Below are 121,896 nucleotides of genomic sequence, written 5' to 3' on the forward strand. Positions count from 1 at the left end.
CAGTCTTACATCTCTCTTCAATAGATGCTCATGTTCAAAACACTGCAGAAGTAGCCACAGCCCTAGTAGAATGAGCTGTAACACCAATGAGTTTATCCAGCTCTAAGGACTCATGTGCCTGTCTAATGCACATTCTGATCCAATTTGAAATTGTGCTCTTATTTTCCAGGTTTTTAGTGCCATGTGATACAAATAAAGCTGTGTCCTGGTGATGTAAATTCTTAACACCCTTCTAACATCTAGTTTGTGCCATTCCTTCTCCCTCTTAACTGAGGAGTTAGGATAAAAGGAGACTGGTATAATGGGTTGGTCAGCTTGATATCTCAAATTACGGGAGTGTCTTTCAATACCACAGATTCCTTATGAAAGACACAAAGCTCCTTTCTTATCGAAAGAGCCCCCAATTCTGACACTCTCCTAGCTGTAGTAATTCTTATGATAAATGTCACTTTCTGTGAAAGGAACTTCATACTCACTGAAGAAGCTCAAAGGGATGTTTCAATAAGGCCCAAAGTACCTTAAATTCCATGTGGGGAACCTATGTTGCACCGGAAGTGCTGACTGAGTGGCTCCCTTTAAATATTTGCAAATTAGCCTGTTGCCTACAGATGCCTTTTAAACCTTTTGCCTTTAATATTGCTGTCAAAGAAGAGACCTGACATTTTAGAGTGTTGGTCTAAGACCTTTACTTCTCCCATTATGTAAGAAACCCAGAATGTCCTTGTAAAATGGATTATTTGGATCAATTTTCCGGTTTCTGGCCCACTTTTTGAAAGCCAACCAAGTATAATTATATACATGCATAGTTGCTGGGTGTCTTGCCTGAAAATGTCTCCAGGTATACCAGAACAGATTAACGATTTCCACTCAGTCTCCAAACCATCATTTTCAGCCCCTGAGGGTTTGGGTGCCACAGTGATCCTTGGTTCAACAGGTCCGGATGAGCTAGTAATGACCAAGGTCTTACTACCACCATGTCTGAAAACCATGGCCCTCTTGGCCAACACGGCACTACCGATATCAGTTCTGCCTGCATCTTCCTGACTGTTTAGCACTTTGCCTAACTGCTGAGTCAGAGGGAAAGCGTACAGTCCCTGAGGCCAATTCTGAACCAGAGCATCCGTTGCCTTTGCCATGTTGTCCTCAAGCCTTGACATATCTGTCCACCTGCCATTTTTTTGCCATGGCAAATAAGTCCATCATAGGTACTCCAAAGCAGTTGCTGGAACCCCTGTGTGTTGATCCCCGGTTCCATGGGATCCACATCTGTCCGGCTTAGCCAGTCTGCTGTCCCATTTTGTACACCTTTTATGTGTTGAACCTTTAGTCCCAGAAGATGCATTCTTGCCCACTGCAAAATCTGGACTGCCTCCTTGTATAGTGTTAGAGCTCCCGTGCCCCCTTGGTGATTTATGTGTGCTTTTGTAGTTGTATTGTCCATCCTGATCAGGACATTTGTTCTGAATCAAGTCCATGAAGGCCAGTAGGGCTAACTTGATCACTCTCAACTTGAGAAGATTGATGCTGTCTGATCTTTCTGTCCTTGTCCATCTTCCCTGAGTAACTGTTCTGACACTGTGTCCCCCAACCTCTGAGGCTTGAGTCTGTTATGATTATGATTTGAGGTGATTGGATGAACAACAGTCCTCGACTGAGATTGGTCTTTGAGCACCATCATCTTAGACTTGTTCTTAGGCTTTTTGTAATGAAAATCAATTTGATTCCTTTAAATCAGTGGTCCCCAACCCCCGGTCCGTGGATCAGTCAGTACCGGGCCGTGGCTCCTCCTTGTCCTCCGCCCTGGCTGCTGCCTCGGGGGCTGCTCTGCCACTCTGCCGCTTGCTCACCTTGGGTGCTCTCCAGCGGCCACCATGGCTGGGGCTCCCCCTTGGCGTGGCACTGCGCCGCTGCTGCTGGCAGCGCCCCCCAGCAGGAGGCAGGAAGTCAGGGGGACCGCAGGGAGAGCAAGTGGAGCAGGGGCTCAGGCGGCGGTGGTGACATCCCTCGGCAAAAGAGTACCCCTCCCCCCGGGCCTCAGTAAAATTGTCAAATGTTGACCGGTCCCCGGTGATAAAAAGGTTGGGGACCACTGCTTTAGATGATGTCCCTTTGGAGAACTAAGTGTCCACTGCAACATTCTCAGGTGAAAACATTGCTGCCACCAGTAGACCTAAAAGCTGTGCTAACATCTGCATACATCCTTTGATAGTCTCCTGATATCCTGAAATCTTGGTTCTGGCAGTGCCTATCAGTGTCCCTAGATCTCCCTGGAAGGAGTCAAATGACTCTTGTTTGTTTATTAAGAACCCATGTTCCTGTAATGTTTGAACTGTTATGACTATATTTTTCTCTGCTGTCTTGAAATCCACCCATCACCAAAATGCCATCAAGGTAAGGGTAAGCATGCACACATTAATAGCACGCAGCTATTAATTTATTTAGATTTCTATACCACCCATTTCTTTTATTAATGTCACCATTACCTTTGTGAAAACCCTTGGAGAGGATGAGAGGCCAAATGTTGGGCCCGGTACTGATAGTGGCTGCCCATAAAACAAAACCTCAGATTCAATTGCTTCAAATTTAAGATCACTCTCCACTCCCTTGACTTCTTTGAAACTACAAAGACGGTGGAACAACTCCCTTTTAATCTCTCCCTGTTGGGAACTATCTCTGTCACACCAATCTCTATCAGGTGCTGAATAGCTTGTACTACTAAAGAAGCCTTGTTCTTTGGTACTAGACATGACACAAGCATTCATGGAGTAACTGAATGAACTGTTTTGTAACCCTATTCCAAAACAGATAGGACTCACTGATCTGTAGTGCAACGCTTCCAAATTTGACAACATTTTTAGAGCTGGCCTCCTATCCTGGTATCATGCCAAAGATTTTTTGGATCCCTCAGCCTTGTCTCTGGGATTGTTTGAGTGATACTGTCTTTTTCTGAAATCCAAAATTGTCCCTATTGTTTCTTTATGATTTGAAAGAAGGAAAGAACTAATACAATTTTGACTTAAAATCTTTGTTCTTTTGTGTAGAGGTAGAGGGCATGGCTTTTTTCTTTTCTTTAGTTTTCACTAAAACCTTCTCAAGAGCCCTTTCCCCAAAAAGTAGACTCTGTTGCTAAGTTAGCCTTTGAAAGTGAGTCTACCTTCCAGGGTTTTAACAAGAAGCCTTAGCTGAAAATTGCAAAGCTTCTTGGGATACTTCTGCTGACAATTGGCAAGCTCTCTTAATTTTTAGCAGATACCTCCTTAAAAACAAGGAATCAGCCTCTGGATCTTGCGAGAGATCATCAGCCCAAATAATTGGTGCTCTGGTAAAGTTTGACAGTACAGTGGCTGCTCTTATTGCCAATGAATTTTCCTCATCAGCTTTCTTTAAGACCATCTCATCTTTCCTGTCTACAGGATCCTTTAAGATGTTGTCACCATCCTTAAATAACACTGCTCCAGGTAGCACTGCATTGCCTCCACTGGAGCATCAACTATTGCTTTGAAATCTTCCGTAGTGTCCCCTGGCAGCATGTAAAATTGTCACCCACTACCAGGAACAGCCCACACTGCTTTCATGACATCTTCAAATGTCTGCAAAAGGGCAAATTGAAATCTTGTTGGATGGCTTCTTGAAACCTCTAACACATCTAAATTTGTTGACTTCTAAGGCTTACCACTAGAGCCTCTTGTGGCGCAGAGTGGTAAGGCAGCCATCTGAAAGCTTTGCCCATGAGACTGGGAGTTCAATCCCAGCAGCCGGCTCAAGGTCGACTCAGCCTTCCATCCTTCCGAGGTCGGTAAAATGAGTACCCAGCTTGCTGGGGGGTAAACGGTAATGACTGGGGAAGGCACTGGCAAACCACCCCGTATTGAGTCTGCCATGAAAACGCTGGAGGGCGTCACCCCAAGGGTCAGACATGACTCGGTGCTTGCACAGGGGATACCTTTACCTTTACCTTTAAGGCTTACCACTAGTAGAGCTGGTCAGGGGCTTAATGTGACTTTTGCAGAGGCCTCTGAAAGCGGCCTGCCTGGAAAGGTCTGATTGAAGCCGATTATCCGATTCTTCCCCAAATGATCTGAAGACGCTGGCCTGGAAGTAGCCACAGATTGAGAGAGTCCTCTCTCTCCACATCAGAACGCTGAGATAGACTGCTATCACCCCTTTGCCTTTTATGCCAAGGTTGTTGGCACAGCAACCCCTGCTGCCCTTTCCTCTAGAGCAGAATCTCCTCCTCTTTTTACAATGCCTGCTCTTTCTCACTGGAGATGAGTCTGATTCATTACCTGATGAGGAACTTGCTTCCTGCCTTCTGGCGTAGTGCATGTCTGTGGATGGGTGAGCGCCTGTGTATTATTCGCCACTGGGGCCCCAGACGGAGGGGGCCAAATTGGCTGCCATTGATTATTCCAATCTCCCATAGGGGGCACTATAATGGCAGGGGGGAATGGTGGGCTTTGTGCAGTTGCCAGCACCATGTTCTCGATCCAAAGCAAGGGTGCTTGAAGGAGGAAGGGCCCCACTCACCATACTTGCTGTCTGAAAGGTACTCATCTGTGCTCCTGGGATCGTTGTTGCAGTTACATCCCCTCCAGCACTCTCCAGTCACAGCATGCTCTGCCTGGGAGCTTCTTGCCTCTCGCTTGGAGCAGGCACAGTCGCTTCAGGCCAGGCTATTTCTTCCCCTCCCTGCTCCAGAAGGACAGAAGTAAGGGAATGGGGCGTTTGCGGTATTGTGGCAGGCCCTGGCAGGGAGAAAGTACTCTCTGGATGCCCTTATTTAGACATTCTTGGCTGATTGGCCAGGTTGAGACTCTTCTTCCCTGCATCCTTTGATTTCTCTTCCCCCCACCCCACTGAGGTCTGACTCTTCTTTAGGGGGGAAGCCCCCATAGCCCTCTTCCCTAAAATCCACCGTGCTGCAGAGCCACAGAGCCTGAGCACAAAGGCTCTCATGGAGCTGCAAGGCTATTCAGATTGGAAGGGTCACCCTCTCACAGCTCAGCAAAAGCCATACTAATTTGCATAGCCCTGCCTGGAACAAGTGGAGGCATAATCTAACCAGTCATGGAGGATTTTCCCCACTGAAGGAGAAGAATTGAGCAAGGCTAAGTTCTCCCTAGATACTAAAATGCCCAAAGCCTATTGCACCTCGATCATATTATTAGAAGAGTCACTGGAAAAGACAATCATGCCAAGAAAAGAGGAAAACCTGACATGAGATGGTTTAACTCAGTCAAGGAAGGTTACAGCTTTCCCGAGCAAGCTTGTTAATTCTAGGAAATTTTCAAAATAATTAATTTATAAGGTCACTATAAGTGACTTCATGGCTGTGATTTGATGGCGAATACACATATGCATACAGGCATGAATACATGAGAATGCAGGAAAAGAAGTTCATGGTTAGGTCAGATTCTAGAGGGTAAGGGGAACTCCCATCTCCATGGTTCGTTCAGCAAAATAGGTCCATTGCATTGTCCACATGCATTATTATTTACCCCTGGCAGCAGAGGGAAAGCTACCACATATACAAAAAAGAGGAACTACCAAAAGCGGCAACACTAAGGCACAGAAGCAGCAACAATTTGCTTCATCCTAAAGTTTGCACAACCTTGAGCGAGGCACAGGATGTGGGAATGGCAAAGAGGATGTGCTTGCCTGAACACACATGCTGCATACAAACTTTTGTGCAATATAGGCAGATCATAGATGAACAGGCATATCACCAGAAGTCTGCCCTGACAGTGCTCAGGAAAGACTGGAAGGGAAGATACTTCTGCCTGAGTGCAGGAGTGCTGAAACTGGGAATGGACAGACATTTCAATAGGCCAGGGGAGAAAGCAGGATTTATTAGCCTAGCTCCAATGATGACATCTGGCTGCCAAATCCCCTCAGACGAAGGTCCCTTTATCCCCAGACAATGAAATCTAAGGGTGTGGAATGCAGCCAGGGTTGGGGGGAGGGATGGGGAAGCTGGAATCAAGGGGCAGGCAGCACAGAGGATTAGCAGCAAGCAATGCACCCTCTGCTTATCTAAGCGCATTACTCAGCAGTTTACAGCATAGTTTACCGTATCAGCTTCCCCTATTGTTCTGTTCCAACCCATCCCTGCTAGGCCAGCCCCACTCTCTTTTGCACTGGCTAATCAGGCACAAGGAAAAAACCAAAACCAAAAAAGGAACACAACCCAACCTTAACACGTAGGAACTCAGAAGTTGAGCTGTACAATAAAATAATCTAAAAACATTGATTATTTATTATAGTGCACAATTAAAAACAGAATAAAAACTACATAAAAACTATACAGAACAGCACATAAGACCAAACGCATTTCGACCCTTACAGTAAGTCACCACTCATGTTTGAATGATTTACATATTAGACTCTCCTTTTTAATCATTCTCATTCTGATATTTTTCATTATTTTCCAGGACCCCATTCAACCACTCAGCTACACTTTATAATGAGTTTTGTATAAATATTTTATATAAAGTGTATTGTCACAGTTCTGACCACAGAGAAGGACCCAATAGGGTTAAAACACATTTGGTCTTATGTGCTGTTAGTTCTGTATAGTTTTATGTAATTTTTATTGTTTTTAATTGTGCACTATAATAATCAACGTTTTTACATTATTTTATTGTACAGCTCAACTTCTGAGTTCCTAATCAGGCACAAGGGCCTTGATGGAATATACAAAGATTATCTGGTCAAGAAGAATGCCCTGGCCTGTAATAACTAGGGTTGCCAATTTGAAACCTTGACCCTCTAATATTGTGCCATAATTGCCCATTGATGTTAGCCATGAAGTGTTTCAGCTGCCAATTTCTGCACCTCTATTAAAGGGATAAGATGTATTTCCCCAGAGTACAGGCAACTTTAGTTACATTAAGTTGTATGGGTCAACTTTTCATTAAGTTTTTCTGAATAGAACCAGAGTTATGTAAACAAGCCTTCAGGGTGTGCCTCGTTTAATGTTATGAGTAATCAGTTCCTGAAATCCAAATGTTAGATTTGGCACAGCTAGCACACCATCATTTCCTTCCCATTTCCCCTTGGAAGACAGCTTTTGAGATTTCCCCTTCAGCCTGACGTGCAAAGAAATAGTATGTTCATTAGACAAAGAATTTGGTAGTTGCATTGGACCACAGGGGGAAAAACCAACCACTTTAATATGCTTCCTTCCATTATGATCAACCAAAATGTCACAAAACAGTATTGCAAATACCTGAGTTTCCCAGAACTCATCATGAAGCTGGTTGTGGGCAAGTGGGTTTTCAGGCTATGATCTTCAGGTTTCTTCTTTACATTGTGGCTTGATCAGATTAAGGGCCAAACTACAGGTGACAGTAACCTTGTGGCCAATGTCAGGCTACTACTGCCATTTTGCAGTAATTTAGAAATGCCACAGGGGCTCAATTGGCATGAGGCTGACAGCACAGCAGGCTGAAATGTTCTTGCTACAATTTCAATTCAGAAAAAAAAGTGTATGGTATGTGTGCAAGCACTTTTGGCACTTGGTCAGGTTGGGAGGACGGGGAACAAGAACACAGCATTTTAAAATGATTTTACAATCAAGCAGCTTCCTCTTAACAGCCATGAGGATTCCATCACCTCTGCCTTGGCACTACATGTAAGTGGTGTCGAGTCACACCTTCAGCCTATTTGGGAGAAAGAAAAATGAGCTTTCATGTGAAAATTTAAAAAGCATTAGCTGAATGGGTATGTCACTAGCACCAAGTCATGCTATTTCTTGTCAAGAAAGTGTGACTGTGCAAATCCCACTCTCTTCAGCATGGATAACCAGGCATGTTGATAAAACAGCCACATCTCTGAAGTAGTCTCTTGTCTGATGAAATGAACTCTTATCTTGCAAACTTATGTTGGAATAAATGTCATCAGTATGTGAAGTGGTACTAGATCCATTTTATTTAACTGCTACAAACTATCATGGCTACCCCTGGGTAATCCTATTATGGTCCCAGTAACTACTATAGAACTTTGTTTCAACTGATAATTTGGGCTGTTGGTTATGAATAAGAAAATGCACATTGGAGTAGGATGGAAGGCTAAATAAATCCAAAATAATTCAGAATCTAAAATGGCTTGTATTTTACTTTTCACAAAGTAGGCAATAGTAATGCCCAACCCTGAGGTGAAAGTTATGTATAATGCAATTAAGAGCAACAAAAACGTAAACATGTAAAACAGCCAAATTTTCTCCATAGGTCCACCTAGCTTAGGAATGTCTACTGACCAGCACAGTTTCTCCAGTAAGCAATAGCATCAGGAATTGAGTAAAAACCCTACTCCAGCAAGCAAAAAAAAATGGTACTTGGTCTACCAGAGAAGTATGGGCTAAAGGGCACTGTCATCAAGCCAAAGCAGTCATCCACCAGGTACAAAAAAAATTCAGAACATTGTAATTTGGTTCAGATGAGACAGAATGAATTATACTCATTGCGGGTGCAGATGGCCCTACTTCTGCTCTTGTCACATCCCAAAACACATGAACCATTTTATATGCCACCCTTCCCCTAAAGCTGAGGGTGGCTTACAGAGTTAAAAAATGCAAAATACATAATAGAAAATTTATTAAAATAGAATTAACATTTAAATGTTAAATGCTTTTTGACAACCCTGATTATTTTTTTAATCTAACAGTATTCCATGATGAAAACAAGTTTCTAGTCCTCCCAACTGGAAAGGACTGGAAACAATGAAATGATACACAAGTGCTGTCGGTCAGAAAGACCCTTCAGCAACAATCCTTGTAAGCAAGTGATCCTACTTTTTACTCCCTATCAGCCCTTGCTCAGTTTCTCTGCATCATATACCTTGTCTAGGATCACAAGGAACACAGGTAGTTCCCTATAAGCCATGGAAGTGTTAAAGGGCAATACTAATTTCCTTCGGCCAAATCTAAGAAATGGCATCTGGTATCAGGTACTTAGATGTGGTGTACACACGCTTGTATGCTGTAGTAACCAGGTGCAAATCTTCACCAATGAAATCTGGTGTTTTTGCATAGCATGGAAGTCAGCCCTCAAATACTTTAATGCTTCTCAAAAATCCAAGAGTAATATGCATTAAAATCTATCACCAAGATCTGGTTTCCAGAGAACTTTATTCTAAAAATGTAATCTAATACCCACGTTTATGGTCAGCACCCAAGATCAGGCAGACTGGCATGGATTATTTCAAAAAGCAGTAGCTTTATAGAAATCTAAACCCTTGTCCCAACATTTATTCCACCCTTCAGATGGTCACATAGATTCCTTAAAACATGAACCTACAACTGCTTAAAGGTAAAGGTATCCCCTGTGCAAGCACCGAGTCATGTCTGACCCTTGGAGTGACGCCCTCTAGCGTTTTCATGGCAGACTCAATACGGGGTGGTTTGCCAGTGCCTTCCCCAGTCATTACCGTTTACCCCCCAGCAAGCTGGGTACTCATTTTACCGACCTCGGAAGGATGGAAGGCTGAGTCAACCTTGAGCTGGCTGCTGGGATTGAACTCCCAGCCTCATGGGCAAAGCTTTCAGACGGCTGCCTTACCACTCTGCGCCACAAGAGGCTCTTACTCCTGCGCCACAACTGCTTACTCCTGCCCATTTTCTAAATAAAGTTTTGAAAGGCCAATTTGGCATGTAATAAATCCCAAAAATGCCACCAACAATGTTCCAAAACTAACGGTGAGGACATGTAGCATCCTACATACTGAAGTGCACTTAAATGTATTAATCTGAACAATTAAAAAGATCTCTGCAAAGCAGGGAAGACATTAAAATTAGTCAGAACCTATACTAAAGAGTTGGTCAATTGCTTCATTACCCTAACATAGATCTTGTATCACTTTTAAGTCTTCATGCCAATATGCTTATTAAAGGAAATGTTGATCCCCCCAAAATCTTAACTGAACAGTGACAAAACATTGTTTGGTCTTGAAAACTAGTACAGGAGTGTTCAGTTCCACAAAGCAAAATAAATGAGGTTGTTTGGTTGCTCTAAAGCAGGGGTAGTCAAAGTGCAGCCCTCCAGATGTCCATGGACTACATCTTTTGTCCATGGACATCTGGAAGGCTGCACTTTGACTACCCCTGCTCTAAAGCAACAGAACAGTTTGAGTCCAATCAAGTTTTATTCTGGGTATAAGGTATAGCAACCCCTGAAAAGAATTAGCTGCTTAACTCACTAATGCCTCAAAACCCTGAAGTATAGAGAACTCAATTTCCAGTGGTGCAGTGGAAGAGACCATCAGCCTTCTGGCATACAATGATGTAGTAGTAAGGATTAGTTTGTAATTAAATGCAGATTGGATACTTGAGAACACAGGTTTCCAAAGCTACCTTTTCCTAGCATAACTTTTCCAAGTCATAGCCCACTTCTTATGTACAGAGAAGCATCCAAAGTAGTATGTGCAAAAGTAAATGTGAAACATTAATCTCCTACACTAATTTGCTGCCAGATTAAAGAGGGTAGCCATGTTGGTCTGAAGCATAACAAATTTAGAGTCCAGTGGCACCTTTAAGAAAAAAGCTCATACCTTGAATAAATCATGGTCTCATTTGCTACCAATTAGACAACTGGACTCTTTAGCAAGCAAAATCATTAAAAGATTTAAAGCAGTTTAAAAGCTACCCCCATAAGCTTCCATAAACCCTATGCACCAAATCCGAGTCACCCAGCAAGTAAGTGCCAATAAATAGTACACACCATATATTCTAACTCATGGCAGAACATAAAGGCACTGAAGAATGTGTCCAATAACAATTTTGGTTTTGTTGGGACTACAATTCTTGGTCCAAATTACAAATTCAACCCTTCTAAATGTGTTTTTTGTAATTCTAAGGTCACTGGATAGGAGCCTATGGCTAGAACAGCTAGTTTAAATACTAAAATCCATTGTTGTATTTATGTATTAAACTTCCCCTCCCCCTAAAGAGTTGATGACCTGAACTCCTTTAAGCATAGCGATTGCCCATTATTCAAGCAACATCAGGCCCACTTCATTTACTGCAGCGCTTTTATTTTCCTTTCACAATGAAGTGTTGGGCATTACAATTTTTAAGTTTAGGATGACTTACAAATTTTGGTTTTCTACTGTCATATGACAACATTAAGGCAACATACAAAAATCTTACATAAATTAAACCTGATGATTAAATTTACAGGTGTCAATGCAAACATTAGAGCAACTCAAGTTAGAGCAATTTTGCCCTGTGGTATCTTGCTGGGATACAAGCGGGCACGGAAAGAAAAACAGGTTCATAAGGCTTGGATGAAATGTTTCCAACCCTGCTAGGAACAGTGGCAAGACAAAAAACAGCCATCCTTTTCACAGAACTCTTGCCAGCCTCAACAATAGTGATCTGGAATTCTTAGCGCTTTGTGTAGTGGAAGTCTGACCTTTTTTGTTACCCTGTACAAATCTAGCCTCAAGGTCCATTGTTACATTGCTAGTTATGCCAAGACCACTGTCCCTAGTAGTGGGACACAAGTTAAACCTTTGTAATGTACAAGTGCCACCTGTACCAAGTCTTGGGCCAGAGGTATACAGGGTATGTTATAGTTCTATGTACAAAGGGAACATTTAACTTGAGTACAGGGTCATATCAGCAACATGTAGACATCCTCACAGGATTATTGGAGACAGACTTCCCAATGACAATGTTTGAAGAGAAGGCTTATTCCAGTTTCATGAGGCTAGCATGAGGTGTATACATTTGCCCAGGCAAATTTATACTGGTGAAAAAAAACTCATGCAGCAAATGCTGTGCATTTGCCAGTAGTCCATTTAGAAGCATTTACGGTGAACAATAGATGGGCCAGATTCATCATATTCCTGCTTGCTGATCCACATCTGCTGGAATGTAGACAGAGATGCAAGGATAGAGCCACCAATCCAGACAGAGTATTTGCGCTCAGGCGGGGCAATGATCTGCAAAAACAAAGTAAGGCACGCTTAGTAAATTCAGGTTACTTCCCCTGAGTTGTCAACAGTATCCAACAAAAACTATCCTCACCTTAATCTTCATTGTGCTAGGAGCCAGAGCTGTGATTTCCTTCTGCATTCGGTCTGCAATTCCAGGGTACATTGTAGTACCACCAGACAATACTGTGTTGGCATACAGATCCTTCCTGATATCTACATCACACTTCATGATAGAATTGAAAGTAGTCTCATGAATGCCACAGGATTCCATGCCTGAGGGGGGAAGGGGAGGAGAAACACAATTCTAATAAATACATTGCACTGTATCTCGCTTCCAGCAAACACATCTATTCACATTATACATGTTGAATTTTTAACAATGCTCATGCTACTGCTGCCATTAAAAACTCACCTAAGAAAGATGGCTGGAACAGGGCTTCTGGACACCTGAATCTTTCATTTCCAATTGTGATCACCTGACCATCAGGCAATTCATAGCTCTTCTCCAGGGAGGAGGAGGAAGCAGCTGTAGCCATTTCCTGCTCGAAGTCCAAGGCAACATAGCACAACTTCTCTTTTATATCTCGCACAATTTCCCTTTCAGCTGTGGTGGTGAAGCTGTAGCCTCTTTCTGTCAAAATCTTCATGAGGTAGTCTGTGAGATCACGGCCAGCCAAATCCAGTCGCAGAATGGCATGAGGAAGGGCATAACCCTCATAGATGGGCACAGTGTGTGTAACACCATCTCCAGAGTCCATTACAATACCAGTGGTACGACCAGAGGCATAGAGGGACAACACCGCTTGGATAGCCACATACATAGCTGGAGTGTTGAAGGTTTCAAACATAATCTAAAAAGAAAGAAATTCACCATTTAAAAACTGATCATTTCTGCTCTTAACACACACATGCAGACATGCAAGATATTTTGATGTGGGGAAGATAAAAGAAAAAACAGGCAGAAAAACAGAAACCTGAGACTTCAAGGAAGGAAATGCCAGTAGAGTACAGAACCCTGAAAACAATGAGAAAAGAAGAAACTGTAACTTAAAAGAAAAATGATTGTGAAATGGGTGAAAGCAGCAAGTACAATACCTGCAACACTATACTGTACCTGTGTCATCTTCTCTCTGTTGGCCTTAGGATTCAGGGGAGCTTCTGTGAGCAACACAGGGTGTTCCTCAGGAGCAACACGAAGCTCATTGTAGAAAGTATGATGCCAGATTTTTTCCATATCATCCCAGTTGGTAACAATGCCATGTTCAATAGGGTATTTCAGAGTTAAGATACCTCTCTTGCTTTGAGCCTCATCTCCCACATAGCTATCTTTCTGGCCCATGCCAACCATGACACCCTAGGAGGGATAACATACAAAAACCATTTAGCACATTACAATAACATAAAAGTATTTCACTCAAATTTATTGCTTTGCCACTAACCTGGTGGCGGGGGCGTCCAACAATTGAGGGGAACACAGCACGAGGAGCATCATCTCCAGCAAATCCTGCTTTGCACATGCCAGAACCATTGTCAATGACAAGCGCTGCAATTTCTTCTTCCATTGTGCAGATCTGCCAAAACAAAAAACTTCTATTAAAGAGTGCTTCACACACAGTGAAATGCAACCGTCTGGCCACTAGAGGCTGCTCTACCCTTCCACCAAGCCCACCCCACAGGAGCCCCACCCTCTTGGCTGCAGCTTTACAACTTTCTCCCCCCCCCCCCCCAAAAAAAACATTAATCCTGCTAGGTAACCCTGCAGACATCACTGGCACCCACCACTGCCGCAGTTTGCTGACGATAAAAATCACAAGTCCTCCTGTACTGCACCTCTTGCACCTAAAGATGCTACTCTGCTGCATGGAAAGTTGCGAGACTATTGTGCCAACCCCGAACTGCTCCCCACCATGACCTACAATCTTATGAGCTATTCAAATAAATCATACACTGTCCCATAATCGCCTAGAAGTCCAATGTCCACCAGGAACGCCCTCATGACATCTCTAGGCGCCTAGAGACCCGCTCTCACGATTTTGTCGCTACGGTGCGATGGTCACCGCCTCGCCCCGCAAGCCTCCCTTAGCCAGGGCCCCTCCTCCGAACCCCAACTGCGGGCATCGATGCCTTTCGCGGCCGTTGCCTCAGACGAGCCCCCCGCCCACCCGCCCGTTCCTTCGCAAGAATCCCGCCCCATTACGTCAGCGACAGAGACGGCCAATCCCTTGGCGGATGCCCTAATACGGCGGGCGGCCCCACCTCCTCCCGCTCACCCCATTCAAACAGCCGTTACGAGCGCGCGGGCAACTACGCGAGCCGAGCCTGCTCTGACGAACGTTCATGATAAAACTACCGACCCCCCCAAGGCCTGGGAAACTGCAAGGAAGAGGCACACCCAAGGGGGCTCGGCCTTCAAAGACCGCCGACTCGACAGAAAGAAAATATATTCTCCACACAGGCCCCCTCATTTTAAGAAGTTACAAAAACTCTACATCCCTGGTATGGGAAGGGCAGGCTGAAGGAGCCGCCCAAAGAAGCATGCGGATAATTGCCGGACTCACCTGTGAGGTGGGTTAAGCGTTTGGTGCTGAGAGCAAAGAGCGACCAGGTACGGCTAGATCCGCTCCCGCCGGCTGAGTGAGACCGGGCGAGTGCCAACCCCGCCCCTTTTATACTCAGGGGGGCGTGAGCCCCCGCCTCGCCGACCGAGAACATCGCCATATATGGAGATATTTCAGAAACAAGAACTCCGATTGGCTGGCGCCGGCCAGGCCACGTGCAACAGACGAAAGAAGTTTTGCACCGCCTCTCGCCTGAACCCCGGAATGTGTATAACGAAACAGAGGAGGGGGGATGGTTTGCCTAGGGAGCATTGGCGAAGGTCTAGGGATCCTACGGCCCTACTTCTGTAGCCACCAACTCCATCCATCTTTTAGCTGCAGTCAGTTCGTACTGATGGAGTCGGAGAAAATACAGGCTAGCTGCCACCATTCCAAAGTCATGAGATCCTATATTCAGTCACGGGGGGCGGGCGGGGGGGGGATTCTGTAGTGGTAAATGCTGAAGGAGTCTTGCAATAACATCATTCTGGCTACAGCTAACAAATGCCCACTTAAGATAAAAATGTGTTTGGGTAGGTAGTAAAAAAAGTTCCAAATCAAAAGCAAACACATTGCTCTGAATAGTAGTCCTGGAAGGAGTATTTTGCCCAAGTCATCAGGATACATGGCTTTAGTATGCAACTAAAGCAAGAGGCCAAAAGGGACCAAGAAATGGCTTATAGTAAATAGTAAATGTTCAGACACATCTGCAGAGCTCAGAAGGAATTGAGGATTTACAACCTGCTTGGATTTGCATCTCAGGTTCCTGGGAATCTGGGATCCAGGTGGCAGAGGTGGAAATGTGGGTCCCACAGTGCACCACATATGCTCTTTTTCTCTCTGAATGTGGTGTGCAATATGCTAATAAATAGGGAAAACAGATCCAGGGCACACCCATAAGATACAACTGAAATAAGTCATTTTTCATAAAAAGTGCATTGCAAGGGCCATAAAGTCCAAGGTTTCTTTTTGTCATGTTTAAAATAACAAATATAGACAGTGAGGAAGCCCACTTGGCAGTTTACCCACTGTGCCTATAACTGAAAAGTTACTTTTAAGTTCTGAAGGGTATCAACATCTCTCACAGTATTTGAATGAGTGCCCTGTCAGTTCCCGCTTACAATGGAAGAAGCTCTTTCCTTTTCAGAGCATGAGGCATATGTAAACCAGTATTGTACATGCCTGTGTGCCTGGGGAAAAACACAGCTATTATATACTTTTAAAGTAGACTATTGAGCTGCTGTGAGAAAGGAAAAGGAAGTCTATGAATGCCCTTCCTGGCCCACACAAAACTACAGTGTTGCTTACAAAGGTAACTTAACACTTCCATGGTACACAAATAAATCTGCTGGTCTCTGCCCATCCCTAGGTGCACACACCTAGAAAAATAACTAGACCTCACCTATATGCAGGTGACTAACCTGTTCCTACTCACAGAGACACAACCTAGTTGTCTTCCTAAATTGAGAAGCTGTCTGACAACTCTAATAGGTAAGATATCAGAAAGTCTCAGTGATTAACAAACACTGAATCTATGGAAATCAGAACCATAAAATCACGAGAGAATCATCATTCCCAATATTTTATTCTGGGTTATTTACATTTTAGGCCTAAAGAATTTAACACCTTTCTAAACCCATTGACTTGGATGGACCTATGTGTAACTCTACTTAAGATTGTATTGTTAATTTTGGAAAATAATCATTTAAGAATTCTGTGCTCATTCTAATACATGCTGATTAAATATCACAGTTCTTTCCACAAGCACACACTGAAAAGGTAGTCACCCTAGTGTATTGCTAACACTTGGTTCCATATCACATCAGCTTGGTTCCACATTAGTAAGCACAATCATTTGAGATCTGGAGTGTCTTTCTAGGAGTTCAAAATTCCTGGGAAGGGATTTGAATGGGGAGAGTCCTCTTTATTTCCTTGTGTGACAAGTCATTCATATAGGCATTAATAGCTGCTGCCCATCCTACTAATGCTTGAATTAAGGAAAGGGTGTTTTGTCCCATTCCAAAAACTTTGAAGCAAGGGAGTGTTAGAGGCCTTAAAGGAAAGGTCCCCATTCCTTATTGTGTCATCTCTTAATCCCAGATCACTAAATTTCGGTTTTATTTAAAGTTATACAGCAATTTGGGGTGGGTGGGTACACAACATAGTCAAATGTTTGCGGTCTTTCAGATAAAAGGGAGGAACTTCTTGTAGCTCAGAATATATAAAATTCTAGCCTAGACCACAATGTATAATTGAACAGCAAGCTCATGTACTCAGACAGTGGTTAATGTTTCTTTTTCTGTCCATCTAAACTGACATTTCAAGAAATCAATAAAGAATTAAATAAAGTACCAATCCTAAAAAGGTCTATTCAAAACTAAGTACATTACTCAATGGGCCTTGATCCCATAGCTGACCCCCATTTTCCAATTGGGGCAGGAATGTATTTTTTAAAACACATCTTCATCCCACCATTCTGGAAAGGTATTTTTGATACAAGGTACAAAATAATTATTTACTTGGGTTTCCTCTTCCTCTATATAACACGTAGGATAGGATGATTTGGTTATCAAAAAATCAAATGTACAGCTGAGTGCTTCTAATGTATAGGAAAGTGAACACAGGCCCATTTGACTGCTCCTAATCTCTAGCTCTTCCAAGGAATAAACGAAACATATTCCTGTAAGGGGGAGGGGTTGAAGGAGGGGCCTGAAGCCGGTGCTAGGAATGCCATCGCCTAGTCGGGCTCCGCAGGCCGGACAACAACCATGGCTTCCTGCAATCCTTCCAGGCTCCTTTGTGCCGAAGGGGAGGGCGTGTTTTCTTTGGAGAAGCCACTGGGGCTCTTATGAGAGTCGACTCCCTCGACACGCATCAGTAACCGCTGCAAGGAGCCATGGCCGGGCGCTCTTGCTAGTGCAGGGATGGCGCGCACCAAGTGCGCGGGGCGAGATTCACGTCGGCTGCAGCCTACTTGCCCCGGGCTCCGGCCCAACAATGGCCGGGAGCGCCGGATCTGGAGGGCCAGGCCCTCGGCCGACCCAGCATCTCTGGATGCTACAGAATTTCCACCCTCGTCGCCAACGACGCGAGCTTCAGCCTGCGTGCAGGAGCTGCTCGTGGCGCGTGGAGCCTGCCAAGGCCCCGGGCGTGAAGGATGGCTGGAATCCACGTAGTTCAGGGGCGAGCCGAGCGCGGAAAATGGACGCCGGGGCTCCGGCCACTCTAGGCGGCGGAGCACGACAGCGCCATCGGCATGCGCGTGTGCCACGTCAGGGCACTGCAGCAGCAGAAACGGGCCGTATTAGGGCGCTTAACGCAGGTCTTTGCGAGAGGACGGGATTTGGGGCAGGGAACAGCGCCGCCGCTCGCAGGTGATCAGACATGCTGACGGATGACGGGGCGACTTTCCGGTGCTTTACACATGACTCACGGGAGGGCGAGGCGCAGCTGATGGCCAGGATGTGCCTTCTGGATCTGAAGAGCTGCTTTTCAAAGGCAGCTTCTTCAGTCCATTGTTCCCTTGAACCCACCAGTGACGGAGCTCTCGGCGCTGACGTGCCCGCCTCCCCCCCCCCTCCGGTCTTCCGCCTCCCCATTTGGCATTTGAGGTCCGCCTCCCTCCGAATGTGAGATGTCAGGACAGGAGAAATGGCCCCTTGTCTAAAAGGAAAGCGGTGGGAGGGCTTCACTTTCCCTGGGAGTCGAGCGGCCTCCGCCCAGGAAGCCTCTGCAGGGGCTGGCGGTGGCGCGGCGAAAGCTCAAGGCAGCTCTCCCGCTCATTAAGGCAGCCTTGCAACAGAGGCGCGGCCCCGAGTCCGACCCAACTGAAGACCTGCCGCGCTCACATCATCCCTTGACCTTCTGCAAGTCAAGCCAATCAGTCGTGCCAAAGCATTGGCCGTCGCCCGCCTGCCTGCCTGTCCTCTGGGGCGAAAGCAGGTACTCGCTTGCCCCGGCTGGAGCCTGCCCGTGTCAGTCTGACTGCGTGACAGCAAGGGGCGGGGGCGCAGCCGCGAGCCGAAACCTCGTGGGTGGGTGCCGCCCGGAGCCAGGTGGTGCTAAGCAGTCCAGGTGACACACCACTGGGAGGGAAAACAAAAGGCTCCTCGCATGCCTATATTTGGAGATTTCTGGCCACGGCCGCGGAGATCCGCCCTGGGGTGCTGGGAAGGCTGCTGCTTCGATTATGCTTCCTGCCCGAGCCGCAGACAGGCAGAGATCGCGGGGAAGTCTGGGCCCTTCCTTCCCGGTTCGCTCATCAGAATGACGGGAAGGGACGGGCGGAGGGAAAGGCAGGATTGTGTTCTCATCGGAACCAGTCACTTGGACAGCGAAGCACCGTGGCGCAGCTCCCCCATCCCCGCTCTCCCTCCAGCCCCAGGTCATGTTTGTAGCTTTAGTCAGGGTAATGCAAAGGAGTGGTTGTGGTCGAATCCGGGGACGTGGTTTCAAGTCCTCCCATGGCCGTAAAACTTGCTCGGCAACCTGGAGCTAGCCACGGGCGCTTAGCCTTGCCTACTGCACAAGGGTGTTGTGAGGATAAAATGGGGAAGCGAGTGCCCTGGGTGCCAGCTCTACACCTTGGAGGAAGGGCAGGATAGAAATAGACTTGACAGAGAGCTAGCATAGCCACAGTTGTCCAATCTGGTGAGGAAAGTGATCACAGATGACACAAGGACTGCTAACTCTAGCATTCACAGGATTTGTACCCTGCCCTTCTACTTACAAAATGCACCCATACAAAAGGGAAAAGATCTGCTAAATGCCAGCATTGTTGTTGGGAAAGAAAAAGATAATGATGAACCTTCTCTTAATTGAAGGGTATTGGAATGGGGAAGAACAGAAACCCTGTTGCTTAAAAACAAAATTGTATACTGTAACTAAAAACCTACAACTCAGACACTTTCATAATTACAACCCCCATAACAGGCTCAATCAGAAGAAGGGAGGGTGGGGAAGAAAGAATAATTCATTTGCATAAAATGGATAAACAAGACAGGAATGTCATCTATGCAGATTTTGTGCATTATCTAATAACTGCAGATTTTGTGCATTAAAGTAAACAAACAAAGTCTACAGCAGGCTTTCATGAAACCCTGGGCTTTATTGATGGCCCTGGAAGGGTTTCCCAAGTGGGTAGGAGTTAATTAATTTTTTATATATTTTAAAAATTTGTTAAATATTTATTGGGTGATATGATCATATATGGTCTTGCTGACCTGCCATCCCCCTTTTCAGAATGTCCACTGATGGGCCTGGAGGGGGTGAGCCTGGGTAGGCGTGTCCACAATTATGCTTCCCAACCATATACTGCACTTTCACACTACTTCTGGGGTTTCTCAAATCCTGAACATTGTTTCTGGGGTTTCTCAACAGGTGAAAAGTTGAGAAAGGCTGGTCTAGAGACCTTGGAGCATGGAAAGATCCTAGAGATTGGTGCAAGAAGATTTTGCCCATGGCATAGGCTGAAAGTGATGAAGGAGACCTTTGGAATGCAACAGCATTTTTAAAGGAGACAAAAAGGGAAAAAAGAAAGTTTGTATCAAACACTTCCAATTGTTTGGATTCCTCCATGAATGGGTTCAGCAAAGGCTGTTAGCTTTCTGTAAGTGTACTCAGTGAATAACTGATTAAACCATAAGTAAACACTGTGTTACATCTTCCACCTCCAATCACCATCTTAGCCTTTGTGCGTGCTGATTTTACACTTCAGATAATTGGCCCTTAGGTATCTCCATATAGGGTCAATCTAGGACTGGTTTGATAATGCATAATAATGCCCCCGGGCAAAGGTGAAGGGGAAAAGGGGATGTTTCTCTGATTAGCTTCTTGATCCAAGGTTGAACACCCTGTTGTGTAACATTCTGTATGCTAAAGAAGGCAGGGACACATTGATGAGACAGTGAAGGCAGGTCAAGAATTTCCTCAGGCATGCTTTCCCCAACCCCTGCCTACATAGGATTGCCCCAGAATATGCTCCTGTTGGCTTGCTGACCATGTCTTCATTTTCTGTTGAAGACAGAGTGAGGTAATGCATGCTCATTACAATTATGTCCATTGCTGGGAAGTCTAAGCACATTTACTCTGAGGTATTACAGACTTGCTCCTGTGAATCATTAGGCCTACAGTCCGATTATAACTAGAGAATCACAGTCCCCTGTGAATACTTTTAGAAGTGATTCTAAGTAGCATGGGCAACTGATTAAATTATTGTAATGGATTAATCATATGTCTTTTAAGAGATTCATTGACCAATTATATTTAAATACATTTCCATGTTTAAAAAACTATCAGCACCCCTTTGAGACAGCGTGATAAATTTAATAGTCAAAAGCTGCATTGCTATAAGAAAAAGCGATCATAATCCCACCCCCATTTTCTCTCACAGCAACACACTAGAACCAAAATAGGCTCCAAAAATAAGCAAGTATTCCCTTCATTCTCAACCCCACTGGTTAAAATGTACCCTTGTCAATTAAAATTTCCCCCTACTGATCAATCAATAAAAGCTTCTGCTGATAATTGTATTGATTATAACAAAGTTTGCAATTCTTCCTAACTTTTCCCACATCTGTTTCTGGCTCTTGGCATTGGCATAAAGGAGATTTCCAGTTCTAAGGTTGTAGTCCCAGGGCTCTAGAATCCTACATACAGGGAAATCATACCAAGTTATAGATTAAACAGCAAGATGCTGAGCTATATTTAATTCTCCTTAGTGCTTAGCAACAGCTTTCCTCTCAGGTTGCTTTGCCACCAAGAAAGGGGCTAAAAGTTAGGAACAAGGCAGGCTTCCATACCACTCGCAGAATGGTGGCTCTCTAATATTCATCTTACCTGGAGCTGCTTTTGTTTCCTAGCTGGAATTCAGATAGGATCCAACCCTTTCCCCCCCCTCCCATTAGTCATCCAGAGGTCACTTGGTTGCATAACCATTCTTGTCCTTGGGAACAAAAACAGAGATGCCTGTTTCAGCTCCAGATCTGCCCGCAGTGCCAGTTCTTTTGAGGACACAACGATTACCTCAGGGTACCACCAAGGCCTCTCTCCTCTGATGCATATTCTACCAAACATGTACCTATCTCTGCCTTTATGTCTGATAACTAGGAAGTCAGGACAATTTATTAAAGGGTAACTTGCTGAGATGAAATCATGATGACCCTGAGGAAATATTTTATGATGTAGAAGCCAGATTGGTTCTGGGGAGAAAAAATATTATTATTATTAATTAAAACAGAATAAAGAAAAGTAAAAATAATCCATATAGAAATGCCAGTTATCTTGAAACTCTTCCAATGGTCTTTATTCACCAAGCTCATTAGCTTGGCCATTTTACAGAGTTCTCCAACTTTATCAAGCCAGTCTTTTGTGTCTGGTAAATCTGGTTGCTTCCATCACTGAGCAATCAAGATTTTTGCTGCTGCTAGAGCATGAAGAAAAAACTGTCTCTGGCATTGACAATTAATTTGTGAAGGAATACACTTAACAGAAAGTGTTCAGAATACATTGGAAATTTAAAACCTAACATATTCTGTAACAGTGCATGTACTCTGATCCATTTTTTTACCTTTTCACAGCACCACCACATATGATAGAAAGAACCAATTGTTTGACAACACCTCCAACATTCCCCATTGTAATTATTTGACATTCTGCTAATTCCTTTTGGCATTACATACCATTTATAAAACATACCAATTTTCCCTTAATGCCTGACATTTCATAAGCTTTAGATTTTCACCCCATAATTGCTCCCATTCCTCTAAAAGTACATTGTGATTTAAATTTTGCATCCATTTAATCATACCATTTTAAATTGCTCACTCTCAGTTTAATATTTCAACAACAGCTTGTAAATTTGACCCTGAATATGTGGCTTAGCCTGTAATAATAGACTTTCAAATTCTGCCAATGCCCCTACAGGGGTTGTTAAATCTTTCTGTTTGGATATATTTGTTATTGTATTTCTACCCCACCCTTCCCTGAAGGCTCAGGGCCACCATGAATACCCATTCTATGATATAGATAACTGAAACCTAGATCAAAAACCATTGATTCTTTTTCTACTTGTTTATGTGTTTACATCCCAGTTCACTGAAGTATAATTATTTGTTCAGTCTGAAGACACTAATCAAGGTATATTCATTGTGAATATTCACAGATATCAACTAAGCAGAAAGTATTACAATTTGCAAGACAGGCTAGAGTCCTCTTAAGCCTCACTGAAGCTCTGTTTATGGTGGTTAGTTATGTTTTGAATGGAGATCCGGAGATGGAAGACAGACAGGATTGTGTTTTTCAAACACTTAAATGGCTTTCCCAAGAAAAAGGACAAGGATAATTTGCAAATTAGTGTCAACAAAACACAGTCAAAAAATAACATCCTGGGGAGGTCAGGAAGACTCCCACTATTCTCCTGGCTTTCTACAAATGATGCAAAACTGAATGATTCAAGAGGGCTTTTCTACGCAGACAGAAGAGTTGCACTGTACTAAATTTTCCCAAAGTTACTTGGACATCTTATTATGGACTGTGGTTTATATAATACTGTGTATATGTATTGTTTGCTGTGTATAGATTGATCTCCTAGAGGAGATCAGCCCTGACTGCTCTTTAGGAGGCCAGATCCTGAAGACGAAACTCAAATATTTTGGCCACCTCATGAGAAGGAAGGACTCCCTGGAGAAGAGCCTAATGCTGGGAGTGATCGAGGGCAAAAGAAGAAGGGGACGACAGAGAATGAGGTGGCTGGATGGAGTCACTGAAGCAGTAGGTGCAAACTTACATGGACTCTGGGGAATGGTAGAGGACAGGAAGACCTGGAGGATCATTGCCCATGGGGTCCCAATGGGTCAGACATGACTTCGCACCTAACAACAACAACACAGTTTGCTGAAACTAGGATGCCACTGTGTAAGTTTTGCATCATTTCTGTTTGCTTCAGTTCTGTTTTTAGGCTTCTTGGCCTATTATGCACACATTGGATAATGCACTTTCAATGCACTTTATAGGTAGATTATCCTGTTCTGCACAGGAAAATTAAGCTGCAAAAGCACATTGAAAGTGTGCAGAATGGGCCCTAGTTAGTTCTACAACCCTAATTCCTACTGCATTATTCATTGCATGTCCCATCCTGTTGATTGTATCGACATGCTCTGTAATCCTCCTTGAGTCCAAGTAAGAAAGGCGGACTATATGTAACATAAATAAATTAATGCACAGACGTTGCTGAGACACCCTGAGTGGCCCATTTGGTGCACAGGCTAAAGTTCTGGAGAAGAGGGACATCCTGTTCATTTTTGCTGCTGAAATCACCGCTCCTATCTACAAGCAGCATATTTTGTTCATATTGATTTTTTAATATGTTAGCAAATCATTTTTCAGAGTAAGTAGTAGCTTTGACTGATGGGGGCTGGGAGAACAGATGCTTGAAAAGAAGCATCTCTTCTCCAGCTGTAGGCAAATGGAAACAGCACCACCCCGCCCAACCAGTCCCTGTAGGTATTAGTCACCCTTCTGTGGTAACACTGGAAGCAATTCCCTTCCAGTGTTTTGCTTCAAGGTTTAACTCCCTTTTACTAAGAGAAGGTTTGCTGTTCTTTTTGGCTATTCTCCTCTTCCACTCACCTCTGCCACACTCGCACGCTAAAATCTAAAGCTGTATCTTATGGCTTCTTGCCACAAATAGGAATCTCTTAAAATTCAGTTTCCCTATCCACGTCATCAGAAAAAGGGAGGAAGTGTTTTTTGGTTTGGTTTTGTGTTTTGCCTTGGGGATCCTATTAACCACCAAGAGAGCAAACTGGCAAGGGGGAACCTTTACAACAGGCATGGGTGTATTGCACAGATGTGGGAATATAACTCTGTTCCTCTTACAGCCATGCTTTTTAAACATATGTTCCTGGCAAGGCAAAACTATTATAAGATTCTGACTTTGTGGTGTTCTGGGTGCAAGAAATCATCTAGCAAGAAATCCAAGTGGCAGCTTCAATTTTGGAATTGGTATGGAAACCGAAAGTTAAAATTAGTGTGAATTCACGTCCAGTGCAAATTGTTCTGCAGGACCAATGCTGTGAAAGAACAGTAGCTGGGTACAGAAGATGGATGACAAAAGGCCACTGAGACATAGCCTGGCCAGCAATCTGCCAAACACTTACGCAGAGTGGGCCTTCTACAGTAAACCATTCCATGTGGCAAAGGAAGCAATAGGAAGAAGGGATTGCTGGGACATGGCAGTGGGAAGAATCCAAAGAAGGAACAAGGCATGCTCTTTTGATAAATGCGAATACATTTGTATTTGTGCCTTTGAAATTTGAATAGTCTCTTTTAAAAAACTGAAGTTCATTATGTGGGTGCTTTTTTTCACCCGGGCATGTACCAAAATGGACCTTCCTCCTTCTACACAGCTATATAGCATACGGGAGGTTTGTCCTTCATTATATCACAGGTGAAATTTAAGTGCTATTGTAAGACACCTTTACCACTCCTAACTATTTGATCTATTTGGCAACCTCTCAGCTGTGGCTCTAAGGACAGAACTTTGTCCACATAGCACTCCATTCATAGGGTTGTCTGTTTCAAAAAGGGTCCTTTTAATATAAGTTTGAGCTGCAAGTAATTATCAGATTATGCTATTTAATGCCACAAAAGGCTTCAGCTGCCAATTGCTGCCAACTAAATTTCTGTTAAAAGCATAGGACACTTTCTTCTCTGTCCTGTTGGTGTTGGCAACCTGACATTCCAGAAGAATTTCCACTTTTATTTTTTAATCTATAACTTTCCTCATAAAGCCTAAGTGAAGTCTGAAAGTGTGGAATTCTCCATAGACCAATAGGATCACTTTACATTCACACCTATGTTTTCAAACAGCAGCAATGGGCTGCATCCCCACGAACTGAATGGCAGGGGCGGAGTCTGTGAATGGAGGTTAGCAGTGCAGAGCCGGTTAAGATGTTTCTGGACTCATCACTTTGTAGAAAGCAGCCGGTAAGTTATATATGTACAAACTTAATTAGTATAAGGGAGGTTACATTTATTACTGGCGTCATTATTGTAATTTTATTATTGTTTCAAAGTTCTGTCTGCAAAGCTGCAGATTGTAGCCAGGTTTCTCTGTTGTCCAGTTTGGTAGAATGGAGTTGTGTTGAAATGAAGAATCCAGCACTTCAATTGATGGGAGAAATTGGATTTGGTTTTACTATAAAATGTAAACAAGAACCTGCTGTGTAACTGAACTCAGAGCACCTACTTCTGCTGCCAGCTGCTGTTCTCTGTATATGTTTAACTGTATAAATCTTGTATTGCTTGTAGGGTGGAGGAGGGTTTTGAGTTCAAGAAACTGATGCAGACTTAGGTGATACATGTACTTAGGTGTACTTAGGTGATACACGTACTACCTATGAGGCAGGGGAGTGGCCAATAATGCTAGTGAAGGAGTGATCTAATGTTCGATTGCTATTTCAGAGTGTAAGTGCAAATACAGCCTGTAAAAATAGTGGAATTTCAACATTAGTCCTGACAGAGCGATTCCTCAGTGGAACAGGCTTCCTTGAGAGGTGGTTGGTTCTCTTTCTTTGGAAGATTTTCAGCAGAGGCTACAGAGCCACCTCACAGAAATGCTGATTTTGTCAATTTAGGCAGATTGTGAGTGGGTCGGCAGAAGGGATTGTGCCCACACTTGGCTGTTGTGGCCTTTTGTTGCGTGCCCAGATAAATATCTATCGCCACTTATAGGTCAGGCGGTGAATTGCCTCCAGGCCAGACTAGCCATGGATTATGGGGATGGAATTGGGGTCACTGTGGGTGGGCAGATAGTTGTGAATTTCCTGCATACTGCAAGGGGTTGGACTAAATGACCCTGGAAGTCCCTTCCAACTCTATCTAATCTGCTTATAAATAAAATGGGAAGAGGGTGCTGGGAGGAGTTGAGACTCATCACCTAACAATCAGGTAGGCTGTCCCAGCTGTCCCATCACTGATTGGCTGTCCATTCAATGAACGGCCAGTCAGGAGGGATGACTTACCCCTGGCTGCATCCACCTCCAACTTCTTCCGTATGGAAGAACTGCCAGCCCGGTAAGCAGGAGCTAGGAGGGAGAGTGGAGGGCCTGGGATTGTGGTCCCAGTGGGAGTAGAGGTGGGAAAAGGAGGGAGGGAGCCCCTGCCAGGACTCGCCCCTACCCTGAGCAGCCCTGGACACAGCCTAACCAGGTGTTAGTACCAGGGGGAGAGGGTGAGCCAGTCTCCGCCAGCGCTCCTGCTGCCCCGAGCAGTTCTGGCCGCAGCCTTGCCAGGCCTCAGCAAGGCTACCAGGGTGGAGTGGGAGAGAAGCAGAATCCCCGCCAGTGCTTCCGCCCAAACCCCCAAAAGGCTTGCCGAGGCCTCTCCAGGCCTCAGATGGCCTGATGGGGGTGGGAGGTAGCAGCTGTTGTATTTTTGGATACAGCAGGCTTTTTTGCTAGTGATTATATATATTTGATTGTGATTACACAAGAGAGCCTCTTATGGCGCAGAGTGGTAAACAGCAGAAATGCTGTCTGAAACTGTCTGCCCATGAGGCTGGGAGTTCAATCCTAGCAGCCAGCTCAAGGTTGACTCAGCCTTCCATCCTTCTGAGGTTGGTAAAATGAGCACCCAGCTTGCTAGGGGGTACACGGTAATGACTGGGGAAGGCACTGGCAAACCACCCCGTATTGAGTCTGCCATGAAAACGCTGAAGGGCATCACCCCAAGGGTCAGACATGACTCGGTGTTTGCACAGGGGATACCTTTACCTTTATGTAATGCTATTCTGTGATTCTAGTAATTTCATCTTGAACTGCCTCCATTTTAATAGGGATCTATTAATGGCTACCATGTTTCCCTTTACATCCTCCAATTTATTTTTTTACCTAATTTTTGCACACTTTAAGAAGCATGAAACACAATTGTGACTTCAGACTATCCACAGCGGGTAGTCAAAGCATTATTAAAGGGCGACTGTCTCTTTACATTTTCCTCCTTTCCTTCTGATTCCAGCTTACCTAATTATTTCCGGTTCTCTCACAGAAGTAGGTCATGGCATCCATGATGAATCAGTGTTTAATTATTAGGGAGGGTTGAGGGTGGTGGGAATAATGACTGCTTTTCCTTTACAGCCAAAGTAACTCTCATTTTTTTTAACTTTAATTTTTATGATAATTATAGCACTATTAAGACAATTATGAAAAAATGAAATAATGATGTGCAGACAATTAAATCCTCCTTCCCTGAGAACTGATAATTGACTATTGATTAAGGAATGTAAGAAGGAGTGCCTTACTGGACTGAAATGAATACCCCACCTTTTTCTACCCAAAGGAGTCTCAAAGCAGTTTACACGTGCCTACACTTCTCCCCACAACAGGTGTAATCTGCACAGTGCTTTTTACCTACTCCCAGATGGACTAAATCCCTGCAGTCTACGCTGAATTCGATTTCCATTTTGATTTTGGGTGCTTTCAATTTTCCACCTACAACATTTTCCACCCTACCTTTTCCCCGCGATATCCTGGAATGGATATAAGCCTCGATATTTCAAAAACTGCAATGAGTAAATGTGCAGATTTTTGCTTTTTTAAAAATTAACTCACTGCTCAATTCCTCAGAGCAAAGCTGTCTTCCCTGATTGGCCAGGGCAGCAGTTCCTGGTTCCTGGTTGCTTGTCTTAAAGTGACTGTGCTCCAGAAGCCCTAGTTTCTCTCAGCAGAGATTTGCCTCTTATTTCCCTCTCCTCTGCTGTCTACATTCCTCCTCCCCCCCAATTCAGGAAAAGAAAGAGACTCCTGCTGAATTGGCATCCCTCCCTGTTCTGAGCTTCCCAAATCAAGTGCAGAACATTTTTTGTTTCAATTGGGGACGGGGGTCATAGTGGAAGAGCTGAGTTCAAATTGATCTGAATTCAGCAAGATCCACAATGGTAAAAAACAAAGTAAGTGCAGAATAAGCCCCAGTGAGGTAGGTGACACTGAAAGAGTTCTGAGAACTGTTACTTCATGTGGAAGAATAGGGAATCAAACCTGGTTCCCTGGATTTGAGTCTGCTGCTCTTCACCACCATACAAAATTGGCTCTTACACGGAGGAACTGAACTTTCCTTGAACAGAATTTATTTCTGAATATTTTGCTCTTGGGTTTGGCATTGTTGGATTTCCATGGGAAATACAGAATGACTGATCAGCACGTGTATAGTGGGGAAGCAGGTAATAGTATTGTTTTTGAAATAATGAGGGGGCATTATGTTCTATAGAGCTAGAGGGAATTGAAATGTTTTATTAAAATTAATAGTAGCTGGTAGTCCTGCTAGGACTTAAGTGCTTTAGAGTCTTGGCTTCTAGCAGGAGTTTGAGCTCTTCCCCTTGGAAACCTCATTGCGCTGAAAAGTTGATCCAGTTTTTCATTTGACATCCTTGGAAGAAATGTGAAGCCACTAATGCAAATCTTATGTTTTGACACCCGGAACACAGTGTTTTTCTACCTAAATTAAAACTGGAGGTACACACAGTCCAAAGCATTCTTGATAAGCTCCCAAAGCATCTTCCTAGTATTTTCAGGACTGCCCATTTTCTGTCCACCCCCTTCATAGCCTTCATTTCTGCAGCGCCAATGAGCATCTGGAATGGGACTGTACTTTGTGTACTATGATGATTCCTCATATTTGTCTGCTAAGAAAATTATCTGATTTTTATGAAAGAACTCATTTCAACTATTATTTTCCATATTGTAAAACAATATTGTCTATTGTTTTGTTGTTAAAACGCTTAAGTGTTTCTTATAAAACAAATGATAAGAAAGAAAGGTTCTGAAGATGAGTTATAGCTAAAAGATTTAGCAGTGACAGGTTGGAATGGTGAACTTCATTATACTACAAAGAAAATATGCTACTAAACTAGCTCAGGCTGTGAGGGAACAACATTTCATTTAGTTGGAAAATTTAACTCAGATTTATATACCGCCATTCTCAAAAATTCTGGTTCATGGCGGTGTAGTGGGGACCATCATAGAATTCATATGTAGAAGACTGAATTCTTTATAGGAAACTATCTCTCCATGTTGCCACTTCATCATACTCAAGCTTTCCCAAATTGTGACCCTTATCTCCCAAGTTTACCTTGTCCAGTGACTCATCCAGAGCTGGATGAAGGTTTATTGTTATTGTTGTTGTTGTTGTTATATTTATTTATTCCCCACCACTCCCGAAGCCAGCCTGTGGCAGGTTACAAGCGTGCAATTAAAAAATCCCATTAAAGCCCCCATTAAAAAGGCCACAGATCACAGTGGACACAAAAACACATTGAACAGACAACATGGTGTAAAACCACCCCCCACCCAATTCTACCACTAGAGGGGAGAGGAAGGAGGATCAAAATAACTCACATTGCTACTTAACACCAGGGAGGGGAGAGGGGATCAATCTTCCTCAGAGCCCTCAGCCTCAACCATAGACTCCCACCAATCCCCCACTATCCAGAGGAAGGAAGTCAGAAGTCAATGTACCGCACATACCCAGGGGGGGCATCGATCTACCTCACCAACCCCAGCCTCAACTGGTGAAAGAGTTCCATTTTGCAGGCCCCGCGGAACACCAAAAGCTCCTGCAGAGCCAGCAGCTCACCCGGGAGCTCATTCCACCAGTTTGGGGCTAGGACTGAAAAGGCCCTAGCCCTGGGTTGAGGCTAGGCACACTTCGCTGGGGTTGGGAACGATTAATAAGTTTTCACCTGCAGAGCGTAAGGCCCTGAAGGGGTCATAGGGCCATTGGCGGTCCCTCAGGTATGTGGGTCCCAACCGGCGTAAGTCTTTAAAGGTTAAAACCAAAATTTTGAACTGGATCCGGACAGCAACTGGCAGCCAATGCAGCTGCTTCAGCACAAGCTGGATGTGGGCCCCCCAAGGTGTACCAGTGAAAACCCTAGCAGCTGCATTATGTACCAGCTGGAATCTCCGGATCAAGAACAAGGGTAGGCCCGCGTAGAGAGAGTTACAGAAATCTATTTGGGAGGTGATTGTTGCATGGATCACAGTGGCCAGGTGTTCAGGGGACAGGTAGGGCGCTAGTAGCCGACCTTGGCGAAGATGGGAAAATGCCTGGCTAGCTACTTTTTATACTTGTGCCTCCATGGTTAGTGAGGCATCAATGGTCACACTCAAGTTCCTGGCCTGGGGCGTAGGCATAAGTTGCATCCCTGCCAGGGTGGGTAATCGCACTTCCTGGCTCAACCTCCTACCTCCCAGCCACAGGACCTCCATCTTGGAGGAGCTGAGTTTCAAATGACTTTGCTCAAGCCATTCAGTCACTGCTTCCAAACATCTGGCAAATGGTTCCAGGGGGGGGGGGGGAGTCCAGGTGGCTGTCCATGAGGAGATAGAGTTGGGTGTCATCTGCATACTGATGACAACCCAGCTCAAAGCTCCATACCAGCTGGACCAGGGGGTGCCTAATGATGTTAAACAGTATGGGGGAGAAAACTGTGCCTTGAGGGACCCAGTAAGAGAATCTATAGGTGTGCAAGAGCTCTCCCCCCCACTGCAACCTTCTGGGCCTGGTTATGGAGAAAGGAGCATATCCAGCTAAGAGCTGTGTCCCATATCCCCATCCCGCCAAGGCAGTGGACCAGAAGTTCATGGTTGACCACATCGAAGGCGGCCAACAGATCTAACAGCACCAACACAACCGACCTGCCCCAATCCAGCTGGCGTTGGAGATCATCCACCCCATGGCCAGGATGGAAGCCAGACTGATATGGATCAAGAGCCAAAGTATCCTCCAAGAATGCCAGGAGCTGGTTCACTACAGCTCTTTCAACTACCTTACCAAGGAACGCCAAATGCAAAACCGGGTGGTAGCTGGCCATATCCCACGGGTCCAGCAATGGTTTCTTTAGGAGAGGTCGAACCACTGCAGGTTGGGAAATACTGGTCTACAGCACTAGTAGCACTGGGAAATCTTGGAACCTCCTTACTCTCTCCCTCAAGATGTTGTTGTGGTTTACATACTGTATAAGCATAAAGAGAAGATGAAGGCAGCAGGAACCCTCACCACTCCAGTGGACAGAGTGATGGTGGAGGCATCCAATATGATGTTGTGGATCTTCAAGGCACTTGTTAGTCCCTCTCATAGCACATTATTGTGCTCCAGCCCACAATTTCACATTTTATGGGAACTTATTGATTTTCAGTGTACATCTTGATTACGTAGCTTCAGTTTAGGGGAAAAATATACACTAGTGTGGCCCTTTTAATATTAATGGCCTATATCCTGTCATGTTTTTTAAGAACTTAATGTCATATTCCATGTCAATCTCTGTAGCAATCTCCCGGGCTGGAGGTGGGGTCCTCCGTGGCACCCCTTTCCCCCTTTCCCTCTCTGTGTATCTATTTGTTTCCTCTGCTCCCCTTGTTCTCACTTTGAAATGTAAACATTTGGCATAGAGGCTAGCTGTGGCTGGGCCAATTTTCACACCCTCTCGAATCAAACAATTCCTTCATGGGAACAGGTTTTCCTGTACAGCTTTGGTGGCTGGGGCCTGAGCCTATAACCATTTACCCCACCCTAGTAGCATGTCTTCAACAATCCCTTGGTCTGTGAATGACTTCTACTGATGCTTACTCTTGAATGTGCCTTCCATAAAAACTTAACTTCAGCCATGTTCCTGATGCCTACAACTGTGCTCTGTTGGTTCTAGGGGTGGACTTGTGGACTGGATCCCATGGATCATGACACTAAGGGCATCACAGATAGGGTGTCATCCAGTTTTTTCATAGCAGTTCTCCAGCTGGTCTAGACACAATACCATCACAAACAGCAGGACATCTTTCATTGATTTAAATGAGCTTAGAAAAGTATACCTCTCCTTAGGATGATACAGTTATGAAGCCAGACATGGATCAGAGTTCCCCTAGCCCACAATCAATTCAATTTCCAGTAAAGGTAAAGGTAAAGGTATCCCCTGTGCAAGCACCGGGTCATGTCTGACCCTTGGGGTGACGCCCTCTAGCGTTTTCATGGCAGACTCAATACAGGGTGGTTTGCCAGTGCCTTCCCCAGTCATCACCGTTTACCCCCCAGCAGCAAGCTGGGTACTCATTTTACCGACCTCGGGAGGATGGAAGGCTGAGTCAACCTTGAGCCGGCTGCTGGGATTGAACTCCCAGCCTCATGGGCAAAGCTTTCAGACGGCTGCCTTACCACTCTGCGCCACAAGAGGCTCTGTTCAATTTCCAGTAGTGCCTAGCAAATTGAGAAGATACTGTCTACAAGAAGGTTTATGTAAGCCTCCACTTATATCTCTGGAAAGGTGGGGTCTAGAGACTTGGAAAAAATTAAAGCTGAGAATTCAGAGAATCTGCTAAGCCTATTGTTACAACACTCCAGTGATATATCGATATTTTAGAAGAAGACGAAGAAGAGTTGGTTCTTATATTTTAGTGCTGTTTTTAAAGGGGAAGGGTCCTGAGATGCCATCAAGGGCACCATCAATGATAATGGCACCTGCCCATTGAAGATCCTGATTATTGAAGGCATGCATGGAAAAAAATAAACTGATTCCGTAACTGTGAAAATCTTATTTTTATTTTATTACACCTATATACTGCCCTCGCGGCTCAGTCATGCCTAAACCAAGCCCAATGCTTGTGGACTGACTCCCAAGAAAATCAAGAGTGAGATGAATGTGTGGAAAAGCCCTTCATGACTTTCAATTCAAAATAATACCTTTGTCAATTTCTGAATGAGTGAATCCTCTTCATTATAACAAATCTTTTTGTCCAGATCCCATGTGACTGTTTTCCTGCTCTTGCCATGGAATGTTTTCTTGACTTGTTTATATATCATGTTTTCTTGAACTATGTTATGAATTTTAACTTGCTATATGCTTTTAAGTTTTGGCTAAGTAATGTTCCCTTTTACCTGTTTTCAACCTGTGCTTTAATGGTACAGTGATTTTTTTCGCAGCTCTTTTGCTTACAGGTGTTTTATCATTCTGACCTTGCTAGACTGACTCTTTGGAATGCCTGTAGTGTCTAGAAGCCGGTGCACATTTTTAGCCTGGGAAAATTGGCCTGGGAAGTTTGAGAGCCTGGCACAGTTGATGAGCATGCCAAGGTTTGAATTGGAGGGAGGGATTGCAAGGGTAGCATAAATGTGTGCTTGTAGTTTTGCTTGTCAGTTCTTGAGAGCCAGTTTGGTGTAGTGGTTAGGAGTGCGGACTTCTAATCTGGCGAGCCAGGTTCGATTCTGCGCTCCCCCACATGCATCCAGCTGGTTGACCTTGGGCTCGCCACAGCACTGATAAAATTGTTCTGACTGAGCAGTAATATCAGGGCACTCTCAGCCTCACCCACCCCACAGGGTGTCTGTTGTGGGGAGAGGAATGTGAAGGCGACTGTAAGCCGCTTTGAGCCTCCTTCGGGTAGGGAAAAGCGGCATATAAGAACCAACTCTTCTTCTTCTTCTAGCAAGAAAAATCTTTGCTTCTGTTTTCATTTCCTTCCATAAAAAGATTTCTTGTTTACAACGGATCTGGCTATTGGGAAAGCAACGGAGGCTTACCCTAACCATCACTTTATTCTATTTGTCAAATGACCACTGAACTTCATCATCGCCTTAATGTATAACTAAATTATCCTATTTTTCTTTTTCCATTCTAAAACCCTATTTTCATGCTAAAAAATGGATACCCATCTTTTTTACTTCATTCCAGATCCTATTAATTTTTTCACAAATCCAGGACAAGAACAACATAAAGTCTTACTTCGATATAGATAGAAAGTTATTCACTGAAATAGTTATACAGTAATTAGCTTCAACTGTCTGTTGTTTTTCCCCTTTGCCCCAGTTGCACTCTTATTTTGTTCTTTATCAACATCTTTTCCAGAAAGCACTCAACTTCCTTGGATGAAATCATGAATCCACACAATAGAAAGATAATTTTTTTAGTCAAACTCCCATTCGCTAAAATAAAAAAACCTTTTACCTTAGATTAGCAGGTTAAACATAACAATATTATTAATACTGCTTTGTTTGTGGGTTCAGCAGACATGACACAACATCTTCAGTAATTCAGCTCTTTATTTACACCAACACCAACCAACCAGTGAACAAGAAAACACACAAGCCCATGGTAGCTATATATACTTAAAACTTGCTGCCAAACAACCTGACCGGCTCCTAATAGAGCCTTGCAATTGGCCTATAAATGATGCATTTCATTGGCCACATCACACAAGTAGAAGTGGTTGTTGACTGGCTACATTACAATCCCTGTATTGGGATGACTACAATTATAGTTCAATGTCTGCACATACAACACCTCTCCCCTCTCAAATACGTTCAGGAAGTAGAAGGGAACTCAGAGGCAGCATGTCTGGTGCCAGAGGAGGTGAAGGAGATGCTGAGGACTCCATAGGCACTTGTGCTGTCTTGGGGGGGGGGCAATTCTATGTAGTCAGAATCCCACGGTGGAATGCTGTTGGTGGACTCTGGAGCATCGCCAGATGATGTTGCCTCAGTTGCATTGGTAGAAAAGTGCTGCCACATTTGATTCATGTGGCAGTGTAAGGGTCTCCCATCTGGGAGTTGGACCAAATACGATACAAGTCCTGTGTTCTTAAGAAGAATGGCTGGAATCCAAGGCGGCCACTGGATAACTGCATACATAGGCTGTGTCCCCAGTAGCAAAGGATCGTGGAGGTGTTGTTGTCTCCTGGGTAGGAGGACATGAAGAAGTTAATTTGGAATTGATGTGCTCCATCATGTTATTGAGACATCAATTCATGGGGAGTTCTGCAGGGCTGCGACCTGTGGCAGATATAGGGTTGCTGTGCTGGTACAGGCTTTGTGAAACCCTGGGGTTTCTTGATGGCCCTTGAAGGGTTTCCTGAATGGGTGGGAGTTATTTAATTTTTCTACATATTTTTAAAATTTGTTAAACATTTAAGCCCATAGATCCGGTTCTGGAAAAAGGCCACCAAAGTGATATTGGAAACCCAAAGTTTGAAAGATCTGTTAACTCACTTCCAACTTCATGCCATCCAGTTGACTACACAGCAGGAAAATTCTCAGAACCCTTCTAAGACCACTGAGCTCAGTGGGCTTTAAAAAGTGTAAGCCACTTACTGCTGCCCCACAGACCTCTAACTTTTCTGGGTTTTGGTTCTAGTAGCTGAGATCCCAGTATTCAAGAATTAAACCTGCTTCCCACTAGGAACGAAACACCTCAGCAGTTTGAAAAGTCACGGCTAGTGAAAGCGCCAAAGTGAGGCACTTGTCAAGACCCAGTCTGATTTTGCTGCGAATGCAAATGACAGCATGTTACAGAATGGCTCGCACCACCCTTTGAGCTGAGGTTGGGGTCTGGACGTGTCAGAAACAAGATTAAAAGAAACAACATGATGGCCACAGCCTGTAGTACTTGCTGGCATGTACCTCAATGCACACCCTAGCCTGTGCTCTCTGAGACACCTCACCAGCAAAGGTGAGAGCGGGACAAGTGACAAACTCTTGCTACGGAATTCCAAACCCTTGGAGACAGTTCTTCAGAAAGCATGCTTCAATTATATTACTCACCAGAACGTAATTGCTGCAACACAGGCCCAAACTCATGATTTCTTTATTGCACTCCATTTTATTTGACGCTTCCTGGGGAAGAAGGTTGGCCTTGTTTGGAATCTTTGACTTGGATCCAGACTAGCGTTTCTGCAGGAGCAAGGATTTATGCCTGCAAACTTCCTGCAACTTCCTCACCTCCTCCTTCCTGCAGCAGACCCAAATGTTCCCCCAAATCCTGTTCCTGGGTATCCAAGGTATTAGAGGCCCATTTCAGCCAGCCTCAAAGGGAGCAAATAAATCATGTTTGTGGGTTAACCCGCAGAAAAGCTAGCTTGCATTATTCACAGCCTTGCATTTCACCCTCATCAATGGATTTTTCCCGATACTTGCACACCAGGGATTGCTAATGAGCAGGATAAGAAAAGATGTCGTCAGACTGCAATCACACACACATGCCTGTAGTTAGGACATGGACTTCAGCTACGGAAGACGTGGGTCATATTCCTGCTCAGTCAGAGATGACTACTCAGTTTCACATTAATATTCTTTTACTACAGGATCTGGCTTCCAGCAGGTGCATTACTTCAGGCCGAGGCCACTCACAATGATCAGCCAGCAAACCCACCACAGCATGAGAGGAATAATAATTACCCACCTCTCAAGATTGTCACAAAGAGAAATTAGATAATTATTTCACATGAAATGTGCTGTATGAGTTATCATACACATCGTTATTGTCTTCTGTTACCTGGGATTACCTTCTCTCCGCAGCCATAGGTGAGCATCTGAGGTGCTTTGGCAGCAATCTTCTCCTGGCCTGGAGGTGCTGCAGTTTCCGTCCAATCCACCAGGTGGGTCCGTGGACTCATCCAGGGCTCAGTCCAGCCGTGATGGAATCCACTCCGGCTGAAGGGCCTGTCACAGCCTGATGCGACCTTACCACAAGCTGGAGAGAGGACGGAGAGGCAAGTGCTAATGCTATCTCAGCCGATGGAACTGAAAGGACTAGTTCTGTGAGGGTAGAATCAAGCAGGAGAGGACCAAAAGGCAGAGCAATGTGTACAGGCAATTGCATAACCCAGTGCCAATTCATCCATTTTCTTACAGAAGGCACCCATGCTGTGAGTTTATTGTAAATGAAGGAGAAATAATGGAAGGTCACAAGGGATTAAATAGATAGACAGGCTGTTAAATACATGAGGCTCTCTCTTTTAAGAATGGCTTCAGATACTACAAAATGTGGCCACATCTGGCCAGAATAACAGCACATGATGACTTAAGTTAACAACTAGTAGCACGGGGAGATTCAGGCCTCTTTGTTATAGCTAATATAAGGTGACCAGATTGTCCCATTTTTGGAGGGACATCTGGTGGCACCTGGCAAATTGTACTTACGTTGCAAGTAGAAATATATTACAACTAGTAAGCAAGCCCGCTGCAGGGAAATGCAGCGGGCGCTAGGACTCACCGTCGGCGGGCTGGTCGGCGTCGTTGTTGGTGGCGGCGGCGGCAGCAGGCTTCTTTGGGCAGCAGGCAGGCAGGCTCAGTCGGGCTTCGCGCGACTGCCGGGGGCTCCCTGGTGGGGCGGGCTAACGCGGCAAGAGGCGCTTCGTGCCTCTCGCCACATCAGGCTGGGAGCAACTGCGAGCCGCGCTGCGCACGGCTCGCAGTTGCTCATGCTGGGAATCCCTCCGATTGTCTGTCATGAGGAAGGGTCCAACCCGGACCCTTCCTCATCACGGACAAAGCCCACCTCAAGGGGGCTTAACGAATTATTTAGTCCGTGGCGCCCGTGGCGCCACGGGCTGTTTAAAGATACTATTTTTGCATTCTATGCGTTCTATGATAAATTTTGTTGCTCCCTATAGACCAAATTTTTAATCAAGAACCCCCCCCCCCCCCCGGTCAATGGTGTCTCGCTTTACCAATGTTAAAATCTGGTCACCTTAAGCTAATAGTAAATCAGTGTTCAAAACCTGAACTTACTCTGCTTGCGACGTTTGTTCTCTTTCATCCAGCCCCCCCACCCCGTGCTAGCACCTATAACTTCTTTACAATTTAAAATCTGTACACCGCCCGTGGCGCCACGGGCGCCACGGACTATATAAAAGAGTAAGGGGTTGTGGGGAGGAGTTAGGGCGGGACCAGTCCGGGATAAAAACTCGGAGGCGTCCAATCAGGAGCCGCAAAGCGGCTCCTGATTGGGCCCCTCCGAGTGCCACTTGAGGGCCTATTGGCCACTTGGCCCGCTCCGGACTCCTCACACACGCCACTGGCAGCACGCACCTCAGGTAAGTGCGAACCGCGAAGTAGCACCCGGGCCGGCAGAGGCCTTGCCCAACCACCGCAGCCGGCCTCCTGTCGCCCCGGGAGTGGCTTCGCCGCTCCCGAGGCGAGAGGAGGCCGTTTGGGTCTTTCGGGAGGGGGGGGGCAGCAGCAGCCGGCCTCCTGTCGCCCCGGGAGCGGCTAAGCCGTTTTGGCCTTTCGGGAGGGTGGGGGAGGGGCCCGCAGGGTTCTCTCTGACTTCTCTCAGCCCCAGGAAGAGCCTCTCGGCCCTGAGGCCGCTTCCGCTGCCGAGAAAAGACAGGCTCCTAGCGCCCATTTCATTCAGGCATAAAATGGGCTTAATTTCTAATATGTAATATTGCAAGTGTATTAATTCTGTGCCACTGGTGGCATTCCTTCACTCCTCTATGGCTATTTTTAAAATATAAGGTTTGGGGTTAGGGAGGAGATAAGCCCCCTTGGTAATATCTGTGCACATTTGGCAAATGTTCCAATGAGTGCTTCCCAATCCCTGTGAAATATTTTCCTGTGTTAGATAGGGATGTACATGAAAATACATGGCTTTAAGTAAGAGCATAAAGTTACTACCTTATATGAGAAAGCTTGCAGAGGCAGTTTAGTTCATCTATAACTTAGGAAAATAGCCCAGTAGGTAGAACAGAAATACCAAGCAAATATTTATGTAAGCATAATACTGACAACACATGTCAGTAAGCAAGGCTTCCTGCATGAGAGTTGCATTACTCATAACATTTGGGAATCTTGACAGTTGCACTGGCTTTGGGAACAAATCCTGCTTTTGTATCAACATGGATTTTTGCAGTAGATCAGAAATATAACGCTTTTAAAAAGTATAATGAAGATTTCTGTTCTGCTTCTTACCAGGATTTTTAATCCCTTTTGGTGTCCCATAAATTGTTTAATGTACAAGAGTTCAGAGAGGAAGTGACATGCCCAAGCCAACATAACAGCTCATTGGCAGAGAACTCTTCCAATATTCCAGCCTCTTTAGTTCCCTAGGAGAGTTAACCTCTTGATCACATTGCTGCTCTAAAATACGGATCCAAATGTTACAGCCAGCCAAGCCTCTCCTTGCTCCACCCCTGGAAAAATAATCCATGTGTCATGTATCTATTACAGTGCTCACTTAGCTACATTAAGTGTTACAGGAGGCTGTTACAGTAAACCATTGATGTGCTGTCCAGGTAACCTATACCTGCCTTCAGGGAGGAGATCCGCCAGTCTCGGGCGACTGTAAGCGGAGCTTGTGGAGAAAGAGAATGCTCTCAAACATGAAAAAATTATTAGGCAACCAATCCTCTGGACCTATTTTCAGCAACAATGCCTACGTCTTGGTACCAATGAAACTTGAACTGCCCCTTCAGGGAGAAATCAGAGCCTAGGCCTTTCTGTGTGCCCACCTTGGGAGATGGGCCTACACAGGAAGCATCAGATCACAAGCCCCACCTTGTAATTACTTGGTGGCCTCTGGGAAGCAAAATGGGAGTGGAAGTTTTCAATTCAGGGATTGCTTGTGTGCTTCTTTGTTCCAGTAAACTGGCCCTCAAGTTAGTGCAAAACCAGGAAGTATCCCCGAGCAATTGCACCTGCACCAACCTCAGTGTCTTGGTTTTTGACAGGTTTTGCATGATTCACAAGCTAACAGCTGGAATACATTTGGCTGGCTTAACACATTTCAGGGAACACCACATGGCTTTTTGTTAAGAGGTATTTCAGAACTTCCCAGCTGGCTAGAACAGCAGAGAATAAACATGCATTACAGCTTCTATCAGTATAGACATTTCCAAATGTACACCAATGGCACTAGACCACAAACTATTTTTGCTAAGCAAAAGGCAGAAAAAGAACCCTGCTGACTCAGACCAGTGGTCCATCTAATCCAGTATACTGTTTCACACAGTGGCCAAGTCAGTTGCTGTGGAAAGCCAACAAACAAGGCATAGAAACTCAAGCCTTCCAGTGAGGTTGCCTCCTACTTCTGGTATTCAGAAGTTTGCCTGTACAATAGAGGTTCTTTTTGCTCGCCATGATTAGTATCTGCTAATAGTTGTTCCTCCATTAATTTCTTTTAGCCGTCTATGTATATGACCATCACTATCTCCAATGATAGTGAATTCCACAATGGAATTAATTCTTGAACAAAGGATTACCTTTTGACTGTCCTTAACCTATTGCCCATCAACTTGATTAGGTGCCCCCGAGTTCTAACATTAAGAAAAAACAGAGTCATAAAGTTGATGGGGTCAAACATGCCAATGTAGGATCACCCTAAAGCATCCATGATAAGTAGCTGTGTAGTCACTGCTTGAAGGCCACCAGTGAGGGAGCTTGAAGACCACCTCCTTTGCTTTACTACTCTGACTGTGAAATTTTTTCCCTGATATCTAGCCAATACTGTTCTACTTGTAGTTTAAAACCATTACTGTGGGCCCTATTCTCTGTTGCCAACAGGAACCAATCTCTGCCCTCCTCTAAGTGACATCCCCTCAAATACTTCAAGAGGACAATCATTTCCCCTCTCAACCTTCTCTTCTCCAGGCTGAACATCCCCAAGTTTGTCAGCCTTTCCTCATAGGGCTTCGTCCCCAGGCCCTGGATCATCCTCGTCGCTCTTCTCTGCACCCCCTCTATTCTGTTCAGATTCTTTTTGAAGTGAGGCTTCCAGAAGTGCATTCAGTACTAAAGTTGCAGTCTGACCAATGTGGTATAGAGTGGGACTATGACATTTTTCAGTTTTGATTTGATGCCTCTGTTGATACAGTCCAAGACTGCAATCACATTTTTAAAGGACACATCACACTGTCTGCTCATATTTAGCTTACGATCCACAGACTGCTTACAGTCTGCTCAGGGGTTGGGGGGAATTTGGCTGCCAATCTTGTGGTTTTTCTTGTGGTTTTTATGGGATTTTTATATCTGTAAGATGCCACAAGTCTTTGGCTTGCATCTCTGGTAAGGAGAAGCCTTTAAGATTACAGGGTCATAGCACAGCACAAGGCGGGGCTTATAATCCCTCTGCTGCCCAACACCCCCAGCACATACTTTCTCAATCAGCCACCAACAAAATCACTTAACAGTACTTAACAGAAACCAGTAGTTTCTAGTAGGCTACAAAACACCTGCTTATCCACAAATACTGTCCTCATTCTCACACATACATAGTCTCAGTTAAAAGAGGCAAAAAAAAAGAAGGCAGAAGAAAAAGAGTTGGTTCTTATATGCCACTTTTCTCTACCCGAAGGAGGCTCAAAGCGGTTTACAGTCGCCTTCCCCTTCCTCTCCCCACAACAGACACCCTGTGGGGTGGGTGAGGCTGAGAGAGCCCTGATATCACTGCTCGGTCAGAACAGTTTTTATCAGAGCCATGGCGAGCCCAAGGTCACCCAGCTGGCTGCATGTGGGGGAGCGCAGAATCGAACCCGGCATGCCAGATTAGAAGTCCACACTCCTAAAATGGAATTTTTCTGCCAGATCTTTGGTTGAGGCCAGAGTGCAGGTGATCCGGGGCCGCTCCATACATACATATACCTACATCTATAACATCTGCATTCCATATGATAAGACAGACACCCCTAGTATTCCTCCCTGGAATTCTGGAGGGAGGGGGTTTGAGCAGAAGGGAGGGGGTGAGGGTCTATTCTGCCGCCGGATAAAGTTTAGTAACTGTGGGGTTTTAATTGTTTAATTTTATCTTGTGAGGTTTTTGCTATTTGATTTTAACCCACCACAAGATGGTGGTGGGTTATGTAAATATATAAATCAAATAAATCAAATAAATAAAAATCATAATCTCAGTATCAGCCAGCTCAGACCCCTTCAACAAAGTTAGGATTTCTTGTTCTATTGTGCATCATCTTAATTTATCTACACTGAATTTCATTTGCCAGGGCAGGTCTGGCCTCGATCAGAGCCAGGGCTTTCTTTGTCCTGGCCCCCACTTGGTGGAATGAGCTCCCAGAAGTGATTAGGGCAGTGCCAGAGCAAAGACAATTCCACAGGACTTGCAAAATAGAGCCCTTCCACTAAGCTTTGGGTCAAGGCAAATGAAACAGCACACCAACTAGAGCCCCCAGAAGCCCCACCACCAGCAACAGCTGTGCCCAACAGTTAGAACACAGGGCAACTCCTGATCCAACAATTCTCTAAGCAAAAGTTGCACTACAGCTGTACAGTTAATGGTCTAATGTCATGCAGTTATTGGTTATCATGTTGCAATGTTATGAATTCATAGTTTATATTTGACAATGTAATCTCATACTGTACTGTGCCACAGTGATTTGTGAGCTATGAATCTCCACTGAAAACTGCCCTGAGCCACAAGAGAGAGCAGTATAGAAATGTAATAAAGTAAATACAATATAAATAAATAAATTCATATTACCCTTTACTCCCAATGGAGATCCAAAGCAACTTACATGATTCTCCTTTCCTCCTCTGCCACTCACCCAATGTAGGGAGCTTCTCAGTTCTTCAAATTCTCTTTTTGTTCACCTTCTTGTCATCTTTCATTTGCTTTGTGAGAGCCTGTACTTCTTTCTGTTTGCCTCATTTAGGAAAATCTACTTTTTAAAGTGAGTATTTTTTTTCTCTTATGACTTCCTTGGTTTGAATTGTTAATTACGCAGGAATCCTTTTAGGCTTGGTAGTGTCTTTCCGAACTTGAAGTATCAGTCAGGTAGTGGGTGACTTGTCAGTTTGGGTTTTATAAGGTTTACTGATGTTAAAATACAAATAATTATTAATATATGAGCACATTTAAGATTTTTAACATCAGTACCAATTATACACTATTGTACAGAACCAATATATATTGACACATGGATAAAATTACCTAATACAAAGTACCAAATGCGTTTCAACCCCTCTTCGAGTCTTCTTCAGTGGTCTGATATTAAAATGCACTGACACAATGTTGCAAGAGTGGCTATAAGTTTTTAAAAGGAATTCAAAGAAGAAACTCCTACTAGTATAAAATGTCTCCAGATATATCTCTCTAGGAATAGAATCATAGAGCTGAAGCGGCCATACAGGGCATCTAGTTCAACCCCTTGCTTAATGCAGGATCAATCTAAAGCATCCAGCCACTGTCCAGCCACTGCTTGAAGACTGTCATTGAGGGAGAGCTCACCACCTCCTTAGGCAGGAGTGTTGTGTGAGCTGAGACGACTGGGAGTTAGTAGCTAAAAGGTCCATGCCTGAGACAAGAGGTACAAAAAAGAGGTCAAAGATGATGCAAGGTCAGCAGATATTAAATTTGTTTTTACAGAATCAATATTGAAGTCAGTAGCAAAGCAAAATCTGTTGGGCCCATTATGCACATGTAGGATAACATACTTTCAATGCACTTTACAAGTAGATTATCCTGTTCCACACAGGAAAATCCAGCTGCAAAAGCACAGTGAAAGAGGATTATCCAATGTGTGTGGAACAGACTTTGCTGAATAGGTAATTCAGATGTACAGAATACAGGTGCAGATGGAGGACAAGCCAGCATGGGTCCAGGAAAAAAAATACAATAACAGGTACATAGCTACAAGGGTAAAGGAAAGCAAGGCTCAAGAACTAGGCATGGTTACCTATTTCTTATGGAGGTGTCTGGACTTAGACAAACAAGACTCACAGAATCAAGAATCAAGCTGGTTTGCAAAAGAGTAAACTTCAGGGCGGGTGAAGCTTATGATGGAACTATTACACAGAGCAAAGGAGATTCACACAAACTTAAACCCATTCTGATGCATATTCCATTCCTATCAATTTCCTGCCTCTGCTAAAGTAAGGAATAAGGTGTAATGTATTTGCAGTGAGATAAATTCCCTTCTCATGTTCATTGTTTTTCTATTCACAAAGGCAGGCAAGGGGCATTTGGCATCCTTTAAGTATTGCTGGAAGGGAGGGAGATATCCTTTTAAAGGGACGGAAAAAGGCTGTGCTGGAGGAAATATCTGTGGTTTCCTTAAAGCAGCAACAAAAGACGGCAGGATGGTCGAAACAAAAGGTTTCCAAGCTACAGCTGGGAGATGTCTTCTGCTAACATTAGGTTCACACATGCCTTGGAAGCTTCCTGTTTGTTATGCCATCAATTGCTCTTGTCTTACAAGCTTGATGGGTCCTGTGCAGGACCAAGCTGCTTAAAAGGATAAAATAGTTGCATTATGAAGCTAAACAACTTCGTATAGAACAGTGATTCTCAACCTTCCTAATGCCGCAACCCTTTAATACAGTTCCTCATGTTGTGGTGACCCCCAACCATAAAATTATGCAAGTGTTCTTTCACAGAAGTTAACCCAAAACTGACTAATGGCATGAAGATCCATTGTTCATGATTGTATAAAAATTGATTTTTCCACCCTGGGTTTTCTCAGTTCAGTTCTGCCTCTTGTCCCACCATGCCAATCTCGCTCTTTTCCACTGCTCCAGACAGACGAACGCTCTATCTCGACCTACCCTGTAAGACTGTTGTGTGGATGCCTCCCCAGCCAAGATGCTTTCCCTGCCGTGACCCCTGTGAAAGGGTCGTTTGGCCCCCAAAGGGGTCCCTACCCCGAGGTTGAAAACCACTGGCATAGAAAGAGGAGTGAGACCTAAATGCCTAACTATCTTCTACATTCACTCTGTTCAGGAGACAAGCATGGAGGAAGTGTGCTCAAAGAGCAGGGCGTCTCCAATTGAGCCAATCAGAACACAGGAGGAGATTATTTGAAAAATAACAGGAAGTTCCTGATCTAACAACACTAACTACACATCTCCTCCGATGCCCCCTGTAGGATATTCTTCATATCCTTTTGAATCATGCTCACTACAGATCTTGCACATTCCAACAAAATGTGATAAAGTGCCCTGGTGTAGCTCAAGACAATTTATTCTTAATTGTGTGTCTAAAAGTATAAAATACAATTTGCTTTCCCATTTTTAGAAATATGGTTTTTGGAGATAATGCTTATCAGGAAGATATAATTATGTGCAATTCCTCTGGAGTATATTCTGTATGGTAGAAGTTGGGTTTCCTTTGGATAATGAACAAAAAGCTTTGAGACATTTGTGTAGTTTGTTTCTCTGTCTCTGTCTCTGTCTCTGTCTCTGTCTCTGTCTCTGTCTCTGTCTCTGTCTCTGTCTCTGTCTCTCTCTCTCTCTCTCTCTCTCTCTCTCTCTCATGTTCAATGTTAAACTGATATGAGTAAGAATCTTGTGTTTAAAGTTTAGGAGGAAAACGTTACTTTGCAATTGGTTCCTAAAAAGTACATTGAGTTTAGACATGGGCCAGACACATCAGGAGGTCTGAAAACCACCAGCCTGCATTGTAAATTGCTATAATAAACTCCATGACTGCCCTTCATTTCTGAGTTACGAAGGAATAAACTGATGGTGCTTAAATTAAGAGGAGCAGCAAACATCTTAGAAGATAGAGAATTCAATGAGATCTGAACATGCTGGAAAGTGGGCAAATGAGAACAAAAAGCAATTCAGTAAGGAGAAATGCAGAGTTCTACATCTGGATCACACAATGAGAAGCATGCATTCTGGATGGGAGATACACTTCTGGGTAGCAGTGTGTGTGAAAGGGATCTTGGAGTACTTGTGGACTGTAAACTAACTATGAGCTGACAGTGTGATGTGGTGCTAAAGAAGGCAAATGCAGTCTTGGACTGTATCAACAGGGGCATCACATCAAAATCACAAGATTTCATAGTCCCACAGTATACTACATTGGTCAGGCAACACCTGGAGTACTATGTGTAGATCTGGAGGTCTCACTTCAAAAAGGATGTGGACAAAATTGAGAGGGTGCAGAGAGACAGAGACTAAGCCCTATGAGGAAAGGCTGAGAGAGATTCAGCCTGGAGAAAAGGAGGTTGAGAGGGACATGATTGCTCTCTTGAAGAATTTGAAAGGTTGTCACTTAGAGGCGGGCAGGGATCAGTTCCTGTTAGCAGCAGAGGATAAGTTTAAACTATGTGGAGAACATTAGCTAGATATCAGAAAGACATTTTCACAGTCAAGAGTAGTTCAGCAGTGGAATCAGCTGCCTAAGGAGGTGGTGACCTCCCCCTCACAGTCTTCAAGCAGTGGCTGGACAGCTAATCATGGATGCTTTAGGCTGGTTCTGCATAGAGCAGAGGGTTGGACTAGATGGCCTGAAGGGTCCCTTCCAACTCTATGATTCTGTGATTTTATAGCATGTTCAATTGACTTTGAATCTTCTTCCCATTTGTTAGATAACCATTTGAACTTCTTCACTTACTAGCATACTTTCACCAGCCCAATTTATGTTGACTGTCAACTGTGACTTCATCCATGGAGGCCTTCTGTATGTTAGCCTCTATTTTTAAAAATCACAATGGTGACCAAAGACAGATCTTGCAAAGTCTTGGCAGGGGAGGGAAAGGAGACTGTGTTTCTACCACTGATGAGATGAGAGCTAAATTATTCAATTCGGTTCAACAGTTTTTGTTTTAGAAGATTCTAGGTTGCCATGTTTAAATGAATCTCCATTCTCTCAATATTCCTTCAATGGCGTTGACCTGGCTGCATTTTCCTGGCTGCCTGCCTTCCCTGGTTTGACTCTTGGCAGTGCTGTTCATTGGCTGCAAGGGTCTATGCAATTATCCTTTAATAGAACTGTGGATTTGGGGCTACGGGACAGATGGAGGCAAGGGGGCCAAAGAGGGATCAAAGGTTTACACTAATAGAAACGCCTGGCTAATTGTTAAGGAGATTAGAGGCTGGACTGGGAAAGCATGTGGCATGGAGGTGACCTCCCGCACGGAATCAGAGAGCTCTGTAAATTTACCCAAGTGCAAAAAGCAGAATAACTCTACCACTACGGGAATCAGCTGTGGGAGGTGGCAGATTGGGTTGCCAGGCAAATTTTCCACCTTGGCAGTAGGGATACGAAGGAGGTAAGGATCTATCAAGAATGAGAGGAAAGAGTTATTGAGATTGCAAAGGCACAAGAGACACAGATACAGTGTAGAGCACCACAACCATAGAGAGTTAGGCTAACGATGAAGAATAGGCCTCTTCAAAAGACCATTGTGTTGCCTGTCAACCCCCTTCTCTTTATAGCTTATGCAGAAGCCCCGCTATTGGTTACAGGAGGCTGGCGGCTCATTGAGAGCTCTGTAATCCTAGCCGTGCTAATTAAGCAAGGCTGCAGCACCTAAGTATGTGCATTTTCTGAGCTCTCCCCCCCCCCCCCATGTTAGAGAAGAAGAGGAGGAGGAGAATGAGGAAGAGATCAGGGTGAGCTGTGGAGCAGGCAACAGTGCTGCCAGCAGGGGGGAAGAGGCAGCCAAACAAGATTGGCTTTATGGGTTGCAGATTAAATGAAGGAAGAGCCGGCACTCAAGGACTGGGAACCGAGGCAGCTGCACGTCACGGTGGCTTTGACTGAGGTATAAGGTTCGTTTTGCATTAATCCATTTCTCTCTGTTGCGAGGGTGTACATATGTACACACACATTTTTGTACCTTAGGAAGGACTGGGAAAACTAGACTTTCACCCTGGTCCTTAGGGATATTTCCTCTCCAAGTAGAAGATGCCAACAAATGGAATCCACCAGGTCTTGAAGATCCAGTTTGGCTTAATCAACTGTGATAATAGATACCTAACAGCAGAGAGCTTTGGCTACAAGGTCAATGCCTCTGCACCCAGCCTGAAAAGGAAGCAAATATGGATTCTGGAACAGGATGGAGAGAGCTCTGTGGTCCTTTTGAAGAGCCACCTGGGTAGGTACTTATCTGCTGACAAAGATGGCAAGATCTCATGTGAAGCTGAGAAGCCAGGAAGTGATGAGCGCTTCATTATTATCACTCAGTCGGACGGGCGCTGGGCACTTCAGTCAGAACCACACAAGCGTTTCTTCGGTGGCTCTGAAGACAATTTGTCCTGCTTTGCCCAAACCATCACCGAAACAGAGCTCTGGACAGTCCACTTGGCCATCCACCCTCAAGCTAATCTCTTGAGTGTTAGCAGGAGAAGATATGCCCATCTCAGCGCCCAAGAGGACGAGATCTCCACCGACAGTAACATTCCCTGGGGGGTGGACTCCCTCATCACACTCACCTTCCAGAACAAGAAGTATTGCCTGCGAACCTGTGACAATCGCTACTTGCGTAATGATGGCACCCTGGTCAAGGAACCCGACATTCGTGCTGGCTACACACTGGAGTTCAAGGCAGGCAAGCTGGCCTTCAAGGATTGTGATGGGAAATACCTTGCCCCCATGGGTCCGACTGGCACCCTCAAATCCGGCAGGAGCTCCAAGCCTGGTAAAGATGAACTCTTTGATCTGGAAGAGAGTCACCCACAAGTAGTTTTCATGGCCTCAAATGGCAGATACGTCTCTATCCGACAAGGTAAATCCATTACCTTTTTGTTCTGTGGGACTGTGCATAGCTAGGGAGAACACTCTCTCTCCTCCTGTCTCAGTGATTAAAAAGTCAGTTTCTTGTTGTTTGCCTGTCTTGTAGAACAGAAATGCCTGCCTAACTGTGGGTAGCTGCATGCATATTAGTGGGGTGACAATGATGTGTGAGTGTGATTATCTTCAGCTTTGTGGTACTTTCTTCCATCAGGTTTGTCTGCCTTTTGACTTACATAATCTTTCCCAGCTGTTGTCATTCTGTTATTTAATTTGTGTTTATTGAAGGGGATAGAGCAGGCAGGTAGAGTTTAGCTTGTGGGGTGAATAGAAGAAGAGTTGGTTCTTATATGCCACTTTTCTCTACCAGAAGGAGCCTCAAAACAGCTTACAATCACCTTCCCTTCCTCTCCCCACAACAGGCACCCTGTGAGGTAGATGGGGCCAGGAAAGCCATAATGTTACTGCTCTGTGAAAGTAGCACTATCAGGGCCATGATGAGCCCAAGATCACCCAGCTGGCTGCATGTGGAGGAGCGGGGAAACAAACCCGACTTGCCAGATTAGAAGCCGCCACTTTTAACCACTACACCAGGCTGGCAAAGGAGCCTGTAATTAGTTTCCATAAACTCGGGATCTGATAAGATGGGGCTCTTGTCCCCATTTCTACAGATGTTGATCTGAAAGACTGGATGATAATCTCACAAGGAGACTGTGGTAGGTGCTCATTCTCCTGATTCCTGGACACTGGTCTTCTGGCCAGCACATCCCTCCTCTTTGCATTTTTGTAGCCTTTGACTTTTTCCAGCATTCTTTACCTGTCTGGAGGCAGGAGTGGAGAAGAGAGGAGCCTGTTGGCTCAGTGTGTGCAGAGGGGTGAGTTGTTCAGTCTTGTTGCTGTCTGTAGGCCTATGAGTCCTCCTCAGGGGAGAGTCCCGAGTCCACACCCGAGAGCCACTGCGGAGTCCCAGACCACTACAACAGCAGCAGGCAGATTCATGAGAAAGTAACCGGGACAGTTGCAGATTCCCTCAGACTGTGCCCTCAGTGGGGGCACAGAGAAGACTGTGAAACCCACGAGCCTGGTTTTCACTAAAGTTTGTTATGGTGGTTCCCAAGGATATGCCATGGATCTGATGCTTTTTTAAACAAGAAAGGTCTATCGTATTTTAATCAACTAAGCGTTGTTACTCCATACATGCCACTCCACACTAGAAAAGTGTGCCCCCAATCAAAGATGGGGAGGCAGTCCACAATGGCATGTTTCTGCTCAGGCCCCACTGAAAAAGCATGGCATCTTTATGAGTGCTCTCAAGAAACTCCCATTCATTTCAATGGCATCTGCCCAGAGGATGGGCTCACGTGTCTAAACATTCTTCTGGGTCATTATGCAATGGCACTTGAAAGATATCCTCCAAAACATTTCTGCCATCAATAGATAAAAAATGGCTTGTTTGATTTGATAGTCCTCTTCCAATCAGCGACGGTGAACCAACATCTCTTGTTTTTTCCAGGCTGCATACTGTGCCCTCCAAAGGTGGCCATCGGTATCACTCTTGGAAAAAGAGACCATTATTTCGTCTCCCTTTCTCCTCCCTACAAAGCAATGATGTGTGCCACCTCAGTGGAACAGACCTCCTCGGGAGGTAGTGGGTTCTCAGACTGATAATTTTTAGGCAGAGGCTGGATAGCCATCTGACGGAGAGGCTGATTCTGTGAAGGCAAAGGGGTGGCAGGTTACAGTGCATGAGCGATAGGGTTGTGAGTGTCCTGAATAGTGCGGTGGGCTGGACTAGATGACCCATTAGGTCCCTTCCAACTCTATTATTCTATGATTCTACCTTTATTTTCTACTGCTATGCTTGACAGGTTCCTTTCTTGTACCCAACAATTTTGGCATTTTTGGTTGCTATTTCCCACGCACACCCAAATTACTTAGGTGGAAGCAGCTCCATCAGGAATACTGGGTTGAACCTACAGACAACAGTGTCAGTCATTTTTCCTGACTGGGGATCTGCTTTGATTCTACCAGCAGGGGACAAGGTAAGTCCCTGTTTAAGTAGAATCTGCCCAACATTATTGCAAGTGCATTTTGCATTCTTTGCAGAGGCTGCCAAATCTGGCTGCCTGTTCCTGTTTCCATCCCTAGTCCTTTCTGGGTCATTCCGTGGCTAAGTAGCATGAGAGACTCTTCCCCCCCCCCCCCCAATCCAGTGGAATGGCCTTTTGGGTGAGAGAAGACGAGGGTCTCTTCAGTTTCAGACTTTCTCTGTATTTCCAAGGACAGCCCTTATGGAGCACATTTCAATCAATCCTATCCAAAAACAACAGAATCACACAGTGAGGAAAAGAGATTCTGTTCAAAGCTGCTGTTAGATGTATGGCTTTGGTTCTGATACTTTTTTGAGCTTTGCAGCTCTCTTTTTCAAGCATATTTCCCCCTTTTCAACTTTTCTATCAGGGAGAAAGTTCTATAAACTCTCCTGCTTTCTCGTTCTAGGACAGCAAGAGAGGCCCTTTTGGGTGATGGTAAAATTCAAGGAGTTTGGCCCTTAGTAAAGCAAAGCTCCTTGATATTACACTTAAGTTAGTAAAACAATCATTTATTTATTTAGATTTTTATACCGCCCTTCCATACAGCTCTGGGCGGTTTACATAAAATGTCATAGAATAGTTACATAGAACATTATAACAATATGGCACATAGCAATCATAATATAACATGGCAATCATAGTATAACATATCAACCAGAACAGTATTTTAACAAAACAATAACTTTGACAAATCCCTGGGTAGGTCAGATTGTTCACTCATGGAAGGGGCAACTGGGGGGGGGGGGAGTTGGCTGGCCTCAAACAAATGCCTGGTGGAGGAGCTCCCTTTTGCAGGGCCTGTGGAATTATAGACGTTCAGGCAGGGCCCGGAACTCTTCAGGGAGCTTGTTCCACCAGGTGGGGGCCAGGACTGAAAAGGTCCTGGCCCTTGTTGAGGACCTAAGTGCTTCTTTGGGGCCAGGGATCCGCAGCCAGTTGGAAGTGGCAGAGCGTAAGGCTCTTTTGAAGGTATAGGCAGGGAGGTGATCTCTCAGGTACACTGGGCCCAGACCATGTATGCTAATAGCAACCCTTTAGGGCAAGGGTAGTCAACCTGTGGTTCTCCAGATGCTCATGGACTACAACTCTCATGAGCTCCTGCCAGCAAATGCTGGCAGAGGCTCATGGGAATTGTAGTCCATGAACATCTGGAGGACCACAGGTTGACTACCCCTGCTTTTGGGTAAGAAGAATGTGGGCTGCCATTTAAAGATTCATACCCAAGAGTGTGTCTTATTATTCCAGGTAGCATCCCTCCCCCTTTTAAAAATAGGTCCTTCTCCAACACCTTTAATAGTACAATTACACTTAATTTTCTTATGCTGAATTTAAGAAACTTTCACCATCATTTTTTCACATCAAGGAAAGCTTTACCAGTTCCATAAACCAAGCTGCTGTCATTAGGACCATGGGAGCATTTTTGTACCTTAGGAACTGTTTTCTCCTTCTGCTCTAAAGTTGCATTGTGGGTTTACTGGCCATGATCCAGCTTTCAGAGTCACCTCACAAAGAAATTGTTTCCTGGCGCTGAGACAGAAGAAACTGATGGCAGGTTGTTGGTAAAGGCCCAAGATTAAGAGTAAAAAAACCCTGTGAGTAAAGTAGTAGTACAGTGGTGGTTGCCCATGTATCATAAGGAAATTTAAATGCCCATAAAAAGGATTGTTTAAATTGTATGATACAAAACCAACTATAAAAATATAACATATTCTAGTCTTTGCATTGTTGATGAAATGGAACAGTGGCTAGATAAACACAGATGGGTCTCCAGTAACTCCCCATTTCGGATTTGCCTTTATCAGTTATCTGCAGAAATTGTCCTACTAGCAGAATAACAGACTAGAAACAATGTTTTGATCATAAATAGTTTTTTTTTCAGACACATGCAATATACAGCTTGCTGTACTAATCTACTACTCACATAATTTCTCTGTAGGATAAAGCATCAATGTAGACCAACATTTCTCCAAAAGTGCCAATGATCTCAAACCTTGTGCAACAAACCAGAAAGTTATTAGGAAAATATATTTATCCTATATTCAATGTAGGCATTTTAGAATTATACTCACAGGTCTTCTTAGGGATTCTAGCCTTACAAACTAACACAAAGTCTAAATTTATGCATAATGAATCTCCAATAATGCCCCCACCTGGGTTTTCCATCCTTCATCAGCCATGGACCTCAGATTGCAGTGGGGTGGGGGCAATACTGATCCAGGACGCTTACTCCTTCAGAACACTCCCTGCTCTGGTGATTCCAGGCCTTGAATGGGTTGGTCTCAGGTAGGGTGCAGCCTAGAGCTTGGCCATCTGGGTGGTATGCCATCCACCCAATGCTACACTGGATGCCCTGTCGGATCTGCCAGAGGTGGTGGTGGCCTGGGTATTACAGTACCCTAGGCTGCTTGTTCTGGAGGACTTAAATGTCCATGCAGAGCTGCTGACCTCCGGAAGTGGACTGGACCTGGTGTCAACCATGGCAACACTAAGGCTCTTGCAATTTGTTGCTGATCCTAGCCAAGAGGCAGACCACACCCTAGGTTTAATCTTCGATGCAGGGTTGGAAGCAAAATTGATCACAGCTAATGCTATTTCATGGTCAAGTCAATATGCCCCAAAGGCCTGGCTCTGTATACCACCCCCTGTCCCATTCAGGTATCGAACAGATTTTAGTTTGCCCACTGAGACATATGGGTCCTGAGGGATCTCTGGTTGCTCTGCAGGACTCAGTGCCTCTCAGCAACTCATTAGATGGCTTAGTCAGTGACTGGGATAACTGGATGCTGACAGCCATTAACAAGATCCCCACCACCACCACCACCACAGCGTCCTCTTCACTCCCATCCCAAGTGGGCTTCCAGTACACAGAGGAGTTCTATGAAAGGAACTGGGAGCTCAGATGACTAGAGTGAATTTGGAGGAAGACTTGCAATGAAGTGTCAAGAACATCTTAAAGGACACTTACGAAAGCTTATGGGATGGCAGTGAAAACAGTAAAACATGAGTTTTACTTAGTTTCCATTGTATACATGAGCTTACCCCCAGCACAATTATTTCATAGAATCATAGAGCTGGAAGAGACCACCAGGTATTTAGAGTGGTTGTAGCATTTCTGACAACAGGGATCAGTTCACCTCGTTGGAAGTCAAGGAGTTCCTCATTCGGCACATCACTTTGGCTCCTTTCCATCCATCCACCAATGGTCAAGCAGAGCAAATGGTCCACAAAACCAGACGTTCCTGGGTGTTCCAGAGAAATTGGCACCAGGGGCTCACCAACTTGCTGGTGCCCCAACACGTCACCCCGACATCAGCCACCAGCAAGAGCCCAGTGGAGCTGCTAATGAACCGGTGGCTGACAACTCTCCATAGTTGCCTGCATCCAGACCACGACACCTCCAGGGCACCCAGCCAAGCAGCTGCCCCTTGTTCCTTTGCATCAGGTGGCTGGTCTATGTCAGGAACTATGGGGCTGGCCCCAACTGGGTCCCAGCAACAATCACTCAGGCTATGGGACTCATGTCCTACCAGGTCCAGTCACTGGATGGCTGCACCCTCCACTGCCACGTGGACCAGGTACGCTGCTGTGACCCTGATCCAGTCAACACTGAAGAGTCTGCCAGCCCAGTTCCTCCATACACAGCCACCACAGACTCAGCTGCAGGCTCAGATGTGGGAAGGTTGGTGTGGAGCTCCCCATGCCAGCCTTCCTCAATGCTGCAGGTGGCAGCTGCAGGCTCAGATCAGGGAGGGGAGGTGTGGATTTCTCCACGCCCACCTCTCCCTGTCCTTCAGAAAATGTCTGTGGGCTTGGATAGGGAAGGGTGGCCAGGAGAGTTCTATGCTTGCCTTCCCCAATCCTTGGAAGTAGTAAAAAAACGTGATCACCAAGTTTTTATATATAATACATACATACATACATACATACATACATACATACATACATACATACATACATACATACATACATACATACATACATACATACATACATACATGGGGGAAAGGGGGAGGAAATTGAGGACACGTGGAATGAAAGGGTGCTACTAGGTGGGGGAGTTAGACCCACAGCTTATGGAAAAGGGGAGCATTAGGGCCCTTTTCCCATGGGGGAGGGAAGATGGCAATGAGGAAAGAGGCATACCAAACACTCAAAATGACAGGCACAGCAAAAAAAAGAAAAATAAAAACAACCCTGAATGCACGTATTTCCTGACTGAGCAGGCCTGAGTTAGAACCCCTTAGACCCTGCTTGAAAATAAGAAATCCAGTTTCCTGAGGATTCCTTTGCTGTGGGGCAAGTGAGAGGTCAATTTGGGTCTGCGCCTGAAGGCACAGAAATGGACAAAAAACCCAACCCTTTATAAATGCAAATCCCAATGTTATCAGTAGTACAGAAACAGTCTCTGAGCTCCTCAGAGGAGCTGTGGGATAAGGATGTAAATAACACTCTGAGCGGGATGATGGATCCGATTCAGCAGAGCTCTTCTAATAAGAACGTGCTGCATGTAGGCAGTGAGATCAAGACTGATGAGTAACATAGCCCATGCCATATTGCGAGCTTCTGGAATGCTGGTGGTTGTCTAGTTCCCTGGTTTGGTTCTATAATCCAGCATTCATAACCATCAAGGCCTGCCATGCCAAGCTTCTTCCACTGAAAAGATGCTTTTAAAAGGATCTTCCTGCAAAACCAAAAAACAAAGTAGCAACAAAATAGTTCTCGTCTCTTGATAGCTGGTCCTCGTTAATTCCTTATGGAGAGAGTATTGTGTTATTAATGACAGTGATTCTGATGGTAATAATAATTCCTAGGACTACTAGGTATTGTACGAAGTGAGACAGATCCCACCTGCACATTCACAGCCTAGTTCAAGACAAGCCATGTTACAGAGGGAGACAATGGAAGGTAAAAGCAAAGATGAGACCAGCTAAAAGTAAAAGTATTGCTTTGGCTGCAGAAGGTCCCAGGTTTAGTCCCTGGCATCTCCAGCGAAATGAATCAGGCAGTAGGTAATGTGAAAGACTTCCTGAAACCTTGGAGAGCCACTGCAGGTGTGAGTAGACGATATGCAGCCTGAGGCAGTTTCATGTGTTCATGTCTTCAGTTGTCTCTTATGGTCAAATGAAATTAGATACCTGAAGATCAATGACTAGGGGTGAATCTGCACTGGGCTTTTTATTCCTGGTGGTCCTGAATTAAAGAAAATAATCTACACGTTATTTGATTTCCATTTTGATATTTAGCGCTTTAAATTTTCCCTCTGTAATATTTATGATTGATCTGCGGGGATACTACCTTTCCCCCGCGGTATCCAAGAGCAGATATAACTCACTACGTTTGAGGAAACCGTTCTGAGAGCCCCAGTATTAAGTGTAGATTTCTGCATTTTGCCAAATTAACTTCCTGCCCCATGCCTCTAATGCTAACATAACAAAGCAGTCTGTCGCTGATTGGTCAAAGAGTCAGTTCAAAGACTGGCTGGTTCCCAGTTCCCTCACAAGACTTACTTTTGCCCTCATTTTGGGATCTGTTTTAAAGTGACTGCACTCCAAGAGCCCACACATCTTGGATTTTGCCTCTTGGATTTACTTTCCCCTCCTTGTTCTCTCTGAGGATGCTGCCTCCCCTCTCTCCCCCCACCCCAATCCTGCAAGAAAAGAAAGCAGCTTTGTGCTCTACTAGCCCCTCCCCTGGCTTGCTGTGGCCGTGGACTTGGGAGTCAAAAGGCAGAAAATAAAGGACTCGCCAGCCTTGTGCTCCTTTAATGCTGGCTGGATCTTTACCTGAACCTACCCCCCTCCAATCAAATGGGAAGGAGACTGAAAATTGGAGCAATGCAAATGCAGAAGGGCAATGTGTTTAAGATCAGAAAAAAGAAAGGCTATAGATACCAGTTTAAATTGAACAGAATTTGGCAAGATTTACATTGGAAAAAATGTGAATGCAGAAAGGGCCTAGATATCCCAGAAACTAACTGTTAAATTTAGTAAGCCACTTTGGTGTAGTGGTTAACAGTGCTGGCTTTGATTCCGCGCTCCTCTACTCACAGCCAGCTAGGTGACCTTGGGCACCCCACAGCACTAATAAAGCTGTTCTGACGAAGCAGTAATATCAGGGCTCTCTCAGCCTCACCAACCTCACAGGGTGTCTGTGGTCCTGAGAGGAAAGGGAAGGTGATTGTAAACCGCTTTGAGACTCCTTAAGGGAGAGAAAAGTGGCATATAAAAACAACAATTCTTCTTCTAAATAGCAACCATGGAAGGGCACCATTTGGATTTTGTCTGCAGGATGGGTAGGAAGAACAAGCGGAGACTTCAGCTCTATCATTTTTTGAACCTGAAACAACTCCTCAGTGCTGCTGTTTGCCTGTTATAGGAAAGACCCTAAAAAGGCCAACACCAAGGAAAATGAGCCTACGTAGGGTGGGACACAATCTTTAAACAGCCCCGTGGCGCGGAGCGCCACGGACTGAATAAAGCAGTAAGGGCTGTGTGGGAGGAGTTAGGGCGGGCCCTGTCCGGGATAAAAACTCGGAGGGGCCAATCAGGAGCCGCGAAGCGGCTCCTGATTGGCCCCTCTGAGTGTCCATCCTGCCCCAAGCAGCCAATGGGGAGCCATCCGAAGCGCGGCTCCCCATTGGCTGCTTCACCCGCCCAGGGAATCTGTGTGGCTGCTCCAGACAGCCACGGATGAGGGGTGAGCTGCGCCGCCTTCTCCCGCCGGCCGGGAGAAGGCTCGAGAGAGCCTCCGGTGGGGGGTGGGCCGGGCAGCCTTCTCCCGGCCGGCGGAGTGGGCTCGCCGTGTCAGAGACGTGGCGAGGCCGCTTTGGCGGCTGGGAGAAGGCTCAAGAGAGCCTCGGGTGGGGGGTGGGGTGGGCCGGGCAGCCTACATCGCAGCCCACACTGATCCTCATCTCAACGCACGCCCGAGCCACGGTAAGTCTCCCCCAACCAAGCCGCACCCCTGAGGGGCAGCCACCAGCCCTGCCAGCCACGCCCGCCTGACCAGCCGCCCGCAGGCTCCGTCTCCCCGTGCTGCCACCCGCTGTTGTCCCCCCATCCCAGACCCCAGGGAAGCCTTCCTCCTGTGAGGCCTTCCCTCGAACATGACCCCTAGCGCCCATTTTATTAAAAAATAAAATGGGCTTTATTTCTAGTTATACTATAATAATTGTTATATCCAGTTGGCTCCTTTACATAAAAAATATATAGTCAGGATACTATGGACCTATAGTCAATTCTGTGGACCAGAAGGCCAGATAAAACTATTTGAGGCCTCTAATATTTCAAAACCATTGGCTATGACACTTATTAGCCTCTGAAGTAAGGAGCAGCCTCTCCAATGAGAAGGGGAAATTATATCTTGCAGTGTTTCTGGTCAAAGAAGTACCCTCTTGCTGTCTTCTGTGTCCTCCCCACCCCGCAGATGAGACTTTGCTCAAGCAAAGCAGACCACTTATAGTTAATTGGCTCCAGTTATGTCTATACCAGCTATTAAACCTGGGACAACATGAAAGTATCCAAAAGAACACCATTTGACATGACAGTAATCCTCTCTGTAGCCCTGTAATCCCGACTTGCAGCTCCCTCCTCTAATCTTTCTCTACCCAGATTTGCTGATAGGATCCAGTCCCATTCAGCCATTGGAAAGGACAGGCTATACTCAGTTAAGTGTGCCAGTCCCCCCCCCTCCCCATAATGCATCTCAGGTTCAAACACCAGCCTTTCCAGTTGAATGATCTCTTTAAAAAGGGATGGGCAAAAGCTCTTTTTCCTACCCAAGACCCTGAAGAGCTGAGCTGCTTCCAGTCAATTTTTCAACTAGATGCACCAGTGGCCTAAACTCAGCCCAAGGCAGCTTCATTTGTTTAAATTTCAGCATTAACTGATGTATGGTGAATGATGACAGCACAAACATGAGTCAGTGTCACACAGTGGTTCAATGCAGAGGCCTCTAATCTGGAGATCTAGGTTTGATTCCCCACAGCCAGCTGGGTGACCTTGGGCTAATCACAGTTCTCTAAGAGCTCTCTCAGCCCCTCAGGGTGTCTGTTGTTAGGAGAGGGAGAAAAGGCAATTGTAAATCAGTTGTATGTCACCACTTTTGGAAAGTGAAAAGCAGGGTATAAAATAACAACTCTTCTTTGTCTTTCTGAATGCTGTCCACAAGCTAAAAGCCAGCATCAGTCACTAAGGTTACTGTGTTTTCATATTGTATGTGTGACCACCATGAGCCTCTGGGGAGTGGCGGGATATAAATTGAATGAGTGAGTGAGTGAGTGAGTGAGTGAGTGAATGAATGAATGAATAATCCTGCAGCCATACTGGTGCCATCTCTGCCCACCTGGCCCAATGCATGTTAATGCCAGCCACTACCTTTCCCCCTAATTCATGCCACGTTTGGGTTCCACTTGTGGGGGGTGCAGGATGCCAGCGGCATCGATATATCTGGCAAGAGGACTGCCTTGCTGGCAAAGAGCAGAACTGGGATAGAGGCTCCCCATATTCCTGGCCACTTAGGAGCTCTTGACGTTGGCTGGCAAGTTATTAATAGGGGGCTTGTGTGTCAGCCAGATGGAAACAAGAGCCCATCAGATTAATGAGGCCAATTAACGCAATTGTTTGAGGGATTTGCTGTCAATTCAGCAGTGGGGGAAGGTGATGCCCATGATTAGGCCTGCAAGAGTGGGCCCTGGGTGCTGGGGGTTGAAGTGGGCAGTAGGGAAAGTCTCAGAGGGGGTCTCTTCGATCTGTAGGCTTAATCAATTCTTTTAGGCTGTCTCCTGTTCACAGTCTGCTGTGTGGATTCAGATGGACTCCTCCCCCACCCCAACTCATGTGGTCTTTCGATTAGCATGTTTGGGTTTTTTGTAGTCAAGTCACAGATGACTTGTGGCAACCCCTCAGGGTTTTCAAGGCAAGAGATATCGAGAGGGGGGTTGCTGGTATTCCTTGGTGGTCTCCCATCCAAATACTGACCAGGTTCAACCTTGCTTAGCTTTTGAGGTCTGACAAGATCAGGCTATCCTGGTCAGGACAGAATGTACTTGCCTAGGGCCTGAAATACAATTAATTTTCCTGAAGGGGTCCAACCACACAATGATCTTCCTTTCTTCCTTCCTTCCTTCCTTCCTTCCTTTTCTTCCTAATTTAGTTTGTATACTGCCCCTCTTGGACTAGCCGTCTCAGGGGTAGTGAGCAACAAAGAACACAATATTACACAGTAAAATATACATAAAACCAATTGATTATTAATTTAAAGTTAAAAACTATTGCCTGCAGCCAGACTATTTGTCAGAACTCACTTCAGTTGCAGGCAGCCAAGCTGGAGGAGTCGGGGGGGGGGGGGGGAGAGCCGAGTCAGCAGATTCCAGTTCTATGCCAGTTCTATCTCCAATGACCTATACAGCGTTAGGGAGGGGGAAAATACTCACCCCATTTCAGGGTATGCATGTATTTATTATTTTCATTTATAGTCTGCCTTTCTCACTGGAACTCCAGGAAGATTTCAAGTACAATAGTATAGTTTTATCAGTTAAACTGATTACAGCCTTTGACGCTGCCTGATCACTGTGCCCCCTTTCACCTGGCCCTCTGCCTCAATGGTGACCTCCACCATCCCACACTATCCTCAGAACATAGGTGGACAAGCCATCCTAGGAACCCCTGACTCCCACCCCCCATCTCTGCTTCCTCCACTGCCTGCCCTGATGACTAATGTGAGGCTCTTTCAGCTGGCTAGCCTGACATCTTCTGCCACTCAGGGCATGATGTGACATTGTAGGGCTCTAACTGGTATGAGGCCTGGGCATCCTTTGCCCTCCAGACCTGTGTGGCCCACAGGCCTCGTTTTTTCAGGTCCACCTTCGCACCTGCATAGTGGCCACTTGCAGGCCAGAAACAGGAGCACTTCCATGCCCATACAGTAAGGTGACCAGATTTTAAGATTGGCAAAGCGGGACACTTTGGTGTTGGGGGGGAGGGGCACTGCCACTTCCATTCCCCAGCCAACACGAGCACCACCAGACATTTCCTAGAATCACTGAGCAAGCCTCAGCAGTGGGGGAAACCTCTCGGCTTCTGGAAAGGGGGCTCTAGAAAGGAGGCTCCCCAGGAGCGGCAGGAGCCAAGCTCTCCTCCATCGCAGACGGCCCTCAGAGGAAGGAAATGGCGCCCACCCTGGCCCTTACCACGGCGTTGGAGCAGTTGAGCAGACAAATGGTGGTCAGCACCAACCAGTGCCGCTGGTTTACCTGGAAGTTGCCGTCGCCGGGCGGACTCCACGCCCTTCTCCTCGACTGCTGCCGCCACATCCATCATCTTCTGCTGCCGCTGGGGCTGCACTGCGCTGCCTTTTGTCGGAGCCTGAAACCGCCCTGCATGCACCCTCTGCCCCGCCGCCACTGCTGCTCTCTCGCAAACATCCGGGCCAGCGGGGTCCTGAAAGCCGGTTCACCTGCCCCACCCGCCCCGCCATCCGTGGGCATTTTAGCAATGTGGCGGGTTCATGGACCCGGCCAGTTCCTGCTTGGGTAGTTTCTGCTTGGGCAGCCTCCTTCTGCTGGGGCACCTCCCTCTGTGGCCACTGGTCCTAATGCCGGCCCAAGCAGCATTGCAGGGCCAGGCAGGACTTTTTTTTTAAACTTCGGGACGCGGGACATTTTCCGAGAAGGCATGATTGTCCGAATGGGCAGCTTACAATACAGGCTGGTGACTGAGTCATTTTGGGGCTGGCACAACCATCTTCAGGCTTATGCAGCCATCTTCCAGTCAGCCATGAGAGTGCAGAAACAAAGCCTGGACATTCCTCGGGCTGTGCAGCCATTTTCAGACCAGCAACAAAGGTGCAGAACTCAGCCCTTGGCACACAACAGAGTGATCACTGCTTACCCAGCCCACTGCTAAAGGGCACTGGACCCTTCCATCTTGGGGCAGTCCATGCAGTGAAATGCGGTGCAGTGAGAACCCAGCTGGTGCATTATGGCATGGCAGCCAGCCATTTTAGAGCTAAAGAATTAAAGAGAAGAAGCTGGGCCTTGGTCCCTGAAGCAACTTAAACCACCACCTCCAGACACAACAAGAGCTTCCATTGGCCCCTGGGAAGTGCACTTAACATTTTCATGTGTCCCCTCATCCAGCTAGTCCCGAGCTTCGGGCTTGGATGCCCTCAATATGCTGAAGACCTCCATCTCTACCTCCTGATGGATGACCAACCAGATGCCCCTCCAAGCTCATTGGCAAGGTGTTTGGAGTGGTGGGCGACATGCTCAGAGCAAGCTGCCTGAAGCTAAACCCTTCAGAGACAAAGGTCCTGTGGCTGGGTAGGGAAGGACCAGATCAGGAAGTGTGGTTTCCGAAACTGGACAAAGTTCAACTTTCAACTGCACAGTCAGGAATTTGGGTGTAATCGTTGTGTCAATGGAGGTTCAGGTTACAACAGTAACGCAACTGGCCTTTTCCCATCTTTGCCAAGCTAAGCTACTAGCAACCTATCTGGCCTTAGAGCACCTAGTGACAGTGATCCATATGACAGTTTTGATTATTGTAACCCAATGTATGCGCACCCTCCCTTATCCCTGCTCTGGAAATTGCCATTGGTCCAAAAGGCAGCAATTTGGGTTCTCACCTAAACACCCTGGAGGGCTCATATTTGACTGGTCCTCCAACAGCTTCACTGGCTCCAAATTGAATTCCAGATCTGGTTCAAGGTTCTGGTATTAACCTTTAAGGCCTTATGAGGGCAGGGCCTTGCATATCTAAGGGACGACCTTATCTGATTACATCCTTTGGATGTACATCCATTCGACTGGCAAATGTAAACCAGCCTGCCCCAAAGGAAATATGTTTGGCCTCAACCAGAGCCAGGGCCTTTTTGGTCCTGACTCCTGCTTGGTGGAATGGGTTCCCCAGTGAGATCAGGGCCCTACTGGAATGTGAGCAATTCCACAGGGCCTGCAAGGTGGAGATCTTCCACCAAGCTTAGGGTTGGGGCCAACAATAATGGGGCCTCCCCCCATTCTTCCTCCCCCTTCATTATGGGACTAGCGGTTCTTGATTTTTAGTTTTAACTGATTTCATGCTAATTTAATTGTACTTTAAATCCTACTGATTTCTATCACATTGCATGTTTTTTGGCTTTTATATTGCTTATTTAAATTATACCACGTTGTACATTGCCCCGAGGCAACTGTTTGTGAGGGATCAGCATAGAACTTTCAGAATGAATGAATGAATCAATCAATGTAGGTAGAGAGCTGATTTACGCTCACCCAAGGAGTTCATGGATCCAATTGGTTTCCAGAATACACTGCAAGATCCTATGTCTTCCAACGACTCAGTTGATGTGTTAGTGGAAGACTGACATGACTACATTTCTGAAGCCACCAACAAGATCACTCCCCGATGTCCTCTCCATACCCACCCTAAGCCAACTGGAGCTGTGCAAACAGAAACAGGAACTGGGATGACTAGAGCAAGTTTGGTGGAAAACTCATAATGAGGCCACAATAACATCTTTTAAGATGCTTATGAAAGCTTATGAGATGGCAATAAGGAATATTCTGCAGCCGCCTTCACTTGCCTCTACTTGTTCATACCCAGTGCAACTATTTAAAACAATTTGCTCATTGACATCCTTAACTAAAGAATTAACTAAAGAATATCAGCAATTGCCAAATTGGATGTTAGCTGTGAGGCTTTCTTGAGCTACTTTGTAGAGAAAATCTTGGTGTTCTGCCATGACCTATATACCAAGCTAGTGAACTGGAGGCCCCTTGGCCATCCCAAGGTCCCACTCTAGACCATTTCAGTCTGTTCTCTTCAGCTGATATGGACAGGGCTCTGACAGCAGTCCAGTCAACCACTTGTCCCCTTGACCCATGTCCATCATAGTTAGTGAAAACTGGCAGTGAGGAGATCCAGAACACTCTCTGGAAGATTATCAACTTGTTCCTGAGAACAGGGACCTTCTTGGAGAAACTGAAGGAGGCTGTGGTCAGACCACTTCTGAAAAAAATGAAGCTGCACCCATCTGACCTTGCTGATTACTTCAGTCTCACATCTGCTGTTTCTGAGCAAGGTGATTGGTGGGTGGTTGTGAGACAGCTATAGAGGTTCCTGGAAGATTCATTGGCACTGGACCATTTCCCGTCTGGTTTCCATCCTGGCCATGAGGTGGAAATGGCTCTGGTTACCCTCATAGACAATCTCCAGAGGCAGCTGGATATCGACAGGTTGGCGCTGCTGCTCTTGCTTGACTTGACAGTAGCATTTGACACGGTCTCCCATGGGCCGCTAGCCCAATGCCTAGTGGCATGGGGATTCAAGGTCGGGGACAGAGGGTGGCAGTAGGGGAGCAAATATCACAGTGGTGATCCCAGATATATGAAGTCCCAGCTGATACACATTGAATAACTTTAAAAATTCAGCTACACACAATGTAGTTGAACAGGAACTGGAGTGTAGCTTCTTCATTAACTAAACCCCTGGGACGAAGTAGAGGGTCGAGAAGTTTTCTGCAAAGATTCACATGAAGTTCACAATCTAAAATGCCAATAAAGGTTTATTATTATTAGAATAACTTTGTTAGTCTTAAAGTTGCTAATGGACTCAAACTTTATTCTGCTGCTTCAGACCCACAAAGCTACCCATCTGAATATGTTGAAAATTAATTACGAGTGGCATTTAAATGGTTAAAGGCCGGCAAAGATCTATAAAACTGGTACCAGCATATGCTGGTTCTGTAAAAAAAGCATAAGGCAGACCTGTTTCAGAGGTGGTGGTCATGCATATGTGCCTAGAGCTATTAGAAAAGTGAAAATTATATCAATTAGGCTGGAAAAACAAATCCCTCATAGACCAGAGGCACTGTTGCTGAATTGCCTACTTGATATCCCTGGAGATCAGCAGATAGTTGCCCTAAATATGATTAGTGCTGCCGGGCTGGATTTTGCCAAGCAATGGAGACGAAAAAAATATCCCTAAGCTACAAGACTGGTTGTTGAAAACAAAGGAGATCTACAGTTTAGTGGTATTAACTATCTGTCAGAGAAGTAGAAATACACGTAGAACAGACCTGCTGTGATCAAGAGTGATACAAAGGATAGAACTGAAAATTTTATAATTGGAAACAGTATTAAAATTGTCAGTTGCTTGTAAAGAGTTTTACTATGTGTGTCCATGGAGGCAGGACGTAAGACGGTCTAGATTGGCAATGTATCTTTTTAAATTTCATATTTATGTATACATCTGTTGTCGTTTTTTTTAACTAAAATGTAATTTTCTTACAAAAAAGAGAGAGGAGCCATTGAAAAAGAAAGGAGTGAGTCAAGATTTCAGCATCTGAGCCAAATGCAAAGAGGAAGAGATATAATAGCAGCATGCAAGTTAAACAGACAATAAAGACAGATCACAGGAATTTAAGACATGGAATATACATGAGAAAGTGGAAATTAACTTAAAGCTGCAGTCCCAGAAAAGCAGCACAGGCCCTGTTGGGTGTGGAATTTCATTTCCTGAGAATCACAACTTTCCTTTAATTCCCTATTCTATACTTTCAGTCCATGGGGTTGTGATATGCCTACAAATGTATGGGTAATGGCTGATGGAATGTCTCCAGAGTCGGGGGTTTCTGTCCCCTCTAGACCTCCTTGTCCCCACTCCAGGCACAGGAGAAACAGAACAGAGTGCATAATAGTAAAGTTTGCAGAACCAGTTATGCTGACTAAGAGGTGATATGCAAATTTGCTTTATGTCCCATAGTTCAATATAGTTCTTGGCATAATGGGTTGTAACCAGCAACCCATCCACAGAAGACACTGACATGTGCTGCCCTGCTCCCTGCAGCCCTCAAGATGCCAAAAAAGTTGATTAGAGGTATTAGGAACCTATGAATAGTTAGGGCCACACAGGTCACTTTACATGAATCCTGCAACTCCAGTAATTCACTTTCCCAGGATTGGACAGTACAGCTAATGGGGGGAAGGGGGAGGGGTGGGGAAGTGCAGAGAAGAACCACAATTGCTTGATCCAACTCAACATTTTGTTTTGATTTCTTCTATGGCTAAAGTCTAGGGAATCTAGCCTAAGACACTAGAACTGTCAAATAGCCACCAATAAACACATTTCATTTTTAAAGTAGTACTTGCTCCTAAAAACAAGGATAGCAGCATATTGTCTGGGCTGGCTTCTGCCCAGCTCAGCCATCTCCCGGACAGGCCAGGAGCTCCCCCACGCCCAGCCACCAGAGGCCCCTGTCATTCCACTCACCAGGCCAGCAGTTCAGTGTCCCAGCAGACCAAGGGGCAATGACAGAGGGCGTGTCCAGCCTTCCCAACCACTGGAGGAATCCCCCTGCTGAGGAAGGCATGGCAGGAGTCCCATATATGTGACATACATGTTAAATTCCTCCTCCGCTTTGTCTTAGGTAAGGCCAAGGAAGTTTGACTGGGCCAGAATCATAGCTGAGTGCAGATGAAGAAGAAGAAGAAGAAGAAGAAGAAGAAGAGTTGGTTCTTATATGCCGCTTTTCCCTACCCGAAGGAGGCTCAAAGCGGCTTACAGTCGCCTTCCTTTTCCTCTCAATCTTCAATCCTAGTTCAGTACTCAAATGTATTTATTTACTTCCTTTATATCTTGCCCTTCTCTCCAAAGGTGTTTACATCATTTTATCTTCACAACAACCCTGTGAGGAAGATTAGGTTGAACGTGTGTGACTGGTCCAATTTCAAAGTTTCCATGACAGAATAGAGCATAGGTGCATGCTGAGGCAAGCAAGACTCCTAGGGCCACGCACTATTGGAAAAGATTCCTTTTGGGGAACAACTCAGCTGTTTCTGGAAGGCAGGGACAGCTTGAGATAGGAGTCAGATATCCTAAGTGTAGGGCTGCAAAAATCGCACACATGCCCTTCATCTATGGAAATCCTGCAGTGGATCCAAACCAATTGCTTAAGACACGAGGTTTTGTGAGGGCAAATGTGTGGTAAAGATGTATCTGTTGTTAGTCAAGTGCTGTGAAGCCCAGATACAGTACATCTCAGATGAGAATGTCCTCTCTTCTAGGTGTCAATGTTTCAGCCAATCAGGATGAAGAGACACACCACGAGACCTTCCAGATGCAGATTGACAAAGAAACCAAGAAGTGCATCTTCCATTCTCACACGGGCAACTACTGGACTCTGGTGTCACATGGTGGGATTCAAGCTATGGCCACAGAAGTGTGAGTTGGTGTCCATGCTAGTTTCCCTTACAGGGCCTTAAAATAGTCAGGTTCTGGGAAGTCAGGCTACAACTTTCACTAACAATGAGAATGAAAGGTGAGCCCGAGCACAGAGAAAACAGCCACAAAATCTGCACAGGGCATCATGACAGGGTGCATTCAAGGAAGGGAGGCTGTAGATTTAGAATGACATTACATACAGGAATGTTCACATCAATGTCAATACAAGAATCAACATTCTCACTACTTAACATTATCTGAACAAGATAGCCAGAATAGAGGCAAGCTCAGTACAATGCTACTTTTGGTATGAATGTTTTTGGAAGAGCAGCACAGTTGAATTTCTGCCATATTCCTACAGTGGCTTGTGAGCTGAAACTGTGCTGGATGCAAGGGAAGGATTCACCCACTTCAATCTCTGCTGCAGCTGTTGACTCAGTTGGGAATGGTCTGCTATGCTGTAGCACCAATTCCTGTAGGAGCAACTAAAATGATTCCCTTTCTCTCATTTTATCTAAGTGCTTCATGCCATATAAGAGGTTTGGGCAAAACCCAAAAATTCTGAGACTCTGCTCAATGGATATTCTGGCAAGGGTCTTTTGAACACATTTAAACTTGGAGAAATCATATGGTGTCTGCATAACTGACGAAGGTTGAGGGATGGTTTGCGCAAATGGTTGAAGTCGTATATGTATAAGTCACCGTCTGCCTAACTTCCCATTCCCAGAACACAAAGTTAGGATGTGGGAAAAGCATTTCAAGGTGGCTGGGGCTGAAGCCAGTATCTGGTGCCAAGAAACCCAATTCTGTGTTCCCAATAAAGGTACAAATATACACAGCTTGTTCTCATTGCAAGATCTGCCAATATACAACATTTACAATAACAGGTGTAAATGCTAAATCATTATTCTACATAACTGAAAGGGGCAGGTGGAGGGAAGAGATATAGGATGACAAAACAGAAGGGGGAAGAGTTGGTTCAGCTTCATTCAGAAAAGCTGCCAGACAAACATGTGGCTCAATTGGTTCAACATGGCTTTCATCCTGCAATTATATCTTCTAGCATGATCTGCTAGAAATTACCTGGATGTTTGGTGGCTGCTTCTGCAGTACAGTTAAGCCAGACCTCGTTCCCAGAACCTCACAGCAAAGGGGTCAAATGGAACCAAGGGTGAGAGGCTTCAGGTGCCTCTATAAAGGTAAAGGTAAAGGTATCCCCTGTGCAAGCACCGGGTCATGTGAGTGACGCCCTCCAGCGTTTTCATGGCAGACTCAATACGGGGTGGTTTGCCAGTGCCTTCCCCAGTCATGACCGTTTACCCCCCAGCAAGCTGGGTACTCATTTTACCGACCTCGGAAGGTTGGAAGGCTGAGTCAACCTTGAGCCGGCTGCTGGGATCGAACTCCCAGCCTCATGGGCAAAGCTTTCAGACGGCTGCCTTACCACTCTGCGCCACAAGAGGCTCTTTTTACAGGTGCCTCTATACCAACACCCAAAGCATGATCAATCAAAAGGAAGAGCTTGAGCTTGTCATGCAGACAGAGAGGTATTATTTTGTAGGCATTACAGAGACTTGGTGGAAGAATTCCCATGACTGGAATGCAGTAGTGGATAGAGATGAGTTGTAAAAAAAAAAAAACACACACACACCAGGAAAAGTTAAAGAGGAGGTGGAGTGGCATTGTATGTGAGGAGAGGGCTTGTCTGTCAAGAAATACTAGAGGAGGAAAGCAACAATTCAGTGGAAAGTATCTGGCCAGACTGCACCTGGAGTACTGTGTGCAGTTCTTGAGGCCTCACTACATGTGGAATGGTACCAGCTAGATATCAGGCATTTTTTTTCCACAGCCAGAGTAGTTCAGAGGTGGAATTGGCTGCCTCAGGAGGTGGTGAGCTCCCCACCACTGACAGTCTTCAAGCAGTGGCTGGACAGATACTTATGGATGCTTTAGGCTGATTCTGCATTGAGCAGGGGGTAGGACTACATTGGCTGTATGGTCCCCTCCAACTTGCTTTGATTCTATGGTTTGGATAGATTGGAAAATTGGGCTATAGTCAACAAAATTAATTTGAATAGAAGAAGTGTAAAGGGTAATATAAATGTGATGCACGGGTATAAGTGGAATATCTGGCTTGATAGTAATACATGGGAAAGGGACTTAGGAGTTCTGGTGGGCAATAAGTTGAATATGAGCCAACAGTGCAAGATGGCAGCTAAGAAGGCTAATGGGATATTAGGCTGCATTGATAGAAACAGACTCTAGAGAAGCTGTTCTCAACTTTTTTATTGTTGAGAAAACCCTGAAACATTCTTCAGGCTTTGAGAAACCCCAGAAGTGATTCAACTGAGCGGAATATGGCCGGGAAGCATAGCTGTGTATATGGGATCCCCCTTCCCCCCCACAGACTCATCATTGGCCATTTTGGATGGGGAGGTGGGTTGACATGACCACCTGATAAATGTTTAACAATTTTTTAAAACATGTAACAAATTAATTAACTCCCACCCATTTGGGATACCCTTCCAGGTTCATCAAGAAACCCTGGGGTTTCACGAAACTCTGGCTGAGAAAGCCTGATCTAGAAAAAGGGAAGTTATAATATCACTCAATTCTGCATTGGTTAGACCTCATTTGGAATATTGTGTTCACTTCTGGCCACCACCATTCAGAGGTACTGACAAGTTGTAACATATTCAGAGAAGAGTAACTAGGATGGTTGCGTGGTTGGAATCCATGCCTTATGAGAAGAGGTTGAGAGAGTTGAGTATATGTAGCTTGAAGGAGAAGAGGGGGAAAGGGTGATGTAACAGCTGTGTTTAATTACATAAAAGGTAGACATGCCAACTTGTTTACCACAGCTTTAGAGACAAGGACTAGAAGCAATGGATTCAAATTATGGAAAAGGAGGTTCCACTTAAATATTAGAAAGCATTTTCTGATGGTGAGGGCTGTTCATCGATGGAATATGCTGGTTTGGGGGGTGCTGGAGTTTCCTTCCTTCAAAGTTTTTAGGAGGAGATTTGATGAGCACCTGTCAGGAGTGGGTTTTTTTAAGTTTCCAAGAAGGGAGGGGGGGCTGAACTGGATGGCCTTTTGTGGTCTCTTTCAGCTCTGTGTGAATCTGGTCTTGATTCAACCGTCTGACTATTCTGTTTTAAAGAAACAATCCCAGCATCACTCCTGCTCCATTCTGGTCAACATGGTTCATGGATTCCAGCATGGCAATAGAAGCTATTTCATGCGCTGCCTAAATTCTATGGCTTCCTCCCATGATGTCACAGAAACATTTAAGGGCCCAGCACCGCTTGGGTGCAGCCAGTCATAAAAGTCTACCATGCAGTCATTCCCCAGCCTTTCCTTGTGACAGCTTGTAATAATAGTTCAAAACATGTTCCATGTAAAAGCAAATATAAAACAACAAACAACAACAAACACAAAATCTTACCCCTTAAAAAGCCTTCTGCCGATTCAGACTCCCTCAAAGGCCCCGGCACACAGCGCCTCCTGAAGATCTTCAAGGAGGGGGGAGACACTTCAGGAAGCCCATTACCAGGTCCTCTCTGGTCACCAGCAGGGTTGGAGGATAAGTTTGCCAACTCCAGGATGGGAAACTCCTAGAAATTTGAGGATGGAGCTCAATGGGGTACAATTGCCAGGGGATGGGTGGGGGTGTTCCAGGAGGAGAGAGGAGCAATGTGCAACATCATCCAGAAGTGACACTGGCACATCAGAGGGTGACATTCTAGCCCTGGGGCAAAACTCTATGGTAGAATTTGCTTAAAACTATAGTGTTATATCCGTGGGTTCGTGAAAGAAACGCCAGAACTACTTGGCAAATGAAGAGCTCTGTATTGTGATCTCAGCATGAATACAAGTTGTAGCAGGCAACAATAAGACTGAGAAACCCTCCAGAAACCCCCAACAAATGCACACATAGCATATGGTAGATCTTCCCACCAGTGCACACGATTGCCTAAATCATATTTGATTGATTGAAACCAGTTGGATCCAGCAGATGGGATCCCTGCTGCTCACTGGTCAGTTGCGCATGTGATTGGATCCTGCCTCGGACCTCATGCTCGGTCCTCGGCAGATCCACATACACAACATGTAGTTTTGCTAAAACCTCAGAGCATCACCCCCTCATGACCCCAGCATGCCAATGGCACATCTGGTGCAGGCAGCATATTGTGACAGTCTTCCAGGTTTGTGGAAGTTTTTTTTGGGGGGGAAGGTGCATCCAGAAAGCAAGGAACCCCTTCCTGAACAAGTAACCCTGGCAGCCGTAGGTACGATGCCATAGAGTCCACCCTCCAAAGCATCTATTTCCTCCTGGGGAACTGATCTCTGTAAACTGAAGATGACCTGTAATTCCGGGGGATTCTCAGGTCCCATCTGGAGGCTGGCATCCCTAATTACTACAAAGTGAGAGCCACAGTGGAAAACCCGGGCTCTGGACAGTGCCAGACAGCCTCCCTGAGTGCTGGGGTGGCTGACAGATGGCTGCCTGAGTGCCATAGTAGGTGCCCAGGGCCATAATGAAGGAGACGGTCTTTCCAATACTGTGACAGGTAACCACTTGGTAATGAATTATCTGCAAAGCCCCAGGCACAGTTGCACCCTTGACTTAGAATAGTGTCTTCAAGATTTCTACTGGGAATAGAAGTCTTTCCACACTGATATTGGATAAAAAAGCTTTGCGTGTTGCAGACAATTCCGGGATGCAGTCGTGACGCACTCACCCTATGCGTTCTACGTTTGCACCTAAGGCATCCCGTTATGGCTGCACGTACCAGGAGGAAATCCGTAATGGTGAGAAAGCGATCTCCTCAGGCAGGGCCAATTAGTTGTTCCCAGGGAACAGAGGTGCACAACCCCAGGGCTTCCGTTCACACTTGAGTGCCAGGCCAGCTGCCACTAAGAGAGAGTCACAAGCTTCTCTTGAACCCCAGGATTCTCTGGAGTACTGCTTGGAAGCCATCTTAGATTTAGAGCATGTGACCATACCTCTCTACTGAGCATTCAACAACTAGGATTTCTAATGAAGGTTGGGTTTGGCAGTCTCAGGCAGAAAGCCTGCTGGAGTGAAATGTCTGTGCAATGTTCACGGTCTGCTCTGGAGCCTGAAAAATGCTGGCTCAAAAAATGCCCTGTCCCTGTGTCGTTTGCCTGATACTGTGGGTTTTTGGCAAATCGTATAGCGATCACCGCCACTGACAAGATACTCAAAAGTCCAAGATGTGCAAATGTGGGGCAAAAAAAAAAATCAGTGCCTTTGCAATCTATGTGGGCCAGTCTAGAAATATCAGATGTTGTTTTATGAGGCGATTGCAATTTTTCAATCATCGAGATGCCCTTTATACTCTTTTAACCCCTTGACAGCTTCTTAGTATCCTTCATAGTCCATGAGAAAGACTTTTCCCTGCTGCCTGATAAAACTTAGCCATTCTGTCATGGAAACACAGTAGGGAAAAAAGGGGGCACCTCTGTCTAATGTGAATAAGTTTTTTAACTGGATTTTGTTATGGGAAGGAAGTTTCAGAGCTCTTAAGGACTCCCTAATCCAGAAAAAACATGAACAAGAAGCTGGAAGTTAAAGCTGGACAAATACAGATTAGCCAAGAGGAATGGGGATTTGTTTCAGAGGGCACAAGTAGTAGATTTAGCCTTGAGAAGGGTGGGGAAAGAGGAAAAATAGCAACCGAGTTTTTATCATTTGTTGCACAGCACCTTGCAACAACATGTTTGTGCTAGTGAACATATGCCCCTCAGCATACAGAGATTGCCTTGGACTTTCCAACACGCAATATTATTAAGCATGCTTCCAATGGCAGGGACCATGCCAAGCACCCTCCTTGTTACGCCACCCCACAGAATTGCTCGCTCAGCTCAGTGGAGAAGCTGCATGTTCTTTTCTTCCTCATTCTGCATCATTAACTAAAAAAAACCCTGAGCATTTCTGAGATTCAGAAGCTCAGGATTTCGCATTTCTGCTTCGCCATGTATGGGCCTCTCAATTACCTTATCATTTCACTGGGTGGGAAATTATTAAAACCACTAGAGAGATGATGGGTTTATGTTTGTGAAGTGGAAAATTATTCCATCAGATAATGCTCTACTCTACTGGACAGATCTAACCCCTCCTGCATGGAATTGAATGTCAGTCTTTTGCCAGTGTAGAATCTAGAGCCTGAGTACCTTACGCTTGGGCACCTAGCACTTAAAACCCAACTCAGATTATGTTAATATTCAGTGTCTTTAAACATCTACACATCTAAATAGCTAAATCTGCAGATTGGGGCCACATTGCTAAGCAGATTTTTATGCAAATTTTGGGGACACTTCAGGTTTGCAGAAAAATCTGAAATATAAAAATAAAATATATGGGGGGGGGGGGCGCGTTCACATCACTCATCCCGTACAATTGTGTTCTCTCCATTATTGCTAGAGAAGGGGGCAGGGCAGAAAGGGAGACGGAAGACTAACATAGAAGGGTGTAAGGCAGTGGTTCTCAACCTTTCTCATGTCGTGAGCCTTTAATACAGTTCATCATGTTGTGGTGACCCCCAACCATAACATTATGCAAGTGTTCTTTCACAGAAATTAAACCAAAACTGACCAATGGCGTGAAGATCCATTGTTCATGATTGTATACAAATTGGTCATTCCCTGGGGTTTCTCGGTTCAGTTCTGCCTCTTGTCCCACCGTGCTGATCTCGTTCTTTTCTGCTGCTCCAGACAGATGAACACTCTATCTTGATCTACCCTGCAAGGCTGTTGTGTGGATGGCGCCCCCCTGGCCAAGCTGCTTGCCTTGCTGCGACCACTGTGAATGGGTCATTCGACCCCGTTTGAGAACCACTGGTGTAAGGGGAGAAGGCGTGGAAGGCAATATTGATAAATAAGGTGTAAAGGCAGAAAGAGAGGGGGGCCAGAGAGGGAAGGAAGGTCTTGCAGCTCCCTGTTTGTACTCTTAATAGTTCATTTTTGAATCCAACACCTACTATGTTGCCTTAGGCTCCATCGTTAAACGATCAGCTGAGGGCCTGCGTGAACATCTCTTCTTTGCAGGTATTTCTATCTGATCAATGCTCTCCATTCTGTCTTGGTCCCTCAGATCAGCAAACACTATGTTTGATATTGAGTGGCGTGGTCGGCGTGTGGCCCTCAAAGCCGGCAATGGAAAATATATCTGCACCAAGAGAAATGGACAACTAGCTGCTGTCACGGACACAGTAGGTAAGTTTTTCAATGGGATACCGGGATGAGCCTTTCACCTGCCTTAATTCTAGAGCCTGGTAGAACGTGGCAATACCTGAAGCCACACTGGGATGCTAATCCTATTTTGTCACTATTGCTTTCTTATTCAAAATTGTGGCTGCAGTTGCATTAGCCTCAGCAGTTGTCTGACCCACAGTTGTCTGACCACAGGGGAGGATGAGGAGTTTGTTCTCAAGCTGATCAACCGTCCCATCCTGGTTCTTCATGGGGATCATGGCTTTGTGTGCTACCATCGCAATTCTAACATGCTGGATGCCAACCGCTCCACCTATGACATCTTCCAGATCATCTTCAATGATGGTGCCTACCAGATCAAAGGTAATTTACCTGGCTGTGAACAGAGAAATGGGGGGAGGGGTTTGCTAATATTCATTTAATGAGGTCATTTTGGACTACATGCTGGAGGGACGCTAGGCCTTCATAGCTGTGAACACTTCAGCTGTGAACACAATCTCATGCTCTGCACAAACTCCTTAGAGCCCAGATGTCCTGGAAGTCAACCTACATGGCAGAAACCCAGCTGAGGGCTTGTTGCTCAGTCAGATCCTGCTCACTGCTTTATACATCACTGAGGCATGCTTAGATTGGGATAAGTAGATCCACGGCCACCGCATCTAGTTGAAATCTCAGATTTTCCTGCACTGAAGCCTAATCACACATGCAAATTGCCTCATACAACCATGGGGAGACAGGTCCATACGGCAAGTTCCATTTGTGTGCAGCCTCTCCCCATACCGATATTAATCTAATATCCCTAAAGTTACTGCTATGCATTTTGTGTTGTACATCATCTGAAAGTCAGCTAATAATTCCACCCATAGGATCACAGTACTTTATTATGCTTGTGCCAGGCATGGTGAAGACCGCACAAAGCAAATGGCTTGCCTCCTGGAACTGTCTTCATGCAGTTTCAAGAAGCTGCCGGAGTGCAATTTGCAAGTGTGAACTGGCCCTTAGTGATGGTCCAGGTTTAGAGCTGGGAAACTCCTCCATTGGGGAAAAGCCTAGCACTAGTGCTCTGCGAGAGTAGCACTATCAGGGCTGTGACGAGTCCAAGGTCACCCAGCTGGTTGCCTGGGGAGGAGCGGGGAATCAAACTCAGCTTGCCAGATTAGAAGCCGCCCGCTTAACCACTACACCACACTGACTCTCTAGTTCAGGGCTGGAGTCTGGATTGATTGGTTGATGGAGATCAGATTTATTAATACCGTCAAAAACCAGCAAACAAAGTGCATTTGATTATATGACTATTTCCATACATCAAATAAAAATGGATACATTGATGATCAAAGTATAAAAATACGGCAACAATGACCATCTGGTTTAAGTAAAGTTTTTCATTTTCTAAATGCTAAGAAGCAAAATTTTGCAGATGCAGTTGAAATCACCTTTGACCTGTCATCCAAAAGCAGGTGCCCCTCAGCATATTTCAGGTAGTTATCCGGGGGCTTAAAGTGGGAAAGGGGGCGGGGGCAGCACCATCTCCTTTCTTTCCACTTTGTATAATGCACAATGGAACAAAATAAGGAAGGTTGTCTCTACTACGTCTGCACAGAAGATGCATCTCAGGTGCAGATGCTGATGGTGATACTTCCCGTACAAAACTTCTGTCCATCCTTGCCCTGGAGAAAGGCCATCTATATTTGAAATTGCTAATGTTCATTAGGTAAGGAGCAATGGCTATATTTGGCCATTGGCTGATGGAAGAAAGAGGCTTTTGTTTGAGGAGAGAGGACTGGACTAGAGCCAGTTCTATATTTCTTTGTCATTCATTGCTTGCAAAGGAAGGTTCCATTACAACCTGCCTTCTCTCCTCCTAACACACAGCTGCTTCTCAAAATCAGCAGGGCTGAAAGTGTGTTCTGCTGTAATTCCTGTCTTCCCTAGATCTTTCTTAATAGCGGAGACTATCAGCGAAACTGCCAAAGGAAGGGGAGGCGGGAAAAGGGACGTTGATGCTCTGATGGTGATTCTTGGGCAGCCTGGCTGTGACAACTGGTCCTTTTGGTGCTTCTAGGCCGAGGTGGCAAGTTTTGGTATGTGGCCAGCAGCGGCACTGTGTGCAGTGATGGCGAAAGGTCTGAAGATTTCTTCTTCGAGTTCCGTGAGAGCAGCCGTGTGGCCATTAAAGGAAAGAACGGCAAATACCTCAGAGGCGACCAAGCCGGGACCCTGCGCGCTGATGCGGAGACCTTGCATCGTGCTACACTGTGGGAGTACTGAGCCCCCACATCACCTGCCATGTAGCACCTTAGATGCTCTAGGGCCCACCACGGCCAAGCCAGCTCAGCATGGACACAAAGATGGGGGTATCAGAGGCAGCATAGTGCTCCTGCCTGGACTCCAGTGGCAAACAACACTCCGTGGAAAAGGATTTTGCGGGGATGGGCACAGTGCAAGCAACCTCTTGCCCTGTTCCCTGTTGTCTTATCTGTCTAGCTTTAGAAGCAGAAACCTTGTAAGATTCCAAGGAGGGGAAAGTCTACAGTGTCCCTGTCAGCATAACAGTGATAGAGGTCCCATTTCAAAGCCAGGCTAGCAGTGTCTGCAGCCAGGTTCTCTCCTTCTCCCTCATGCAGTAATGGGTCTTCCAGTCTTCCTGCTATGACACCGCCAAAACTCCATATCACACACTGGGATGCATGCATCATCTGCTCTGCACCTCAGACCGAAAAGGCAGGGCAAGACTCAGAGCCCAGGGGAGGTTACTTCAAGCAGGCAATGCGACTTACCCTTGGCAAGTGCTTCCGCTTGGCCTCAAGGACTCCTGGTTTGGTTAAAAGCACAAAAAGGCCGGAATTATGCAGCCCGATTCCCACTTGAATGCAATGTGTGTATGTGGTCCCCTATATCTTCTCTGCCATCACTGCACATCCTGGATGTATTTCCTATGCCCTGCCCAAAAGCTGTTCTTACAATGCTCTCCCTCCCACCCCTAATCTGTTGCAGAAATTCTGGCCTTTTTTTTTTGTTTGTTTTTTGCTTTGGCCCAGCTGTGCAGCTCCTTCTCCTCCCCTTGGGTCTGCTGGAGAGTGAAGGTCACATGTAGAGGTAGAAGCTAGATGCTGTATAGAAGCTACTGCAGACAGGAATGAATAGCAGGAAGAGAAAAATCTTTTCTTGGCCCAGAGTTAATGCTGCTATGGGTGAAATACAGGAGTGGGAGGCGATGAGCCATGGATTCATGTGGAAAGACATAAGGAGCAAGGAGGTGGAGTAGAAGAGGCCTTCCTTTGCAGACTGAGAAGGGAAGGGCAACCCATAGTATAGGAATTCCCAAATCTTCATAGCCTTTTGGGTCATTTTCTCCAGACTGAAGTCTGCTTGGCTCCCAGTTCAGCCTCCATTCTGTCGCTTCATTAGTAGCACCCCCAGTAGAGTCTGCAGCCCTTCCACAAATAAAATCAAGAGGAAGGAAGTTTGCTCAGTGAAGCTTCCTGTTTCGACAGCTGTACATAGAAGTCAACATGAGTTCCTCTCTCTAGACATGCTTTCCCTTGTTTGTCTGCTGATGTGTCTGCTCCTGCAATTCTTATGGGGGACAATGCCCAGCTGGAGAGCAGTGAGACTGAACAAGTACTTGCAAATACACAGAGAAGCCTGTCCATTTTACATAATGCTGCATCTAGCAGAACTGCCTGGCTACCAGCTATCAGTGAATGATGAAAGCCATATAGTGGGCAAGGGAAAGGCCTCTATGGGATCAGAGATTCCACAGGTGTGCTAAAACAAAACAAGGCTTTTAAACTTAAACACAAGAAAAAGACACACCACACCCCCTCAAGAGAGAGTGACAATGAGGAACGCGAATGCTCCAGAAGGGACAGAATGCAGCCAGAAAAAGGGGGAGGAGGGGGGGGGGAGAGGAAGAGCCTCCCCAAGCCCCTGAGGAGCTGTTATCCAAACTCACCTGCTCACCCACGTTCTCTCTGATTGGCCCATTTCTGGCCATCTCCTCCTGGACTGTATTCCTCGTATGGTAATACTAGCCCCAGCAGCATAAGGAGCCATTCCTGCCTAAGGGCCGGGAGGCAAGCAGATGTCCCAACTGCTTCTTTCCCAAGAGGGACGTGTAACGTGCAGGCTGGGTAGGGGAGAAGCACACAGCCACCAAAGACCATCGCTGATTGGGGGGAGGGGGAGGGGTATTCTGGCTGCCCTGAAGAACTGTTTCTGGCAAAGGGCTTTGGATTGGACTGCATTCGATTGACATGCAAACACTTACTGTTTCTAAAGCTGGCTAGGGAATGCTTCTGGGTGCCTCTGCTGATGAGCAACACATCCAGCCATGTTGTTTGGCCTGCAAGGCCAGCGCTCCACCCCAGCAGCCAAGGCACTGGCAGTGTGGGAGGTGGCCATGGGGCAGGGCTTATGCCCACCACAGGCTCCGAAGCCACACAGCCACCAGCCTAGTGCAAAGCCAGTTGCTGAGATACTGGCCAGGCCATTGGGGCTCAATTTGCTACCAGGATAACTGACCAAGCATGACTCCCAAGTCCCAACACCGCTCCCTCCCCTTTTTGCCAACGCACCGTCTTCACAGGCAGAACATTACATGGGGTGGGGGGGTGGGGTGGGGAAATGGGGCCAGAACAATTGTCCATCCCGGTTCTAGAGTGTTTAAAAACAGATGTGAGTAAGCCCTCCTGGAGGAAATATGTACACACATGCCTGAATCACCATTACTTACCTGAGCACACAACTGCTGTTCACACAATTAGGGTTGGCCTGAAACTCGCCCTGGTGGGTGCAGAATCCACTTGCTGATGCAGTGGTGGGGAGGACGGCTTCCCTCCCAGACGGCAGCAGTCAAGTAGCCCTGGAGGGAGTTCTGGACTGATGCGCTAAGCCGGTGATATTGGTAAGCAGTGGCAACACTCGAGGCGCTTCCTTTTGGCCATAGTAAGCACGGTTGCAGGGCGGGTGTGCATGAAGTTACTTCCGCATGGACACAGACCCCTTTTCTGCTCTAGTTGCTGCTGCAAAGGCATTCCTTGCAGCAATGGTGCTTCTGTCCCCTGCCTGGAGAAATATACAGCTGTGCATTTAAGGGAGGCTCCAAGGGCTGTTATTTAGCAGGTGGTAGCCTTGGAAAGTTTCAGCTGCACATCTCCACACCTTAAAGGTACAGGACATTAGCTTCAGGCCTGCTAGCAACTCCACATGGAGGTTTACACAGTGTTTCTCTCTGCCCCCCCCTGCCCCCCACTTTTTGCCTTTTTATCCAGTCATTTGTATATCACAGCAAGAAGTTAAAATGTGGAGTTTGCTGCCAGTTTTAAAAGGGAATTCGCTAGATTCACAGGGGAATACATCTATCTGTGGCGACTGTCTAAAGAGAACCTCCACATACAGAAGCAACCTGTGAATCCCAGTGCCAGGATGAAGCATCAGGGGAAGGCACTGGTTTCTGTGCCCTGATGTCAGACATAAAGAGGAATTGCTTGGGGACTACGTGAGTCAAGATGCTGGACTAGACAGACCACTGGCCTGACCGTGCAGGGTTCTTCTTATGTTCACTAGAGTGTTCTTAGACACCATAGCAAGATAGCTCCCACTAATCATTCAAAAGCAACTGGCAGAAAATCTCATTGGGGGAGATGATACCAGGTGTGACGCCTGAACTGGGTGGGGATGTGTGGAAATTTGCCCCTTCTATTTCACGCTTGCTCAGGCCCACTGTTGGCCTGAACATTTCATTCCAAAACAGACTTGGGGGAAAAATCTCATTGGGTCTGGGGAAAAAGCCAGGAGATTAGCAGAAGCACAACAATGCCATGCAGAAGCCAAAACTAAACCCACTGCAATGTGATGATGGAGCTTCATGAATGCAGGGCGTGTATTCAGCGGCAGCCTGTGTTACAAAACTAGCTGTGGATTTACTCTGCTCTGGTTCGGCCTCACTTGGAATACTATGTTCACTTTTGGGCACCCCAGTTGAAGAGGGATGTAGGCAAACTGGAGCGTGTCCAGAGGAGGGCAACAAAGATGGTGAGGGGTTTGGAGACCAAGACGTATGAGGAAAGGTTGGGGGAGCTTGATCTGTTTAGCCTGGAGAGGAGACGACTGAGAGGGGATCTGACAACCATCTTCAAGTATTTAAAAGGCTGCCATATAGAGGATGGAACAGAATTGTTCTCTCTTGCCCCAGAGGGACGGACCACAGCCAATGGGATGAAACTAATTCAAAAGAAATTCCATCTAAACATCCGGAAGTAATTCCTGACACAGCAGTTTCTCAGTGGAACAGGCTTCCTCAAGAGGTGGTGGGTTCTCAAACTGGAAATTTTAAAGCAGAGGCTGGATAGCCATCTGACAGAGAGGTTGATTCTGTGAAAGCTCAAGGGGGTGACAGGTTACAGTGGGTGAGCAGGTCCTGCATAGTGCAGGGGGTTGGAGTAGATGACCCATGAGGTCCCTTCCAACTCTATTATTCTATGATTCTATACTCCAACAAGCACCTGCATAATAGCTCTCTACAGGCATAACTTCCTAGTCCAGGGGTGGGCCAACTGTGGCCCTCCATATGTCCATTTACTACAATTCCCATGAGCATTCACTGGCAGGGGCTCAAGGGAATTGTAGTCCATAGACATCTGGAGGGCCACAGTTTGCTCACCCCTGCCCAAGTCCATTCCAGTTTCTGCTTTAAGTTGGAATGTGGCCCCCTAGAAAGGGGGTAAGGAACGGTGCCATCACTCATCCCTTCGGGGTCTATGGGCAGATTGTGAAGGTGGCTATGTCTGCTCTGCAGCACCTGCACAACCACATTCCACAGTGTCCAGGCTGGGAAGATGCAGCGTCTCTGTAATAGGCACACTGGGGCTGAAGAGCTGTTCAGCTCCTCCACCTCCTCCTCCTCCTCCTCAACAGCTGTGCATTAATTGCACAATGAAGGCTCTTCCCGTCACTCCCATCGAGAGAAGCTCTCAGTCGGAATACCAGACTGGAGATATTATGGGGAGTCAGCCATTTTATCTCTCCCTTCGTTAATTGGCTTGCTTTCTCAAATGAGGGACAATCCGCCTGAGGTCCCTAATAAGAGGATGCGTGGCTAGTAAGCACCACAGGAAATGTTGTGTACGTACACACGCACCCTCCGGTATCTCACTGAATCAGACTACAAAAGCATGATTTATCACAGCTACCTTGACAAACATTTTAGAGGCCCAAAGCTCACACAAAGCATCACTTTGCAGGGGAGTATCTGCTTGGCAAATGGAAGGCCCCAGGCCTAGGCATCTCGAGCTTAAAAACTCAGGTAGCAAATTATCTGAGAGCCATACGGATCCAAGTTCAGCCCACGTTTTTAAACTCTGGGGGCAGAATTCCGCTCCACTAAGACACTTGCTACCCAGGAGTACAACTGCCCAATCCTCTCACACCATGATGAGCCTTGAGGAGTAAGAACTGGTGTCATAATTCCTGAGCAGCACCCTGAGCTCCTAGCAAGAAGAGGGTGTATGTATGGGGAGGGTGGGGGGAATATACTTCATAAATGTCAGTCTGTTGCAACAAACCTAAGTTGGAGTGCTGAGGTGGCTTGAAGACTAAAGCTTTGATTCCAGTATGTGTTTCTGGGCGCTCATATCTGGTGTGGTCAGAGCACCTGTCTAGGGTCTGGCCGACCCAGGTCCCAGTCCCCCTTCCACCTCAGAACTTTGCTTTGTGACCTTCAGGCAGTCACTCTCTTTCAGACTAACCTATCTACGGGTGGTGGTGGTGGTGGTTGTAAGGACAAACTGGAGGAGAAACAAATAATGTTGTAAACCACTTTTGGTCTTCACGGGGAAGAAAAGTAGGATATAAATTCATAGATAAATAAAATGAATGCTTATGCTAGAATAGAAATGAGTCAATATTTAAGGTGCCACAAAAGACCCCTGCTTAATCTTGTACAGTGTCATGGTGAATTGCACAACCCATGCTTCTTGAATGAGAACACCTTTCGTATCTTGGAACAGAAACTCATATAGTAAATACGTGTCAATGTGCTAACGTTTGAAAGGGAGGCACACACCTCTACCCAGGAATGTCTAAAGGGGCTCATGCAGCCTGATCCCAGGCATGTTTATTCATAAGTAAGTTCTACAAGAGCCTCTTTTGGCGCAGAGTGGTAAGGCAGCTGTCTGAAAGCTTTGCCCATGAGGCTGGGAGTTCAATCCCAGCAGCCGGCTCAAGATTGACTCAGCCTTCCATCCTTCCGAGGTCGGTAAAATGAGTACCCAGCTTGCTGCTGGGGGGTAAACGGTCATGACTGGGGAAGGCACTGGCAAACCACCCCATATTGAGTCTGCCATGAAAACGCTAGAGGGTGTCACCCCAAGGGTCAGACATGACCCGGTGCTTGCACAGGGGATACCTTTACCTTTAAGTTCTACCAAGTTCCTCAATAAGGTGCCTTTCTGGCAAGCTGCAGCTGTAGGTGCCTTCCTGGCAAGTGGAGTCTCCAGAAAGAAAAGGCAGGTGGAGGGGGGGGGGGACACACACACTTAAAGTATAGAAAAAAGTGCTCACCTTTTTAAAAGGGTGGACAGCATCATAGAACTGCCTGAAGAGAGAGGGGTGGGGTGGGGGGCAACCTGTTTAAGAGAGGCTTAACCAGATTCTACTTGCCTCCAAGCCCTCAAGAGCTTCAGATGTCCAGTACCACACTGCTAGGGAACAGGACATTTTGTCCAGGTGTCTTGGCTATTGCAAGCGGGCCCAGAGGAGTGAGCTGGGCCATCTGTGCCATCTGCAAAGGAACTGAGCCAGTGGGCCCATCTGTTATTTCACAGGCAGGCCCTTGATCCTTCTAAAATTAGACAGAAACGTCAAAGGCATGTCTAGGGCAACCTGCAGCCCCAGGGAAGCTCCAGCCCCATATGCAGACAGATGCAGTAAAGATGGAGAACAGAAGCAAGAGAGAGGCCCAACTTCCCTTCCCTTTTCCAAGCAGAAGACATGTCAGACATCAGGAAGCCTTCCCTTCCATTACAGAGACCTCCCCCCCAGACCTAGGGGCATGATCAGAGTGCAGATGACTGAGCCAAACACCTCTCCAAGGTGACTGGGACAGAAGAAGATTAGACTATAATTCAAATATCCAGCAGCTCACCATTACAGTGCTTGCTTCACACCCCCAAAATGGCCATTTGTAGATGCATGACATTTTCAGATGTTCTCTGGGCAGGAAGAAACTCTCCTATACAATAGCTTGGAACCATAATTAAGCATCACACCCTCAGAGGCAGCCGCCTTTTGATGCCACAGGGAGAGAGAACAGATGGGGCTCCCCTCCCTCCTAGTGCTACGGCAACCAGCTCTAGAGAGTTCTCTAAAGAAAAGGGAAACGGAACCAGCTTGGATGAGGCCATATCAGGACAGCATGAGGATCGTGCTGACAGAGTGTGAATCATCAGAAGCAAACTGAATCAAGCAATCGCTCTGTTCCCTGTCTAGAACAGTTATTACTGCAGAATACAACCCCGCAGTGACATGTGCAAATTTAACGCAGACTCGTCAAAGGCACAAGTACTTGCAGGCCAGCCCCACTGAACTCAGGGGGAATCTGTTTCCGAATAAGGAACCTTGTTTACTTGCCAACTGAGCCCACGCAGGAGAAATGCCGATGCCCCCTTTAGCGTTGTGCAGATTCAAGGCAAAGCGACTGCCAGGAACTGAGGCAGATTACAAAGAGGAACAGTTGGCACTCTTGCAGTGATATTTGCAGTATATGAATGACACCTGAGTTACGAAAGGAAGAATTCTTTTGCTGGAAAGCTAGACCTTGGAGCCCCCTCCCCCCTTCCTTCAGAGTATTTGATTGGTGAAAAGGTTGAAGCTTGAACGGGAAGTGGATCCAATAGCAAGCTGTGCTACAGCCACTCAGGGGTTAATCTGGGAGCAAGCTGAAATTGCAAGACAAAGCTGCAACTCCCCCTAGGGGCAGTAGGGATACAGTGCAAGCAACTCGTCCTGCAGATTTCATCCAAGACCCTCTATCCATAATGGCAGCTTCTCTTCCTGTAACCCAATGGTCCCCAACCTTTTTATCACCAGGGACCGGTCAATGCTAGACAATTTTACTGAGGCCCGGGGGGGAGGGTAGTCTTTTGCCAAGGGATGTCATCGCTGCCTGAGCCCCTGCTCCACTTGCTTTCCCGCTGGCGCCCCTGACTTCCCGCCGCCCACTGGGGAGTGCTGCCAGCAGCAGCTACACAGTGCCACGTCGAGGGGGAGCCCAAGCCATGGCAGCTGCCAGACAGCACCAAAGTGCAGAATGGCAGGGTAGCCCCTGAGGCAGCAGCCAGGGAAGAGGATGAGGAGGAGCTGCGGCCCGGTACTGACTGATCCACGAACTGGTAACGGTCCCCGGACTGGGGGTTGGGGACCAGTGTAACCGACCGAAGACACTCTAGGCCCAGCCCTCACCGTACGGCCCAAGGATTGCTGCCCACCCCCCTTCACCTGCTGGGCAACATCAGTCTGGCATTGAGACATCCCTGTTGCTTTTCATCCTGCAGCAAATCTCAGTGTACCTTAAATCCTGCCAGAATAAATGCAGGCTACACCCAACGTCCAGAGTGATGGCCATGTCACTTTGTTGCAGGAAAACCAACCATAACTCTAACAGCACCGTAAACACCTCAATGCATTGTGGGACAAACCGAGAAAGACCTTGTCAGATTTAATTCTCCATGCAGTTGAAGCGAGTTCCCGTTCCCCAGAAGATGCTGTTGTCAGTCCGCTAATTTTTCAAGTGTCTCCAGAAGGGGTGGTTTCTTGCGCATGCTATATGGAAGTTACGTTCACATTACAGTCCAATCCAAGCTTTCATGTGAGTCATGCTGCAGGGCTGTGGTGAAGAGGTTAAAGCATCAGATCAGGATCTAGAAGACCCAGGTTGGACCTCCCTGCTCTGCTGTGGAGACCTCTGAACCGGTCACACACACTCAGCCCCACACAACTCACAGCGGTCTTGAAAGGGTAAAATGGGGCAGAGAAGAATGATGCAAGCCACCTCGGGGTCCAGCTAGGGAGAAACGCAGGAGATGAATTTAACAGAACACAAAAACGGAACTCGTCTATCGCCAATGCTTGTTGTATCGTAGCATTTCAGAGACTCAGTAGCGTTTACACACAGAGAGAAAGGCAACAATGTAAATATGCACACTGGGACCGAGCAAACATGCTTACATATTGTGCTGAAAGTCTGCCTGGGCAGCGGCCAGGGCTGTCAAATATGAAAATAGTGTGCAACAGACCGGTTGTTACAGTAGCACATGTGCCTTTTTCAGTCCCCTGGGCAGCATTGCTCAAGCAGGTTTTTGAAGCACCACAAAATCATGCAAAACTTGTTTGATCAGAGACTGCAGCAAAGATGGGAGGGGGTGAGGAAAAAGGAGCCTACAAACTGTAGTCAATAATGGCTCTTATTTGCCATATTCAGCACTATCCAAAACAGCCACATGGCCCAGTACTATGGCTTGTTAAGCAGAGCCAGTAAAATAACTCCCTATGCTTGGGGGGAGTAAGAAAGAAATGCAGCATGTTTGAGAGACATGTGAAATACATCATGAGACAGGAGGGACGGGGGGGGGGGAGGGGGGGGCTCACTGCCCGGCAGCAGTTCTGGGCCTGCTGGCAAGAAGCACCTTCTCAGCAGCAGGACGACCTCTCTTGGCAGCCAGTGAGTACTGCAGCCTCCCTCCCCCCACAACAGAGGTGCAGCTGGCTGGCTGTTCATGGGCAGCAGTTCCCCATCACCATGCCACCCCACCCCTCAGGGAGAAGGAAAAACAGGTGGTCACAAAGTTGTGCCTTATTTCAACTGGACATTACACCTGTATTGTCCTACAGGGGGAGTCCATCTTGAAACGCTGGTCACCAAAGAATCCATCTGGCTGTGGCAAAACTCAGCATTCAGACGATCAGGTCACAATCAGTTCCTGGAGAAGTTACATGAAATGTTTTTTTTAAGTTAATTACCCTACGCATTAATGAGGGACACCCAGGCTCTTCTTCTAGCCCAGGGCGCGAGAGCCCCCCATCCCGGGTTGCAGACTCAGGCTTTCACCACACCAAGCCCTGCAAAGAGAGACGTGGATGGAGGGCATGAGCAACTCCCTCCTGTCTGCACATGGGCCAGCAGGAACAAGGGCTCCTGGGGTTATTCGTCTGCTTCATTAAACCTTCCCTCCCGCACCCGAACGGCATCTCTGAGCCGAGCAGAGCTAAAAGCAGACCCCACTCCTGGTGGAGCTGGCCTCCACCAATCGCGAGCGAGCAGGGCTCCGGCTCTCGGTCTGCGCTCTCCGCTGACTGGCTGCTGGCTGGAGTCCAATTAGGTTAGCCCTGCAGGGTGACTGAAAAGACCCAAAGACCCAGATCTGTCAGTTCCTCCATTCAAGACTCACTGAGCAGGAGGGGAGGGCAGGCAAGCGGGAACACTCGAGTGGCAAATCCCAACTGACAGAAGCACCGGCAGCTGCCTAAACCTTAACCTCTCCAAACGTGCATGGGAGGGACACCACGGCCACCGGTTTGTCTCCCCTCCAAGTGGGGGGCTCAAGCTTCCAGCTCCTCGCCACTTGACTCTGCCCAAAGCACTGCTGCCTTGCCTGGCTACAGGAACTCATACGAGGGAAAGGGGGCAGAGGGCAATGCCATGCAGCCCCTCACCTGGGACCGCTTCCCCCGCCTTGTGCTCCTGTTTATTACGAGCACAGAGGGCGGGGTGAACCGCGGTGGCAGAACCATCTCTGCACCCGAGCAAGAGGAAGGGTTCGCTCAGGTCATCCCTCTTTGTGGGCCAGTGAGGCCGTTGGAAGTTACAGGTGATGAAACGGTTAAAGCGTCAGCCCTGGGAGGGGCAGCATACAAGAGAGGCTGGAAAGGAGAAGCCCTGGAGACCCAGATAACAGCAGGGGCATCCTAAATGCCGGCTCACCTAGCCGGGCATTTATCCCACATAGGATCCTGCACGAGAGTCAAAAGGCAGGTCGGCTGAAGGCAAAAGGAAAAACTGTCGCAAGTCTTTCTTTTCCTGACTGCTTCGGCCTCCACGCCATGCTTTGCAGACAGACACAGCCGCTCTCTGGGGACCAGCGGGAGGGAGGGAGGGAGGGAGGGAGGGAGGGAGGGAGCAGCCCCATCTGCCTGGAAAGAGCTTCAGAGGCTCAAGGTGAAGACCCTACAGCAGGTCAGAGGGCAAACACGACATCAATTATTCCAGAGCCGTGGGGGAGTGCATGCGCATCTTTCACCCCTGAGTGCTGGAGCGTTTCCTAATGGCCTTTAGTGCTGGCCAGCGAGCTCACCAAATGGCTTTTCAATTATTCATCGGGAGGAGGCAGCTTTTAAAGCAGACACCACATTAACTCAGCAGGGAGGCTGTAGCGGAGGCCCCCAGCTTCCCCGTCCCTGCCAGCAGATGGAAGGGAGGAGGCGCTACAGTCAGACTGCCTGGCAAAAGGAGGCGCTCAGGACCTCAGAGGGCAGCCTGGCAAACGCTGGAATTGGCTTATGGGACACGAGGCCTTGTTGAGAAGGATGAAACACACACACACACAGCCTCCCCAAGCAATACCAAAATACAACACGACCCCGGATGAGCCTTTACCATGGAAATAGACAAGCAAGTTGTTTATACAAAGAGCAAATACTGGAAAAAGGAGCCCAATGCCCCACTAGAAAAAGAAGGGGCACCATATATTAAAAGCACCCCAGAATTATTTATGCAGGTGACATCCTGGTTGTTTTCCACAGTGTTCCCGAAAAGTATGACACAGCTAAAGGCATAGCCCTTTTTTGTTTGTTTTTTGTGTCTTTTTTTTTTTTTTGGAGCATTCACCAGCACAACCTGCCCCCATCCCTTCCCACAAACAGACACACCTCACCAAACTTCTGCCTGCCACAGCAAAGCCACCATCACGGAAAGCGAAAGAAGCTGAACTAGCAACGTCGAGTGTGATCCACAACACGCCACCCACACCCACTACAGCACCTTGTTGGCCATCGGCATATACGCACACACAAACACGTACATGACACACAGGTAGCCCTGCTTGGATGCTCTGCCTGTGTGTTAGACTGCCAAGGGGGTACCAATCAGACCTGCCAGGGATGGGCAGGAATTCAAGACCCTGGGGAAACAATCCTGTTAGGAGGAGGAGCAGGAGATAATAAATTAAACGGGTGAAGCCCCAGAGCCTTCCGGCTCCAACAGTGAGCAGAACAGCCAGAAAGAAGCTGGGCTCACCCAGAGAGACTCCTGCCCTCCCCCCTCCTAAGACACCTCCCTCCAGTCCTCAGTCAGTTCCCAAGGTGTGCAGCCATCTGCCCCCATCATTCCAATGGCACTGGGCAGAGGATCGCCGAGCCTTCAATGGTGTGCCAAGATGGGTCACCACAGCTCAGCATTCACAGGACGACAAGGCTGGGGTTGCGCAGCTGCTGGTAAACGTGTAGGAGTTTTTCCACCACCGCATCTGAATCATTCCCCAAGCACAGGCGGTCACGGAGAGATTGCGCCTCCTTTAATAGTGCCTAGAAGGGAGAAGAAAGCCTGTGGGTTAGTTGACAAAGGAGGGATGGTGTCAGGAGACAGGACAGTAACTAGATGGCAGTGCAGGAAAGAGTGCAGTGTTCCTCCCTCATGGTTTTCAGGCCTCCTTCCCTGCCACCCCCCAAAGCCATATAGCACTTCCACCCTCTACTGCCTAATTCTTGCAAAAAATGTCTTGATCATGGGGAAATCTCAACCAGAACTAACAATCCAAGCTCAGAAGTATTTGAACAACTTATTCCAGGCATGGAATGTAGCATTCTTTCAAGCTGAACAAGAGCCAGAGTGAATGGAGAGGAAGGAGAGGAGAAAGATAAGTGAGTTGACACTCAGCCTTGCGTATAAACCTCAGCTGAAAGTTTTGCCTTTCCAGTTCCTAAATCATCTGGAACACATTAGAAATGTGTACTTGAAGGTCTGAGTTCAGGGAATGGGTGGGAAGAGATTGGGTTAATAATCAGGTTATGGAAAGTGTATGAAAAAGGAACACAGGCAATAGGGGAGACCCCATCTGGCAGTGGCCATCTCTGGCCAGTTTCAGAACGAGACATAAATCCATTCCCTGTGACATAGCTGGTCAACTCCAAATTCAGCATTTAGAAGGTGCAACAGGGCAGTTCAATCACAGAAGGCTGGGAAAGCCAAATGACTCTCATGTGCAGATGCCATTCCAGGGCACAGACCAGGCAGAGGCAACTGGGGCCATTTCTACAATAGGAGGCATACGTTGTTTTAACCTCGCTTTGGATTTTGATTGGCTGCTGCGAGATGACACTTTGCTTTCTGCATTTGGGCTTTCCTCCTAATTTTCCAGGATGTAATTTGCCATATATTTTGCACATTGTTGGAAGGAGGCAGCCTCGCATGATGCCTAGTTACACCTTTCTTTTAATTGCACACCTTCATTTCACCATTCTGTGCCCTTGATCACCTCCCCCTTTCCCCATAGGTGTTTTTTTTTAAACTAGGTTATCATGTTACAATGCAATGGCATTGTAACATGAAAGACTGCTTTAAAAATATTTTGGAACACTGAAAACGGTGAGGACCTTCTGGGTGATGGCTGCTGCTGAGGGCAATGAGTGTGCACTCACGGGAAGCCAAGCTAAAATCAGAGAAGGGGCTGGGGTGAAGGTGGGTGCCGCTTGTTTACACCGCCGCCTCCAGCCTCCACTCGGTGAGGACAGCCGTGGCACAGGAGAAGATCCACTACAGGGCTGGCAGGGGGAGGGAATGTGGAGGCTGAACCGACTGATAGACCACCCTCCTTTGGCTTCTTGGGAGCTAATTGTTATTGTTCCCAGGAGCAGCTGTCACCTGGATGGTCCCCACCACTTTCACTGTTCCCAAGTATTTTTAAGTAATCTTTCACATTTTTAAGTAATCTTTTTAAAATAATCTTTCACACGATAACCGTTTTTAAAAAAACACCATAGTTAGAGCGGCTTCTCAGTGGAACAGGCTTCCTTGGAAGGTGGTGGGTTCTTCATCTTTGGAGATTTTTAAACAGGGGCTGGATAGCCATCTGACGGAGAGGCTGATTCTGTGAAGGTTCAAGGTGGTGGCAGGTTACAGTAGATGAGTAACAGGGTTGTGAGTGTCCTGCATAGTGTGGAGGTTGGACTAGATGACCCAGGAGGTCCCTTCCAACTCTATTATTTTATGATTCTATGACCTGGTGTGAGGCATTCGAGGGCAGGGAATGGAGAAATGAAGGGGCATAATTAAAAGAAAGGTGCAAGCAGGCTCCACTTGTTTTGGGAGGACTCTGAATTTTGCTCCCCAGATGCACAGCAGAGGGAAGAGGAGAGTGCTAGGGCAACTTTCCCTCGGGAGGGGGAGGTAGGGCAGGGGGAGGGAGGATGGTGATGAGGATAGGGGCATGCCCAAACTACTCAAAATGACAGGTGTGGAGGGAAAATGATTGCACAATTTTCCACATTGGGCAGCTCTGAATTAGAGCCCGTTAGACCCCACTTGAAAAGATGAAATCGGGCTTTCTGGGGATTCCTTTGCTGTGGGGCATGTGAGGGGGCAATTCAGGGCTGCACCCGAAGAAGCAGATTTTAGTGCGGAAATGGCCAAAAAAGTCAGCCCTTTAAAAATGTAAATCAGAACCATATCGCTAGTGTGGAAATGGGCTGGGCCTCTGCCACGCCCGCCATTTCTCTTCAGCAGTCTATCTGTCTGCAACAATCCAAAGACCAAGGAGGCTTCAGGCATCTATTTCTGTGGCACATAACTCCTAGTAGCTGCTTACCTCATGGTTAGCTTGGATCTGGTGTAAGTACTGCATGCGGACATCTGAAGAGGAGGAGTCCTGGGCTGCCTGCTCCAAAACCAGAGCCTGCATAGAAAAAAAAACCTGAATTAAACCAAGACAAGATTAGGTAGCCAGATACAAAAGTACTGGACTCTCCATGGCTTCAAGCAGAGCTAACAATGTTATAGACGAGTCCTGCATCAAGTGGGACAGGAGACTTCTATGCTTTCCTACTTGTCTCACGCTGACAGTGTCAAAGGTTTTTGTTATTAGTGGTTTTGAACGATCAAAGATGACTTTGTCCAACAAGAAAAGATTGCTAGCCAAAGGAACAAAGGAAGGGATCACAAAGGCATGAGCAGCAAGGAAAACACCTCCATTTTTTTTGCAGGGGTGGGGGGAGAAAATATATATACTCTTTGTCTTTTGGGAGCTTACTTCTGTTCTTGTTGAAGGTCATCTAGTTTCTCTCTTTCTCATTGGCAGGGTGGGGGAAGGATGGGGTAGAGGATATTCTGTCAGAAGAGGACCCAACATGGGTAATAACCTAACCACTTCTAAAAAGTGGCCAAGGCAAGAGGGAGAGATGGCACCGCTTCCCACTGGATTGCACCCCAAACCCTCAAATGTTTCAGACACCTTCCATGTAAGAGAGGAGTCAGCAGGGCTGCCGAGCCTTCAGCAGTCTCTTCTCTGCTTCCCAGGAATCTGACATACCTGAATACGCCTGACCACAGCATGGTGCAACTGGCACATGTTTGCTAGCAGTGAGCTCTGGATTATGATCTCCACAGCCTGGATGGGGCCTGCTGGGCTCAGGTCACTTACAGTCACCTGTGGAACAAGAAGGCCATTATGGATACCCTTCACCAGATCCAGGATCACCTAGCACTAATCCCAGGCTCACACAGGACTGACTGTGCACTAATCAACATTCACACAAACACACACCATTGATGCTACATTAATTAGCCTGCACAATCGGGATTAGGGTGTGCTGTGAACAGGACAGGCGTGAACATGATACTCCAAGCAAGAGCTACTGGTGTGACACAACTTTGCAAACTGCAGAGAACTCAAGGAAGTAAGCCAAGCTACAAAGAAAAGGGAAAATTTTTCATCAAGCAAAACTGGGGGTAGCACTTTCCTGAGCTGCAACATGACCACTGGACCCCAAACAGCAGCAAAACACTTCCTGCACATGTTACTGACTTCTGCCACCTCCAGCTGGGCCAGTCCCTGAAACGCCTTCTGATCCCGAGCTCAGATGTCATATGAAGACACCAAGATCTGTCATTAATACAAGCAAAGATGCTCTATCTTAACTGAATTTATCCGAATCGTGCCAAGGCCCATCAAACATGATTGGCGGAAGTTTGAAGTGGTATCCAAGGAGTAGCCAGCAAAAATGCTGGGACTACAGCCTTTGTCTGGTGCTGTAACAAGGAGGCTTATTGTCCATTCTCTAGCAAAATGCATCCCTGAAGTGCTTAATCGAGGGAGGTTTAGCTGGAGCAGAATTAGTGGGGAAGCTAATCACACGGGTGTTATTCATGCTTTCATGTGCAAAGCCAGAGGAACCCAGACACTACCAGCTCCTGCCCCCTCCTTCCCCCTGCATGAAGATTAACCAGCCATGGCAGGAGCGGCAACTACCAATTAACATCAGCCACATGCTACTCCAAGAGGATTAAAAGGAGGAGGGGGGGGCAGCCAGAGCCTCAAAATTCCAGCGTGACCATCCTCCCCCTTCCATGGAAGAATCAGTGGAAATGAGCAAAGAAGCCATTTTTGAAGCTGTACTTTAAATCCCACTCCTGTAGCTGCTCCTGTCAACACTGTGTTTAACTACATAATCATGGGTGAGGACGATGGTGGCCCTTAGCTGGAACGAGGTTACAGGAGGAGCTGGAAGGGTTCTCATATGCAGTCGTCTTGGGGAGCACTTGCCCCGGGGCAGGGGCCATTTAGACAAACCAATCTGTCAGTTATCTTAATATAATAAAAGCTTCGTTGGCGACACTTCTGAGACCTTGGTCTACAAGCAGACTGAACTGCAGCACTGAACGAAGGCTAGGAGCAGGGAAGTCTGCCTCCCGCCGAGGAATTCTCTCCGACATCACAATACTCCAGGAGAATAGCATTCCTTAAAACCTGATCTCTGTAAACCCAGTGGCTCTGGTGTACACCCGGGGCCTTCAAGGCACATGTGACATTCTGCACATGCAAGTCTTGCTTCCATCCCCTTCTATCGGTCAGGAATTGACAGCAGCCATTCCTCAACGCATACAAAATAACGGGGCATGTCCTGTGCATGTAGATCTCCTTAACATTCCCTGGAGCACAACTCCCAGTCATGCCTCAACGTGTGCCCAAGTGCTGTGAGAAGGAAAGGTTTCTAATCAACGACAGGATGACCAAGCCCCAGGATATCCTACCCAGATATTCTAGGCTCATTTCTCCTGTCCCCTGCTGTAATATCCAGAGTTCCCACAAAAGAGAAAACTCTGTTCAGCATTTAAGTTGTGAGACAAGTAGCCACATGAGCTCCGGGAGCCCAAAGAGCAGACAGAGACTGAAATCGCTACAGGAATCCAGAAAACTCAAGACAAGACCACAGCTAGGGCAGGGTGGCTACATGACTCTGTTCGATCAATCCCAGGCTATGGCTTGGCCAACAACTGGTAGCTCCTCAAAAGAAATCACCCCCACCCCCACTGATCTTCTTGCAGGCTCAGTCCACAGCATGCAACTCCTTTCCATGGTTAACGCACGCCTTGCCTCTCGGATGTTCAGCTGCACCTCTCCTCCATCTGGGGCCAGACCCTGCACTGCTGTTGCGTCCTTGCTTTGGAGCGTAGCTGCCTCAGCATTATCTGCCAACAACCAGCACAGTGCAGTGCAGCACAGCGATGATCCTGCATGACAAGAGCAGAAGAACAAACACCACTAAGAACAGGCCCTGGTTGATCAGACTCAAGGTTCATAGAGCTCAGCAACATATTCCCCCATAGCCACCAACCAGTGGCCTAAAATTAGGGCACGGAGAACAAAGCCTCTCTTCTGCTGCTGACCCATGACCCCAGCAACTGGCATTCACAGGTACACTGTCTCCAAGTGTGGAGGTTCCATTTAGCTCCTTATATGGGCTCTAGGAGGCCTGCATGTATGCGTGTAGAAGCATGAGCTGTTAGAGCAGCCAGCCTCATTTAGGCTGTGCTCCTCATTCTCCTGCATGTGTAGACCGTGCCATACTCTGGTTGCCCAATTAGCACTTACAGCTCCCATCCCTGACTTCCAAGCTAATCACTCAGGGGGTTAAATCCTGCTAAATGCCAGTAGGAAGCTGCTTGTCAAAAATGACTACCATTAAGGCAAAAGACGTGGAGGGATCTGAGGATAAAACAACAGTGGTTGTCTTGCAGAAGACTCGTCGATCCCACCTGGTCTTTCGGGTTTTGACACAGCGCAGCATAGCTGGGGCCCAAGAGCTGCAGTCATGTAGAAGGATAACCTGACTAAGTACAAGGAATGTCCTCGCACAGCATGAGATAGGCCTAAGGTTGTACCAGGACAGCTGCAATGAACACTTAGTAAAAATGATAGCCCGGTGGGCAGATAAAACCCCATCCAAGAGGTAGGACAGCAGCAGTAAGACTTGCAGGCTGCAGGTGGACTGGTCTGAACACAAACCTAGCTGGTTCTAGCACACAGAAGAAGGGGACTGATTAAAATCTCTGGAGTGTGGGATCTCTGTTGTGTCTCACTTCTGTGCAGCTCCAATTTGGGCCAAACAAATCTAAACTAAAAATTTTAATATTTTAACAAGAAAAAATAATGCACATTCCTCTGAGTTTAGGTGGGTGACAACCCAGGAGAAGGCCTTCTCACCAAAACTCTGGAATTTTCTCCTCAGGCAAACTTGTCTGTCCCCCTTCTGTTGCTGTCTTCTGCCAGCAGGGCCTATTCCGCACACAGTGGATAATGTACTTTCAGTGGGCTTTTGCAGCTTGATTTTCCTGTGCAGGGAAGGAAAACCTACTTCTAAAGTGCATTGAAAATGCATTAACTAACATGTGTGGAATGGGATCAGGTGAAGACTTGTTTAGTTTCACGTTCCTTCAGTGATCCCTCCTTCCAGCATGGTTTCTGTTGGTCATACGTATGTATGTTTTATTGTATTTCATTGTATTGTATATGTGAATATTAACTCAATTTTACCTGTTTGAATGATGTGTTTTGGGTTGGTCTTGATTATTTTTAAGAACTGTTTTCATTATATATGTTATTAATCTGTAGCTGCCTTGGTGGCCCTGATGAAGGCCCAAAGGCCAGGTATAAATTTTGTAAACAAACAAATAAAATTCCTTCAAATGTTTATGCAGCATTATTAAATGCAGATGCTGAATGTGAGATTCCTTGGGGAACAAAGCGTGGCTCTCTTGGTAATCAGCATCCTTTGACCTTGGCTACAAGTATCTCAAGAGCCTCTTGTGGCGCAGAGTGATAAGGCAGCAGTCTGAAAGCTTTGCCCATGAGGCTGGGAGTTCAATCCCAGCAGCCGGCTCAAGGTTGACTCAGCCTTCCATCCTTCCGAGGTCGGTAAAATGAGTACCCAGCTTGCTGGGGGGTAAACGGTAATGACTGGGGAAGGCACTGGCAAACCACCCCGTATTGAGTCTGCCATGAAAACGCTGGAGGGCGTCACCCCAAGGGTCAGACATGACTCGGTGCTTGCACAGGGGATACCTTTACCTTTACCTTTACAAGTATCTCTCTACATCTGCAGCAGGAACTATGGTGAGGCCATCCCAAACACAAGAAACATGTTTTCAGACAGCACTGCTGCTTTCCTTCCTTCCAAATGCTTTCAATTTCTGCTGGGGGAGTTTGTCATGTTTGCCTGCAGGGCTTCCCTCACCTTGCCATGGACTTAGGGAATAATGTTGTGGATTTACAGCACTGCAGAGCAGGATCAAAGCAGTAAAGCTAGGAAGATCTAATCACTTTTGGCCAACAGGTGACCATCCACGGATGAATTTGTGAAGCTGTCTCATACATAGACACCCTCGTGGCCCATCCAGGTTAGTACTGTCTACACTGCCCTAGCAGCCCTTCTCTAGGGTTTCAGGGAGAGCAGTATCTTTCCCAGCATCTGCAATCTGAGATTCCTTAACCTGGGATCTTTCTCATGTGAAGTGGATGGCTTACTCCTGATCCAGGGCCCATTAATGTCGCAGCAACTATTTTAATGGTGTCAAAGAGTGGAAAACATTTTGTCCAGATCATGAGAATTCCACAGTTTGTTTTCTGCTGCTGGGTTTTCCTCTGCCATTAAAAGCTCCTCTAATGCTTATAAGAACTACAGATTCCAAGCATAGAAATCATCCAGCTACAGCAAAGCAGATGAATTTCCAACCATGATTTTTGTCCCTGAGAGGTACATGTCCCTGAGGAGATCTCAACATCAGCATGACTGCATGCCACTGGCTTTCTGTAGTTCAGAGCAATGTAGTTCAAGATTGGTTAGTACCTACAGAGAAGAGTTTTAAAGGGTTCCACCTATGATCCTGCAGCACCATTCAAGGAAATGGTGTGAGCATAAATTTACTATGATCTTTACAGGGAAATCATCATGACCTTTATCAAAAGGAATTGGAAGCATCTTATATTTTGGGATGCCCTAACCGAGGTGACGCAGGCTGGCCAGATCTCATCATGTCTCAGAAGCTCTCTGAGTGTCTCTTTGTTTTGAAAATCCCTGGAGCCACCCTGTGATTTGATGGCAGAGAGAGAGAGAGAGAGAGAGAGACTGTGTGTGTGTGGGGGGGGGGTAGGTATACATAGGATCTGAATTCTGTGGGGTAGGTATACATAGGATCCCCCTCGCACACTGGCCGTATGGCTTGGATTGAAGTTCCCCAGAGTTGTGATAAACTTGCTCATAGCCAGTCATCTGCACACATCCCCAACAGTGCCCTCTGTAAACAGAAGCCCAGCCTCTTTCAACAACATCTGGGGTACCATCAATACAGAGAAGACTTGCAGAGCGGAGGAGCAGGTGGGGGGGAGAATGCAAGCAGGTCAATGGTGCTCAGAGAAACCCACACACCTTCAGAAGTGTCTTTCAAGGCAGTTCTCAGGAGCTCAGAGGACACTTTGATAGAAGCCACTGATGGAGCCAAGTAATCCTCTCCCAGAGCACTTGGAACAAGCTCTTCTCTGCCTTCCAGGCTCTCGAGGTCAGACTGCACCCGGGACAGCTTCAGGAAGGTATCAAGGGGATCCATGGGGAGAGAGATGGCAGCTGCAGGTGGGGTCGCTTCAGGCCCTCTGCTGCCCCCAGCCAAGCGGAGGCAATGCAGGATGTCGATGGTGACCTCCTTCAAGGGCAGGCAGATGCCTTCCCTGTCTGGGGAAAGGCCAGGGGAATCATCAGACAACAGATCGTCAAGCAGCTCACTGGACTCTGAGACAGTGCCCAGGATCTCCTGCAGGCCGTAGTAGAGAGAACAGGAGACTGTGATAGGCAGTTCCAGCTTGAAGCCTTCAGCAGGGCCCAAGGGCAGCGTCACCTCTGTCTTGTTCCCAGGGAGAAGCTGATCTATCGGGAAGGTGTAGGAGGTGCCAGAATCCGCGGCGGCAGAATCGGAGGAGCCTTCCTCAAAGTCATAGGAGCTGGCGAAGAGGTGAGCGCAGAGGGTCCAGCCGTGCTCCAGGCTGCACTCGCTTGAGTTCTCTAACACACAGGAGACTGTCAAGGTATCCTGAACTAGCAGGCGGCTCCAGTGGGCAGCAATGGTACAAGTGATGGGCTTCTGACCAGTCTGACTGGACAGCAGAGCCGCACTCACATTCATCACCTGATTCAGGCTTGTCAAAGCCCGGTTCTTCTGGTCCACAACTTTTTTCAGTGACGATACTCTGCAGTAACCGGGAAAGGAACCAACACTGGCACTAGGACATTATTTATTGCTAAGGTAAACATTACAAATAAGTGAAGAAGCAGGAATCTCAATGTCATAACACTGGACAGGACAAACAACCTCTAGACCAGGGGTAGTCAACCTGTGGTCCTCCAGATGTTCATGGACTACAATTCCCATGAGCTCATGGGAATTGTAGTCTATGGACATCTGGAGGACCACAAGTTGACTACCTCTGCTCTAGACACCCCATTTCCTGCCTGAATACAGACATCCAGGAGCATTTCTATTTAATACCACAGAACACTCAACTGCTTGCTTTGCTGGAGTGGCCAAGGTGATTAACGCATCCTTCTACAGTTGTGGTGCCCAAAACTGAGCACAGTACTCCAAGTGAGATCTAACCAGAGGAGAGTAAAGGGATACCATCACCTTGTACAATCTGAACACTGTACTTCTTTTGATACAGCCTAGAATCCCATTGGCCTTTTTAGCCACCGAATCACACTGGTGACTCAGTTCAGTGTATGCCTCCAATCTTCTGGCACTTTACCTGTTCTCCAAGAATTGTCAAAAATAATGGACAGAGGTTCAGAAAATACATCCGCAAATTCTTTTAGTACTCTTGGATGCAATTCAACTGTCCCAGAGGGCTAAATGTCATTTAACGAAATTAGGTATTTATGGACTACCCTTGCAGTGATCCTAAGCTGCAACTCCCATCCTTTATCACATGATATGATTTTGCCACACTGAACATGATTTCTCTCACAAGTGATGACCAAGGAAAAGTTGGAATTGAGCAGTTCAGCTCTCTCTTCATCACCCACTGCATTTTCACTTGCTTGTCCCTGCAATGGTCCTACCATGTCTTTTTCTTCCTTTGAACATAACTAAAGAACCCTTTTTTTGTTGTGTTTAGCATTTCTTGCTAGCCTAAGCTCATACTGAGTTTTCTAACACTCTCCCTTACAAGCATTAGTTATAAGGCCCTCCTTCCATTTCCTAAATGAGCACATTTTTATTACTCACATATGTTTAAAAGTGTTTATGGAGCCACTCTGGCTTCTTTAAGCTCCTGCTGTTTTTCCTTCTCAAGGGAATTGTTTGTGATTGTGCCTTCAATATTTCACTTTTAAGAAACTAATAACTGCCAAGCAAATACTTAAGAGCAACTGAACATCCCTTCATAACTCACTTAGGCTTCCAGTGCAGAGATTTTTGCTTTCATCAGATATTGCCATCAGATTGGCAAATCCCAGTTATTCAGACAGAAAAAACCCAGTAAGAGTTAGACAAAACCAAGCATTGCACAATGGGGAGGAGCGGGGGGGAAATGACAAAAAGAGGACAGATCTGACCTTTCAGAGACGTGACCTATTCCAGAGAGCAGCTCCTTGATTCTCTGTCCAGCTTTATTGGGATTCATCTTGACAGGCTGGGTATCGTCTGGGCTGCACAAGCCACAGGTCATGAGTCGGCCCTTAGCAGACAAAGCCAGGAGTTCAGACTCACCTAAGGAGAAGGCAGGCATGGACACATGAAACAGAGAAGCTAAGAACTACCTGTAAGAGGATCTGCAGTTTTGCTCCCTCCCTCCTACTCTCCTCAATGCAACAGAATATAAATTCCTATGAAAAGAGTAAGGAGATTTTGCATGATGTGTTCAGGAACACGTAATTTGCTTCTGCGGTGTTCACTCACACATACACATTACATTCCCATACACATAAGATCATATAGTGAAGTCACATGAGGATACCCCAGATTTCTCCTTCACTTCTCTTTCTAGACAGCAGCCTTTCTCTACAGACTGAGGAACAGAAACGGCCCTATTCTACCAAAAACAAACAAAACCCCAGAAATTGAGGAGTAAGGGCATGTATCCCTCTTCAAAAGGGACATGAGCAACATCCTGAATACCATGAGCTGAACCACACACCTGCATGTGTGGCCAGACACGTCTAACCAGTACACATGAAGCATCATGTTTTACTGTGGTTCAGACTCAGCCGACAAATGGATGCTACTTTTCCACCATGGGTGGGAGGCACCTGTCAGTCTCCAGCTGTAAAAGAACATCCCCACCCACAGAACAGACTGACTCAAAGAAGTTTCCACCTCCCCTTTCACTCTCTTGGACCAATATGGCCAATACATACACTGGTTTACAAAACGTATAACAGGGCTTATCTGCTGGGAATATTCTTGTCTGAAACATCCTTTTTCTGTGCAGGATGGCCTAGTTCTTGGGGTCACATAATGATCCCATGCTCTGGAACAGCTCTCACAAGGAATGCTTCCAAAGCTACCAGGTAACTCAACTGCAGCTTCCCAAGAGGAGTTATTTGTATGTGGAAATACCTGGAGTGGAAGAATCATGAGGAATAGTCTGTGTGGAGGGTTCTGAAGCTGTTTGCAGGTATATTTCTCCCATAAACCAGCAATTCCAGAAGCCATTTCCTCTGCCCCCAACTATGAATCTGTGAACAGGACTATGAGCTCATGCAGGGCCATATAAATGGATGCTGCTGGGAGATAGTGTCCGTGGGGAGTGGGGCTGTTGGAATGCACAGCAGTCCCAGGGAATCCCGCAGTGAAGCAAGCAAAGGAAAGAAAATGCTCCCTGCTGCTGCACCAGTCATCTCATTAAAAAGCCAGTTCCCAGCTAATTGCCAACAGGCACACTGTACCCCCTTCTCCAGGAACGTATGCATGGAGATGTGGCTTCTTATGCTTCTTCTCCCCAGAAGATCACACTGGGGAACAAGGCTGAAAAATATCAAGCAGGCAAAGCAGTTGGCTTTGAAGGGGTGGAGAACCTGCTTCCAAGAAGATTTCTCCAACACCCAGGGGACGATGTGCAAAGGAGCACATTCTTGTTCCATATGGAATCCCTCCCCATCTAAAGAGGGCACTTTTGCTAGCCAGCTTCTTTTTTTCTCATTCAGCTCTACAGCTTCCGGTCGCACCCCATTAAGGAACACATGAATATAAGAAGCTGCATTATGTTGAGTGAGCTCATTGATCAGTCTGTTAATGACCATGCTGGTGGTGGCTCGGGAAAAAGATCTTGCCCATCAAATACTGGCATTTCTACTAGAGATGCCAGGAATTTGGCTGTGACCACAATTACGGGCATTAAGGCTGACTATGAAATTTTGGGAGGCAGCTGGAACAAGTGGGGGTACAAGTAGTTTTCTCTATGATCATGCCTGTAAGGACAAGAGGAACGAGTCATGAGCTGAAGTTAATGGGGGTGAACAGTTGGCTGTGTTGGTGGTGCCAGTAGGTGAGATTTGTACCCTGGGATCATGGGATAGGTTTGCTAGAAGAAGATGTGCTAGTACAGGATGGGCTTCACTTATCTAAGGTGGGGAAGAATGTGTTTGGCATGAACCTGGTGAGATTCATCAGAAGAGCTTTAAACTTGAAGTCACAATGGGAAGGAGACATCCAGCATAGGGATTCTAACGTAGGAGAACAAATAGTAATAGCCTGCCTGGGAAGGCCAGGTCAAATGGGCTTCAGGTGCCTATATGACAGCATCCAAAACATGAGTAATTAAAAGGAAGAACCTGAGTTTCTCTTGCAGACAGAGATATATGATTTAATAGGCATTACAGACACTTGGTGGAATGATTCCTATGACTGCAATGCAGTAGGGGAAAGATAGTAGTTGTTAGGGAAAAAAAGCAGAGAAGGTCAAAGAGGAGGTGGAGTAGTGTCATATGTAAGGAGAGGGCTTGCCTGGCAAGAAATACTAGACGAGGAGTGTGACACTCCAGTGGAAAGTATCTGGGTGGAGATAAGGGAAGAAAAAACAAAGAGTATAGTGGTTGGCGTCAGTTACAGACCACCTGACCAGGGTGAGGTCATGGATGTTGCCCTCCTTGAGCTGAATGATAGAATGTCTGGACAAAAGGACCTTGCAATTATGGGTGACTTCAATCTCCCTGGGCTGTGCTGGGAAACAAACTTTGCTAAGCATCCAGAGTCATGCAACTTTCTCACCTGCCCAGCTGACAATTTAATTTATCAAATAGTGGAATAACTTATGAGAGGCTCAACTATACTCAATACTGACCAACAGTTAAGAAGTTGAAGGGTGAAGGAGGTTGGGACTCTGGGGGGGAGTGAACATGTCCTCCTAGAATTCCTTTTAAGATGGGGGGGCAATGAAGTTTGTAGGCAGATGTGTATGTTAGACTTCCATAGGGTGGACTTTAATACAGACATGATAAGAATCATCCTGTGGAAAAGAATGCTGGAAGATGGGTAGGCTCTCCTTAAACAAGAACTATTGCATGCTAAAGCCATGATTATTCCAGATAAATATAAGTAGACAGTGTGATGCAGTGGTAAAGAAGTCAAATGTAGTCTTTGTCTATCAACAGAGGCATCACATCAAAATCGCAAAACATCGGGCCGTTCCGCATTCGTCCAAAATAGCACAATGGTTACTAATTGAAATCGCTACAGTTTTGCCGTTATGCACAATATCGTTGACAATCTGCAACACTCCTGAAACCGATCCGCAAAAAGCGCTTCGTTGTAGCACTTTCAGGGAAATCCCAAAAAGTGGATTCACCCTCTGGAAAGCGCTATACTCCTGCAACCAATCTGCAACACTAGCGGGAAAGTTCTGTGCGTTACCATTGTTGCAGTTTCTGCAAAGTCCCTCCCCCTGGCTCTCTCCTCTGATCTTCCGGCGAAGCGATCGCCATTTTTTTTTCTCCGAGCGAGCGGAGATCAACGCACCGGCAAGCCTTCGTTTACCCAGTGAGGCTTCCCCGGCTGCAGTCCCTCTGTTTAAAGTCACCAAGCACAAGCATCGCAGAGGCCCGTTTGCTGGTTTATTTTCCCTTTATTTTTCACACTGTTTTCGGCTGAAAATCGCGCCCGTGAGGGGGGAGATTTTTTTTTTCACTCGGGGGGGGGGGAGCGTGGCAACGATGAAACGGCAGCTCAAACATCACCTGCTAGCTGGATGGGTCTCTCCGTTGCAACGAATCAACGCATATTCGTTGCAACGGGTTTTTTTTGTTTTTTGTTTTAAACCTTCCTTAAAGGGAAAGGGGCTGTTTGGGAGCATGATAACGGCCACCCATTGGCTGGTTGACGGCCAGGGGTGGGACACAGCTCAGCAATAGCGCTTCCTTTCTAGCGATTTTTGCCAAGACCGGAACCCTGTGGGAAACGATAGAAACGCAACTGGATTCCACTACAAAGGCAGGTATGCATAACGACGAATTCCACTATTTAAAATGGTGATTTTTCGTTCAGCAAACAATTTGCTACATGGATCCCGGTGCGGAATGGCCCATCATATTCCTGCTGTATACTGCATTGGTCAGACCTCACCTGGAGTACTATGTGCAGTCCTGGAGGCCTCACTTCCAAAAAGATGTGGACAAAATAGAGAGGGAGCAGATAAGAGCAAAGAGGATGATCTGGGGTCTGTGGACCAAGTCCTATGAGGAAAGCTTGAGGGACTTGAGAATGTTCATCCAGGAGAAGAGGAGGCTGAGAGGGGACATGATTGCTCTCTCTAAGTATTTGAGAGGCTGTCACTTAGATGAGGGTAGGGTGCAGTACCTCTTGGCAGCACAGTATAGGACCTGCAGTAATGGCTTTAAACTACATGTATAACAATACCACAGCCAGAGTAGTTCAGAGGTGGAATAGGCTGCTTAAGGCGGTGGTGAGCTCTCCCCATTGGCTGTCTTCAAGCAGTGGCTGGACAGATACTTATCCAGGATGCTTTAGGCTGATCCTGCACTGAACAGGGGGTTGGACTAGATGCCCTGTATGTGCCCTTCCAACTCCATGATTTCATGACTGAATCTGGGAGCTTCTGCATGCAAAACATGTGATCTACACTTCTTCCTCATCTGCCACTAGGACGTTTGGTCCAGAGGAACTAGCCAACAGGTGTGGTGGTTTATGCACAGCACACAAAATACCTAATTTAACTGCCTCAAACTCTCTGGATTCAAGTTCCTACTTCTCACTGCTCCACGCAGAGGTTTAAAAGAGAGAGAAGTGCCTGCTAGGATTTCCTTCAGATAAGGCTTACAGATAAGGCAGAGAAGCAGAAGTTTTATAAGCTGCACAGAGCTGTATCTCCTCTCTGTGGCTTTTAGTCCCTATCTTGCTGCCCGTATTTCCTCTGCACCTAGGCCTTTCCCCTTTTTTCCTATTCTTTATTAGAAATGTGGATAGTTTTCTGTTTTTCAGAGAGACAAATGTTGATTAAATCCCTGAGCTTGGTTTGTTTTGAAACAAGAACTGTGGAGGGAGCAGCCCTAGGCAATCCCATTCTGTCTCACTTGGAAAATGAGGCAACGGCAGTATCCTGCCACTGGGAAGCATCAGGGCAAATAGCTTTCTCTGAATCCTTCACTGCCTACAGCACTTGCCTCTTCAATGTGTAGTTGGTCGCTTCCCTTCACACCACACAAAACAAAAATTCCCACCCTAGACAACTCCTGACTTGGCAAGCCTGACAAAGATGATCCACAGAAGCTAGAGATGATGGAAATGCTGACTCTTAGTAAGGAAAACAGGTAAAGGTATCCCCTGTGCAAGCACCGGGTCATGTCTGACCCTTGGGGTGACGCCCTCCAGCATTTTCATGGCAGACTCAATACGGGGTGGTTTGCCAGTGCCTTCCCCAGTCATTACCGTTTACCCCCCAGCAAGCTGGGTACTCATTTTACCGACCTCGGAAGGATGGAAGGCTGAGTTGACCTTGAGCCGGCTGCTGGGATTGAACTCCCAGCCTCATGGGCAAAGCTTTCAGACAGCTGCCTTACCACTCTGCACCACAAGAGGCTCTTTAGGAAAGCAGGAGAGTATAGCAAAGAAAACCTTTGGTCTGAGCATGGACATACTGCCCTGAGCTCACTCACAAATGGTCATTTGTCACCCGCCAAAACCTGCAGCCCAGGGATGACACCATGCTGGCTGTAACCTCAGATCATATGCAGAACACCTTAAGTGATACTGGGCAGGAAGAAAAATCTATATTCTTGGCCAACAATTATTTTCTTTTAGAGATTATGTGCTGCCTTTCCACTACCTTTCCACCACCTTCTACTGGAGGAATGCTCTGCAAATGGAGGAAACAGGGAAGCTGACCAACCTCCCCAACTCCAAGGAGCCTTCTGACCCTCAGTATACATCTAAAGCTTGGTTTTAGGACAGCTTGGCCTTCTTTTCATAGCTAACTGTTGCTCTGTGTGAAGATCCCACAGACTAGTAGAGGCTTGATCGAAGTAGTAGTACAGTCTAGAGCTAGCACCCACAGCCTGTAGTTAAGGAGCCATCCTAGCCTATTATTTGCCTCTCAGTGCTGGTAAATTTTTCTGTTCATCTTACAAGTAGCATTTTTAAGAACTGTGTATATAACCATTGCATGACAAAGTAATCCTGTGAGCCACAGAGTCATTTCCCAAATACTCTAGTACCTTCTGACTCTCGGGAAGATAAGGAAAGGGCCACCACACTGCAGATACTCAAGCTGGCAGGAGACAAAGCAGATGGAAGGGTCCCAGGAGAGTCCTCCAACTTCTCCGTATCTGGGGTGGGACTGTCCAAGTCAACAGCATAGATGTCGGAGTGGGTGCTGTAGTACATGCGGCTACCTCCACTGCATGCTGCACATAGCACAGGCCCCTGCAGGTAATATTCTCGGAGCTCTGGGACCTTGACCTCTTCCCCCTGAGTTGCCTTGATGGCCACCATTTTCCCATAGTGCCCCAGAGCCACAACGCAGTCACAGCCTAAGTCTCCAAAGGCAGGCGCCTCTTCAGCTTCTGGGGACTTCTGCTCTGTCCTCAAGGCCCCAATGAAGACAACGGGCTCCTCCAAATGATGTAGGATCTTGACAGGGGAATCTTCACAGCAGTGATTGTCAAGAGAACTCAGAGACTTCAGGGGCACAGAGCACAACTGTCCATCTGGGAAACCACACAGGATCATGGGAGAATCCAGCATGGCAGCATCAATACCAAAGAGGAGGCTAAAGAGAGGCTCTTCCAGAATGAAGCCTCCTGAGTGGCAGAGACCCTCCTTGGAATCACTGGTGCCAGGAGAAAAAGCACAACACAGGACTGGAAGAAAGTGAGCTAGGGACACATCCCCATCGTTGCTTGTGCAGGTGGTGATATCCACATGGCTGATTGGTTGACGTGGCAAGTTCTCCTGATCCTCAGGGCTTGGGAGCTTGTGGAGATTCATGCACCACTTCCCCTGAACTTGGGAGAGGGTAACGAGGACATCGTTGAGCAGTGTGAAGGTGCAAAGCGTGGCATCAGGGAAAGTGCAGGCGTTGGAGCCCATAGGGAGGACGGTGGAAAAGCAGTCATTTTCCTCTCCATCTGTCTGTTTCACTAACCTTCAAAGAAAGCAAGGAAAAGCTTTTAATAGAGTCAAAGGGGAAAGCTAGAGGGGTGGGGAGTGAAAAACTAGAGTGCTTATTGTCTGCTTCATGGAGCTGAATTCAAGAGTAGTGAGCTGGATGACACAGAGGAAAGCTCTGGAGACAAGCCTCAATGACTTAACCCTTTTGTTGCCCTATAGACTCCTGAGCACTAAGAAACCAACAATGGCAGGAAGGCAAAGTGTATTGCTGGTGACCTTCAAGAAAATAAAAGGTTGGTGCTACATACTCAGCCTTGCAACTATGTTCAAATAAACCAATTAATTTAAATTAAAATTAATTAGTAGTTTACATGGCCACACAACCTATATTCATACAGAAAAAACAGGGTTGCATTTAGGTGTACCTGCTGTTCATTGAGGATTTTCTGGGGACTATGCATGAGCAGGCGTGCCACAGAGGATTTTCTGGCTAAAAGCCTTTTAGCCCGAACAGTCATGCACTCCTGCTTTCCAGTGCCTCCAACCTCAGTTCCTCTAGAGATATCATACCGTGGGGCCAGAAGGAGGGTATGCATGCTTGCATAGAAAATCCTCGATGAACAGTTACAGGTAAGCACAATCCTGTTTCCATTATCAATCTTCTGTGCGTTCCCATGGGAATTCTGACAAGGTATTCATGAGAGGTGTGTTTAGGGGTGGGGGATGACGCTTTCATCACTTGAACAATAGCTGAAGATCTGCTTTACTGACTTGTGCCCCTCTTCTAACTTGTCAATCCATTGCATATTGATGTACAAACATATCTGCCAATTACCATGTCGCAGCCCAACAAATCTCTGACTGGGGAACTCCATCCAAAATGGCAGAGGAGGAAACCATTGCTCTGGGCACATACTCCCAATGGACATGGAAGTTTGGCCTGCATATAACATGTCCTAATCATTGACACTGACATGATCCACCTTGGCAGAGTCTAGGTCCATCAGCACAGCAAATAGGCTGACCCTCTGGTCCAGGCGCTATCACCAAAACACTGACCTTTATGGACAAAATGGCCCATGGGCCTGTGTCTAAAGGTTCAAAAGGCTTGGACATCAACACTCACAAAACTACTGAAATGGGCTATTGGGGAACAAGCAGCTCCTATGATGGTGTCATATTAAACAGGACTCTGAGAAACCCTTTGGGCAGTTCACAACAAATACAAATAATATACAAATGTAAGAGGATCTCATTGACTTCATGGGAAAAAAACTAGGTTGCAGTCTGGAGTCTCCATGCTGCCAAGCCAAGACATCATAAGGCAACACCAGGCCTTTGGTTTTTAGATTTGGTTTGATTGGGAACTGGCTGTACTGTTCCATCTCCATGAGGGTGGAAAACCATATCTGGTGGGGTCAGAAAGGGGCCACTGTCTGTACCCTGTCTCCTGAGACTCTCTAGAACCCTGATTTGGATGAAGGAATAAAGGAGATACTTATTAAATTTGCAGATACTAAACTGGAAGGGTTAGAAAACACACCAGAAGACAGAATCAGAATACAAGATAATCCTGACAGGTTAGAAAACTGGGTTAAAAGGAATAAAATGAATTTCAGTAATGATAAATATAAAGTTCATTTATTTATCTATTTATTTTACAATTTGATTTCTAGACCACTCCCAGCGAACTGGCTCACAGCGGTTTACAGCATATATATATATATAAACAAACCGTAAAAATCTTACCCCAATAAAATAACCTAACAAAGAAGTACAATAAAACAAGATGGCAGTACAACTGAAAGATCTCCCCAGTCTCCAATACTGTCGATTTGGTGGGCTGGAGTGGCTGGGGGTATGGATTACAACAGGGTGGTTCCATATGGTCTGATACCTAAGAACCAGGGAGGGGGGTGAGTTTGAAATTCCCTGGTACTCATTTAGGTAGGAAAAATAATATACATCACTATGACCGTTTACGCACTGGGGGTTTCATGCTGGGCTGCAGGCTGGAGTTTTAGTTGTGGCAGGTTGCCCCACCTCTTCCTGCACCCACATGGGGGAGCATTTGGCGCCATGCACCTCGTCCGTCCCTGATTTGTGCTTCTGCATGAGAGCTGAGGCAGTGAAGTTCCCAGTGCATAAATGGTCTTTAGGATGGGTGAGAGTTGTCTTGGCAGTTAAAAGGATCTGGGGGTTTTAGTAGACCAGACACTGAACATGAGTCAGCAGTGTGACTTGGTAGCTAAAAAGGCAAATGGAATTTTGGGCTGTATTAAAAGAAGTATAGTATCCAGATCATGTGAGGTGATGTTACCACTTTACTCCACTCTGGCGAGAACTAACTTGGAGTACTCTGTTCAGTTTTGGGCACCAAAACTGAAGAAATATGTAGAGAAACTGGAGCATGTCCAGAGGAAGGCTACAAAGATGGTGAGGGGTTTGGAGAATAAGAAATATGAGGAAAGGATGAAGGAGTTCAGTCTGAAGAGAAGATGAATAACAGGTGATATGATAACCATCTTCAAATACTTGAAGAGCTGTTATATAGAAGATGAAGCAGAGTTGTTTTCTGTTGACCCAGAGGGTTGGACTAGAACCAGTGGTTTGAAATTAATTCAAAAGAATTTTTGGCTAAACATCCAGAAGTTCCTGACAGTTAGAGCGGTTTCTCAGTGGAACAGACTTCCCCAGGACATGGCAGGTTCTCCTTCTTTGGAAGGTTTTAAGCAGAGGCTAGATAGTCATCTGATTGAAATGTAGATTTATAAACTTAGGCAGATTGTAAGTGGGTGGGCAGGAAGGGATGTGCCAGTGTTTGTCTCTTGTGGCCCCTCCTTGCATACCCCGGGAGTTGCTGATCACCACTGTGGGATGGTAGATGAATTTCTTCCAGGTCAGGCTGGATTCTGGAGATTTTTGGTGAGGGGAGATCATTTGGGCATGAAATTGGGGTCACTGTGTATAGGCAGGTAGTTGTGAGTTCCTGCATTGTTCAGGCAATTGGACTAAATGACCCTGGAAGTCCCTTCCATGATTCTATAAGTCTGTGACCACAACTGTAGGGAATTTGTTGCAGTTCTAGGGATAGATAATCTATGCCATTCAGTATTAAATGGGACAAAAGCCAGAGCTGAAAATGGCACGCAGAAAGTCTTGATGGGGTAATAGAGTTGTTGTACAAGCCATCAAACCCAACAAGCATGGTTTACTATGCACTGACTGAAAATGCTTATGAGCGGTGGTCCCCAACCACTGGGCCATGGCCCGGTGCCGGGCCGTAAAGACCCTGGCACTGGGCTGCGGCTCCCTCTCCCTGCCCCCCCTAGCAGTAAGAAACTTCCCAGGCCACAAGCTTGTGGCGGGGCAGCGCATTCGCGCATGTGCCATGCACGGCCGAAAACGTGCACACGTGGCACTTTCACGCATGCGCGAAAGTGTCACGGGTGCCCGTTTTCGGCCGCGCATGCACACTGCACGTGCACGGCCGCGCATATGCGGCTGGGCAATCGCCCTCCCTGCTGCCACCGGTCCCCAGCCGGAAAAAAGTTGGGGACCACTACTTATGAGTACACCTTCCCACCTAATTGGTAAGGGCCTCAATGTCTATTGGCTGGCAAGAACCCTCTGGCCAATACAAAATCCAACATGGCTCTAATAAACTGTACTCTGAGAAGGAACCATCTTTCCCCATATAATCGGGAAGCCTAGCTTCTCACAAGCCTTTAAGACAACAGAGCCTCAACTGGGCGGTAAACAATCCCTGTAGGTAGGCCACTGCCAGGGCCATGCACTTTGTAAACACCCTAGGGGCAGTGGCCAAATCTGGTATATGGTCACCTGGTAATATGATAGATTGGTAGATTTCTCTCCTGTAACAGAATCACAAATATTTGTGATATTAATGACAGATAGAAACATGAAACATGAAAGTAGGCATCTTTCAAGTCAATAATAATGAGCTATAAGTCCAACTTTAATAACTGCAACATCAAAACTAGTGAGTCCAGTGGAATTTCGAAAGAGATTAGGCCCTGAAGATCTAGGATGGGTATAGTCCCACCATCTTTTTACCAACTACAAATAAACAAGAATAAATCTGACAGCTGCCAGAAGTCAGGCTAGTCAGAATGCAGCTTTATGAGGTTGATGAGTCTTTGGCTTAATGAGATTGATGTCCCAGTCTAGGTCTGGGAGCACTTTTCCTTTTAGAGGCAAGATATTATGACCTTGAGAGACTAAAGTGACAAAGGTATCTCTGATAAGGCTGCCAAGGCTGATGAGATAAATGCTGCTGTTTAAGCTTAGAGGAGTCTGAGTGCACAATGCCCAGGGATTTCACCATCTGTTTATTCTTTTTAATCTATGAGAAAGTCTGATCAATTTTCTCCAAAAATGAAGTTTTGTCTTGTATCCACAGATAGTATGGCTGACCTGACCCAGGTACGACACCGCAAAACAATGGAGCTGGCCATTGATTTAGCTATATGGCAGCTGGCATTAATCTGCTGTCTGAAACCAAGGGGTCATTTCTCCTCAGGCAACAGTTTAAGATACAGGAGAATGCTCCCCGTAGAAAGAGCTGATAGTTGGCCATGGTGGTCCAGTAATCTGAGATCCTGAAACCCAAGGCTGAAGCAGAGTATATATCTTACACATAGGAAATCTAACTTTTTACCTTCCCTATCAATTGGCACAGCAAGATAGCACTGGCACCCCCTAGGCTATCTCCTCTGTTATGAGTGAGGAAGAGAGTGAACGAGCGATCAAATAGCTGAGATCTGCTCAGCGAACTGAGCAGAGGGGATGGAGTCTTTGGAGGAGTGAAAACCAGCTGGGGTCTGGCCATCAGAATGGGTGCTCGAATCAATGTACAATGCTTTGGATTTGATCTATGCTTTTCTTAACATTGATTTTTAAGTTTGGGCTTCTTGGTTGGCAGTTCAGAGCAGCACCTCTGGATCAGTGGTGATCAAGATTGTGCAAGATCCATTGTGATTCGGATCAGGGAATTGGCAGAACCAACCTGGACAAATTGGAGGAAGATGATCTGGGGAGGTCCTCCGAGTCAGAGTCAGGTTCAATGAGGCAACAAAAGCAGAGTCCATGCTCATCGTCTAGATCATTTTGGCACCACAATAGGTGCATCCCCTCTGTGCCATCCTGAGGTCCAGCAATGCCAGAATCCAACCAGGACTACCTTGCCCCCCTGGGCAGCCCCCCCCCCCAAGTTGTAGCACTGCAGGACCAGCTCCTAGCCCCACACACATGGAAGTCGGCAGCTAACTCTGGACCACAGAGGCCAGCCTCAAGACACCCACCAGCCCAAACAATCAGTAGCTGCCCCATTCCAGTCACCTGTCATCCCAGCAAGCCAGTGAGACCACCAAGACCCTGGGTAGGGCCAGTGTTACTGCCACCAAACCACAGAGCATCTCATGCAGCAGTAGAACTGAAGAAAGGGCTGGGGGAAGGTCAATGCAACTAGCCACTGCTCCCTCAGAGTGAGGGAAGGGCATGGCCACAGCTATCCAATTCGGGGCCGAGTGCAGGGCTGGCAGGCATGTACAGGGGCGATATTTATGCACTTGAGTGGGGGAGTGCTATCAATTAGAAGATGAAAGAGAGTCCAAGAAGGAGGTTGGAAATCAGATGCATAGGAGAAGAGATGGACAGCGGAAGACCAAACACAGCAGAAGCAGAGAGGAGAGACAGAGCAAGATACAGTGAGAGGGAGGAAGGGGGTGACAAGAGGGGAGGCAGATAGCAGGTGGAAAATCCAGGTTCACTTAGCCTGGGGAATGGAAAGGGCCAGTGCTCAACATCCCCACCTCTGCTACTCCGATGCCAGAGGACACAAAGGAGGATTTGGAAGCCAGCCAGAAGGGGCAGGACCAGGAGGAGGGACCTCAGACACTGGCCACTCCCTCCAGAGGCCCCCCAGTGAGCCACATAGCCAGGCATCAGGGATTACTAGCCACCCCGCACACTAAAATGAGGAGTAAGGGCAAGCCTGGAGAAGGGTAAGGGCTCTGTACAACTCATACAGTGATTGAAAAATGAACACTTGCAGAAGTGAAAAAGAATCAGAAGAAACAGCATGGGAGCCTGTGACTGACAGGAACAGTCTGGTTTCCAGCTCTGGTGCCAGGCCCATAGTCAGAAAAATGTTACTGGGGAGTGGGCAAATGAGTACATAAGTAATCCGGCATCATTATTTATTTTCTCTTCCTTACTTCAACAAGATTCACACACACACACACACCTTGTAGGCTTTCTTTAAAGCAAGACTCTTCAACCTTGCTAACTGCTAATTCTGTTCTAGTCAATTGTACAGAGAATTCACATCTGGAAGATTTATGACAGGATTCACACCGTTTAAAATCCTTCCTTTTTCAAACACAGAATTTACACTTGAAAGACTTGTGACAGATTTCACACCAATCCCTGGGTTGATTGGAGGGGCATGACAAATGACTGGTGGGGCCTGGTCCCTTTTTGAGGCATTGTGGCTACACTCTGGGCCCATCTGGGGTTTTTAGAAAGAACAGCCTTCTTGCAGTTCTTAATCAGTGTAGGAAAGTAGCTATTTGCAAGCCTTGCACAAGCTGCTCAGCCTGCATTCCAAAAGTCAGTTTCTTTCCTTGCTGGAACTTATGTAATGGACTCTAGACCAGGCCTGCACAGCTTGCAAACTATAGCAACCTACTTGAAGGTTGATAATCCTCCTGAATTTTGCAGTCTATGTAGGAAGGCAAAATCTTAGGGCATGTCAAATGCCTGGCATGTCACAGTGTAAGGCTGCTGGGCTGCATTTGGCCTGCCAAGTCACATGTGGTTCAGGTCTGCTTTACAGCAAATGAGCAGGCTAACTTCCATGCCAGACTATCGGGATTAACTTGTCTCCATCAGAATTAACACTTTCTCACAATAGTGAAATAAAATCACTAGATGGGTAATGAATAATATAGCTTGATGTGTGCATGTACAGCCCCCCCCCCTTGACTAAGCACAGTCCCTCCTGCAATGTCAGGTAACAGAGCAAGGAAACCCCTTTGTAATTAGCAGCAGAAAAGATTCAGTAGATATAATTCTTTGTAATATTAATACATGCTCCTGCACCTTCCCTACTGCTTCACTGAAAATTAGTGGGCATAAAAGACAAGCTCAGTGAATCATGGGCAAAAGGGCTATGAAACACTAAAGCATGCTGGTTCTTACAGGGAAACCATCCCTATCCCCACAAGTTGAGGAGCTATCAGATAACTACACTACAGCAAGTGGCTGTACTGATGGCACTGTTAATTCTGCACTGTACAATAAAGGTAAAATTTTCAAACTTAGGTTTTCGTTCTCAAAGTAGTTCAAACTAGAACAAGGTTAGGAGACCCCTGGCACAAGTCAGACCCTTTTGCTGGGCAGCCAGGATCACATCGCCACCTAAGCATCTGAGGCACTGGCGGCATGTGCAGATCTTTCCTGGCTGGACTTGCCAGGATTTGGGATCTTATGCACAGAAAGCTTTTGCCTTGCTACTGTGCAGCCCCACCCCCCCTATTCTCACAGGGAACTGCTTTATACAGAGGTAGACACTGACCCATGAAGTTCAATACTGTCCTCTCTGACAGCCTGGAGAGCCACTGCCAGAAAAAGGTCTTTCCTAGCACCTGCTGCCTTCTGCACACAAAGCGCATACTCTGCCAACCAGCTGCAGCCCCTCCCTAGAAAGCCTTTGATTGCTGTTCAAAAGCTACTATTGAGGTGGCCTGTCAGATCTCCCGGTGGATGGCATTCCAAAGAACTGGAGCCCTCCCTGAGAAAGCTTAGTGGTTATCAGGAAAGAGATTAATCATTGACAATGATGGCAAAACAATTTAAGTTCTTGGGTTACGGTGGCAGCAATGGGAAATGGTCGGAGTGGGGAAAGGAACTTTTCGGCCCAAGCTACTCAGTGAACCTACCAGCAGGTTCTCAACTGGCCCATAGTCTTGTCAAAACCTTCAGTTCAGCCAAGTAATGCCCCAGCCGGCTCTCACCTGCTCTGGTAGTCCAAGGACACACAATAAATGCCAACTCCAGCACACAGGATATACAGCTGCTGATGGAAGGGCAGGAGCTCCACATGCCAAATTTGATCTGGAAACCTGTAGACAGCCTACGAAGGAAACAGGCACAGTGAAGAGGACTGAAAAAGGAGAAGAGGCCCTCTAGTTGCTCCCAAAAGGGCAGAATTTAATAAAAAGAACAGCACTGAGAATTACCTCTTAGGCACCATGCCCTCAACAACACAACCACATTTCACGAAGGCCGGGTATAGGAACATACAGACAAGGTTGGTTACCAACAGCCTGTATAATTGGAATTTTGTCTTATAATTGGATTTCTTTCTGTTTTATGCACTACTGTCAATTGGCCTTCTTTTGTACAATGCCAATAAAGGCCTTATGTATAAGCCAGCTTGGTGTGGTGTTTAGGAGCCCGGACTTCTAATCTGGTGAGCCGAGTTTGATTCCCCACTCCTCCACATGCAGCCAGCTGGGTGACCTTGGGCTCACCACAGCACTGATAAAGCTGTTCTGACCGAGCAGTAATCTCAGGGCTCTCTCAGCCTCACCTACCTCACAGGGTGTCTGTTGTGGGGAGAGGAAAGGGAAGTCGATTGTAAGCCACTTTGAGATGCCTTTGGGTAGAGAAAAGCGGCATATAAGAACCAACTCTTCTTCTTTCCTTAAACTGGCTGCATTGGTCTACCTTTGCCTCAGAATGATCAGTACTGGATCTCTATGTCTAGAATAATCCACAGTACAGCGCTGCTCGTGTAGCTGTAACAGGACCATGACATGTAGCACTGGGACAGATGAGGCTTTACCTGCTTTATGGAAAGTGTGACAGGATAAAACTTCAAATGCTTTATTTCTATAGGCCAGGCTATTGTCAAAAGGTAAAAAAAATAGGGCCAGGAAAAAGTTGGCAATCCCACTTCCAGAGGTGGTATGCAGTTTGCTTTAACATTAAAACGAGACAATATCCTGGGAGTATCTTCCCCTGGAAGCAAAAGCCACATGGAGTAGAAAGAAAGGAGTGCCAAATGGGCATCTGTTACTTCCCTGCCTTCTCCCCTGCCCACATTCGGTCTGGCCAGACAAAGCATCCTTCAGAGAGCTACTATACTGAATGGCGTGCCATCAGATTCCACAAAGTCTGTACATATTTGATTCAAATGACTGCCACAGTCATAACACCTGTGGGCCTAGATTTTTCTTTTCAGCAGCTGAGGATATGCAACTTCTATTATATGAACATTTCAGTAAAGGTCTGTCAGAAAAGCATAGCTAATTTTTAAAAGCTCGGCTCAAACACTGCCTCTATCATACTGTGCCGGTGAACAAGTAACATGTTCCGCCCAAGATGGGGTTTCATTTCATCAGTGAGGGAGCAGGCAATAGCCCACGTGGATGTCTGCAGCAGACGGCAATTCAAAGGTTTGAAAATTGAGCACCCTCCAAGCATGAGAAAGCCTGGAAACCTGAGATTTTTAGCATTTCATATGATCCAGGCAAATAAAAAAGCATTAGCCCATTTGTGACCTCCTTCTCTGCATGAGGGGAAAGTGTAGGAGGTGAAGCCAGATATTACCATAATGGGCTCCGTAGAAACAATCAAGGGAATAAATGAGAGATATATTTCACACAGTGCTAAGGTTTGTCATGAGCCGAGGAAACAATGCAAGGAAAATGGCATTTGTATAAAAGCCACCAACATTTACCTTCAGCCAGGAAAAAAGATTTCGATTCAGAGAACACAGAGAGACACAGTTTAAAAGATCTGTCAAAATTATCAGAAGTGAAATGTCAAAAAAACCACAAATAAAAGTAAGTGGATTACAAAGCACAGATCACCACTCTGCTATAAAAAAGTGCCACAGTGGAAGAGAGCATTGAAAAGTTACTAGAGCAGCTTCTTAAAGATTTACAATGCAATTGCATGCAGACATACTCCAATCAAAGCCCAAATAAAATCAACAGGATTAGACTAATTCTCCTCTGCACACTTAGATGGCTAATGTTGGGTCCCTCACATTCATTAGCATTCCCTGCTGACTTTCCATGAGAAAAGATATTCAAAAATCACAGGTTTTATGCTGGGCTGAGGCTGGCAGCCTGCAACACACAAGCATGCTTGCAGAACTGAGGTCAACATTTCTCCTATATCAGCATCACAGAAAATGGAGGGAGGGGCTCACCTGTGAATGATAGCCTGATGCTACAGCCATGGTACATACTACTAGGCTTATGGGAAGGAACACGGCAAGGCAACATAAATCATACAGAACCCATTTCTCTGCTTTGGCCACTTATGCAAGCCCTGATGTAGAAGCTCTGTGCCGCTTGAGGGCTTGCAGCCCACCCTTCAAACCCACTAATCATAAAACAAATGAGTTGGTCCACAGTCCAGACTCCAGAGCATACATTCAGAGACATTCCCATTTTTCTTTTCTCAGTGGTCGAATGCTCTGTAGGCAAGCTCCCTTTCCATGCAGTGTGAAGTGTCTGCACGTGCCTCACAGTCCTTTATTTAAAAATTAATTATTCTAAATGTCTAACACTTCTCCACAAAACATGCATCCTGCCCCCCCCCCCCCGTGTATGTGTGTGTGTGTTAGAGTTCCACTGGAAATATGACCGCTAACCCACCTATGTAGATGTAGATTTTTCAATTTTATAATGCAAAACATTTTGGTTTATTGCAAGTCACAAAAGTACAGAAATACAAGACACACAACTTAGCCTGCCATACAAAAGCTGCAAGAAGCTGCAACAATTCTCACACTGCTAGGAAACAGCTATAAAACCTGCCCTAGCGACAGCTGGGAATCTGAGTTGCCAGGAGAGGGAAAGCACATGCTGAGGCGCAGTTATCCCCTAAGCACTCTAGATGCATCATAGTGCAATCACAATTGGGATGCTTGTAAGCTGATTTTTCTTCATGTCAACTAATGCTTGGAAACCAGGTGTAGCAATTAAAAATCTGAAAAGGCAAGTTAACTGGCTCAGCCTACAAATGCGAGTTCTTAAGTATGTGCTGCAAAATTTAAAACGGGCTAGTAAAGGTCTTGGACCATCTGGCCAGCCCTTCTCCTGGGATGCCAACGTGAAGGGCCCAGAAGTGGCTCACAGTGCATGACCCACATCTCCCCCAGTGCCCCCAACACAAGATGGACCAACCTAAATTGGGCTGAGGCAGCCCCCTGCCACTTACCTTCATCAGCCGCCCTTCTTGATCATAGACATAGACGTACTCGGTGCCATTGGAGAGGTAGATCTGGTTGTCGTGGCACAGCACTCTGGGCTTCCCAGCTGCAAGCCCCCCTACCGGGCAGCAGAATCCGGCCAGGTAATCCACCCTGTGCCCCACTTGTGCCATGACCCCCGTGCCAGCCTGGAAAGAGGATCAAAAAGATATGTGGACATTGGGGTGGGGGTACGGGCCTGGGCCGCCCCCTTCCCCCTTCACACATCCACAAGTGTGAGAAAGGAGTGAAAGGATGCTGGCAGCATGCAGGACTCCCCCCCCCCCCCAATCAGCCTTCTTGTTGCTCCCACCTGTGCGATGCTACCCCGCACCGACGTGGACTGCCCGTTGTCAGGATGGACAGCGCTGGAGAGGACGACAAAGAGGAGGGGAGTAAAGGCACAGCCGCCCCATTTGCCCCCAACCCAGAAAAGAAAAGCTGCCCTCGACAGGGAGGAAAGGGAAATGCCCGTGAAACAGAATTAAGCATCCAATTCCAACCCCCCCTTCCATCCAATCCCCCCCCCTCACCACAAAGGGGCGGGACTGCAGCTGTGGCCCCGCCTTCTCGCGCTGTCTCTGGCGGAGCTTCTCGCCTCGCTGGATCTCGGCAGCGGGCGGCACCCCTTCCCCCCCTTTACGGCGCGCTCGCTCGCTGGCTCTCTGCGACGGAGTCTAAGCGTGACAGAAGGAACGGGTTTACGACAGGCCGTAAAAGCGAGTGGCGAGAGAGGGGAGGCAGCCGCGCGAACTCTTGGAGGGGAGCAGGGAGGTTTGCGTTTGCACGGCTGTACTTAAAAGTCCGGGCTAGATTGCTTGAATCGGATCCTCATGAATTCGTATGCTTATTAAATTGAATCGAAATAACACCGCCATTATACTGTAGGCCATGTCTTGGTCTATAGATAGCATCGCAAAAATCACGCATCCATGGCATCGTGGGGCTGCCGTGGTGCAAAAACCAGCTTGAAATACATGGATCCGCATGATTTTGACGCTAGGTCACCCCAAACTCACCATAAGAGTATCTATTATATCAATAACCACAGCATATGCCAACAAAGTTACAGGCAAAACTAATGAACTGGGAGGGGTGGGTCCCAGTGAACAAACAAATATAGAAAAATACACACACACTGGGAAACCAATATGGCAATAAAATATTCAAATTGGACTTATATAGCGTTGTCTCTCTTCAGTAATTCTTTTATTCTTATTTCACACAAGTCCCGACGTGTTTCGCCTTACAGCTTTTTCAAGGGATGGTTTTTATATTTAAGGACCAACTTCAACTTATTAAGGAATCTCTTGATAGATTCTGAAGTGCCACAAGCTAAGTTTAGCTATTGTATGACCTTATACTCTATCAAGAGATTCCTTAATAAGTTGAAGTTGGTCCTTAAATAGTAAAGGTATCCCCTGTGCAAGCACCGAGTCATGTCTGACCCTTGGGGTGACGCCTTCCAGCGTTTTCATGGCAGACTCAATACGGGGTGGTTTGCCAGTGCCTTCCCCAGTCATTACCGCTTACCCCCCAGCAAGCTGGGTACTCATTTTACCGACCTCGGAAGGATGGAAGGCTGAGTCAACCTTGAGCCGGCTGCTGGGATCGAACTCCCAGCCTCATGGGCAAAGCTTTCAGACAGCTGCCTTACCACTCTGCGCCACAAGAGGCTCATCCTTAAATATAAAAATCTAAATAAAAAACCTTAAATATAAAAGCCTAAGGTGGTGGTGAGCTCCCCCTCACTGACAGTCTTCAAGCAAAGGTTGGATACACACTTTTCTTGGATGCTTTAGGATGCTTTGGGCTGATCCTGTGTTGAGCAGGGGGTTGGACTAGATGGCCTGTATGGCCCCTTACAACTCTATGATTCTATGAACTCTCACACCTTTATTAACCCATTCCAGGCCAAAATGCCTCTGGAACAACCTGAAATAGGCATTAAACAAGCGTTCTGCAAAAGACAGGGGGGGGGGTGCATTACAGACATTCAGGGACAATATTTAAGAAATGAAAAATTGGAACTCCCACACTTTTATTAACCCTTTCCAGGGCAAATATGCTTCTGGAACACTCTGAAACAGGCATTAAACACATAATAGCGCCACAAAAAACAGTGGAACACATTAAAGGCTCTTAAGAACAATATTTTGGGGCACTGAATGCAGACATAGCATACCCTTACTTGTAGCCTCTCTGCGGGATGCCTCCCTACAAGCCCAGCAAGTTTTGGGAGGCTTGGTGTTCCAGGGAGAGGGGCTGCAAATTGAAGCCTCTGGTTGCCCCATAGTTTGTTCTGCCCACTCCTGAACCTGTGAGCAACAACTATCCAGCACTTCTCCAGAAATCTCTGCTCAGGTTGGAATTCAGCTTAACTGTGAAATACATACCTGCTCAGGGGCTCCTTGTTTCCACCTCCCCCTCTCTCAGACTCACACAATGTAAACTCTACCCCCATTCCCCCCCTGCCCTCACCACCTGTATCTCTTGCTTACCTGACCTCACCCCTGGTCCCTCCCCCTCCCTCAGAAACACACCCAGACTCCCACCTGCCTCCCCCCAGACTCCCTTCTCCCCCAACCTACCCTTCACCCTGACTCACTCCACTCCCCCACGTCCCCCCACCCAAACTCCTCCCACCTCTCCCCCACCCAGTCTCCCTCTCCCCTCACCCAACCCCCACCCAGGATAGTCCAGAGGCATTTTGGCCTGGAAAAGGTTAATGAAGATGCAGGTCCACTTTTTCATTCCTAAAATATTGTTCTGACATGTCTGTAATGCATGCTGCTGTTTTTTAGGGGCTTGGTTGTTGTTGTTCGTTTGGTTGGTTCTATAATGCCCATTCCAGCCTGTTCTAGGATGTTCCAGAGGCATTTTGGTTAATAAAGTGGTGAAAGTTGTATTTCTTGTTTTCTCAAGTTTCTGTAATGCTTTCCACTTTTTTGTGGTACTCTTGTTTGTTTTATGTCCTTTCTGGGGTGTTCCAGTGACTTTTTGGCCTGGTAAGGGTTAACAAAGGTGCAGGATTTCCACCTTTTAATTTCTAAAATATTGTTCTCACGTGTCTGTAATGCATCCCACTGATTTTTGTAATATTCTTGTTTGTTTAATGCCAATTCTGGCCCTTTCCAGCTTTTACCCTGTCCCCTTGTTTCCAGTTTGCACACTAGAGGAGGGCTTGTGCGGGAGGGCCCCTGCTACAAAAGCTCAGGTTCCCTAGGCCAGAAAAGAGCTTGGGAAGCTGCTGTCCATCATCATCGATTACTCCGGACATGTATGAGGCAGCTTCACTTGGGTGATTGTACTATTTCAGTGGAAAGAAAATAGGCATTAACAGGGTGGAGGATGAAGTGCTGGCACAAATGCTTTGTAGGTAGGTTAATGTGGCTATAGAGAGGTTTCTTCTGGAGTCTGGAGGGAAAACGCGGATGGGAGAACATTATGGAGAGATGAAGCTTCCATGGCTAGAGGCACTCTACCAGTTGCTGGAGACATGCCACAGAATAGGCCAATATTGCCTTTGGAAGCTGCTGTCTTGTCCCAGAAACATTTCACTAGACTCTCTTGGAAGTAAGGCTCTGGTTGTGATAGACGTTTTAACTGAATCCTGTTAGGCATTTGGAACCCTTCGTGGTTACAGTAAAGCACCCCCCCCCCTCTTGTTTTAATGGTACTATAAGCACAGTGCAGCTCTGACCTTGACGGCCCAGGTTAGCCCAAACTCATCATTTCCCAGAAGCTGAGCAGGGTCAGCCCTGGTTAGTGTTTGTCTGGGAGATCTCCAGGAAAGTCCAGGGTTGTCACGTAGAGGCAGGCAACAGTAACTCCTCTCTACCACATTGCCATAAGGCAACTGCAACTGGGTGCCACTTTCCACGACCACCAAGAACGCTGGGCGCAGGATTGGGACAGTGGCCTGTACAGATACACAACTTCTAAAACTCGCAGATTCTTTGTTGTGGAAAAAGCAGGGGGTGTGATAATGCACCAGAACCAGCAGATGGCATTGCTGTAGGACGAAGCTCTCCTGAGAGCCCAGAGATAAAAGGATGAAAACTGTGTGGGGGAGGGAGGGGGAACCAGCTCCAGATCATCCAAGAGGCTTAATCAGAGGAAGAGAAGGAAAGCAGCAGG

At 46.4% G+C, this 121,896-nt stretch overlaps 3 protein-coding genes and 2 long non-coding RNA genes across 8 annotated transcripts; 2 read left to right on the forward strand and 3 right to left on the reverse strand.

The window, feature by feature from the left end:
- Positions 1 to 11,007: 11,007 nt before the first annotated feature.
- On the reverse strand, positions 11,008 to 14,641 carry ACTG1 (actin gamma 1). The gene is made up of 6 exons (XM_077328265.1): positions 14,493 to 14,641; positions 13,374 to 13,505; positions 13,049 to 13,288; positions 12,347 to 12,785; positions 12,026 to 12,207; positions 11,008 to 11,940 (listed from the first exon to the last, which is right to left on the reverse strand). Exons 2-6 carry the CDS (start codon positions 13,494 to 13,496, stop codon positions 11,797 to 11,799), a joined length of 1,128 nt encoding a protein of 375 aa, XP_077184380.1. The 5' UTR covers positions 13,497 to 13,505; positions 14,493 to 14,641; the 3' UTR covers positions 11,008 to 11,796.
- A 3,581-nt stretch (positions 14,642 to 18,222) lies between these two features.
- Positions 18,223 to 20,183, forward strand: LOC143833003 (uncharacterized). The gene is made up of 2 exons (XR_013229492.1): positions 18,223 to 18,473; positions 19,911 to 20,183. It is a non-coding gene; the product is annotated as an uncharacterized LOC143833003 (long non-coding RNA).
- A 27,559-nt stretch (positions 20,184 to 47,742) lies between these two features.
- FSCN2 (fascin actin-bundling protein 2, retinal) lies at positions 47,743 to 77,101 on the forward strand. The gene is made up of 5 exons (XM_077328267.1): positions 47,743 to 48,757; positions 66,916 to 67,072; positions 74,193 to 74,314; positions 74,507 to 74,674; positions 76,374 to 77,101. The coding sequence occupies exons 1-5, from the start codon at positions 47,938 to 47,940 to the stop codon at positions 76,577 to 76,579; spliced, it is 1,473 nt and encodes a 490-aa protein (XP_077184382.1). The 5' UTR covers positions 47,743 to 47,937; the 3' UTR covers positions 76,580 to 77,101.
- On the reverse strand, positions 61,673 to 82,254 carry LOC143833005 (uncharacterized). 2 transcript variants are annotated; one of them, XR_013229494.1, is made up of 4 exons: positions 79,047 to 82,254; positions 77,089 to 77,745; positions 70,521 to 70,689; positions 61,673 to 64,396 (listed from the first exon to the last, which is right to left on the reverse strand). It is a non-coding gene; the product is annotated as an uncharacterized LOC143833005 (long non-coding RNA). The 2 variants fall into 2 exon arrangements; XR_013229493.1 differs by lacking the exon at positions 77,089 to 77,745 and having other exon boundaries at positions 79,047 to 82,249.
- Positions 82,255 to 85,421: 3,167 nt separating this feature from the next.
- Positions 85,422 to 118,384, reverse strand: FAAP100 (FA core complex associated protein 100). 3 transcript variants are annotated; one of them, XM_077328268.1, is made up of 11 exons: positions 118,290 to 118,384; positions 118,070 to 118,124; positions 117,726 to 117,905; positions 114,503 to 114,621; positions 105,569 to 106,497; positions 99,458 to 99,611; positions 97,283 to 98,094; positions 93,952 to 94,088; positions 91,888 to 92,004; positions 91,168 to 91,254; positions 85,422 to 88,888 (listed from the first exon to the last, which is right to left on the reverse strand). In XM_077328268.1, the coding sequence occupies exons 3-11, from the start codon at positions 117,888 to 117,890 to the stop codon at positions 88,763 to 88,765; spliced, it is 2,646 nt and encodes an 881-aa protein (XP_077184383.1). In that variant the 5' UTR covers positions 117,891 to 117,905; positions 118,070 to 118,124; positions 118,290 to 118,384; the 3' UTR covers positions 85,422 to 88,762. The 3 variants fall into 3 exon arrangements, 2 of the variants coding, with proteins under 2 accessions (XP_077184383.1, XP_077184384.1); XR_013229495.1 differs by lacking the exon at positions 85,422 to 88,888 and having other exon boundaries at positions 93,945 to 94,088; XM_077328269.1 differs by lacking the exons at positions 114,503 to 114,621; positions 118,070 to 118,124; positions 118,290 to 118,384 and having other exon boundaries at positions 117,726 to 117,865.
- Positions 118,385 to 121,896: the final 3,512 nt, after the last annotated feature.

The sequence above is a fragment of the Paroedura picta genome, chromosome 3 (genome assembly GCF_049243985.1).
Source record: "Paroedura picta isolate Pp20150507F chromosome 3, Ppicta_v3.0, whole genome shotgun sequence".
Taxonomy (NCBI): Eukaryota; Metazoa; Chordata; class Lepidosauria; order Squamata; family Gekkonidae; genus Paroedura; species Paroedura picta.

What these genes read in the sequence shown, in the direction of transcription:
- ACTG1 (XM_077328265.1), bottom strand. Translation starts at nt 13,496, where the DNA reads ATGGAAGAAGAAATTGCAGCGCTTGTCATTGACAATGGTTCTGGCATG. An exon ending in ACAGAGAGAAGATGACACAG is followed by an intron (nt 12,786 to 13,048) that starts GTACAGTATAGT and finishes CTTTCTTTTTAG; the next exon opens with ATTATGTTTGAAACCTTCAA. An exon ending in GTTCCAGCCATCTTTCTTAG is followed by an intron (nt 12,208 to 12,346) that starts GTGAGTTTTTAA and finishes TTCCCCCCTCAG; the next exon opens with GCATGGAATCCTGTGGCATT.
- FAAP100 (XM_077328268.1), bottom strand. Translation starts at nt 117,890, where the DNA reads ATGGCACAAGTGGGGCACAGGGTGGATTACCTGGCCGGATTCTGCTGC. An exon ending in ATCTTCCCGAGAGTCAGAAG is followed by an intron (nt 99,612 to 105,568) that starts GTACTAGAGTAT and finishes CCTTCTCCTTAG; the next exon opens with GTGAGTCTGAACTCCTGGCT. An exon ending in TGCAGCTGAACATCCGAGAG is followed by an intron (nt 92,005 to 93,951) that starts GCAAGGCGTGCG and finishes CTTGTTCCACAG; the next exon opens with GTGACTGTAAGTGACCTGAG.
- FSCN2 (XM_077328267.1), top strand. Translation starts at nt 47,938, where the DNA reads ATGCCAACAAATGGAATCCACCAGGTCTTGAAGATCCAGTTTGGCTTA. An exon ending in ATACGTCTCTATCCGACAAG is followed by an intron (nt 48,758 to 66,915) that starts GTAAATCCATTA and finishes CCTCTCTTCTAG; the next exon opens with GTGTCAATGTTTCAGCCAAT. An exon ending in TGCTGTCACGGACACAGTAG is followed by an intron (nt 74,315 to 74,506) that starts GTAAGTTTTTCA and finishes GTCTGACCACAG; the next exon opens with GGGAGGATGAGGAGTTTGTT.